Raw genomic sequence first — 132,379 nt, 5'->3', positions numbered from 1 at the left:
TGTGGAAAATGTACATGCTCCCAGACTTGCACGGGCGTTCCATAAGAATCCCCCCAAAAAGCCTAGTCCCGCATCGCCCTGAGGGGACCCCTTGGGAAGGGGGGATATCAGGGACTGCAGGTCCTGAATGCTGGGCCACAGGACTCTTAGGAGCTAGTACGCTCCAACCTGCCACTCAGAAGCTAAACCCTAACAAAGGACTCCAGTCCTGGAACCCGAATGGCAGGCTGATTGGTCCACAGCTTCTATATAAACCCAGAGCAGGTACAAGAAGCTGTCCATGCAGCTGGAATTCACCCTGCTTTGGACTGTGTGCCTGGTAGCTCCCATGGCTTGATTTCCTACTGTTCAACTTGTGATTCTGCTCTCCTGTTTGATTCCTGTATCTGACTCCCTGGTATCCCAGCCTGGCCTGACTCTGGTTACCAATTCGTGGTTGTGCTCTTATGTTTGTCCCCTGATTCTACTCTGCCGGTATCCTGACCCAGATGACTCTTGATTCCCGTCCCGTGACCATGGACTCTGGCTCTGACCACTAGGTCTGGCTGTGACAAATACATATGATGCATGGATGTGTGTAAACAGAGCTGCTCCATTTGGAAAGGACAGTTTTCTTCTCTCATCCAGGTTACACTCATAACTTCTGTTGGTCCCCTTAGTTGCCCTTATAGCAAAGCCTCTACTAATTCAAGCCACACCTTCATTCCACCCCTCAGCTGCCAGGTTTCCCTTTGACTCCTCCTCCCTTGCATTCTGGCTCTTTTCCACCCTTCCTCTCTCTTCTTCTCTCCTGTTAGGTGCATTCCAGGGATCCATATTCCCCCAGACACCTCTTTCTTCTAAAGCCCAACTTGTGATGCAGAACCCGTTGCATCAAGTTTTGAGAAAACTGACAGCTGGAATAAACTAGCTTTTTCTGTTCAAAACAAACAAACAAAAAAAATTCAGCAAAATCATAAAACAAAGCCCAGTCTGGATGGTGACAGGTGTCAAAGCTCCTAGCCTGAGCCAAACTTTGCAGCAAGGGAGCAAGCCGATCCTGCTTCCATGCCAGCAGGAATTAAGAACAGATCAGGGGAGTGAGAAATCGCAGCACACAGGGCAGGACTCTCTCTTCCGTCAAGGACTAAGCACAGAAATCCCAAATTCTACCTGCATCGCTTCATGCTAACCCTCCGGATCTCAGGCCAGGGCTACACTAGAGAGCTCAGAGCAGTGCCACTGTGCCACTGTATGCCCTTTAGTGTAGCCACTCTAAGTCGACAGGAGAGAGCTCTCCCGTCGACTTAATGACTCCACCCCCAACGAGCGACGGTAGTTACATCAGTGGGAGAAGCTCTCCCGCCAACATAACGCAGTCCGCACTAGCGCTTAAGTCGGCCGAAGTTATGTCACTCAGAGGGGTGGCTAATTCACACCAAACCCCTGAGTGACATAACTTTTATGTCAACTGAAGCTGCAGTGTAGCCATAGTCATTCTTCTAGAAGTCCTGGCAGCCTGCGCCCAGCTCCCTGCTGAGCTGATGGGCCCAATGGGTCCTGATTACAGGTCTGTCGCATCTTATGCGCATTTAACATGCGCAATTTCAGCTTTACGCGGTTGGCAAAAACAAAAAAAAGAGAAAAACAACAATTTAAATACTGTTTCTGTAGTGCAGGCAATTCTGCCCGCCATTCAACTCAATGTAATTTTGACTATACGCGGTTTTCGCTTTATGCGCTAACTGCAGAACGGAACCCTCTTGTAAGATGAGACAGACCTGTACTCTTTTCCAGTTGGTTTTGCCTGCTAGCCGTCCTTCTCGCTAAAGAAATACTGCAGGATCTGCCCTTGTGCTGGTGTCCAGCGGCACCTGGCCTTTCATTTGCAAACGACTCAAGACCCAGTGTTGTTTGCAGTGGTCGTGTAGCTGTGTCGGTCCCAGGATATTAGAAAGACAAGATGGGTGAGGTAGCATCTTATATTGGACCAACTTCCAATAAAAAATATTTCCTCACCCGCCTTGTCCCTCAAGATCCAATGTCAAACAGCTGGTGGGTAAAGGTCTGTTTCATATCAGCAGGAACCTAGACACCTCGGGAAGGCTCTTTCCTTGCTCCTTTCCATGTGCTGAGCCTGGGTGACTTTGCACATAACTCATATCCCAGCTCCACTCATTTCCCCCTTTTCCTTCTCTGTATAGTGGCCTGCCCAGAGCAGAGCCCCGGGGAGTACACAGTACAATATTCACTCTATTAGTACAAAGGACACTTACTGATTAACTATTCTTGTTCCTATGGATTACTGTGCAATATGAGTATCACGTTATACTATCCCTAGAGGGTGGGAATGAGTCTCTTTCTCTGACGGCTACAGCGATCTTTGGGAGTTTTCATCCTTCTTTTCTGGCAAAAAGGCAGATTTTGCTGAGGTCAGTTCTGGCATTAACTAGAGGCAGGAGGGATAAAGACAAGTCCCAAAGATTTAAATAAAAGAGTTCCGGTTCCAACTAGTGCTCTCCCAGAGCCATGACTCCAGCTAGGATTTTCCAAACTCCTCAGTTATCCAGACAAGCTCAAATAACGCGGAAGCATTCTTGTAGGGGCTGTGTGAGAGTGACTGCTTCAGCTGTGTGGTGCTGATGAGTATATATTTGGGCATGACATTGCTTGTAATAAACGAGACCCAAGCTAACAGCATGGCTCTTTGTCCCCCTCTTGTGGCCACACCATGTATGTGGTCACATACGGTACGGTGTGAGAGCTATACTGCCTTGGAGCTAATGATTCTCGCCTTTTATTTCAAGCAATCGAGGCTCATACTTTGAGACCCAGAGATCCCAGGTTCAGTCCCTGAAGACTACCCAGCCATGGGTGTCATTACACTGACACTCTCCCTCCCTGACCCCTCTAGTGAATGTGGTGAAAGGTATCCACCTATCGACATGATGAGAGAATAAAGTTTGCTCTCTGTTCAAAGACCTTGCACAGGCATTGGCAGCAGTAAATTAATTACCAGGTTCCTCCCAATGTGTCTTACTACTGATCAGTGGCAGTCCCTCAAGACAGGAGGAGGCTCATTCTCTACATCCACTCTGGCCTTGGCCTTGCCAACGAGACAGCTCAACATTCCTTTAGATTTGGTTCTTTTGAAATGCCACCTTCTTCTCAGCTCAGGTTGCTGTGTAACTCCCGGCCCCAAACCTCACCCCACCAAGAGCTGACATTCTTGAGCCAGGAAATCTGGCCTCAGAGGGCTGACTACTAACACAGGTCAACAGACAGAGTCAGTCACTGTTATCCTAAAATCCTTTTTAAGTATGGTCATATTTAAATGAAACTTGGATAAAACCCACAGATTAATAACAGGGGATGGGAGGGGTTGGACTCTCAAAAGTTTCTTGCTTTTCTCAGATAAATATATATATGATTTGATGGAATGTTTGTGTGTGTTTGTTGGCAAAAGGCAATGAATCCCATGATTGCTTTGTCCCTGGAGCAAAACAAAGCAAGAATCTGAGTGCAATTCCCTTTTATTAATGTCCCACATAGATAAGCAAGCTTATCCCCCTGTCCTGGGCCGTCTCAGCAGCAAGACTGGATGCAGTGTAACATTCCTCTCCTTTCAAAGTTAACCCTATGTTTCCCCGTTAGCTCCAACTAGTGGGGAGGGAGCTAGAAGTGCCAGGGCAGCAGAGACAGTCTGGATCTTGCTGCCACTCTAAGGAGACCCCTTTGTATGTCTTGCTCCTGTCTGAAGCCTGAACCTGTAAGGTTTCAGCAGGGCCTAAGAATGTGGTTGGATCTGGTTACCGCAGCAGGTGTCTGTATCACACCTGAATGTAGGGAGATGGTAAAGAAACACTGCCTAGCAAATGGTGAATCTGCAAAGCAGCTACCTAACCTCTTTGCCCTGTTTTTGGATCCCACCACCCTCCTGCAGCAACTTCCAGCCAGCCAGGGACAGCGGTGACTAGACAAAGGAATAATAAAGGGCCATGTGCAATGAGTTCTGTTATGAAACAGTAGGTCCATCCATTCAGTGGTGGCCTCATGTGCTGTGATAAAGAGGGACTGGCACCACGCCATGCAGGGCACCAGGAGCAGCCTGTGGCCCTGATAATGACCCAGCATCCCTGCAGTAGGATTGTCAACCTGTCACTTGGGGATGCCAGGGGAGGTTTAAAAAATTGCCTCCAAATGAAACCGGAGTGAGGGTTGGCCCAGGTCAGCTTCTCCCAGCCAGAGCTTTAGAGGATGGCTAGCTCAGACTGTCTGTCTGTCTAACAACACCCCTCCTGTAACATTAAGGATAAGAGTGTTGGCTGTGTGATAAAAATGAATTTCAGGTCGCACAAAACCCACTTGGCTGAAGGGAATCCAGGATCAAACCATGCCGGGGGAACTGGCCGGCTCGGAAGAGCTGGTGACGGGATGTGGAAGTCACCGGGATGGGGTAGCCTGTGTGAAATGAGCCGGTGATCACAGCCCAGTCTCTAGTGGATAAACATTCACGCCACAAAAAAAGAAACCAAACCCTTGCCATCAGCCTCACGGACGGTCTCTAGGGAGTCAGCCATGTGGAGGATGAACAGCCCTCTCCAACCTACCAGTCGTTCCTGCAGGTTAGAGATGAGGCACATGGCAGGGCAAGGGGAGCAAAGCCCATTCTGCCCCTGTTCTGTAGCTAGGGGCTTTGGGCACCAGCCATGTCAGACCAGGTCTGACCTCACTACGGTCACGCCAATGGAACAGCCATAAGATGGGCACTATATTTGCCCCCTTCCAGAAGACTGGAAGGGGGCAAATATAGTGCCCATCTATAAAAAGGGAAATAAAAACAACCCAGGAAACTACAGACCAGTTAGTTTAACTTCTGTGCCAGGGAAGATAATGGAGCAGGTAATTAAAGAAATCATCTGCAAACACTTGGAAGGTGCTAAGGTGATAGGGAATAGCCAGCATGGATTTGTAAAGAACAAATCGTGTCAAATTAATCTGATAGCGTTCTTTGATAGGATAATGAGCCTTGTGGATAAGGGAGAAGCGGTGGATGTGATATACCTAGACTTTAGTAAGGCATTTGATACGGTCTCGCATGATATTCTTATAGATAAACTAGGAAAGTACAATTTAGATGGGGCTACTATAAGGTGGGTGCATAACTGGCTGGATAACCGTACTCAGAGAGTAGTTGTTAATGGCTCCCAATCCTGCTGGAAAGGTATAACAAGTGGGGTTCCGCAGGGGTCTGTTTTGGGACCGGTTCTGTTCAATATCTTCATCAACGATTTAGATGTTGGCATAGAAAGTACGCTTATTAAGTTTGCGGACGATACCAAACTGGGAGGGATTGCAACTGCTTTGGAGGACAGGGTCAAAATTCAAAATGATCTGGACAAATTGGAGAAATGGTCTGAGGTAAACAGGATGAAGTTCAATAAAGATAAATGCAAAGTGCTCCACTTAGGAAGGAACAATCAGTTTCACACATACAGAATGGGAAGAGACTGTCTAGGAAGGAGTATGGCAGAAAGAGATCTAGGGGTCATAGTAGACCACAAGCTTAATATGAGTCAACAGTGTGACACTGTTGCAAAAAAAGCAAACGTGATTCTGGGATGCATTAACAGGTGTGTTGTAAACAAGACACGAGAAGTCATTCTTCCGCTTTACTCTGCACTGGTCAGGCCTCAGCTGGAGTATTGTGTCCAGTTCTGGGCACCGCATTTCAAGAAAGATGTGGAGAAATTGGAGAGGGTCCAGAGAAGAGCAACAACAATGATTAAAGGTCTTGAGAACATGACCTATGAAGGAAGGCTGAAGGAATTGGGTTTGTTTAGTTTGGAAAAGAGAAGACTGAGAGGGGACATGATAGCAGTTTTCAGGTATCTAAAAGGGTGTCATCAGGAGGAGGGAAAAAGCTTGTTCCCCTTAGCCTCCAATGATAGAACAAGAAGCAATGGGCTTAAACTGCAGCAAGGGAGATTTAGGTTGGACATTAGGAAAAAGTTCCTAACTGTCAGGGTAGTTAAACACTGGAATAGATTGCCTAGGGAAGTTGTGGAATCTCCATCTCTGGAGATATTTAAGAGTAGGTTAGATAAATGTCTATTAAGGATGGTCTAGACAGTATTTGGTCCTGCCATGAGGGCAGGGGACTGGACTCGATGACCTCTTGAGGTCCCTTCCAGTCCTGGAGTCTGAGTCTATGAGTATGAGTCTATAAGCCATAGCTGGGGATCCAAGCAGGGACAAGCATCTCCAAACCATTGGCTGACTTCACATTCCCTGGTTTTGCCTCGGGCACGGGGGAGAAGTAATGAAATGCCAAGGGACCAAGACAAGGCCTAGTCTGGGCCCAGTCCTGTTCCCACCCAAGTCAACAGTAAAACAACCTTGCGTTAAATGTGCTGTATCTGGATTCTCCAAAGTGTGAATGCGTCCAAATTCTCTCCCTCAATCTCTGCCCGCAGTTTCCCTTTAAGCAATAATCATCATTAATGAATCACTGTCTTTATAAAGATCCCTCCCCAGGATGCCCCAAAGCAGAGTAAACACACGTCCAGTGGAAAGAGGAGAGAAGGAGCAGGACGAAATGGAAATGTACAGAGCCGGCCATGCTCATTCTAACAAACTCCTTTGGAAGGGAGGCCCAGTTTTTGATCTCTGTTGCACCAATACAATTCTGGAGGAGCTCCACTGGTCCATTGACTTCAGTGCAGCTCCTCTAGATTTGCATCGGTGCAACAGAGATCAGAATCTAGACCAAGCATGTTCTGAAAAGCCTCTAGGGATGGACTGGGCCACATTTCAGAGCATGGTCAGCCCCTCGCCCTACGATACAGCACAGCCATGGCGGATGTGAGGGCAGGAACCCTAAACATCTGGTGGGCATCAGAAAGATGCAGATGCTGAATTAATGACCTCTACAAAGCACCTGCCCCAGACTCACTCTCTCCCACTCCCCGATGGGCCTGGAGGTATGTGTTTTCACTCTGTTCCTGCCCGCACCTCTTCCTGCCACGCAGCGTTTGACCAAACTTAAATCAGCCAAGTAAGCACTACAGGAAATGCACTTCTTGAACATGAACACCATTCCCCTTTGCAACCCTTCTCACTCCCGTCAACACCGAGCTGCGGAAATCTGTACGAACACCAAAGTGCTGTTGGAACTATTGGTGTTGGCCTACGTTCGTCAGCAACGCTGCCAAGCTGTTTAATTTGGATATACTTACAAAGCTAGCCCTAAGCTACGGCACTGGTGAAAGCAGTGGGGGGGTTAGGGTAATTAATAATAATAGCCCGTGAGCTGGCAACAACAGAGGCTCAACATACATTAGATCTTAAAATAATGAAAAATTAAATGGCTTAATGCTGCTAACCTTTCGTTGCCTGCACTGAGTAACTGACACGAGCAAGACGTGCAGACATCTATGTATGTATGGAGATATGTTTCTAATATAGATTATTAAAAACAGGCCTATGGCAGCTGAATTTTAATGTCACGTCTTCTGTTAGTTTTAGTTTTCCAATCCGCTCTCCCAGCCAACTAAATTAAAAGAGTGCTTTATACTCTGCAAGGCTAGAGGAGATTTTTTTCCACAATTAATTAGTATGTAGTTAATGGGACTGGATGGCTCATGGTTTTAGTAACAGGATATGGAGTTTTTTATTTCTGTTTCTAATCTGGCTATGGGTCGATAGTGACTGAGCCAATGCTGTTTGACGGCTGTCTGGTGGCTTACGTGAAATGACCTGAGGGACTCAGGCAGTCCCCGGTGGACAGGTGCCCACATCACAAAAACCACCAGCATACTTGGCACCAAAGGGCAATCTCAACAGAGAGGCCAAGGAATGAGCAGGCGTGGTGGCAGCTCTATGCTCTCTGGAGCTGGCAAAGTTCAGCTGGAGACTGCAGGAAGATTTGCGCAGTGCTGGAATCGTTTGATAGAAATCTGGTTGCTTGTCAGAACCAAACTTTGCACCCAGTAAAGAAATCATATCAATGTGAGACTGGAATTGAATTTAATACATAGCACACATGCACACCCAGGCATTATGGAACAGATGTTTAAAAGCTGGTCCCTGGTTTTGCCACCAATTACCTCTTGTGGGCTCCATTTTGACTCCCCAGTTGTATGCAGAATCATTCAGTGTTACTTGAACCTCTGAGTACCGATTTGCACCAGCAAATCAGCTATTTAGACAGAGAAATGACTTTAATTATACCTGCAAAACAGCAGGCATGTAAATGAATGCCCAGATAAGGCTGGGCTGTACTATAGTCCTCTGTGACCAAAAAGATGAAATGGTTCACTCCCTGTTATTAGTATCCAGTTGCATTTCATCACAATGCTCTGGCATCTGAAGTGTCATTTCCTCCCATCTGCTGCCCATTTACAGACAAAGGCAAAAAGGATTCCCGAGAAATACGGGTTTGGAAAACAATGCATTTTAGAATTACAAACCGAAACATTTCCCCATTGCTCCACTGAGCACGCATCAAGGCACGTTCTCTAAAAATACAGATCTTCTCCGCGGTGACTCAAACCCCCACAGCAACAGCACTCGGCCATTCCCCTCTCCCCAACATATGGAGCTACGGGACGCCTGCCAGGGGAATACTCTCCAATGGAGGGGTGTAAACAAAGTGCATTTCTCCAGTCCCTCTGCTTCTCCACCAACTAACTCCTCCTCCATCTCTGTTGGCCTCTTTCTACACATTCAAATCTTGTCCTTCTCAGCTTCTCCTTTCCTCTTTGAAATAAGAGTGTCTTTCTCTTCTTCCGGAGCAGAACAACATCTCCTCTCCCCCTAGCTCTGTCCCTGGTGTCCCTTCCCCTCTTCTCTCTGTTTCTTTTTCTCTTCCTATGGCCCCTTCCTCCCTCAATTTGATTCTCTCTCCCTCTTGGCTTTCCCCACCTGTTTTCTCATCCTCTTTTCTTTTCCCTTCTGCTTCCCTCGCCACATTCTGGCTGTCCCCTTTCCAACTCCTCTGGTCTTGCCCAACTTCTGCTCTTTGGCCATCGCCACCTATAGGTGCAGTGCTGTATGCTCCGCTCGTGCAGGTGGAGGCCTGCCTGCTGATCAGGGGAGGAAGGTGAATGCAGCACAAGATGCCTGATCTGCACAGTGCCCCGCAGCACTGGAAGAAGCAGCACGGTGCTGGGGAAGGCGGGGGGTGGGTCAGGCTGGTTGGAGCATGTGGTGGTGCAGAGGAGGGGTGTATTTGTGGATGGGGGAAATGTTTCAGATGGGGCAGGCTGCTAGGTGAAGTGTCAGACTTGGCAGGCCCATGGTCCCTCCTAGAGGCAGCCCTTTAAGATTAGGACTGAGGGACAGCCAGGGACAAAGTTCGCACAGCTCCTGCCTGTTCTGTGTCCTGTAGGTGGGCAGAGGAATGTTCCCTAAGACTGTTTGGTAGGTTCCATCTCTCCCCACCCCACAAGGCTGGTTATCAGAGTGGGCAGCGCTTTCCAGCAGCACTAGCCTCTTGCTTATCAAATGCATCAGCGTGGATTTAGGGTTTCCCTGCTTTGGCGTTGTTTATACTCAAGATAGTCCCCAGTGCTTTAAACGTGCAGTCCGAGGAGGTCTCCTGGAAGTGCAGGGTCTGTGCAGAAAGACCCTGCTTGCTACCAGCTCGGCGATAACCTAAGTTCCTAGAAGCTGTTTCATTGTGGGGTGATGGAAAGAAAGACCAGAGATGGGGAGAAAGACCTAAATGGAACATCATGGACAGGACTAAAGAGCAATATCCTTCCCCACCCATTGCCGGGTCGGCACTGGAGACCAAGGCCCCGATCCAGCAAAGCCATTAATCTTGTGTTGAACTTCAGGCCCGTGACTCGTTCCGACGGGACTGCTTTAAAGTAGAGCATCAGCTTCTGGGCTTTGCTGGGCTTGGCCTCAAGCCCCATTGCAGGGCTAAAAAGTCGCCATTACCTATTCATGTGTTTGCAGTCATGCCCCCTGGTGCTGCAATCTCGCCAGCTCTCCCAAGCTAAGCAGGGAGGAGCTGGCTCAGCACTTGGGCAGCAGGCCTCCAAGGAACACCTGCAACAGGTGCTTTCAGGGAGCAGTGTTGAGGGTTCACTCTGTGGCACTCTTCCATCTCAGTGAGTACTAGACCAATGCCTCAGCACGGCGCACGGGCCCCTGCTGGGGAGATCACCTTTCAGAGGAGGTCCTAACCACGTCTGGGCATTAAAGCTCCCCTAGTCATTTCGGTAATAGGAGGAGTATTAATCGTGTCTGAACTGGGTCATGCAAATTACCTGCTCCCTACCAAGGTACCCCTGGCAGCTTCAACTGAACAAGGCTACACTTTGCCTTTGGTCTCAACCCGTTGTGAAGTGTTGCGGGGCACTAGAGTTGCCAGTCCTCCAGGATTGTTCTGGAGTCTCCAGCAATTGAAGATTAATCTTCAATTAAATCTTTAATTAAAGATTATGTCATGTGCTGAAACCTCCAGGAATATGTCCAACCAAAACTGGCAACTGCTGTTAGGGCCAAATTCTGATCTCTCATGAAGAAGATAAGTGCAGTAGATGCCTGCTCACAGGGGACAAAATTCTCCCCTGACACCGAGTTGTTAGGGTACTTTGGGACAGGAGGGTTGAAATTAATTATTAATTGTCATTCAGTGCTGACAGATGCACTTGACACTGTATAAGACCCACTAGAAAACATAGGGCCAGAGCCTCAGCCCAGGCTAACTCCCCTTCATGCCACTCCGGCAGACCCTAATAAGGATCCTAAGATCTCTCTGTGCAGCAGAAGCAGACCCTGATTTTGCAGCTCTCATTATCTCCACAATGGACAGAACCATCCCCCCAGGATCCAAATGCCCCTAAATTTGAGTGGTGTGGGGTGAGGAAGAGGGGTTGCAAGGCCAATCTGAATCTCATGGCTCAGACCCTGGCTAAGATGCATGCCTCACTGCTGTAAATTGCTAATATTAAAAATCTGCACCTGGACAAATAAAAATCCCAAACGACCCTCGCGCAATGTCCATGTAAAGGATGGAAGAAAAGTGTCCCCATAGGCCATGGGGACTAAGGAATGCCAGTTTCCATATTGCACAAAAGAGCTTTCCAGTCTGCTCATGTTCTCCTGAACCCTGCTTGTTCTGGTGAGCAGCACCTTGGGCTGGACACAAGTGGAGTCATTCATAATGGAGTAGGTGTGAGGGAATTTTACACAATGAGCAAAGCACTCAGCTTCCGGAGCTGTGAACATGAACAGAACGGTTTGGACATTAGCGTACCGAGCTGGCTACGAAACTACTATGGCTTTATCCCCTGTCTGGATTTTAAACAGCTTCCTGCAATCCTTTCATGAATCACTGTCCTGGCATGGAAATCACATACCTAAAAGGCTAGTTTTCTTAATCCACCAGGGACATTTTTCCTTCCTAAAAATAAGGAGTGGGCAAACTAGTTTCAACTCCTGTCAAAAAATGCAAGAAAAAATTCACCTTCTAATAACTGCATGTTGTTGATGGGTTTTTGACCCTCACTGGGGTTTGGGTTGAGGCAGATTTTCCTATTTATAATTGTGCAGCTATTTGCTTTGCTGAATCGCCCTATTTATTATTTGCCATGTTTACTAAACGACTCAAATATACCTTCCCTGCCTGTAATTGTTGGGCAATGACAAAATTCTTCAGATGCCCTTGTTTAAATGGGATGGCGTTGCTGTAATAGGCCTTTGCACAGCGGTTTCTGAGGGGCTATTCATGACTCAAGCATGTGAGGCTTTGGACTCAAGTGACCCTGCCTGAACCACAGCAGACCTGCAAAGTGTCACTCGCTTGGCGTGAATCATGGGCAGTTAGTTCTCATTTTAAAGCCAGTTTTATAAGGATTCACTCAACGTTTGAATGCACGGTGTTTGTCCTGCCTTGCCAGCAGTCCCTTCTGGGTGTCTTTATGGCCGTCTTTCCATCTGTCCCTCAGCCTCCAGGCCAACTTATTCCCCCCCCACTTTCCATTTTGCTGCTGTTAGGACTTACTGTACCTCAGCCACTTTTCTTCTGGCTGAGGTAAAGGAAACTCAAAGCCAAACCCTCCTTACTGCTGCAAACAGTGCCTCTGCAGTCAGTGGGACAGCATGTGTGAGTAAGGTGGTGGCCAGCAGGAATTAGCCTCCTCTTTGGAGCCCTTCAACCTCATTCCTCAAACAACTGGAGGGGACAGCAGCCCTCCTACCCATGCTGACTCAAAGGGCCAAAAGGGGCATGTTTTTCGGTTCTCCTAGCTCAAGTGAGTTAACCTGCTTGAAAAGCTCCATTACTATTCAGGCTAGAGACAGCCTAGGCTACAACATGGCCGTCTAACACAGCTTTAATCTGCATGGGACTTCTGAATCATGTTCAACTGAGAGAGAGAGCGAGAGAGAGCGCACAAGTCAAATCCAGGCCTGGAGAAATGAGTAGTCTTTCTAGGGGTTGGAACTGTATAAGCTGTGATTCCAGCATGCGAATCACAGCTCTAGCCACAAGGGGGCAGATTTTCAAAAGCACCTGTGGGATTTAGGAGCACAACTCCCATTAACTTTGAATGGCACTTGTGTGCCTAAATCCCTGTGGTGCTTTGGAAAATATCACTAGGCACTGAAGTGGAAGCGAAACTCATCTGAAAATCTGGCCATCTGCAGGTGCTGAGCATTTGAAATCCTGATCATGAGTTTTTTGAATCTCTAGACCTAGCTCTCTCCATGATCTAAGCTAGTCACTAACTCCCTTTGAGGATCTGGGCCTTAACCCTCCTGTTTCTGTTTTCCCCTCTGTAGAAATAGTTTACTCACCTACCTCCCAGAGCAGTGATGAGAATGACAGTTTGTAAAGAGTTTTGAAGCTGGAAAGTGCTAAGGAATATAGTCTCCTGTGTGACAGACAGATCATTAACCTCTGGACTAGTGGGGCAAGCTCTGCCTTTGGGTTCTGTTTTTAAATGAATCTTTCCAACAAACTGAAACTTTTTGAAGGGGGTGCCAGTGGATAGAGCCCTCGACAGCCCAAGAGAAGCTCCTAATGCAATCTCTTGTCAGAGATATGGGCACTATATAATTAATGCTCAGCCCCACTCAGTTTTCTAAACACAATTTCCCAGCAGTTGCAATGTTAGCTTTGTGGGGCATGAAAGCAAAGCAAATGGAAAGACTCCTGGAGGTGAAACAACCTTGCAGAAGGGACCATGTCAAAGTAGGTCAAAATCTGTGTCTAATTATATCTACAAGACTGTGTCCCCCATGTAAGTCTCTGGCATAGGCAGCGAGTTATATAGGTCCATGGTACCTGTGCTCCACCAATACTGTTTGCGCTTACCATGCCTTGGGGGACCCCCGCGCTTCAGGGGGATGCAGGGTCTAGGGTGGCCTGGGAGGTAAGTGGGGGGGCTGGTTCTGGCATCAGCGAGCAACCCAGCCTCAGCCTGTCCCGCTCCACTGGGAGGGGGTGGAAGCCGAAAAAAGGCAGGGTGGGTGCTTGGGGGAAGGGGTGGAATGGGGGCTGAGAGGGCAGAGCAGGGGTGGACTGGGGCCAGGCTGCTCACTGCTGCTGGCATCAGGCCCTCCACTAATTCCCCAGGCTGCTCTGGACCCTGTTGTCATAAACAGATAGCTAAGGGTTAATGTCTCTTCCACCTGAAGCACCTGACCAGAGGACCAATCAGGAAACCGGATTTTTTCAACTCTGGGTGGAGGGAGTTTGTGTCAGAGGGCTTGTCTACATCAGAAAGTTGCAGCGCTGGTGAGGGAGTTACAGCGCTGCAACTTAGGAGGTGTACACATCTGCAGGGCACCACCAGCGCTGCAACTCCCTGTTTGCAGCGCTGGCCGTACTCCCGTTTTGTCTCGGGTGTAGAGGATCCAGCGCTGGTGATCCAGCGCTGGTAATCAAATATAGACACTTACCAGCGCTTTTCTTGACCTCCGTGGAATAAGCAGGTATCCCAGCATACCTGAGGAAGCCTCTGGTAATCAAGCTGGTCTCCTTCCCCGGTTTGCTCTCGCGTTCCCCGAACCCCGAGCAAGCAGGTCTCCTTCCCTGCGGTTTGCTGGGTGGTTCGGGAACGCGAGAGCAAACCGGGAAAGGAGACCAGCTTTGCCGCGGTTTGCTCTCGCGTTCCCCGAACAAGCAGGTCTCCTTCCCTGCGGTTTGCAGGGTTGTTCCGGAACGCGAGAGCAAACCGGGAAAGGAGACCAGCTTCGCCGCGGTTTGCTCTCGCGTTCCCCGAGCCACCCTGCAAACCGCAGGGAAGAAGACCTGCTTGCTCGGGGGTTCGGGGAACGCGAGAGCAAACCGCGGCGAAGCTGGTCTCCTTTCCCGGTTTGCTCTCGCGTTCCCCGTACCCCGAGCAAGCAGGTCTCCTTCCCCGCGGTTTGCTGGGTGGTTCCGGGAACGCGAGAGCAAACCGCGGCGAAGCTGGTCTCCTTTCCCGGTTTGCTCTCGCGTTCCCCGAACCCCGAGCAAGCAGGTCTCCTTCCCTGCGGTTTGCAGGGTGGTTCGGGAACGCGAGAGCAAACCGGGAAAGGAGACCAGCTTCGCCGCGGTTTGCTCTCGCGTTCCCCGAACCTCCCTTGAAGCCGCCCAACAGCGCTGCAGTGTGGCCACATCTAACACCACTTGCAGCGCTGGTTGCTGTAAGTGTGGCCACTCTGCAGCGCTGGCCCTATACAGCTGTACTAATACAGCTGTAACAACCAGCGCTGCAAAATTTTAGATGTAGACATGGCCTTTGTTTTCTGCCTGCCTGCTTTCTCTGAGCTTTGGAGAAGTAGTTCTACTTTCTAGTCTTCTGTTTCTAAGTGTAAGGACAAAGAAATCAGATAGTAAGTTATATGGTTTCTTTTCTTTGGTATTTGCATGAATATAAGTGCTGGAGTGCTTTGATTTGTCTTCTTTTTGAATAAGGCTGTTTATTCAATATTCTTTTAAGCAATTGACCCTGTGTTGTATCATCTTAATACAGAGAGCACATTTGTATGTATTTTTCTTTCTTTTTATATAAAGCTTTCTTTTAAGACCTGTTGGAGTTTTCTTTACTTCAGGGAAATTGAGTCTGTACTCACCAGGGAATTGGTGGGAGGAAGAAATCAAGGGGAGATCTGTGTGTTGGATTGCTGGCCTGATTTTGCATTCCCTCTGGGGGAATAGAAAAGTACTATTTGTTTCCAGGATTGGAAACAGAGAGGGGGAGTCCCTCTGTGTAGTTTCACAGAGCTTGTGTCTGTGTATCTCTTCAGGAGCACCTGGAGGGGGGAAGGGAAAAAGGATTATTTCCCTTTGTTGTGAGACTCAAGGGATTTGGGTCTTGGGGTCCCCAGGGAAGGTTTTTCAGAGGGACCAGAGTGCCCCAAAACACTCTAATTTTTTGGGTGGTGGCAGCAGGTACCAGGTCCAAGCTGGTAACTAAGCTTGGAGGTTTTCATACTAACCCCCATATTTTGGACGCTAAGGTCCAAATCTGGGACTAAGGTTATGATACCTGTGTTCCCCTGAAGCGGGAGGCCTCCCAAAGCACAGGGCCCAGGTTGGTTGCCCCAGTCCATCCGATGGATGGGACGGCTCTGCCTGGACCCTGATTCCCCCTGAAGCGCGGGGTCCCACAAAGTGCGGTGCGCGGGGCGGTGGCCCCAGTCCAGCCTATGAATGAGATGGCTCTGCAACGCATTCTTGGCACCACCAAAAATTATACAAACCTGGTACCCACGATCTCTGGGTCCAATTCTGATCTCATGCTGTTTGTACACTGAACTGACTTTCATGAAGTCACTCCTGATTTGCCCCAGAGCAAGTGAAAGAAGAATCAGGTTTTCAATCTCTTGCTCTCTGACAATGAAGCAATATACAGTATTACGAGTCATTTAAAACTTAACAAAGGACTGTTTGAATTCCAGGGCTGCCCGGAGGGGCGGGCAAATGGGGCAATTTGCCCCAGGCCCCGCAGGGGCCCCCATAAAAATATAATATTCTATAGTTTTGCAACTTTTTTTATGGAAGGGGCCCCCGAAATTGCTTTGCCCCAGGCCCCCTGAATCCTCTGGGCGGCCCTGTTGAATTCTACCTCAGTTAAATTTGTTCAGCTCAACAGCTCAGTCAGGGTTTCCGACCCACTCAACAAAATGCACAGTGTGTATTCATATCGCTGGTCAATGATCCATCAATGAGTCACTCACTGAAACAACTGTAACTGTAAGGCTGCCACCTGGCCAGTGGCTTTATTACCTTAGATGATGATGATGGTTGCAGAGATTTAGCTTCAAAGCCAGTGAGAACTCAGCCAGTGTTATATTTAATCTCTTCCATAAATATAAATAAAGGTTTTGTATTTGAATAAGAGTGATAGAGGCACTTTGAACATTATTAAACCTTCCAAAAATAAACCCACACCTCTGCCATAGTGAACGTAGCCAGCTTTTTCCTGGAAGGTATCAGCACCGTGGAGGAGAGGGTTTGTTGTGTATTTGTGTGGTTACTGTGCTGTCCACCCCGTCCCACTCACTCTTTGCTACTTTGTGTCCCAGGATTGGTTTTTAAGAAAAAATGATGGAAGCACAAATGTAAGTTCCCCAAAACAGCCGATTGCCCACTCAGCACTAAAGCAGTCAAAGTGGCTGTCAGATCAGGACTATTCTGATGTTGTTGCACTGAGTTCCATGCAGCTGTACATGTGTTTTAGGCCTCATGAAATTTGGTGTTTCTGTTAAAGTTCCCGGAGTCACAGGATGATGTCAGAATCCAGCTTTCACTTTTGTTTAAAAGTGTTTCTAGCCCACATGTTCGCAGAGAAAAGTGTGCAGATCTGACCCACAAACACCTTAGAAGCCAAAAGGCAAGCAAAAAGAATTCCAAAACTTTTATAATTTAAAAAATCTTATGATTTTAAGGGACTCTCATGATTTTGGAGCCTGACTCATGGTTTTTTGTACTGCGTGGAGTAGGCAGTACTGCTGAAGAGCTGTTTAAAATGGAGGTTCTGCCTGCTCTGTTAACTGTCCTGTGGCACTTTCCATAAAAGAGTTGATCTCATGTCAGTGGCCAAATTTTCTGCATACATTATCTGTCCCTATTTAGGGGAAAATAACCTTATTTTCAAAAATTGTTTAGGAAAGTAGCTATCATTTGTCAACACTCTCCCTCAAGATCCCCCAGTTCATGTTCTTCTGTTAGCTTAGATGATGTATAAATGCCCCTATTTATAGTCTCTATTTAAATCTTTCAAACGTCCCTGTCTGATACCCTCCACCCCAGAATTGCTGCATCCAATGATGTTCTAGGTATCTAAGGAATGATCCACTGAAGTCATTTCCACTGACAACAATGGGCATTATGTCAGGCTTGTAGTTTGCAAGTGTTTTGGAATTCTTTGTGTTGGGAGGCACAACATAAATGTAAATGGTTATCAATGATTATCATCATCCATCAAACAAATGGAGAATTTGAAAGCAGAAGGAAGCTTGGGTGAAAGTGATCATGAAATCATAGAGTTTGCAATTCTAAGGAAGGGTAGAAGGGAGTACAGCAAAATAGAGACAATGGATTTCAGGAAGGCAGATTTTGGTAAGCTCAGAGAGCTGATAGGCAAGGTCCCATGGGAATCAAGACTGAGGGGAAAAACAACTGAGGAGAGTTGGCAGTTTTTCAAAGGGACACTATTAAGGGCCCAAAAGCAAGCTATTCCGATGGTTAGGAAAGATAGAAAATGTGGCAAAAGACCACCTTGGCTTAACCACGAGATCTTGCGTGACCTACAAAATAAAAAGGCGTCATATAAAAAATGGAAACTAGGTCAGATTACAAAGGACGAATATAGGCAAATAACACAGGAATGCAGAGGCAAGATTAGAAAGGCAAAGGCACAAAATGAGCTCAAACTAGCTATGGGAATAAAGGGAAACAAGAAGACTTTTTATCAATACATTAGAAGCAAGAGGAAGACCAAGGACAGGGTAGGCCCACTGCTCAGTGAGGAGGGGGAAACAGTAACGGGAGACTTGGAAATGGCAGAGATGCTTAATGACTTCTTTGTTTCGGTCTTCACTGAGAAGTCTGAAAGAATGTCTAATATAGTGAATGCTTACGGGAAGAGGGTAGGTTTAAAAGATAAAATAAAAAAAGAGCAAGTAAAAAATCACTTAGAAAAGTTAAATGCCTGCAAGTCACCAGGGCCTGATGAAATGCATCCTAGAATACTCAAGGAGTTAATAGAGGAGGTATCTGAGCCTCTAGCTATTATCTTTGGGAAATCATGGGAGACGGGGGAGATTCCAGAAGACTGGAAGGGGGCAAATATAGTGCCCATCTATAAAAAGGGAAATAAAAACAACCCAGGAAACTACAGACCAGTTAGTTTAACTTCTGTGCCAGAGAAGATAATGGAGCAAGTAATTAAAGAAATCATCTACAAACACTTGGAAGGTGCTAAGGTGATAGGGAATAGCCAGCATGGATTTGTAAAGAACAAATCGTGTCAAACTAATCTGATAGCATTCTTTGATAGGATAACGAGCCTTGTGGATAAGGGAGAAGCGGTGGATGTGATATACCTAGACTTTAGTAAGGCATTTGGTACGGTCTCACATGATATTCTTATAGATAAACTAGGAAAGTACAATTTAGATGGGGCTACTATAAGGTGGGTGCATAACTGGCTGGATAACCGTACTCAGAGAGTAGTTATTAATGGCTCTCAATCCTGCTGGAAAGGTATAACAAGTGGGGTTCCGCAGGGGTCTGTTTTGGGACCGGCTCTGTTCAATATCTTCATCAACGATTTAGATGTTGGCATAGAAAGTATGCTTATTAAGTTTGCGGACGATACCAAACTGGGAGGGATTGCAACTGCTTTGGAGGACAGGATCAAAATTCAAAATGATCTGGACAAATTGGAGAAATGGTCTGAGGTAAACAGGATGAAGTTCAATAAAGATAAATGCAAAGTGCTCCACTTAGGAAGGAACAATCAGTTTCACACATACAGAATGGGAAGAGACTGTCTAGGAAGGAGTATGGCAGAAAGAGATCTAGGGGTCATAGTGGACCACAAGCTTAATATGAGTCAACAGTGTGATAGTGTTGCAAAAAAAGCAAACGTGATTCTGGGATGCATTAACAGGTGTGTTGTAAACAAGACACGAGAAGTCATTCTTCTGCTTTACTCTGCGCTGGTTAGGCCTCAACTGGAGTATTGTGTCCAGTTCATGGCACCGCATTTCAAGAAAAATGTGGAGAAATTGGAGAGGGTCCAGAGAAGAGCAACAAGAATGATTAAAGGTCTTGAGAACGTGACCTATGAAGGAAGGCTGAAGGAATTGGGTTTGTTTAGTTTGGAAAAGAGAAGACTGAGAGGGGACATGATAACAGTTTTCAGGTATCTAAAAGGGTGTCATCAGCAGGAGGGAGAAAACTTGTTCACCTTAGCCTCCAATGATAGAACAAGAAGCAATGGGCTTAAACTGCAGCAAGGGAGATTTAGGTTGGACATTAGGAAAAAGTTCCTGTCAGGGTAGTTAAACACTGGAATAGATTGCCTAGGGAAGTTGTGGAATCTCCATCTCTGGAGATATTTAAGAGTAGGTTAGATAAATGTCTATTAGGGATGGTCTAGACGGTATTTGGTCCTGCCATGGGTGCAGGGGACTGGACTCGATGACCTCTCGAGGTCCCTTCCAGTCCTAGAGTCTATGAGTCTATAAATGCCCTGAAACAGTGATTTTTTTTCAGTGCCTCCCCTGCCCTTCCTCATTGTCCCCCACTCAGCTGAGAAACCCTCAACAGACTGGAAAACTCCTCTCCCTCCTCAGCAAAGCACCATTCCCCCACATACCCGCCCTGCTGCATTCACTGGGGCGGGGGGAGAGAGTCCGGTTTGAAAGGATCCCTGTGCCGAGGAAGGAGTCCATTGCAGTGTATGTGTTTCACCACAATCACAGCCAGCTACCTGGGAGGGGCCAGCCCCACGTGTAGGCAAACCAACCACCTCTGGTTAAATGCACCCCCCTTGCCCGGTCTGAGCACCCCTCCTCGACATGCTATAAAATCTCCGCAGCCCACCTGTGCCACAACTGTTTTTCAGCTTATAACAGCCAGGGCCGGCATTAGTGGGTAGCAAGCAGGGCAATCGGCTGGGGGCCCCACACCACAGGGGGGCCCCTGCAAAGCTCCATTGCTCAGGCTTTGCCTTCAGCCCTGGGTGGTGGGGCTCAGTGCCGCACCCCCTGGCAGGGGGGCTTTAGCTTTCTGTCTGCCCCCCCACGAGTGCATCCCTGGCCCTGCTCGCGGCCCCCACCCCGGCCTTGCACGCCCCTGGCGGTCCCGAGCCCCACCCCCAGGCAGAGCCGCAGCCCTGCAGCGACACGGGTGGGCGGGCGGACTACACTTCCCAGCAGCCCCCGGGCCGCGCGTGGGGAAGAGGAAGCGCGGCGCGTGGTGGCGGCGGTCAGAGGGTACTCGCGGCGCAGGAGGGCCCCGGGGGCATGTGGGTCCCTGCGTCCCCGCTGTAGCCCCGCTGCACGAGCCGCCAGGCCGCCCGGAGGCTGTGCGGGAGCAGCATGGCAGCGGCCGGCCCGGGCCAGAGGGAGCTGCTGGTCCTCATTCACCAGCACCTGCTCCGCGCTGGCTACGCCAAGGCAGCGCGGGAGCTGCAGCTGCAGCTCGGCCAGGTAACCCCCGCGCGGGGCCGGGGCACGGCTCCCCTCAGCCCGCGGGCAGGGAACCCCGCAGCACCCCCACGCGGGGCCGGGGAACGGCTCCCCTGCGCCCGCGGCCAGGTAACCCCGCAGCACCCCCGCGCGGGGCCGGGGAACCCCGCAGTACCCCCACGCGGGGCCAGGCCCAGCCCCCCTGCGCCCGCGGGCAGGTAACCCTGCAGCACCCCCACGCAGGGCCGGGGAACGGCTCCCCTGCGCCCGCGGCCAGGTAGCCCCACAGCACCCCCACGTGGGGCCAGGGCATGGCCCCCCTGAGCCCGTGGCAGGTAACCACGTGGGGCCAGGGCATTGCTCCCCTGAGCCCGCGGGCAGGTGTAGCCTCGCAGCACCCCCACGCGGGGCCGGGGCACAGCTCCCCTGAGCCTGTGGGCAGGTGTAACCCCACAGCACCCCCACACGGGGCTGGGGCACAGCTCCCCTAAGCCCGCTGGCAGGTAACCCCGCAGCACCCCCACGCGGGGCCAGGGCACGGCTCCCCTGAGCCCGTGGGCAGGTAACCCCGCAGCACCCCCGCGTGGGGCCAGGCACAGCTCCTCTGAGCCCGTGGGCAGGTGTAACCCCGCAGCACCCCCACACGGGGCTGGGGCACGGCTCCCCTGAGCCCGTGGGCAGGTAACCTCACAGCACCCCCATGCGGGGCTGGGGAACGGCTCCCCTGAGCCTGCGGGCAGGTAACCCCGCAGCACCCCCGCGCGGGGCCAGGGCCCGGCTCCCCTGAGCCCATGAGCAGGTGGCCCCGCAGCACCCCTGCGCGGGGCCAGGGCCCGGCTCCCCTGAGCCTGCGGGCAGGTGACTGGCTCCCCTGATCCTGAGGGCAGGTAATCCTGCAGCACCCCCACGCGGGGCCAGGGCACTGCTCCCCTGAGGGCAGGTAACCCCGCAGCACCCCCACGTGGGGCCAGGCACGGCTCCCCTGAGCCCGTGGGCAGGTAACCCCGCAGCACCCCCGCGCAGGGCCGGAGCACAGCTCCCCTGAGCCCGTGGGCAGGTGTAACCCTGCAGCACCCCCGCGTGGGGCCAGGCACGGCTTCCCTGAGCCCATGAGCAGGTGGCCCCGCAGCACCCCCACGCGGGGCGAGGCCTGGCTCCCCTGAGCCCATGAGCAGGTGGCCCCGCAGCACCCCCACGCGGGGCGAGGCCTGGCTCCCCTGAGCCTGCGGGCAGGTGACCCCACAGCACCCCCGCGTGGGGCCAGGGCCCGGCTCTCCTGAGCCCATGGGCAGGTGACCCTGCAGCACCCCCGCGCGGGGCCTGGGCCAGGGCCCGGCTCCCCTGAGCCCGCGGGCAGGTGACCCCACAGCACCCCTGCGCGGGGCCAGGGCCCGGCTCCCCTGAGCCCATGGGCAGGTGACCCCGCAGCACCCCTGCGCGGGGCCAGGGCCCGGCTCCCCTGAGCCTGCGGGCAGGTGACTGGCTCCCCTGATCCTGAGGGCAGGTAATCCTGCAGCACCCCCGCGTGGGGCCAGGCACGGCTTCCCTGAGCCCGTGGGCAGGTAACCCAACAGCACTAGCACATGAGGCTAGTCTGGAGGGGCCTGGGTGAAACATACCGGTTCATGTCTATCATGCCCTATGGACTCATCCTTTGGACTCCATAATCTGTGTGCTTTCGTGGGGTAAATACGGTGCCTGTTCTTTCCTTTCTTATCCTCCTACAGAAGCAGTTTCCTCCACAGCTGACCTCTCTTGAAGACATCTTCACCCACTGGCAAAAGTAAGTCTGTCTGAAAGGCAATGGGTATGAAGTGGAAGGCAGGTCATTTCTCACTCTCCTTATAGAAATAACCCGGTTTGATTACATTGGTATGTCCGATTAATTGGAATGGGGCAATTTGGAAATATTCCCACCAGTGTCAAGATGATCGTTTACCTAGGAGGAAAGTGTCTGTTGAGCTGAGAAACCAAACAGCACCCCTGTTTGGGCTGAAATTTCTCAGCCCAGTGGCAGGCCTGACCTTTTTTACATTAGAAAGCTGGGTGCTATTCTCGCTTGTGACTTTTTTGAGGTATATGGGGAAGGGGAATATGTTTCGCCAGTTAAGCTGTTTTCCTAATGATTTTTCATTTCCCCCTTTCCTGTGGACTAACCCCATTGACTTCAGTAGGATTTCATTAGGGACCAGTTGTGTGAGTAACTTACTTGTGGACATGTTTGCAGCATTGGGGCCTTCATGTTAATAAAGAATGAAATGTATTCAGTAACCGCAGGTTCTCCAGGTGCTGTTTGCTGTATTTTAACCCATGGAAGGGTGATGCTACACGGGATGAAATCGAGCTTATGACAGCTGTCAAAGGGATCAGAAAAATCCGTTGGCTAGGCTGCAGTCCTACAAGAGTCAGCCTGCACTGAGTCATTTGCAGGAGAAATGCCCTAGTAGAGAGAGTTATTAAAGATTGAACCAAATTGTACTAATAACCCCTGAGAATAGTTTATAGGTTTCATTGTATCTAAAGCATCACACAGTGAAATACAATGTATCCTGACATCCTTGGCCCGCTCCTCACTCTTGCTGTGTATCTCTTTGATCTCCCTTCTTTCATGTTTATGGGCCTATGTGATCATTAGAAACTCTACAACTTGATTCAAGAAACCTAACTGATGCAACAGTGCAGCTGAGATTTTATTCTCTGTGCTGTGACCTTAATGTCTTGGTATATAATGGTGCAATGCAAATTATTCTAGATACTCCTACAACCACCACTATATTACATACATTTATTTTAGATTTTAAAAAATGCACATGTAATGTTACCCTATAATACCATCCCCACTCACGTGACCCCAAACACACACATTGTTTGTCGTCTTTCTTTTCTGTTATGTCTAGACTAAAGTCTAAACTAGTAGGGTCAGGGATCTATCATTGTGTTTATCTATCCGATACCATGCTCACTAAAAGCACCTTAACCCCTCTGAGGGGGAGGGTTAGCTCAGTGGTTTGAGCATTGGCCTGTTAAACCCAGTGTTGTGAGTTCAATCCTTATGGGGGCCATCTAGGGAACTGGGTTAAAAATCTGTCTGGGGATTGGTCCTGCTTTGAGCAGGGGGTCGGACTAGATGATCTCCTGAGGTCCCTTCCAACCCTGAGATTCTATGGAGAAGTTATTATTCTTGGAACAACTTTATCTCTCTTGATTTTTGGCCTTGAAGATGAAACTCCTCCCCTTCTTGACCCATCTTAATAGCCTCTAAGCACACTCCTTTTCATCCATTGCTCTGCAACCATTACACGTCTGGCTAAGAAGAATGAGATGGGACTTTCTTTGGAGCCTTTTAATATGCCCCTTAATCAGCCAGAGAGGCTTCATTTAAGTGGTAAAAAATATTCTCCCCCTGGGACTGAATTTGCACCTTGTAGTATTAGAACACAGAGTAGTCCAATCATTCAATTAGATAGAAATGCCAGGTGAGCCTGTGCCTGGCAGTGAAAGTTAACAGAGGGACTGTCAGGCAGAATGACATCTAAATAAAACTCTTTGGGTGTTACCTTAGGATCACTGTATAATAAGGATGCTGAGCGTTCATAGCATGGTACATCCTCAAAGTCCTATACAATCAACTGATTCTCACAACATTTTTCAGTATTATCAATTGTCACTGAATTTGGAAAAATTAGATTTTCAGTGGCCTTCTGAGCAGCTTACCCTATATTTTTAATAAGATGATCAGGCTAACCAGGGCCGGCTTTAGCAAGTGCGGGGCCTGATTTTTACTCACCTAGCGGGGCTCCAGATCTTCGGTGGCACTTAAGGACCCACCACTGAAATGCCGCTGAAGACCCCCTGGAGTGCCGCCGGGTGAGTAAAAATTAAAAAGATGCCGGCACGGGGTTCTCTTAGGTGCCAGCGTGGGGCCCGATTCCAGGGAATTGGGCGAATTGGCCTAAAGCCTGAGGCTAACTGTTGGCTTTTATGTATAATAGAATAAGGTGTGCCAGTATAGCTATCCTAGTGAAGACACAGCTTATACTGGCAAAACCACCTTTTGTTGCTGGCATCGCTTATGCCAGATTGGTGAGCAACGTAAACTAGACCAGCAAACACATTTTAATGCTGGTATCAATGAGTCTGTGCTAGAGGTTTTGCCTGCATAGAAAAATCACAGCAGTGTCGCACCCCTACCCAACCTTGCTATGCTGTCAGTAGTTTAGAATGTAAACCTGGCCTAGGTAGCACTGTCTTCATTTAAAAAAGTAAGTCTTTAAAGTTCCTGGGCTCAATACAGGGGTAACTGGGTGAAATGTAATAGCCTGGGCTATCCAGAAGGTCAGACTACATGATCTAATAGTCTCTTCTAGTCTTACATAGATGGGCTATGAAGGGAATTGATACATAGAATGGTTATATAGGATTGGATTGGAAGAGAAGACCCAATCTGTTACACATTTGCCTTGTGCAGGGTGGCAGTAGCTGTGTCTGTCAATTTACAAACACCTATAAGATAAGTAACAGCATGGATTTGTCAAGAACAAATTGTGTCAAACCACCTTGATAGCTTTCTTTGACAGGATAACAAATGTTGTGGATGGGGGAAAGCGGTAGATGTGGTATAACTTGACTTTAGTAAAGCTTTTGATTTTTGTCTCATGTTACTTTCTCTTTTTTTTTTTTTTTTTTAACTAGGGAAATACAACCTACATGAAGCTACTATAAGGTGGAAGCAAAACTGGTTCAAAAACCATTTCCAGAGAGTAGTTATTCGTGGTTCACAGTCAAGCTGGAAGGGCATAATGAGTAGGGTCCCACAGGGATCAGTTCTGGGTCCAGTTCTATTCAATATCTTCATCAATGATTTAGATAATGGCATACAGAGTACACTTTGCAGACAATACCAAGCTGGGAGGGGTTGCAAGTGCTTTGGAAGATAGTATTAAAATTCAAAATTATCTGGAGAAATGGTCTGAAGTAAATGGGATGAAATTCAATAAGGACGGATTCCAACTACTCCACTTAGGAGGGAACAATCAGTTGCACACATACAAAATGGGAAATGACTGCGTAGGAAGGAGTACTGCGGAAAGGGATCTGGGGGTCACTGTGGTTCACAAGCTAAATACGAGTCAACAGCGTAACACTGTTGCCTACAACACTCCTGCTAATACATCCTGGAATGATATCTGCTTTTTTTTTTTTTTTTGCAAGACAGGAGAAGTAATTCTTCCATTCTACTCTGTGCTGATTAAGACTCAGCTGGAGTATTGTGTCCAGTTCTGGGCACCACATTTCAGGAAAGATGTGGACAGATTGGACAAAGTCTAGAGACGAGCAGCAAAAATGATTAAAGGTCTAGAAAACATGACCTGTGAGGGAAGATTGAAAAAATTAGGTTTGTTTAGTCTGGAGAAGAGAGGGCTGAGAAGGGGACATGGTAAAAGTTTTAAAGCACATAAAAGTTTGTTACAAGGAGGAGGGAGAAAAATTGTTCTTCTTAACCTCTGAGGATAGGACAAGAAGCAACGGGCTTAAATTGCAGCAAGGGTGGTTTAGGTTGGACATGAGGGAAAACTTCCTAACTGTCAGGGTGGTTAAGCACTGGAATAAATTGCCTAGGGAGGTTGTGGAATCTCCACCACTGGAGACTTTTAAGAGCAGGCTGGACAAACATCTGTCCAGGATGTTCTAGATCAGTGGTTCTCAACCTATTTACTATTGTGGTCTGCATGTTGAGAACCACTGTGCCAGACACACACTGGCCTGCACTCCCAGTGTGTCCCTTCCCCTCGGGGGCAGGCCCATGTCACACTGACTCCCTATGCCCAGCGCTCCCCTGTCCAGTGCCTACCACCACCACACAGAGACTCAGAGCGGGGCCAGGAGCAGCATCCTGGGCACAGGGCCAGCAGCCGGGACCCGTGTTGGGCCAGGAGTGGGGACCCGCATAAAACCTGGGGGTGCTGCAGCACCCCCCATGTCCCTAGTTCCTGCACCTATGCTGCCCAGCACCCCCCCCAAACCTCTCCACTGCCCAGCATTCCCTACCCCCTCACTGCCCAGATCCCCCCCACCTCTTTTTCCCCCCACACACCCCTCAGTACTCACCATTCTGTACTCACTGCCCTGCTGGGAGATGACTGTCCACCAGGCAATCACAGGAGTGGGTCCTGCCCAGGCCAGGCTCCCTCAGGACCCACTTGCCCAGCCAGGCCCCCTGCATTGGACTGCTGAGCTCTTCCCTTGCCACAGGGGCCTGCTTCGCCTCCCCTGCTGGCAGGAGTGCTCCAGCTGGGCTCCGTGGGGCCGTCTCCCCCTCAACCAGCCCTGTCCCCTGCTGGACCAGAGTGACAAACTGAATCTTTTTTTTCTGTTTTTTGTTTTTTTTTTAACATACAGCTGGGCCACAGCTGTGTGTTAATTGGGCCAAGGCTTGAGAACTGCTGGATAATACTTAGTCCTGCCATGAACACAGGGGTCTGGACTAGAAGAGACCTCAGGAGGTCATCCAGTCCTGTGAGTCCATGATTTTCACCCATAAATCCAGTTCATATTGTAATTTTGTGTCCCTTAGGTGTGACCATCCAAGTTTGAATTGGTGTGTAGCCTCTAGATCATGGGTCAGTTTTGCATCACAATCCATTAGCCTCCATATATCCAGTTGGAGCTTGTCCAGTAGGACCAAGCCATGTAAAACAAGTCTAGTCATTGCTGCAGTTGTAACGTGAGACTGACCAGACATTGAATAGAGCACTGGACTGGGGATCAGGAGTTCGAGGTTTTATTCCTGGCTCTGCCATTGGCCTGCTGGGTGACCTTGGGCAAGCAGCTTGCTTGCTCTGTGCCTCGGTTTCCCCATTGGCAAAATAGGGGTAATGATACTGATCTCCTCCGTAAAGCACCTTGAGATCTGCTGAGGAAAAGCGCTAGATAAGAGTTTATTATTAATCATTTGACTGTCAGCAAGAACAGCATTTTTCCAAATACTTGAGGCTAAATTTCCTGACTCTGGCTACCGGCCTTTGCCCTGTACCAATGGAATTCATTTCTAGCCATTTCTCCTCTTCACATTCCTGTAAAGTGTCAAATCCAGGGTTTGGCTAAGAAGGATTCTGGGGAATTCTCTTCAGATCACCATAAGTCATTCCAGAGTCAGCCATCTGAGGTAACTGCAGAGCAGTGACAGTTCCTATTCTGACCCTGGAGGAATGAGGCTGGATGAATTGATAAGTGTTTCTGCTATTTAATGCTGTTTCCCTTTTTAACACCACCTACAGAACTCCCTCAAACACCAAGAAACGAAAGGCAAGCAACTCTGGGGGAGGCAGTGCAGCAAAGAAGATCAGGGTGCCTGATCCCAAGAGCAGCTCTGAAAGTTCGGAAGAGGAGACGAAAGCTGTGACAGGTAAGAGCCTTTCACTGCCAAGAACAGCCTATGTGGCGCGGACCACAGAGAGGGCTAGCAGGCAACAGGTGCGGCTGATGCACCGATAGCTTAATAATATGTGGCTCACTGCTGTTATAGTGGAGCTCGTTACTGTGTGGTCTAGTGGTTAGAGCCACAGATGAGGACTCAGGAGACCTAGGTTCTAGTCCCAGCTCTTCCACTGGCCTGCTGGGCATGGGTGGAGCCCCCCTCTGGGGAGGCTGACCCCCAGTTCTGCCTATGACTGGAGCCCTGAGACCCCCTACCCCCTCACTCCCGGGAGCTGGAGCCACGAGCCCCCTGCCCGGAGAGCCCTCTCCCCTTCAGCCATAGGAGCCCTGGGCCAGCTGAAGCCCCAAGGCCCACCTGGAAGAGCCCTGGGATTGCCGAAGCCATGCAGTGCCTCCCCTCCCCAGACCCAACCTGCGCAGGAACCTGCATGGGGCATAATAAAGCAAAAACTTCGCCGTCAACCTCCACAGCAAGGCAGAGCCTCCCCTGGCCTATTATACCTGCCGCCTATGCTGCTGGGTGACCCCGAGCAAGTCATTTTTGCCTCTGTGCTCAGTTTCCCTACCTGTGCAGTTGAATGCAACTGCTGGGAGGAGCAGTGGTTTCCCATTCAAGCCCCTTTCACCGGCAAGGAGTCGGGGCAGACTGACAGAGAACTCAGGATTGGCTGCATGCACAAGCAGCAGACTCTCAGGAGGACTTGCCATATGTCAGCCCAGGGGGGGAATGTGGTGTGTGTTTAAAGCTTACCCATGTGATTTCAGCTAGGGGGTCTTAGTCTTCCCTTGGGATTCAGGGCCTCTCTCCTCCATACTCACGGGGTTTGCTTATCTCCGGTGGAGGAGGTGAACTCTCCCACTGCTTCTCCAGCAGGCTGTTCCTCTAGCCTAGTGTTTAAAGGTGGGATGTTAGATCGAGTTACCAAGCTCACTCTAATTACTGCCTTCTAAAACTAGCCAAGGAAAATCCATCGAACTCTAGCATGTGCTAAACTCACTGAGGTAAATCTTACAGGAGAGCCCTTCGAGCTCAGCCTGCTGAGTGGGTTAAATTGTATCTGCATTGATGTTCAGTGTTGTTTCAGTCAAGTTAAGCTAACTTGATGTGGGTGAGGGGAGAGCAGATTTTTCCTAGTCCACACAAGGCCTCTCTGATAATACCATCATTACGTCTCGATATCAGTAGATTAATACACAGCGATTCCTGCTGTGTCCATAATGTGATTCCACCTCTGCTCTATTGCCGCCACACACATCTAGGGATTTCTCTCAACTCATAGAAAGGAGGGGTGAGAGGCAGGGGAAGAGACCATAAGAACGGCCCTACTGGGTCAGACCAAGGGTCCATCTAGCCCAGTATCCTGTCTTCTGGCAGTGGCCAGTGCCAGGTGCCCCAGAGGGAATGAACAGAACAAGGAATCATCAAGTGATCCATCCCATGTTGCTCATTCCAAGCTCCTGCCAAACAGAGGATAGTCTAATTTTGGCAATTAATTGATCTTTGACTATTGGTGGTAAATATGCCCAATGGCCTGTGATGGGATGTTAGATGGGGTGGGATCTGAGTTACTACAGAGAATTCTTTTCTGGGTGTCTGGCTGGTGAGTCTTTCTCACATGCTTTCTCTTTTAACCACAAGTTGAAACTTCAGTAGCTCAGACATAGGTCAGGGGTTTGTTGCAGGGGTGGGTGGGTGAGATTCTGTGGCCTGCATTGTACAGGAGGTCAGACTGGAGGATCATAGTGTTCCCTTCTGACCTTAAAGTCTATGAGTCTATGGCCATGGCTACACTAGAGAGTTGCAGCGCTGGTGAGGGGGTTACAGCGCTGCAGCTTAGGATGTGGCCACACTTGCAAAGCACGGCCAGCGCTGCAACTCCCTGGTTGCAGCGCTGGCTGTACACCCGGTCGAGCCTCGGGTGTAGGGATTCCAGCGCTGGTGATCCAGCGCTGGTCAGCAAGTGTGGACGCCCACCAGCGCTTTTATTGACCTCCGGGGTATAAGGAGGTATCCCAGAATTCCTGTCCACAACAAACCGGAAGAAAGGGAGAGCTCGGAGTTCAGCCAAACTGCTTATTTAAAAAACAAACACAGCTCCTGTTTGCTGAGCGAGCGGAGGCAGGCAAGGGAATTACTTTGGAATGTTCACAGCTGTTTGCTTGAAGAGAGAAACAGCACGCTCACACGGCAGAGGGGGAGGGGGAAGTCCGTGTTGAGCAGTTGCTTATCTGGTCTGACGAGTATTTAGAAGTACATAATTTGCATTTAGTGAATGAGAGAGGAGTGGGGGAAGGGAGTTAGAACTTTTAAAATGATTGAAGGTAGGCACTGTGTGTCTTCCAGTCCTTAGAACTTGCAAGGCAGGGAGCTGAGAACAGTGTCAACTCCAAAAATCCATTCTGTCTGTCTCCTCCACACTCCCTGTCACATTCCACCCCACCCCCCTCTTTTGAAAAGCACGTTGCAGCCACTTGAATGCTGGGATAGCTGCCCACAATGCACCACTCCCAACAGCGCTGCAAGTGCTGCAAATGTGGCCACACTGCAGTGCTGGTAGCTGTCAGTGTGGCCACACTGCAGCGCTGGCCCTACACAGCTGTACGAACACAGCTGTAACTACCAGCGCTGCAAAACTGTAAGTGTAGACATGGCCTATGAGAGGCTAGGGACACCATGCCTGCCCTTTCTGGCTAATAGCCATTGATGGACCTATCCTACATGCATTTATCTAGTTCTTTTTTGAACTCCATTATGGTCTTGGCCTTCACAACATTCTCTGGCAAGGAGTTCCGCAGGTTGGCTGTGCATTGTGTGAAGAAATACTTCCTTTTATTTGTGTTAAACCTGCTGCCTGCTAATTTCATTTGGTGACCCCTAGTTCTTGTATTATGAGAAGTAGTAAACAACACTTCCTTATCTACTTTCTCTACACCAGTCATGATTTTATAGACCTCAATTATATCTCCCCTTAGCCTTCTCTTTTTTCCAAGCTGAAGAGCCCCAGTCTTATTAATCTCTCCTCATACGGAAGCCGTTCCATACCCCTAATCATTATTGTTGCCCTTTTCTGGACCTTTCCTCTGACGCTGTGGTAAAGTGCAGAACCAGCTTCTGCATAACCAGGGGTCTGTAGCTAGTGCTACCTTCATCTCCAGTTGGTGGGAAGCTAGTCTTATGTTTTGAGTCTCTGCATATTGTGGCTTTCCCTTGTGTGTGGCAGCTGGCACCCCGGTTGTGACTAACTCCACGGTGCAGGCAGAGAGCAGCGGGGATGAAGACTCCTCTTCAGAAGAGGAGGCAGCAGCTGGAAAGGAAATAAAGCAGGTAAGGTGACGTTTTTCTCCATGCCATCCCCCAAGGCTGCTAGTGGCCTGTGGCCAGGGCTGCATTAGAAAGTTCTAGAAATGCGCGGGGGAGGGTGTTCGTCACAAACCCTAGTTAGAACAGCAAAAAAGAGCTTTTGGTGCTCCAGTTTATTTCATCTGGGGAGCCTGTATAAGCTATACTGAAGTATGCTTCAGCTCTGGGACGGTTTGCCAGTATGGCTGTACTGACAACCCTCTTCTGCTGCCTGAGGGAGTTGTGCATATGGCTTCGTAAAAGGGAAATTGACCATGGAGGTTGAACCTGTTCGCATGGAAAGTGCTTTTCATTCACTTTGAGGAGTTAAGCGACTCAAGTGTTGTTTAGATGTGGCACTAATGAGAGCGAGGGAGGTTAAAGGAGCACTGAACTCCCTCTTTACTCCATGCACCAGTTAATTAGCTGCTCACTTGAGGGAAAAAAAACAAAAGCCTCCTTCAAACATCTTCTGCCTGATTGGGGCAGTGACCCCAGCAAAACTCTGCTCGAGTTGCTGGTGTCCTGGAGAAGTGCACTCTGAAGGCCAGCTACATTGCTGGTGCAAGTCCCTTGAGCTCCCTGGTGGTGCTCTGTGGATGAAGATGAACGTGTCTCCAAGTGCCTCTGTTTAAATGCAAAGACAACCTCCATGTCAGAGAACGTTAACGACTCGATGCATTTCAGCATTTTCTGGGTGGTGGTTCCTCAAATCTAGTTCAGAGCATCACAATTGCATGAAGAGGACAAAAGGATGTCTTGGAACTGACTTCTTTTGTTGTTTCCTCCAGGTGAGAACTGCTGCAGCGGGTAGCAAAGCTGCTAACTCTCTGCAGCACGCTGCCCAAAACAAAGCCAGTGCCACTTTAGGTAAGCCTGGGGCTGGTGGTGTAGCTCAGACCAGAGCAGCAAAGAGCAAAGGCATCTCAAATAAGGTCACACCTGGTACATCGGCTACTTCTTCAGCTCTGGGCAAAGCAGGCCAGAAGAAAGCTGGTGCTGGTAAGCCAGGACCTGCTGCAGCAATTCAGGCCAAAGTAGGACAAAGCAAAGCAGCAGCAGCAGTTACTGCAAAGGCAGCAGAGAGCTCTGAAAGCAGCGATTCATCAGAGAGTGAGGAAGGGGAGAAGGTGCCAGCAGCAAAGCTCCCACCTCCCAAGTCAGGTGAGAAACCCATGGGCTTGGGATGCATTTCCTAAGGCATTGCACAGCTGTTGTGCTGGTCGTGAGACGTGCATCTCCGTTCTGGCTTTACAGTGTATCAGTTCTGAATTACTTCCCTAGTATTGCCGCAGGCCTCATGGCTCCAGCTCTCCTGGCAGATAACCACCAAAGCAAAACTGCTCCCTGTAGAGATTAAAGAAACCTGACAGAAGAGGGAGCAACACAAGCACTGCCAGTCACACCAGCGCAGGTTGCATTAAGGGACACATTGCTTGGCTCTGCGATACAGAGAAATGGATGGGATCTAGCGTCTGAGGTAGCAAATGCTACAGTTAAGGATCTTGTTCAGTGTCCAGTACGATGGAGTGCTGATGGGTCAGGGCCACTGGATGATACCAGAACGCTGCTTTATTCTGAGCGCTCTGAAGAAGTCACTCAAACTTTCCATGTTTGGGCTCATGCCAGAAGTGAATTGTTGTTGACGTTTTGAGGGGAAATTGCCCAGAAAAGAAATGCTCCAAGTTTGAGACCTGATCCTGCAACAAGGGTGTGTGTGTAAATGTCCACACTGCACTTGCTCCAGGAGCAGGGACTTGGGATGACTGGTCCTCCTTAATTAAGGGAGAGTGAGGGGGTTAATATTAAATATGTGACTTGAAAATTTTGTTGACATGCTCAGTAGGTGCCTCTAAGATTTTAGCGGTGTCACTGGGCCCTGCCCCCACGCGACATGACTGTCGCCTCTCCTCTGTGCCTTCTAACTGGTTCCCGTAACCTAAAAGTTGCATGAGCGTAGCTGTCTGCATGGACTCGACAAGAGAGCGTGGTGTGAGTGATGTCTCCTCTCTGGTGTTTCAGCACTAAAGCAAAAGGTGGGAAAGGCAGAGAGTAGCAGTGAGGACTCGAGCGATGAGACTTCCTCTGAAGAGAAATTAAAAACCCCGGCGCTCCAGGTATCTGCCTCCAAGAGGGTCCACTGAGTGCTTTAAGCATTCCCCACCACCACCACTCATACACATCCTGTACCCTCCCAGGGCCAAGCGTTGTTAAGGCCCTTTCCCAGACTGATAGTGGGGCAGGGACTATGAACAGTTTTCTCTGAAGCCAGGGCACTGAGGAAACAGACCCAATCCACCCCACCCGACAGCACCTCCCAGCCTCTGTCGGCCCCAAAGTCTGGGTCCCGCTCCCTCACTGGAGGGTTAGAGCAGAGGGAGGACCGAACCCTGAACCGCTCTGACTGTAGGATGCGCTCGATGCAGACAAGTGGAATACTGAGAACCCAGAGAGTGTAAAATGAATAACAGCCTGTTGTGCTGATTAAATGAAAGTTCCCACACCGCCATCTCCAGCGTAAACTAACCTGCTGCAGAATCGCCAGTTGCTTCCCCACCCAAGGTCCTTGCACGGACTAATGGTCCAGCTTGCTGCAGATCAGGAGAGCCTTGTTTGTAGCTAATCCCACTCCCTGATCAAGGCTTGTGCTCTGAGCTAACCTCGACCCCTGACTTCCCTTCGGCTTCCTCCCACCCCTACTTCTGCACAGATGTTCGATATCCCTCCTCAGTCAGTCTCTTCTCTCACCTCCAGACAAAACCAGCTGCGAAAGCAGCACAGGTCAATGCAACACCAGTGAAAAGCGCGCCAGCCACTCCAGCGCCCACCAAGAGGACCCCAGGGAAAGTGTCCAGCCCAGCTCCATGGAAACCAACTGCAGATACACCAACCCAGAGCAGACCAGGAGCTGCAAAGGTGACAGCTCCTGCAAAGGCTGCTGGGAGTGCAAAGGCAAAGGACACTTCTGAGAGCAGCAGTTCATCGGACAGTGATGATGGGGAAGCCACATCAGCGGTACAGGTAGGTCAGTTTGAGCCTATTATCCCTCCCACCTGTCCTGAGGCCTGGGGATGCTACGAATGGGAACCTTGTAAAAAGCACAGTGCACTGGAAGGTCGCACTTGCAACAGGGTAGGGAATGGTCCCAGTTAATGTTTCCACTGTAAACTTTAAGTGACCAGTTGAAAATTAAGTGTGTTGATTTCAACAGGCAAAAGATGCATGAGTGCTTTTAACTAAAATCCAACACTGGCGGTGTTTTCCATCCAAGAAAGGAAAATTCTACTCAAAACCCTCCCGAGTTCTAGATCTGATCCATGGATTCACAGCTGAGTGTTTAATCTGCAATATCTAACATCGGCAAACTCTAGCGTCACCTGATTGCTGCTGCTTTTGTGCCTGGGTAGGGGAGGTTTGGTCATTTTCACCATTGGTTCCTGTGCTGTGGTGCATGAGGAACGGAGCCGTTCATGTTCTCGTGCAGTGGGCAACCTTTTCTCCCCCCCACTGTTTGTGCAGCTGTGACCAGTTACACAGCAGACTATTAAGGAATTTCAGTTACTGCTCTCTCACCCTAGGAGATGTCTTCCAATGGCCAGGAGGACTGATGAAGGGTGCCTGGCTCGCCAGGCTGGTCACCCATCCTCTCTTAGCATTTTCAGCCTTGGCACATCTTGCAGTCTCTTTCTTTCTAGATCAACATCTTGATCCCTTAAATTTTATCCTGGGAAGATGCATTTCCCCACCCCGAGTCATGGATTCCTGTTGTGTTTATTCTGTTCTTGTCTCTTGGCTCTAGACCAACCCATCTGCAAAAGCTCCCCAGGCCATGGCGACGCTAGTGAAAAGTGCACCAGCCACTCCTCCATCCACCAGGACAGCTCTGGCAAAAGCCTCGACACCAGCTCCACAGAAGCAGCCCTCAAAACCAGCTGTGCCCAGCCAGCCCAGCGTGGGGCTTCAAACGACCAGAACCGCTGCAAAGGCTGCTGGGAGTGCAAAGCAAGAAGAGAGCTCAGAGAGCAGTGACTCATCGAGCAGTGAGGACGAAGCACCCCCAGTGCCGATAAGCCAGAAGGTTTGTAATTCTTGCCTCTAGCTGGGTTCTGAGATTCTGGTGATGGTCGTGTTAGTGGCTGGCTGTTCATACTGCTATGCTTAGGATGCTAAATCTTTCTGATGTATGAAATCTCTGACCTCTGCAAGGTGTCCCTCCATCTTTGCTTTGTAGAATTACTATGAATGGTTTTCTGATTTGATGGGCCCCTGCTTTAATACATCATTTAAAGACCAGGCGTTTCTGAGTGACTAGTTCATAGTTACTGAATTCTCTGGCTCCTTTGTAGAACTTGTGTTTTGCTTTGCCAGAGAACTGGCTGTTGCCAATAAGATCAAACACAAGTCATTGCAAAACACTATAGTAAAATACAAGCCAAGGCGTGGGGTCCCGTAGCGTAGTATCACTTGGCTTAAAACGTCTCCCATTCTTCAGCAGTCTGAGGAGCCAAACCAGCAGAAACTGTACATGGAGAACTCCAGAGTGAAACAGGTCATTTGCCTGCAACCGAACGCTGACGCTGCTCTGTCATAGAAATTTTAGCTGGACGGAGCCCTCTCCTCTTGCTTCCTTTCGACTGGAACTCGTGACATAGGTCCCAGCCTGGATACATATGGGGCCAAAAGCAACCTGGGCTTGCTTCACGCGTGCCCAGGGAGCCTGCTCATGCTTGCATAGGCCGGAACCAGTTCCCATTAAAGCTGATGGCAAAACTCCCATTGCTTCCAGTGGGATCGGGATCAGGCTGAGTGTTTTGCAAGGCAGAAATCCACACGATGTGGATTTTCACTTCTCAGTTGTTCATGATTAATCTGGCCACGACGATGGCCCTGGGGAGTCATTACTGGTAGGGCGCATCCTTATCAGTGGTGGCCCCAAGTGCTTGCTAGTCTTCCCGAAGATGGCAGCCTGCAAGGCGCAGTCTGACAGTGCGTGCAAGATTGTGGCCTAGTCCCCCCCCTGCATCTGCGAGAGTTCTCTCCTCTCTCTCTCTGCCCATTTGGTGTAGACAAGTGAGAGTCCGATGAGCTCTGCATGTTGGCTTTTACACTGGATTGTCCTGGTCTGCTGGCTTGGGGAACAACTCTGAGTGGTTGGTGCTATCCCAGTCTGTCTCTCTCGGCATTTCTACACTGCGATTCAAATCTTAACGCTGGTTGAGAATGAGGGGTATTGCGGGGGAAGGGGAGATTTTATGCTGCATGAAGGATTTGTGCAAGCCCTTCTAGCCATAGTAAAAGGTGAAGAACGCATTTTCCCCACAGCGTCTTCAGTTGAAAAGAATACCCTACCTGAGGCAGAAGTAGCGCTCTCTCTTGCTGAAGGGCTATTAAAGGATTTGCAAATTTGGGATTCCCACGTACCAGTTGCTGCTGCCGAGAAAGGCTGTAACCAAAATGGGCTGGCTTTCATGACGCCAGCAGCCAGGGACTTGGAATGAAGGTTGGCCTTTAGCCATTCTGCCCATTTGTGTCTGCAATCCGGCTCTCCCAGTGGAACGTCTCTGGGCAGATGGAGAGCATGAAGTACTTGGGCATATGTTTAACCACTAACTTGTGGTATCCTGCAGCTTCCGATCATTTCTAAGCAAGATCCAGACAGGTACAGAGAATTGCAAGCTGCTTCATCTTTCGCTGCGAGGGCGGATTAGCACAATTAAAATGAACATCATGCCTACATCGAACTGCTTAATTAGTATGTTTACCACTGAAGATTTAGGATTATTTAGTCAAAGAAATTTGTTTGCAAAGGTGTTGTGTTCCCCTCGCCTGCAATGGGGAAGCAAACAAGATTGACCTTGAAGAAACTTCAGGCTCTCTGAAACTTTCCAAACCCACCTGTGCAATAAGGCCAAAAATTTCATACGGGCCCACTGGTGTGCCTATGCCTCACTTTAGATGTGCAGCAAGTCTATGTCTCCTGCCAGCACCCAGAAATGGAGGCAGAGAGTATTCATGGACGTGACGGAAAACCTGGCTGTGAGCTTTGATCTGGACTCAGTGCTGAGGTGATAGCCCACTAGACCTTTAGGGGAGATGAAGCGTGACTGCGTCCTGAGCTCATAACTTGGAGCGGAAGTCTTTATTCATTTATATTGTGACACATCCCCAGTTACTGAGCTCGTTGTTGGTATGCTGGGAGTGCTTCCTGTGTACGCCGGGAGACTAGAGTTGGTATGCGTGACTGATACAGCTTCTGGGGAGCATGCTCGTTTTCTGACTCCCTGCATTATGCAAATAAGCTAAAGCGTCTAGGGGAGGCGGATGATTCAACTCCAGCATGCTCCCACCACTGGGCCGGGAGCTATTTGCAGGGCAGCAGAGAGAGAGAGAAAGGAAGTGAGGGAGGAGAGGACAGGAAGCTCAATCTGTAGTTACACTTCCACCATCTTGTGAATTTCTCTCAGGTACCAGCATCTCTAGCATGGCAGACTGCTCCACAACCTTTCCACCCCTTTACTTCTGGCTTCTTCCAGTCTCCTGAGTCCACAAAACGCACTGGCCTGGATTGTGTTCTGCACGGCTCACCTGGGGCCGTTTTATAGCCAGCGTAGTTCAGCCATGCTGTAGGGTGAATCTCTGCCTGGGCTCATTCACTAGGATGTGGCAGCCCTGTAGAAATGATACCTCCTGCCTTTTTAGGGAAATGTTCTTATATAGTGTCCGGATGCTGCTATCTGATTGTCTTCCAGGTCCTTGAGCTGTTCCCTAGTACCGCCTCCTGTTATGCATGGGAAGCTCGCTCTCTGAACATGAGCAAGAGTCTGTCCTGTCACTAGGAAGTTGGAGGCAAGTGACTTAGGCTAGATCCAATATCCCGCAAGTGCTGGTCTCTGATGGGGAGGAGTCTGGTGTGCTCCCAAGTGAGTGATTCATTTAAATCTCTGCATCTGTTTCCGATAATGCTCTCAATTTGCCATCTAGAAGCTGGCCCCTCTCTTGGAGATAGTGACTCATGTTAACTAAAACAAAACAGAGACTCCAGTTTGTTTTCCTCTCTCATCCTTGTGGAGGTTTCTGTGTCTCTGTGCAGAGCCTGGAGATGCCTGGCTTGTTTGGAGAGCCCCTTCTGTAATGGGTAAACACTCCGATACTGACATCTGTTCAGCAGCTGGTTTAAATGTAATAAATGCTGCCCCAGGGGCAGTGCTCTGCGGGGCCGTGCCAGAAAGCCAGGTCTGACACAGTCTTCCATCTCACGAAGCTGCAAACCTGGGGCTCCTGGCCACTGGCATGGAGCAGCCACCCCTACAGGCTGTCAGAACAGCTGTGATGTTCTAGTTCTGCACTGGTACTGGGCAGGGGGAGCCTGAGTATCAAGTCCGGCACAGGGGTAAAGGGACTGTATGCTGGCGGGGACTGGGTCATTCATGGTAGAGCTAGTGTCACGCTCTGTCTTCCCTGAGAAGAGTTCTGGGAACAGCTCCCCGGCCATGGGACACCACCCCAAAAATGGGTCACAGCCACAGGCAGGTTGGGTGATACTCTGCTCCCACTGTGCCTGGCAAATGGAGTATCCCTGAATGTCTGACTGCCAGGAGCTGTGACTGGACCTCAGGATGGATCACTCAACAAGTGCCCTGTTCTGTTCATTCCCTCTGAAGCATCTGGCACTGGCCACTGTGGGAAGATGAGATCCTGGGCCAGGTGGACCATTGGTTGGCCCAGCATGGCTGTTATGTTCTTGCTTGGCCAGAGCGAACTGGTGCTTGAGCGTTCAGCCCAGCATGTGAAGATCAGGCCGTGTTTGGATGCCTGAGTGGGTGCAGAGTGTGTCTGCCCCCGAAGAACCCCAAAGGGTGGGGAAGTCTCTGGGACTTCCTCTCTTTAGCACACCCTCTGCAAGCAGCCAAAGGGTGAGAGGAGCATGGAAGCTGTCTCTGCGCCATGAGGGGGCCAGAAGATCAAACCTGGCTGGAATGACATTTTCAAGTGCCAAAATAACTGGTACCTCCTTGCATCAACTCCTCAGCTGTGCGAGACATTGAGACGCGGCTCGCGCACTGCTTTGAGTCACAAAAATCAAAACGCTGCCAGCTGCTGTTCAACCCAAGCACCATGTTCGGGTTTCACAGCCGATTATTTAGGCACGTGGACAAACGAATCGCTCCTGTTGTGGACAAAGTGCTTCCTAGGGACGGTGCAACACTGTCTCCCTTAAACGCTGCTCTAATGCTGTGTCCAGGAGGCAGCCGCTGGGATGGTGGAATCTGGCAGTCGTTTCACCTTGTGCTCAGATCCCTCCAAACGTCACAAGCCACCTAGGTCAGACAGTCAATATTCAGTGGAGCAGCCTCAAGGGACAGCTAGCCCCCGCAGGCAGGAGTAGTGGGGTTTCCGTAGGTGGCCTTCTCCCTTCCAAGTCGAACTGAACCGTTGTTTTGGCCTAATGATAGGGAGTGCTGTGCTTCTGGAGGTACCGTTCTCAGATGAGACATGATAATGAGATGCTGAACCCCTGGTCATTAAAGATCCCTTGGTCCTTTTTGAAAGAGTAGAGGCGTAAACCCTGGTGGCCTGGTCAATTTCTACTGAAATATGGCCTTTCCCCCTGCCAAGTTTTCCCCAGGCTGTTCCGGCTGAATACGGTATATTTCTTCCCTTCTTGCCTGAACTGCTGGGTGGTGTTGCTATCTGCTGCAAACAGCTACTGCTTCCCATCCAAGAGAGGGAGCCAGATTTCATTGGTTTCAGAAATGATCCATCTCCGAACTTGTGATGTTCTTTGGGGATAAAAGGAGCATTTTAAATGATGACGGCAGCATATGGGGTGTAAGACACGAACCCTGGCTTGGGCACTGAACCTGTTGACCATAAAAATCATTGACATTTGTTTTTTTTTTTTAAGAGAGTGCCAACTTCTCAGCCTTCCCCTGGCATCAAGCCCAGCCCAGCAGGTAAAGCTGGGAGCCCCAGGAAAGCAGCTGCAAATGTCTTGAAGGGCAAGGACTCGGAGAGCGAGAGCAGCACGTCGTCAGACAGTGAGGAGGACGAGGCAACCCAGAAACCACTTCCTAACGCAGGTAAGAATCTAGCCTTCCCTTGGTATTCAGGGCCTCTCTCCTCCATACTCATGGGGTTTGTTTCTCTTCTCGGCTTGAGCAGCTGGTGTGTCCTAGACGGGGCTCCCCCCTAAGAACCATCACCAGGCATGCTCTGAACTGCCAAGGGATGCAGACTCTGCCAGTTGCTCTGAAGCTGATGTCGGCAAGAACTGTCAGCGCAGTTCCCTTCTGTCTCTTCTAGAGTGTCCTTCCAAACTGGCACAAGAGTTGGGTTTTGGGGCAGGGTTATTTTTGTTCTGTTTTCTATTCCTTCCAGCATGGGTCAGTTGCTAACTGAGACGTCCTCCCCAGCGTGTGCAGACGGAGGAGCCTTGGCATAATAATTAATAGGCACTTTGAGATCCGTGGATGGAAGGCTCTATAAGAGATTACTAGTAATGAATGAAGCCCTCTTCTCCCCTTCTGTGTGGTCTGCGGGGGGTTTGCCATCCCTACACTTCTTCCTAGAGTGGGCAAGGAAGTCTGGCACCACTCCGTGACCTCTCTGGTTGATGAAGGGGTAGGAAGGGGAGTCCTGGCAGCTGTCCTGGAGTGGGCCGGGGGTGGCTACAACCTGGAGTCTCATGAGGACGTGGTTGTGTCTGAAGTGGGGATAGAGGGAGATCACCGAAGATACAGTGGAGCCTCCCATGATGAATATGTGTCTGCTCCTGCTTCCCTGCTGCCAACCCGTCTCCAGAGTATAGGCATCTCTGCAGCTACAAGGCCCAGAGAGCACAAGGTCTGAGTGCCCCGAGAACATGCAGGGCGCCTGTCATTAGACTTGCAAAGGAAACTTGGCTTATGGCCAATGGCATGCTGGGGCAGCACAGGGACAACCCATGGGAACCCAGCAAATGGAGGGGACTGATGACTGTCCAGGCTGGCTCTTGCTGTTTTCAGTTGACCCATCTCCTCTCTTCCATGGACATATGAGCCTTCAGTGCTTTTGCTCTCACCAGGTGATTGTGGTCTTTGCACAGCGATGTCCCTGTTTGCAGTGCAGAGGCGTTGCCTTAGCAGATAGCGTGTGCTCCAGGCTGGTTCGTGTCTTTGGCTGGGTTTCCTGATGCAAGCAACCAGAAGTTATTCCTGGCATCTCCGCAGCTGATGCCTGGATGCAGGAAGATGCCAGAGGGAATGACTTCATTACAAAGGAGTCTTGCACCTGTAGATAGTTATTGCAGGACCTTCCTGCAGGGAGAGCTTGAGCTAATGTCAAATCCTTCATTGCAGGGAGCTGGTAAAACAGAACTCAGCCTGTGCACACGGGAGGTGGGAAGAACTTTTGTTAGCTGTAAATGTGGGGTTGAGTGCTGAGATCTGCTATGCACTGCTGTCCAGACCTCCGACACCCCATGGGTTTGTGTTCTGGAGCTAGCGGAAACACCAGGCAACAGGCCGGCTGGTCTCTCTTGCTTGTTGGTGTAACTGCTGCCAGGAAACGGGCAGAAACCCACCCAGTCAGCTTTATGAGTAGCCAGAGTGTGACTGGCTGTTGGAAGGGCTGACGTGCTCCCCAACTGCAGGGGTGGGAGGGTCTGTGTGAAGTGGAAGACAGCAGCCCCCTAGGAAATGAACAGAAACCTCCAGCAGGCTTTGCACAGGGAATTTGCTCAGCTATCAATTGCTAACATTTTCCACTACTGATTCTTGTCGGCTTCTCGTGGTGGCTGTCTGTTTGCACAGAGGCGGGAGGGACGGGTTCTCCAGCTCCAGAGCTCCATTATTCTGGCATGTTCGTGGCGTTCCCGATTATTCCATCCCTCGCACCACGTCCTGTTGGGCCCCTTCACTCATACTGAAGAGAAAGCCGGGGCCTAGGGGTAGCAAGAGAAATCTTGTGGAGAAGGAGGTGTTAGGAAATCATTGTCTTCTAGCAGCTCTCCCCTTTCAGCAGGGTTTTCTCTCCCAGTCTAAAACCAGAACACTGAAGCATCAGCAGCCTTCCTCAGCTCTCCAGCTATCGTCTTCCTATAAACAGCCTGCAGTCTTACCCTTGGTTTCTCTCCGACCTCTTTCAGCAGTGAAGACCCCTGCTGCAGCACAGCTGACTAGTGTCAAGAAGGCCCAGGCCCTTCCAGCATCTCTTCCAAAAGCACCAGGGGCAGCAGATAGCAGCGAGGAGTCCAGTGAGGAGTCGGACTCTGAGGAGGATCGGGTACCCGTGCAGGTAACTAGCAAACAGACCGCGCGGCTGTCGGGCGATAGGGAGGAAGCTTTGCTGAGCTGGCCTCTTTGAGAGCTGGGGTTTCGCGGAATGGTGACTAGCGAAACTCTCTCTCTCTGGAGCGCTTGCTCTTCAGGAAAGCCAGGCTCTGGGGAGCGTCCGTCAGGGCTGGTGATCCCAGCCAGCCGGCACAGGGACCTTTCCAACCAATGGGGGCTGGCTAGGGTTCGGAGGTTAGAAGCAGTGAGGGACTGGCTGCCTTGTGACAGCGATAATCACACAGGTTGATTCCTGTCCACATCTGGGCCTCTTTGTGCAGCTTCTGCAGAATAAATCAGCTGGATCCCCGGCCCCCCGCAGTGGAGAATTCTCCAAGCCCAGGAGGGGTTCCCAAGTCCTGTAGCACCAGCATACCCCCCTTTCTCCCTGGCCTGGCAGAATGCTCTGTACTCCAGCTGTTCAGTGCTGCAGGGTGGCCCATATGCCACTGGAGAAGCTGCCATAAATAAGAGAAAAGCCACTGAGGCTGCTAACTTCCAGTGGGCCAGTGCATGGTCCTCCGCTCCAGGCAGCACCTCCTGACCTGCACAATGCTCCAGATGTGTCCAACAGCCTTTCAGCTCCAGCTCAGCTCCCGGGTGCTTGAAATCATTGCTGCCTGCTGGCCGGCTAGGTGCTCCCAGTCCTGTTCCCAGAAGTGTCTGTGCCATGCAAAGCGCCGGCCTCCTTGGCACTGTTGTTGGGAGTCAGGGATAGAAAGGGATTGCCCCTGTGCTGTGGATGGTTAGGAAGCTGTGTGCTCCCCAGCTGGCACAAGGCCTCGTTTAGTAAGAGGGTTGATATTTTAGAGGTATGTAAAAGTAATCACTGTGACTTTGAGCTCTCAAATCACAGCTGAAAATGTTTAAAGGCTCCTTGGATCCACAGCCCCCTGGATGGCATCTTGCACCAGATGTCATATCCGAAAGACATGAGAGATCCCACGGAGTCCAGCACATCGAAGCTTGGGTGTCTGCCAGGTGGGGGAGGCCACATGCGTAGACTGGCTTGTAACTGACACCAGGGGACTGATCGCTTCCCCTGCCCTCCTCACTTTGTGTTTACTTGCTTCTGCCAATGATCTACCTCCCTGGAGCATGGTGCTCCTTCCAGGACTGTCCCGTCATCCCCTTCCCTCCCATTTGGGGAGGTGATAGGCCTGGGCTGTGATGAAATGCTATGGCTTCTTGTTAACCGTCGTCATAAACCATGTGGGGTGTATGAAAAGAGTGGGAGAGCACATTTCAGGGGGCTGGTGTCCTGTTCTCTATCTCAGTGTGTCCCCATCAGCCTGAGATCTGAGCACAGAGGCTTACTTGGCTATGCATTGTCCTCCTGCAGAATGGGGTTTAGTTCCCTGGACTTCCAGGCTCCTCACCTCTGTTGCTGTATTTCTTTAAAAGTCGCCAACTTGTCTTGACTTTCCTCCTTTCTTGTTTGGCCTAGCAACCGGCCCAGGTGAAACCAAAACCTTCTCCAGCCGCAAAGCCTCTGGGCACAACAGCCAGCATGGCCAGGCCCGTGCTGCCCACTGGGAAAGCTGCCAACAGAGTGGCCAGCAGCCCTGCGAAGGCAGCTGCTACCGCAGTTGGCCAAGCATCCGAGAGCTCGAGCTCACGTTCCTCGGAGAGCAAGGAGGAAGAGAAGCCTGCAAGACAGGTAAGGGAGAAGTGCAGGGTGAGATGCGGTGCTGCAGGGAGATCTAGCAGCTGCTGGAGCTTGTAGGCCGGAACTGGCAGAGTGTCCTCCAGAGGCTGGCTGGGATTTGCAGCGCGATTTTAACAGCCACTTTGAGCACAGTTACCATAATGCAAGGGGAAAAAAGAAAAGTCCTGTTGCCTTGCCTGAGGAGGCTGCAGGTCTCACCCTCAGACTGGCTCCTTCGTGGTAAGAGCTCTGTGCTGAAAACTTCCTTTTCAGCTGTCAGCCGTTCGCCGCAGGCCTATCTTGCTGGCTGCCTCCCAGATAATGGCTCAGGGCTCGCGTCAGTGCTTTCTTATAGCTTCCCCTGCACCGCTTTACACTAAAGATCTGGAGTGACCAGACCAGCTCTAGCCCTCTCCGTCTGTCTTTGATCTGAGCTGCTCCTGCCCCTGCCCCAGACTGAGGAGTAGGGGGCACAAGCTGTGTTCCTAAGGGCATTCTCCTCCCTCTGATACTGAGGACTCTGCAGTTTGGTCGCACATTTGATTTGAGGATCCTAACTCCTTTTACAAACTGCCTTGGGTATTGTAGCTTCCTCAGCACCCCTGATGAGGCAGGTGGCATTTCCCTCAGTGTGCCCATGGGGAGACTGAGTCACGGAGGTGAAGTGACGTGCCCCTGGGCTGCGTGGGAAAGACACCCCCTCCCCCCTCAAGATCATCTAGGCCTTCACCATGAGAGCTCCCTGCCTTCGGGGTATGCTGGCTGCTCTGGAAAGCTCAGGGAAGGTCTGAATCCCCCACCCCTAGTTTGTCTAAAATGTTCCTTGTTTCCTTCTCCCTCCCCTCAGCCTCGTCCTCCATCCTGCTTGAAGAACCGGGCTGCCTCAGGTAAAGCCGTCGCCCCTGCAGGGGAGGGTGCGCAAGCAAATGCCCCTGTGTTGCTGAGCCCTTCTGCCAAGGGCAAAGGTCCCATCGCAGCCGCGGGAAAAGCAGGACTTCGTGCTGCAGGCAGAGCCACCCAGAGCCAGGCTGTGCCCCCAGCACCTGGCAAAGGGCAGGAGAGCCCGGACAGCAGCAGTTCCTCCGATAGCGAGGAGGAGGACACGGCCAAGCAGTCCCCGAGGCCTGGTAAGAGATGCTGCTCTGGGGGACTTCCAGTAGTGGTTGGGGGTTGTCGGCCCGGCGAGCAGCACAGAGAACAAGGGTTTGCTGTGCACTGGGCCCGGCTTAGCTGGCGGGGTGGGTTTTGCTGACACACGAGGCTGTGAGTGACAAGCAGCAGAGGCAGGCTCCTTGTGGAGGAGCAGCCACTCTGGAGTGCGTGTCTCTGGGGAGCCCCACAACAGCCTATATCGGGGAGGGGTGCCCAGAGAGAAGTCTGGGGTGCTCCCTGTTCAGGTGCGTGCTGTGCTGTACCAACAGGAGGACTTCACTGGACACTTTGCTTCTCCAGCAGGGGCACCCCAGAAACAGGGAGCGACGAAGGAGGCCGACAGCACCTCCTCGGAGTCCAACAAGGAAGAGCAGCAGCTTTCGCAGGTGAGGGGTCCTGTGCCCTGCAGGCCAGGGCTGTCGCCTTTCTTCTCTGCTCTGTAAAATGGAGCAGACGCTGGGCCAGATTCAGTATTGGGGTAAACGGCGGCTGCTGCTGCCCTCAAGTCCTAGAGTTGCACCCACTCAGCCTGCTGGGCAGGGCCCCGGGGCAGAGAGGGGAGAAGGCTTTGAACTCAGGTGTTTGGAACACTCCTGCAAGCTGACGGACAAATCGCAGCGCTGCTGCTGCTCTGCCCTGGCCTGGTGCTGTGCTGACGTGGCTGTCGAATCAAAAGGCACATACGGGGAACCTGGTGCCCTGCAGCACTGAAATAGCCAAAGATGGGAAACTAGCCAGACTCATAGCAGCAACTTTTCTTTGTAACTGAACGCAGGTCTAAGCCAGTAAACCCCCTTTCTTAGTAATCTCTAGGGAGCGCAGTACATCTGTAATGCATCAGCTTTGCATGCAAGCGTAGGAATGCACCGATAGTCAAAAACCTCCCCTAGGCTGGCTTAAACAGGGAGAGAACAAAGGAGCAAATATACAGTGGACTACGACATGTCATAAACTCGTCAAGCAGCCATATAAATAACCCCCCGTTTGCGTTTCATTCTGTGTGCTGCCTGAGCTGTGCCACTCCCCGCCGCCTGGCTGCCCAGCACTGGGGTACCCCCTGGCACGCTCCTGTACCCACTTCCATGGCCCGGTGTGTGGTACAGCAGAGGGGTTAATAATGGAGCAGAGGGGTAGAGCCAAAGGATCTGTGGGCTCCCTACAAACCCCTGGTCTCCCTGTGTCTTGTGTTGGTAGGTTGGCTTCTGTCTCTCCACTTCCCAGTGGCCCCAAATCACGAAGGGTCCCTGAGGGGAGCCTGCCACCCTGGAGGGCTGCTCAAGGGGCAGCTGGGAGTGGCAGTTAAAATGTCCTGGGTGGAGGCAAGAGAGTTCAGCCCTGGCGACTGTGTGTCTCACTCAGCGTGTGTGTGCTCTTCAGTCCCTTCTAATAGGTTATCTAGGTCTTTCTAAAGCTCCAGCAGCACCCCAAGTGCAAACACCTGCTTCCCTGACCTCACCCAAACCAGGACGTAGAAAAGCAGCAGCTGCTGCCAGCACCATCACCAAACCCGGGAAAGCAGCCCTGCCTGACGTCTCGGAGAGTGACAGCAGTGACTCCGATACGGATGCTGAGAAGACATCAGCCAAACAGACGGCAGGTTAGTCCTAGGCCAGGGATCTCAAACTCAAAGCACCACGAGGGCCACATGAGGACTAGTACGTTGGCCCAAGGGCAGCATCACTGACACCTTTTCATCAATCCTTGAGGGGGGCCATTTAGGGATCTGGGGGCAAAAATCTGTCTGGAGATTGGTCCTGCTTTGAGCAGGGGGGTGGACTAGACACCTCCTGAGGTCCCTTCCAACCCTGAGATTCTAGGATTCTATATAAAGGTACAAAAGCCCCCATCCCCACTCCACGCCTTCCTTGAGGCCCTGCCCCCTCCCTACCCCCATTCCAACCCCTTCCCCAAATCCCTGCCCCTGTCCCGCCTCTTCTCCTCCTCCTCCCCTGAGCGCATGGCTCCCTGCTCCTCTCCCAACTGGAAAGCGCCAAGCACTGCCAAACAGCTGTTTGGTGGCGGGAAGCACCTGGAGGTAGGCAGAAGAGAGGGGATGTGGCGTGCTGAGGGGGAGGGGGGCTGCAGGGGAGGGGAGCTTGGCGGCCGCAGGAAATAAGCCCACAGGCCACATATTTAAGACCCGTGTCCTAGGCTGTGATCTAGCTCACAGAGCTGAGCAGCTTTAGAACTGGTTCCAAAACATGCACTGTATCAGGGCTTCTTAGACCATGGACTAATCTCCCAAGGTAAGTGGTGGAAACCCCATCAGCCGGGACTTTTAGATGAGCTTGGAGAATATATGCTGGGGGGACAAATCCACATTGGCAGGGGCTGGAGTAAATGACCTATAATAGGTCTTCTCCATCTCGGAAATCTGAGTCCAGGTGAAGAGTGCGAATCACAAGACCACATTGTCCTTTACTGTGACAGTCTGCTGCTGCCCCCTGCTGGACACCTCCAGAAACATTGCAAGCTGTTCTAGGCTTCTGTATCCTTTCGGGAGGGGGCGGTTGGATGCTTGAGAAGCATACAACTGCTCAGTTATACAGCTTGTAAGGTGTTCCCATGTGCATGGCTATTCTGAATCCCGAAATTTAACTAACATTTCTAGTGATAGTTGCCAAACTTATTTCTGTAGTCAAAGACCAGCTAGCAATGAGAGCTCGCAAACCTGATAACATGGGAGGTTCTTTCTGTCTTCAGATATATGCTGCACTTCTCCTGGGAACCATTTTTGATTGGAAAATGTGTCAATGCTTGATAAAAGCTGATTTAAGAATCACTTTATCAAATGCTACCAACAAAATACTGGCCTGCTACATCTTCCATGGAGCTGTCCCTGTTGCGTGTCATTCAGAAATGTTTGTTTGGGGAAGGGCAAGCCAACGGGAAGCACAAGGGAACAGCTATTTGGATGGATGATTGAAACAGAATGTATGAACATCAGAACGGCCACACTGGGTCAGACCAAAGGTCCATCTAGCCCAGTATCCTGGCTTCCGACAGTGGCCAGTGTCAGGTGCCCCAGAGGATGATGACCTGTTCTGTTCATTCTAAGTGATCCATCCCCTGTTGCCCATTCCCAGCTTCTGGCAAACAGAGGCTGGGGACACCATCCCTGCCGATCCTGGCTAATAGCCATTGATGGACCTATCTTCCATGAACTTATCTAGTTTTTTTTTTTTAACCTGGTTTTAGTCTTGGCCTTCAACATCCTCTGGCAGAGTTCCGCAGACTGACTGTGCACTGTGTGAAAAAATACTTCCTTTTTGTTTGTTTTCAACCTGCTGCCTATTAATTTCATTTGGTGACCCCTAGTTCATGTGTTACGAGAAGGAGTAAACAACACTTCCTTATCTACTTTCTCCAGAGCAGTCATGATTTTATAGACCTCAACCATATTCCTTCTTAGTCATCTCTTTTCCAGGCTGAAAAGCCCCAGTCTTATTAATCTCTCCTCACAGGGCAGCCATTCCATGCCCCTCATCATTTTTGTATCGTCAAAAATCTTTCTTCCCACTGCCATTCAGTGGTTGTAAGTGAACAGTAGAAACCCAAGACTGAAAGATCTGTTGGGTTTCATCCATATCCTCCCTACAGAGCTGTGTTGTGGCCTGTGATGTTCAGGAGGTTGGACTAGGTGTCTGCAAGGGACCACTGATCTAGAATCTACTCTCACAGTGCTCTCAAAATGGAAGGACGTAACGGCATTGTCTTGATACAATCATAGTGCAAGCTGGTCACATACAGCTGTGTCTACACCTGCAGATCCAGCCAGTGCTCTTAGTCTGGGCCAGTAGAGACTTCAGATTCCCAAATTTGTTTGGTTTTGGTTTGGGGGGTTTTTAGGGCACACGTTGGGGACTAGAATGCCCTGTTCTGTTCATTCCCTCTGAAGCATCTGGTCTGACCCGGTTCGGCCAGTCTTACATTCTTATGAGCCCTTTGGACTCTTAATTTGTAGCCCAAGCCTGGCTTCTGTACTCTGAGTTAATGCACTCCCCACCCCACCCCCCCCATCATAGAGCCCTGTAACAATACACCATTATGTTTCTGGGGAGATTAGTGACTATTTCTCTATGACACGAGTACCTGCACATTACACTGTCTGGGGTCTGGGACTGGAGGCATCTCCCTGGAGCTGGTTGGGTTGTAACCAAATCTCTTCTCTAAATCTTCTTATTTCAATTGTGTCTACAGAGAGCAAGTCGTCCTCTTCTGGGGAGGTAGCGGTCGCCACAAAAGTGGCCTCTAGCCAAGAGACTGCAGCAGGGAAAGCGGGCGAAAGAGGCGCCAGTCTCAAAGCCTCACAGGCAAAGAAAGCCCTGGTGGTGACTCAGAATGCTGGTGGTCCTAAGGGCTCTCCAGGGACACCGTCGCCGTATGCTCTGCTGTCCATCGCTCAGTCGGAGAGGGAGAGCTCCGTGAGCGACAGCGAAGACAGGGTTACCACTGCTGCCAAGGCTCCGGGCGGGCAAGCGCCAGGGGAGCTGGAGGGAGGGAAGAAGGAGCAGAAGGCAGTGAGGAACACCCCCGCAGCATCAGCCAAGGCTCTGAAAGCAACGAAAGCACCAAAGCTTGGGGACAAAGAGAACAAGAAGCAGAAATCCTCCGTGAAAAGGAAGCTGGCAGCAGGGGATGCCAGCCCTGCGGAGCCCAAGCCGAAGAAGCTGAAAAGTGGCCTCGAGACTCCCAAAAAGAAGAAAAGCAAAGGGGAGAGAGCAGCGGGCAGCAAGGAGAAGAAGAAGAAAGCCAGTAAAAGTAAGGGCCCTGGTGCTGTCCCTCGCCCGGTTCGACTGTCACCGCACCTCTCTAGACAGGCTAGTGCCTGCTGGTCTCTGCTGCTGGATCCCCTAAATGACACCCCAGAGTCTAGTTCCTATGGGTTCGCTTGGGGCTCAGACGCTGCCCCCCAAAGCCAGTCCAGGGTTGAGCTGAACTAGTTAAGCAAGTGACTGAATGAATGTTAACCCGGGTCAGAGGATGACTCTCTGCTGCGTGCAGTGATGAGCTCTGCCCCCGACTGTGGCCTGCACAGCTACCTGGCTGGCGTATCGGGCATGTGTCTGTCTGCAGAGCTGTCCTGCCGCCATTGCTAGTCCGTCGCAGCGATGCTTGGAGGGAGGAGTTTGTTTCGGCCCCTTCTCCAGAAATGTCCTTATGCCCCACCCATCGCTCTGGGCCCCCTCCCTTCCCTACTGTGCATAAAGGCAGGACCCAGTCAGCAGGCTTAGCGCATGCTGTGAGACAAGGACGGGGCAAGCTGCCGCCAGTTACAAGCTTTACAGAGCTGTTCCAGAGACACCGGCGAAACCCTGCAGCCTGCCCAGCCCTAAAGGGCTGAAGCCAAGCTGGCTGGCAGTGCCAGCTCCCAGCTGGTGCTTGACAGAGGCCACACGGGCATGTTCTAAAACAGGGAGGGTGAAGTTCCCAGCCAGGCAGGCTGGAGGTTGGGGTTGTGATCAGCGCCAGCTCCCTGAGTTTAAAACACTCTAGGTGCGGCAGAAGTGCTTATGAGCTGGGTGTTCTTGGCGCTGCTCAGAAACGGCAGCCCCATGACAAACCCTTTCGCTTTGTTGAAAGGCTCTGCATTGAGCTGTCGTCTGCATAGCTCCAGCCTGCCGCTCCCGCTCTTCACAGGGGCCCCTGCCTGGCTGCGTATTGTTACTGTACGTCCCAGCGTGGCAGTGAGCCACAGTGATCGCTGAAGATGTCCCAGTGCCATTAACGCTGCCCGGGGGGCGAGAGAGAGAATGGAGCTGGGCTGCTGTTTGTCACTTCCAATTAAAAGAGCAGTTCCTGCCCTGCAGGTAGCCCCTGCTCGGGCTTTGCCTTCCACGTCAGTGCATTGCAGATTCCCGCGGCTGGCGGAATGCAGGCCTGCAGATTAGAGGTGCTAGCTCCCGGAGGGAGAGGCAGGAATAAAAGACAGAAGAGGGAGAGGAGGATCAAACACTATCTGCTGGGGTTTCTATCGTGCAAAAATCCAACTTCTCATCTGGGAGAGGGGCCTGGCAGCACAGCATGGGGTGGATAGACAGGCTGTCCTGGGTGGGCTTTTGTGGGCTGGTGAAGGGACACTCCAGCTCTGCAAAAATTAACAGGTTGCTCTTCTGTTTCTTAATTGTATGTGTATTCAGTGCCAGTGATCTCCCAGCCTGCCCCCACAACACACACATGCCCCATCTCGGAGAACCCCCAATTGGCTTTGCAGTATCAGCTGTGGTGGAAATGTGCCTTGGACCATGTCACCACATAGTTGTGCCCTGTCCATGTGAGTGGGCTGAAAAGTTAGCCCAGGCCCTAGCTGCTGCTGCCCCCATCTGTCTCCAGGCCGAGAGACACCTGCATCATCTGCATGTGCCCAGTGCAGCGTGGGGTAGAACGAGGCATGCTCTCAAAGGCACGGCAGCTTCCCTCTTGAAATGTCCCTTGGGCGCTGGTGGGCCCTGAGCAGCAGGGCTGTGCGTTCACTGCTATCCTGATGGAGCAATGCAGGGCAAGGCTGGGGCAGCTGCTAGCACAGGCCCGGCCAAAGGCTCAGTGGGTGAGGCAGAGACACACCCTCCCTCCCTCTCCCCCCCCCCGCCTCTCAGTGGTGTCTGACCACCCCCCCCCCCCCGGGAAGCCCTGATCCTGTCCCCTTTCACATGCACCCGGGTCCTTTTGTCTCTCCCAGAGAAGAAGACTGTGAAAGACAAGAAGAAAAGCAAGAAGGCTGCAGCTGGAGTGGAGCCAAGCACGGACGGGTCTGCTTCCACCCCCCAAAAAAAGAAAAAGAAGGTAAGTGGGTGTGTACATCCGCTTCTGCCCCCCAGAGCTGCGTGGGAGAGGGCTGGCTTCTGGCCTGTCCCTAGTGGGCAGGTACCCAGAGCACAAAACGATCAGCATCTGCGGCTCCCTTCTCCAGCACCTCTGCGGCAGCGCCCCGTTGCACAGAGCTGCACCCTGCAGCTGGCTCCTTCAAGGCGTGGCTGCGTCAGTGGTGCTGGAGAGGGATGGACTGACCTGGACTCCCCACTCTGACCTGTGTGGGGGCGGGTGGGTGCTGAGAGGGGCAGCATCTGGCCCTGCTGGAGGGAACAGGATTTTTCCTTGCTGTGCTAATGCTTAGTGTTGACTGTGCATTAGCAACCGACCCACTCACTCCTGCCTGAGTGCCCTGCCCTGCGTGGAGGGAGTGCTCCATGCCGCCCTGCTCCTGCAGATAGAAAGCTTTGCTCCAGGGGGCTCGCACCTCTCCCCAGCAAAGAGATCACGCTGGGGGGGTGCAGTGGGGAATCCCTGGCTGCGCTTCCCAGCAGGCTCTGCAGTCGCTTTGTGGAAAGAGAGGAATCTCTCAGCTAAAAAGGGGGGGGGGGCAGGGAGGCAGGAGAGAGGAGTAGCCATGGGAGCAGAGCTGCTGGACAACTGCAAAGCTGATCTAAGCCACCCAGTGAAACTCTCTGTGGGGAGGAACTGTCAATTTCTATGGAGTTAGCAAGGAAGCCTCCAACTGCTGTCACGGGCTGCAGAATTGGCTCTGCTGGGCCCAGTTCATATGGGGGTTTTACAGATTGATTTTTTTTCCTAGAAGAAGAAGAAGAAAGCTGCTGAGCTCGAGGGATCCTTGTGAGAAGGTACGTGGGCCATGGGGCGATGTGTCATTAGCTCTTTGAACTCCAAACCCTGGGCCTATTTCTATATTCTTTGGTGGTGAGGAGTGGTTCTGTGGCACCCAACTCTGCCTGTTTTAAAACCTAGCCTTTAACAAGCGGCCTCCATGCTGGTGGGGGTTTGCACACCTGTCTGTCTGGGAGAGCGGACCCAGGCCTGTGCATAGGAAGATGTTGTGTGGAAAAAGCACCACGCAGGGCTCAGTCTTTCCCCCTTGAAGTCCTGCCCAAGCTTTCAGTGGTAGGAGAGTGAGATGGGACCTTTTTCTCCTGATGTACACGTACACGTTTGGTTTTCATGGGGCTCATCAGGAATGGGTCATCACAGAGCATGGCTCTGAGAACAGCTGGATCCACAGAGTTAAGCAATGGTGACAGGACAGCTCGCGATACCCCTGTCAGTTCGCTGAAGATCTGTCTGTGCAGGAGTCGCATCAGGGCCTCTGCTCCCAGCACGGGATCCGGAATTCCCCGAGCCCTGGCGGTTTTGGTTCCTAAGGGCCGCGGTAGTGCCAGGAAGTATAAGCAAGTCTTCCCTGGCTGTGCGCCAGCCCCGGAGCCTAACTGCTGGCCCCAGAACCTTCCAGCCGGTTCTTAATTGTCACCAGAGAGAGGCCGTGCAGAAACTGCACCTCTCTGGTCACATCAGTGCCAGCCTCAAGCCGCCAAAAATCACAGGGTGGGGGTGGTTTTATTTATTTATTTTTAAACAATACAGTGCATGTTTTCTGGGTCTCCTCTGTTTGTTGATCTTTCTCTTCTCCCCCCTAGGGTAGGGGAGAAGCACAGGGGCCTGCCTTTCCATCTCTGTGGGATGGACTTAGAGAAGAAATAACTAAATCTTTTCTTCCCCTATAGAGCACCTCCCTCGGACGGCCGACAACGAATGAATGACGTAGGGGTGGAAGAAAGTGAATTAAAACTCTTCTATTTTTTTTAAAGAAAAAGAAAATACTTTAAACTTCTAAATCTTAATTTATAACTTCTTCTTTTAACTGTGACTTTTAGAGCCAAGCATTGTACTTTGCTGCCTCAGCCACTGCCTGGCTGGGACTGGACATGAGTGTATATTGTTCTCCCGGAAGCCCGCAGCCATTGCACTGTAACCAAACGAAAGGAGGCAATCAGAGCAGCCCCATGGGCAGAGGGAATAAGAAGCCAGCTCCTCCTGTGCGCCATTTCCCCTCTTAGATGTGATATGCAGCAATCTCTCTCCAGAGCTATATTTTTTAAGAGAAACTTCCAATCTTTCTGTGATCGTGGTGTCTGTCTTTTTGCTACCTACTTAACAGCTTTGGGGTTCACTTTATAATATAACTTTAAAACCAGGTTCTCTTGGTATTACCGCCTGGTCCTGTCAGAAGCTGTATTCAAGCAGCGTCACACACAAGGCACTGTTGGGTTCTTGGGTTTTTGATGGAACACAGCAATAAAATTGATTTTGAGTGGAAGTGTGTCCCTGACTGGGCTCCAGGAAGGGCAACACCTTTAAAGGGAACAAGTGCATTTAAGCCCTTCCTAACATACAGGTGGATACGGCTGCTCGTTAAATAGGAGTTGAGGATTGCTTTACTGGAAGTTTAAAGAAGGTGAAGCCCCAGTGGTCTGGCCTCTAACGGGGGGGGTAATGGAAAGTAGCTGCAGGTCAGATCCTTGGGCCTGGCTGAATGACAGTGAGACCTTGTCTTTGCTATGACAAAGTGGTGCTTTCTTACCGCATGTTAAAATGCCAGCATGTGAAAGCTAGCATGTCCAGGTAAAGACAAGACTCTTTCCTTCCCTCACCCCCCAGCTTTAATTCACCCTGCTAATGTGTCTGAAGATTATAAACTGCCTTGTCTTCTCCGGGCTGTTCGCTTGAGTTAGTTAATGGGAGTTAAGAACACACCTCTCTTTTGTGGCAAGGACAAGACCTCAGGGGAGATGGGTGGAGAAGATGAGTGAGCTGCAGCCTGCCCTGTTAGGCTGATAGGAATGGTTGTTTAGAGACCCTCCTGCTGCCCAGGCATTGCAGAAGCCCTTGACCTGCAGCCCAGGGGTGGGGGGGGGCCCAGAGTGACTTGATGGGAGCTGGAGGTGAAAGGGTCAAAGGCAGACCCATGGGCAGGGACCACAAGCTGCTGCTCTCTGATGGCTGGGTGTGGGTGGGGGCAGTGCAAAATGGGTCTGTTTGTTACCTTGGTCCAGATTCACATCATGGAACCCACCATCCCAGGAGGTGCTAATTGGCAGCCTCCACTTCAGGGCCAGGGGTGGCAGAGACCATCCTCCTCTTCACAGCTGGAGATGGGCCCCTAGGTAAGGAGTGAGGTACTGGGTCAGGCACCCAGCAGCCTCTGCTCACACAGTAAGTTGCATGGATGAACTTGCAAATCATAAAGTGGATTGCTGGTCCCAGCCCCTATGGGCATCAGAGCCTGGGGCAAGAGATTCTCTAGAATTCCTCTCCCCTGTTGGCTTGGCTGAGCTCCTCCAAAGCTAATGGTGCTCCTGGGGAGCCTACCACCAGATAAAACCATACTTCACCATGCTCCTGCTTTCTCAGGTTCCTTCAGCAGACCCCAAACTCTGCCTCAAAGACATAACTAGTACAAGAAAGAGAGCAGGGAGCAGTTGGTCAATAACAGCATTTGCCTGCCTTGGAAGGGCAGAGCTGTGTCAGCCATGCAGACCCCAGGGGTTCCAGGTACTGATAACATGAGGGGGGTACAGCTGAGTCCTGGCAAGCAGGCAGGCCCTGGGATGGGGTACGAAGAGCTGCCTGCCCTGGGTATTTTACCTCAGTGAGGAGAGAGAAAGAGGCACTGCTGTTCCTCAATCTCCAGTGTGAAACAAGACCCTTTGTGCTGATGGGGGAACAGGCCAAGTTCAGAGGCAGAGGTCAGACACGTCCTTTGGCATAGGAGTCATGGCCTTCAGCAGCCCTTTGCCCCCAGAGTTCTTCCCGCTGCAGTAGCACCACTCCACAAACTCCTGCTCACCCCTTGCCAGCCTCCACCACCGCTGCCTCATGTTACCAAGTGGAGTGAAAACAATCAATCACAGGACCATGCATTTAAAATTAATTGACTCCAGCTGCAAAATGCAGCCCACGTGCCTTTAAAAGCAAAAGGAAAAAGGAGTGACAGGCCCAGGCAGGAAGTCTGTAGCCATAGCTATGCAGACGTGACCTGAGCACTGAGTTGGACCAGTGGAAAAGGTTCTCCACACATCTGGGCCAGATGGGGAGATAAGTTGTGCTGGCTGGTGCCGGAAGGATGGGAGACGTTCCAACCCCCACTTCAGAGAAAGCACCCACCAGCTGCTACCTATGCAAAACATCTATCATCTGATAAATGCAGCTCTGTCCTCTGGAAAGTGAGCATCACTAGGACCAGGCAGTGGAGAACAGGAGGTAGATACATACGCAGGCAAGTCCACATAGGCAGTGGAACAGATACACTTACAGGACCCTGACCTGACCGAGAAATGCTTGTTAAATAGCTTCCAGGCAGTTTTTTAGTGGCGGCTGTTGTTAAAAGTTTATTTGAAATCATCAGCCTTGTGAGTTTGGTTACACTGTAACAATCAAATACATTCAAAACACACACTTCTAGTTCCAAGATTAGTTATTACATTACCTGTTCAACAAAGAGCCTACCAACCGCCAGGGTTAAGCGGGGAATGGGGAAATACAGCCAGATACAGCCAGATAAACTTATTTACCTGTTTAAAAAGTAAGGGAAGCCTGCGTTCCTCTAGTACGCTAATGTCCCTCTGCAGCCCACTTAATTTGATTAAGAAGATCAGAGTTCACTGCTGCTGCATTTAATGTCTGTTCAGTGTGAGGAAAAGCTACTGGCCCATTCTTTAGCCTTGAGCAATCTCAAATCTTCTTGCTTAGATTTTTCCCACCACCCATGGACCCGGAGGCGCTTCAGAACCTACTGCTAGCCAGGTTCTCAAACTAAGCTCTCTAACGCGGTGAGGAAGCGCAAAGCACTGCTCAAGCAATCAGGGTATTTCAGTGACTGAATGCTCCTGCATCTAGAACAGCATGTGCTTCAGAGGGTGGGATACTGCCTACCCCAGCTTGGTCCTTTAGGAAGGGGGAGAGAAGACCCCGTGCTACTTAGCATTGAATACATGTTTAAGAGCTGCTGGCAGGTTCAGTGAATTTGGAGGTTGCACTGAAGAGAGACATCCCAGCATTATCATGCACTGCTGTGACAGTCAGAACCATATGGACACCCCGCTGCACACACAAACACTCGGTTCTTTTTCTTGGAACAACCAGACAAGTCTGCACGGGTGGTTGGCCATTCCAAGACCATGGTTTGAGAACTCATCCGGACCCTCAGAGCCATGCATAAGCGAACAGATGGCCTGATTCTCCTCACATACACTTGTGTAAACCAGAAATAACTCAGCTGAAATCAATGGAGTTTCACCACTGTAAGGGAGGGAAGGATCATGTCCAGAGTATCTAATTAACAATGCACTGAGATAATTGAATTGAAATTGGCCATGTTTTGGACCTGGATCCCTTCTTCCCATTGGACAGTGCTGATGTTAGAGGAGCAGTGGTACTGCACACGCCCCCTCGCTATTCAGACACCTGTGGTTATACATGCAGCTGCTAATGTGCTCTGATTAGCCAAGAAAGCACTAAGAGCTTTATCCTTCGCCTGCCTTGGATTGCAGTTCAGGGGGGCACTGCATCCTTTCTCCGCTAAAAGTCCTAATATTTTGCTGGCTTGCTACAGCACATCTTGGTACAGGGCGAGGCACTGGGTTTGGCGGACAAGGATCTATAATCTACCCATTTGGATCGCCTGCTAAGACGATCAATATTACTCCATGCCTGAACTGGGGCACTCAGTGGCTGCTGCTGTAATTCAGGAAAGCAATTTAAAAGCATGAGTGAAATAGAGCAAGAATGTGAGCGGTAACTCTGCAAACTAGAGGTGGAGATAGAAGGTGCCAGGCCTCTGCGTCCTCTTCTACTTGGTGGTTTCTAGGAGGGAGAGGGAGAAAAGAGGGAGGAAATTAGATAGATCTGAACCCAGGAAGTGAGACTCACTGCATCCGGCTGGGTTTCGGTGAAGCAACAATCCAGTCATTTCTTTGTTCTGCTCCAATCACCATCAGGGTAAGGCCAATACAAAGCACCTCTCCAGCTGGACTGACACGAGTCATGTGAAGTGACGTGACACGTGAAGACCAGATTTCACTGCCAGCCAGAGTCCATACACCTGGCCATGCAGCCATGGGTGCCAGCCTTAAAGCCCCCACACTGTGGCAAGAAAATGAAAATCCAAACGGCATTTTTCCTTGCTGTTCTTGATTCCACTGACTAGATGGCCCAGGTCTGCGAAGGCCTTTGCCTCCCCACATCTGGGATATTCATACTTCTCATCTATCCCCCAGCCCAGATCAATCAGTCCTTTCTTCATCTCCCTTGCTTACTCCTGATCATCTCTGTGCCACACAGCATCATTCACCTGGCCACTGGGCTTAGGAGTCTAATCATTGCCACCTTCCAGCCAACTCTCCCCATCCACTCGCCGAGTCACAGCCCCCAACCCTAGGCTGGCTCAGATGCTCACCTTTCCCAGAATCCAACTTCAGCAGATCCACACCCGAGTACATCAGTTCTTCGGTTTCCAAACCACTCGGAGTAACTGCAGCAAGACACAGCAAGAGATTCGGCATTTTATAGCACACCTGAGACAGGCACGTCCATCTCGGCTACCAACACACCTAGGATGCTTTGTGCTAGCCTGGATCATTATTACATGCTGGATTCATCAGAACCTGCGCACCACCCTGATGTGTGGGCTCTGATTTTCCTGAGTGTCTGATTCACCAAGGAGTTTTAAACACCTCACTTCTCTCTGTGTGTGTCAGGCTAACAGCCCTATTTGGGGTTGCCACCTTCAGCAGCAACGCCCAGCAGTGGGATGAAAACGGGGAGCTCGGGGATTCTTGGATCACTTCCCCCATCTCTGAGAGCAAGACCCTTCATTTCTTCAGGGAAGGTTCTGTGGGGCACTGGCCGTGTGTGGGCCCAGACTGGAGTCTGGACACAGCTGAGATAGTCCTACTGCTCTGGTTCTCTGGGACCTCCACACAACATGAGATGGGTGCTGGCCAGGCCAGGCTGGGACGGTGACAGCTATCTCCATTTGACTAAGCCAACAAGGGCGGAAGCTTCAGTTCATACATTTTCAGAGTGCTCCATTCAGAAAAGATGGTAGCAACATAAGGGCACCCAGTAGCAGGGAATCAATGATCTCCCAGGATATGGGGTAGTGAGAACTCAGCAAAGGAGATAGTTCCCTTTCTTCAGCCAACTCTGGGCAGACATAGGCAGTGCAATCTCACCCTTTATCGTTTGTCCATGTCTACGATCCTCCACCTTATTTGCTCCTAATAGGCTGCATTTCCTATTGTGTTATCTGGGTTCTTCCCATTGATGACGTAGGGTCTGATCTTGCCAGGCGCTGAGCACCTGCTGGTTGATGCTGAACACCCTCAACTCCCACAGGGCCGGTTGCTGAGTATTCACAATTCTTCTTGGTTTCCTTTGGAGTTGTGGGTGCTCGGCATCTCTAAAAAACAGCTCCATTGACTTCCATGACAATTGAAAATGCTCAGGAGTTCGCAGGATCAGGACCCAGTTCAGATACAGGAGCACTGCAGTACCCTGAATCCTGTTGCCCAATGAACGCTCTGGGCTGCATTCGACTTTCCCAGAACAATTGATTTATCAGCCAGTCCAATGGCCTCACATTGACACAACGCCTACTGTGCTCATCGGCTTAGCGGAGCTAGAACACACGAGATCATAGGCAGCGTCTACATGCACATGTGCTCCTCTCCCCTTCCCCTGGCCGGCCAACGTGAAATAAGCTCCTACCAGGGCAGTCCAGCTTTTCACGGGTCTCAGTGCCTTCGATCTTGGTGCCATTTTTGTAGACGCACCAACAGTACCCCGTGCTGGCATGGCACTGCTTGGGGAGATAGTCACCATGTTCGTCACACTGGGGGCGGAACCGACCCGGGTAGACACCACTAAAACTTGCCTCCGCCTGGCACTGAGATTGCACTAAAGCAACAAGCACAGGAAATACCCATGAGTATGTTTTATTCTCCCCGCCCCCACTGGGGTCTTACCAACATTAAGTCCTTGAGGCTATTCAGCCAATCCGATAGCTTGCTTGCGTGAGCACTGAAAGGGCGGCAGGATACCCTGTGCAAAGAACTTCTCCACACTGGGCCGGCCCATTGGCATGGCCCCAGGGAATACCATTGTGCAAAAATATATTAACCTCACTGGGACAACGGCTTTACGGGGATTGCTCCCAGGAAGCCAATTTAGCCTCGTGATAACAAAGGGTAACGGCCACTGCTTAATGGAGACAGTATTAACACAAAGTCTGCTCATGGGGATGCATCCAACCACTGCAGAGTGACTAAGTGGCTGGGAAATCCAGGCTTGGCACTCTCCGTACTGAAGCAGCTAGATGAGAAAGTGAGAGGCATCTCAGCGAAATCTCAGTTTCACCTTTGTATCCAATACAGGGTTGTATGTGATTATGAGGCTTTTCAGACTTGTTTAAAAATGAGTTCTTGTCTGTCCCCGTAGGATGCTCCCATATGCATCACATTGCTCGGGGGTGGGGGGTGTTAATTGGGGCACTAGGCCTCTTCCATGAGGATTCCCCATTTGGCTGCAGTAACTGGGATAAAAAATGAATTGTTCTTTATGGACACTTCATGTGTGCCCACCAGGGTCACCCCAGCCTGGAAGTGGAATGAATTTTGCTTCTGTTGTAACGGGGCAGAATTCAAAGCAGCAACCCTTGCGAGGCAAAGAGCCAGTGGGCCAGCCCCATCAGTTTGTGAAGAGCCAGAATGTCAACCGATCTATTTCCAGGTGATCTTAAGGCAGTGGCAATTGGCCTAAGGCCCACTCTGCTCCCAGCGGGGGATGCAGCTTTGGAAATCTAGCTGCTAAAAGCTAACTCACAACACACCCCGCCTCAAGGATTTGGGAAGGCGGTCCCGTAGTATCAGGTTTCGTACTGCCTCCGGCAAAGCTCATACCTGTGTTCCCTGGGATTTTCCCTGACATTCCTCAACAGCAGCTCCTCAGACTGATGGGCCTGGAAGTGCCCCAGTGGTCCAACAGTGGCCTTAACCTGCAGCCTCAAGGATGGAGTGAAAACTACAAGTTTGGCAAAAACTGAGGTTCTCAAAGGGACACAGGAGGACTCTGGGGAAGGAAAAAATCCCTAGCTACCAAAGAGCAGAACCATTCCAAGAGGGTACATGTTTCCACTGCCCTCCAAGATGCTCTGAACCTTGGCCAGTGATCTCCTGGGTTGACCTGTGGACCATTCCTACCCTAAAGGAGTTTGGTGACCCAGAACCCCGATACCTTCATCTGCTGGGACCTCAGTAGGTTGCACAGTTTGTGGGGTTTTGGCCATTTCAAAGAGCAGCCACTTGTACATCCAGGATTCAAAGGACTGCAAGAGACCAACAAGGGGAAGAAGGTGGTGGTAATAAAATGCACCCAACAAAAAAAAATGCCCCAGACAACTGGCATAGCCTCCCTGCCCCTATCTGATCAGGGTGACACTGGATCCCTCCCTGCTTTTGTGCTCTCACGTCTGCAGCACAAAGTCAGGAGCAGGACAGCTGAGGTCCCTTGTGAACCCCCAGCCTCCCCTGCAAGGGTGGTCATGTAACCATGACAGCAGCCCGGCTGCAGGGTGTGCTTTGCCATGCAATGCAGGCATTCTCCCACCAGGATACCCCCATTCCAGCCCCAGCCCAGTTCACACCGTTGGGTGCAAAGGAGGAGGTGGAGCTGCAGCCAGTCCACTAGCCAGCTGGCCGAGTGAGAGCACTGACCTGCCAGTCTCGGTCTGTCATGGTGTTCTTCAGGTGGTTCAGATTCTCCATCAGGGTATTCTTTAACTCAGGGAACATCTTGCTGGGGGCTGCCTGCTACAGGAGGACCAAAGGGGACAGGACAGCATTAACAGCAGGCTGACACCTAGGAGCCAGAGAGAACTCACCTGCCACAGTCAAGCCGAGCTCTCCGGGAACAAGGGACCACTGAGCCATGAGCCTAAGCGAATGAGAGCAGCAGATGAAGGGACAGAGAGAGATAAAAGCAAGGCTGCTCCTAATCCAATGGCTCTTTAATAGTCCATACCCCTTGCCCAAAAGAACCAATAGGCTAATAGGGCTGAAAGGAAGTGGGTCTGTGGAAATGCCCAGCTATACATGGCTGTTGCAGACAGACCCGTGAGTGTGACAGAGGCGGCCACAGGAACAGAGAGGAGGCTCTTACCAGCAGCAGGTGTTTGACTTGATCCGTGGTGCTGCTGTTAAGCTTGGCCGTGTTCTCCAGGGGCTAGAGAGGAAAGAGAGAGAGCATTGGCGTTCTGATGGTCAGGATGAGGAGCTGAAGAGCCAGAGACTTAAAGCAGATGGCTTGTAGCTGGAACAGGATGAGCAGGACATGGCCAGTCTTGGGGGTTCTTTTTGGCAGATACGGAGTCACTTGGCTACCAGGGAGCCAGGCTGGCGAGGGTGGACGCTGCACCACAAGAACCTTCAGCAGAACTTCTTCACCCCAGGGCAAGCCAATTCCTGGAAATACTGGACCCCACCGGGAAGTGGAACCTCTCTAAGCCTGCGAGCCCTGCATGGCCCTGTCTACGGCACATGGAAGAACAGCTGAGCTTTGGTAAATATCAAGCTGACCACCTCCAACCGCTCCCCTTTCTCACTCACTGTCCCAGAGGGGCTCAGCACACAAACTCCACCCTAAGCAAGCTCAGGGGAAAGAGAAAGGCAACTACCTCTTATTCTGGGGAGTGAATGGGCAGAACCTGGGGAATGGGGGACACAACTTTCACCCCTCCATCACTGGTGTGAATGCAACAGGTGGGAGATGGTGTTCTCCATCCAGGTACTAACGGGTGGATTTCTGCCGCACTTTGTGTGTGTCGCTGTAGTTGGCAGAAGTTCCAAGGACTGAACAGACCCCTAGGAGTTGGGACCCAGTAACCAGCAGCAGGAGACCCAGCCACCGGAGAGAAGCCCAAGCTGCTGGTGAACAGAATGTATTGCAAGGTGCTGGCTGAGGTCTCAGAGGTGGGATGGCCGGGGCTACTTTCTGCTTCTCTCACTGCTGACCACATAGCAGCTATGGCACAAGGCTTAGAAGAAACCACTCAACCATGTTCCCAAACAAGCGAAACTGCTGCCAGAGCAGCATCGAAAACTACATGCAGAGGGATCCAGGGGATGTCTCTTACCGTCATGTCCACCTTTGGGGCAAGTGGCAGCTCCCTCATGACCATGGGCATGCTGAACTTTGCCATCCTCAGCTTGGAAGTTGGCTTGGCACCTGCAGAGGAAAGAGAGAGAGAGAGAGAGAGAGAGAGAGAGAGAGAGATGAATGGACCCCCAAAGTCCATTCTGGGCTCAGTGTCTCCATAAGCTGGAGTCGAATCACCATAAGAGTCCCTGTGTTTTAGCTTCATGGGACTTTATCACCCTCAGCCTGAGCTCAGGGCCTATCCTGCACTGTTCCCGTGCTGCAATGTCCAGGCTGTTATTTTTATCATGCTAGGTTCAGCAGAGCTAGTGTGAGTCTGTCTACCCAGGCTGGGAAACACATGGAGTCACTGACCCTGTGGCCAATGCTCCAGCCAGCCCTGGCAAGACTCCAGCCAGTTTCCCAGGGCCTAGTGTTGGAGGCCAAGGTGATAAATGGTTCCTTGGTAGGTACTGGTATCACAGCCAGGTTCCACCCACAGCTCCAGCATGATAGGCAGGAATAGCACCACAAAGGCTCCGTCCTCCCACACACCGCGAATGGATGGAAGGATAAAGCAACTCTCAGATGGCCTCCATTCTGATCCAAACTCTCACCCGTGCAAGTTTTACTTCCCCTTCTCCATAGGTAGGGGCGATGAAGGAAACATGATGAGACTCAATAGGGTAAGACAGCACGGGAATCACCGTCTCCAGAAGAGTCTAGATGAATTAATAGCAATCTCCAGAACTCTTTCCTCCATCTCTCTGGGGAGCTTGATCTCCACCAGCCAAGAGAGCCGGAGGACGCTCTGGGACTGAGAGTACAGCTGCCACGTCACCCAACTGGCCTAGGCTTGTGCCTGTACAGTGCAATCATGCTGGGCAATTACTTACTTTGGGGGAGTTTCCTGGTCAGGGCCTCCAGCTGCAGATTCTGGGAGGTCTTGGTCAGCTTGCTGATCTGGCCACTCTGCTGATACACGAAGTAGACGGTGACGGCCTGGCCGGCAATCAGCAGGGCCACCAAGATGGAGACAGCAGAGTAAATGGCTCCACGGCTGAAGTAATTCCTGCAAGACAGAGGGAGGCTAGTGGCGGGCAAACGCCAGCTGCAGCCGCCCACATCAGCCACCAGCCTCTTGGGATACACTGCACTGGCACTGGCTGCAGAATATGCTATTCTCCAGGGGTTCTTATACCACCCTTGCACTGGAGCACCGACCAGCACTGCTTTCAGAAGAGCACTGAGAGTTCGTTCTCTCTCATCCTCTCCCCAGGAGATGTGCATCATGCATGTGCAGTGGAGGGTTTTGTTTTGGTAATTATCTTCTTTAGTGGTAAAAATTGTTCTCAGGGCGGCCCAAGTTGAGTTGGGGCACTGAACTGTTCCACTATGTCAAGCTCCGGCCCACCTGAAAGCATCCGTCACTCATCCAATGCCCTCCCACACCAACGCCATGGAGATTTGTGTTAGATCGGACCCCATCAGCTACTTTGTCCAAACTAGATGGAAATGGCAGGACTACTGGGACTTCCAACGCTTTCCTTGGGAGACGATTTCACAGCCCAAAAGATCTCACTGTCGTCCCTTGTCATGCTGCGTGGAAATGCAAGAGCTAAGGGCTCTTCTTGCCATGCGAGACCTCGCAGGGGAAGTGAAACAGTTTTCTAAATGGTGGGGGTGGGGAGGGAGGGCGGCATGTGTGTGTGTGTGCGCGTGTTTGTTGGGGTAGGAGTGCAGGGGATTGGTTGCTGGAGAAAATCTCAAACACCTAGGACTGTGAAGAGAACTCTTCCAAGAGGCCACATGGAGTAAAGAGTTGAAGAGGTTCTGAAGCAGCACATGATATACTCTGCGAGCATGTCAGTATAGGGTAGTTTATGTACACGATTGTTAAATGCCTTTTGCCTCTATATTTTGCACGTTCTCTCAAGGTAGGGCACAATTCAATGCCAGCTGAAGGCAATAGTTAAACTCCCACTGATTCCAATGGGTATTGGATCAGATCCATCCTCAGCTTGGCATGAGAAAATCCAGATTATGTTGGGGGAAGGGGAAATGGAGAAAATTGGCTATGTTACTGCTTCTGTTGTTCCCACAGTCCATTTATTGCATACGGCATGCTTGGGAGAGAGGAGAGTTGTCAAGCATTCTAATTGAAAATGTAGATATAATTTGGAGACTCTGGAAAATCAGACTCAAAAGTTAACATAAAAGAGTGGACCCCCTGCTTCCCAGGAACAGCTTTGTTCACGAGGATAAAGGAATCTAGAGATTACTGGGTGATAAAGAACTATTTGATTGTATAGAAAGACCATTCCTATTTTCAGGTAATGGATAAAGTACCATAATCATACTGCTACACCTCTTCTTGCATTGTATTCATCTCTCCCTTTTCCTGTTCTTTTGTCTTCCATACACATAGATTTACTGATTATAGTTCTTTTGCGAGTTCATTTCACACACTTAGGGTTTTTAAAAAGTGTAAAAATTATAACAAAAATATCACTTTTATCAAAAATCTGACATGCTTTTCTACACTCTCCTATTTGCTTTTTCTCCCAAGTGAAAGCACACAGAGCAACTCCACATTATCAGGTGCGGGAAATAATTAGGAGATTATGGACTAGAAAGCTGTCTTAGAAAGAAAAGCATCCCAGCAGGGAGCTTGCTGAACGCTGGAGGAGCAGAGTCCTATTGCAGAAGGCCAGCTCTGTGCTTAGATACGCATGCACAACGCCCACTGAAAGCAGCAGGCCGAGTGCGCATGTATGCGGGGATGGACTCTGCCTGAGTTCCACTAGCTCCACAATCAGCAATTGGTATTAAAGCAGGTTTCAAAGAAGATTCCCAAATTACATTTCTACCTTGCAACTGATGAGGTCACCCATGAACCGACCTATTAGAAGGAAGATCCAAGTTCCACAGACTACCTTTTTTTGCACCCAGCCTTCATTCTTCACAGGTGTTATTGGAAGGAGGGGGAAGGTGTTTTAGAAAGGCAGCTAGATTGATCAGAGAGGGACCCTCATTTACTTAGAAGGTGGCAAGCCTTGCAAATTGCTGATGGGCCCAAGGCAATCTGAGAAGCTTTGTGCTAGACATGCCGTCTTGCTGTAGGAGCAGATCCTGCAAACTCTCTCACAGAGCAGTCCCATTGCCATCAATGGAACTACTCACATGAGTAAGGGCTACTCAAAGAAGTAAGGGTTTGCAGGATCAGGCCCATCGGTTGGAGAACACAGGATTTTTGTGTCTGCGCTGTCTCTGTGCCTGCTACAGCACAGACACACACACAGAGCGACATAAAAAGTAAATTCAGCCTGGAGCTGATCCAGGCCTGGTCAAACAGGTTCCTTCCTCCATCCTGTTACTGTTCTGATCGTCCTGCAAACCATCCTGCCCGGCAACTCCTGATGTCATACGACATCTGATTTCTCAGTGGCTGTGGCTGTTTGGTCTGGTGTGGTTGGAAGGTTGGCTGATGCCCAATATTGCATTTCCCTGTGCTAAAGGGATGGTTACTGATTTGTACAAATACAGCAATTTGAGAAAACTACAGGAGAAAGCCCTTCCTTCTCAAAGCCTTTCCACTAGGATCTTATATACTAGTACAAATGCTAGGGACAGTGGGGGATATCTGCCCTCCTCCAGGCTGTATCTACTCAGGAAGTTTGATCCAAGCAATGCTTCAGGCCAAGGGGAATTCCAGAAACACTGGACATTAAATAACAGCATCGCTAGCACCCTGAGTAGAAGATGGGGGCACAAAGTTAAGTTGTATTGTCCACACTCCGGGACATGCGCACCTAGAAGATCACATTCTCCAGGGGAGAGTTTCCAGAAAGGGGTAGTCAAGAGTGTTGAATAAAGGCACTCATTTAAAAATATCGCCTGGCTGTGGCTTGATTTACAGGTCAGAGCTGTGCCACCATAGACTCAATTTTCCATGCACGCACCACAGCCAGGCGCGCTGCATGGGTGTCTAAGGCACATGCTAGTCAAACAACGAGAAGGGTGTATTTGGTATGCAGGATCATGTCTAAACAGCTCGTTGGAACTGGGACAAACAGGGCCCAGATACCATCACCCAAGGGTATAAAATAACAAGAGATTTTGCATGATTCCCATATCGGGCTTTGGTAACCATGGGACCAGTTCACAAATAGGGCCAAAGATTACAGAGGGAGTTGTGCAGAGTGGGGCAAGGAATAAAGGGCAAACAGCTTCCCATCCGCCCACCCCTCGTTGGCAGAAAGCCCCTCCTGCAGAGTGAGAGATCCTTGGCAGATATCACAAGCTGTTGGGCAGCTGGGCTTGAACGCTGGGCTTTTTAAAGAGCCCCATACTCTCCCACATGTTAAAATAAGGTAACCAACTGCCCATACCCGAGTTCAGAAGAAAGAAGGGAAATTCAAGTTCAACATTCAAGCCCTGCTGGGGAGTCTGGTCAGGTCAACCAGTGAAGAGCTCATTTCCCTTGAAACTCCATCAGCTCACGCTTTCCACTACCAAGATTTAAATGGCCCCTCCATTCCATTAACTGAGCCCACTTTCCTTCTCCTGCTTCCAGAGCCCTCTCTACCTCCCCCTGCCCAAAGATATACAAATAAAAGGGGAATGAAAACACAGATGAGGAATACCTCTGTGCCCCAGAGTCTGGGGCTGTGACATCCTCAGCAGGTCGCTCTTGGGTGGAGATCAAGCCTCGTCTGTCTTCGTCTTCCATGGTGCCTCTCCCTCTAGCTGACTTCTCCACAGCTGGCGATGTTCTGGGCTCTGCCTGCACCTAGCACGGTCTCTAAGTTGATGCTAAAAAGGAAACTAGATCCTGTTCCTTTGAACTTTCTTGAAGCACAAAAACTAGGAAGTGAAAGCTACAAAATATCAATAGTTGGAAATACCCCACCAAAGCCTGCCCACCCCCAGTCCAGCCACATAGAGCCATCAGCCAGGGCTATTATTTAAAGTGTGGCATTAGAAACAATCCTATTGGCTACTCAGAGGGCATCACTTGTTTCTAGGCAAACCTTTGAATTCACAGTCCTCATCTTGGAGTTGCATGTATGGATGGAACCAGCACAGTGATCTCATTGTTTAGAATACAAATCCCCAATGGATATAAGAGAGACAAGGTGGGTGATGGAAACTTTTTTACTGGACCAACATCTGGAGGAGAGAGAGAGAAGCTTTCGAGCTACACAGAGCTCTTCTTTGGGTCTGGGAAAGCTGCTCCCAATGTCCCAGCTAAATACAAGGTGGAACAGATTGTTTAGCATATGTTCAAAGTGGCCATTCAGGATGAAACAGGCAACATTTCCCCCTCTCAGATCAGTTCTGAGGCAAGAGATTTTGCATCAAATCAGGACAAATTGTGAACACTGCAATATTTAACGCAAACGCACCCACACATAATGGCTTAGAGGCGGACTTTGCCTTTTGAGCTACATACTTGGGGTCCTGCACAATCATCTTAGGGCAGAATCTGACTTTTGGGGCCAGATCCTCAGCCAGTGTAAACTGGTATCACTCCATTGACTCCGGTGGAGTTCTGCTGTTTCACTAGCTGAGGGCCTGGCCCTTAGCTTCTACATATTTTCACCGTACCACTTGCAAAAGGTTATTAGGAGAAATGTAAATGAGTCAGCACTAAGGATGCACCCAGTCACTCTTTAGATCCTGCTCAGTTACATATGATTAGGGTTGGACAAGCCATGCTAGGGGTTTAGTGGAAGAATTACTACTTTTTATGTAAAGAGGGGAAGAGTTTTTATTTGAAAAGTAATAAGTTAGCCTTTGGGCTGACCCCTCCCAGGTTGCTCTCAGCACACGTTCTGTTTGGCTAATGTTTCAGTCTGTCAAGGGTGGGCGGAAATATGTAAAGCAGGTACAAGTGCCTTTTTGCAATTATACCACATAAAATGGCTTCTTTTTCATTCTTCAACTTGCCTGAGATTTTACAAAGCGCTGTGCTTCCAGACCACGACATAATGTGGCCGGGTTTTGGGACGTGCACAGAGCACCCAGGAGCGCCCCAGAAACAGGTGGGTGCCAAGTGCTTTGGAAAATCTGGCCTGTAGCCAGAAATAATGAAAGCGACTTGTCTGAAAAGATTTGATTTGGTCAGGACCCGATGCTGCAAATCCTTACTCACAGGGATAAGCACTAGACACACAAGAAGTCCCCCATCAGCTAACAGCACTGGTCGTGGGAGTAAGGATTACTCATGTAAATCAGTCTTTGCAGCACTGGAGCCTAAATTATCAGTATTTAAAGCTGTGTTTTATGCACATGCAAAAGAGCATTTTCTATTAATTTTTTAATACACCAAGATCCAGCAATACATCTAGTGTATGAGAGGATATCTGAGGCACTGAACACTTAAGATCAACATAGTGGCATTTATACAGGGATTATACATTCAAATAAGAATAACTGGAGCATTTCAGCGTTCAAGCCGGTTTAGAAAACTTAGGAAATTAAATCAGAACATTACACTAAGGTTACTTAGGAGATTTCAACTACACGGAAACTAAGACATTCATGTTTTATAATCCTCTCAGAAATCCTTACTTGGGCACATCACACATGGAGAAAGCATCTGACATGCTTTTCTACACACTCCTGTTTGCTTTTTCTCCCAGCTGAAAGCACATGGAGCAACTCCGCCTTATCTGGAAATAATTAGGAGACTAATGGACTGAAATGCTGTCCTAGAAACAAAAGCATCCCAGCAGGGAGCTTGCTGAACGCTGGAGGAGCAGAGTCCTATTGCAGAAGGCCAGCTCTGAGCTTAGATACGCATACACAACTCCCACAGAAAGCAGCAGTCCGGGTGCGCATGTATGTGGGGATGGACTCTGCCTGAGTTCTGCTTACTCGACAGAGTTCATCAGCAATTGGTATTAAAGCAACTTTCAAAACAGACTCCCAAATTACATTTCTACCTTGCAACTGATGAGGTCACCCACGAACTGACCTATTAGAAAATAGCTCCAAGTTCTGCAGAGCTTGGATCAAAATCCAAACTTCCCCAACGTTCAGGGCAAATGGGTTTTGCAAGTTGGTTCAGGCATGTTCTTTACTTTAAGACATACGAAGAAAATACCCCATATCAGTGTGGGCACTGAGTACCAGCTGCTGTTGGAGCAGTTACTCTTGAGCATTTAAAATCTCCATCACAATGTTGCATTGAGTTTTTTTAATTTACACTGATTATAGTATTTTGCACTTCTACAGCACTCTTCATCAGAGGATCTCAACGCATCATCATTATTAAACCCATTCATCAGGCACCCATTAGAGAGCACTTTACATGGCTTGAAGAGGGTCATTATACTTCCCCAACAGAAGCAGCAAAAAAACATTGGACTCCCTGGCTGTCAGGAGCTTTTGACAAAAGGACACAGAAATCTAACCAGGCAGCTAGGGCCCCAGGATTTCATAGTTTATTCAGCCTGGGCAAAGCCATGTATCCTGAAACTCTACTTGATGCCAGGTTTACGTTTAAGTGTAATTCCAGCAGGAATGAACATTAAAGCACATGGCACCTTAGAGATAAGAGATATAGCGAGTTCACTTCACCCACTCATGAAACGCAGCTATCCTGACGCTGGAAGACAGCAGCTAAGGATTCAGTTCAACTCCGACTGAAACCAACAGACGAAGGTGCTATGTTGCACATAGCAACACTAGACAGCAGGTGATGAAGCACAGGAAAGATGGCTTGGGAGCGATGGCAGAGCACAGATTGCCGCAGAATCAAGCAGGGCAGTAATGACAGCTGGACCTGGAGGAGAAACCCCAGACACAGTATGAAGCCTTGTGCTGGGTAGGAATGCACTGTATGCCTCTTCCTCACACACAGCCATTCTTTCCTCTTCACACTTCAGCCCCGCTTTAATGACTTCCCCTCCCAATGACGTACTTGGAATCTGTGTTCAACTGAAATGATGGGAAGAATTTAGGGAAGCAGGACAATGGAGTTAACAGGGCTATGGGATCTTCACCTCTAATTTATGCCTCATCCCAAAGGTCTCACCCACTGCTGCACTCCATAGGGCCCATAACATGGTGCTGGATGGTTTGTCAGACACCTATTTTATTGCCACAGAATTTGCTGCATCACACGGGTCTCCTATCCAAACAGAGCCAGGTCTGAGGCTGCTTCGCTTGTAAAATCTGACAGGATCATAGACAGGGGGATATTGCGGCAGCTATAGTTAGAGCCAACACGTTCTCCAGAGCCTTCCTTGGGCTGTTCATTTAGTCACCTCACTTCTTCTCAGCTGTAGGTGTCATCTGATCATGGCTGATGGGACTAGTCATTGTCAAGGCAAGACTCACCCTCCAGGAGCCACGGATGGCCTTGCCTACAGAATGCCAGGTCAGCAGGGTCAGGAATTAGACAGCCAATTAGGAGCAGCCCAAATTTCTGCTCAACTTCCTTACAAGAAACAAGAACTCCCCAGCAACTCGGTTCCTCTTCCTCATTCGTTACTTCTGCTCTCTGGGGTTTCCATAGACTCAAGTGAGTGGGTATGTTACAACGCACATGAGTGCTGTTCAGACCAGAGGCCAGTGAAATGTAACAGGCAGATACATGTAACAGACTGGACCAACATCTGGAGGTGAGAGAGAAGCGTCTGACGTGAGAGGCGAGAAGTTCAGTCTCCTATTGCAGATGCAATTACAAGTGCTCCTAGGCCACAAGGAAACACTTCACAGACCAGGCCCAGGTCTGATTTCTGTTCTCAAGATTCATTATTATTAAGCCAAATCCTGAGTTCTTTGCTCAGACCGACACATGAAAGTGAATGGGAATTTTGCCTGAGCAAGGACTGAGACAGAACCTTGCATTTGGTCTCTTATTATTCAGTTGTAGATTGAGAGTTCTGGAGCAAAGACTGTTATCTTTGTTACCTGTCTGTCCAGCACCTAGCACAACAGGGGCCTGACCCTTGACTGGGGATCCTAGTAATAAATAAGAAGACAGGTAAGATGCTGCTGCCCTGGAGTACTCCCATTTACCATCAATAAAAAGCAAGCTCCCTTTTCTGGATTTGTGGCGACTGCCACAAAGGGTGAATGTTTTCATCTGAGCCACCACCCTCAAGCACAAAACGAGAAGTGCGCACTGGTCACTAAGCCATGGCTGACTGGCTTGACACACAAACTAACCAACAGGTCTAAACACCCCCCGCTCTGATACCCTCAAAATCAGTACATTCAGCTCAGGGATGAATGCCTTTGAAATCTCTTTCCCACATCTTGTTTAAGGAAGATTATGAACACACCGCATTTAACCTTGGGAGGCCAGACACTGCACCACGCAGCACACCTTACAAACTCTGATGCAAGACACCTGGGTTGTTTCAGATTGATGCTAAAATGGCTCACCCAGTCAGAGCCGGCTTTAGCAAGTGCGAGGCCCAATCCGAACAGTTTTGACAGAGCCCCAGCAGGGATGGCTAAAAAAAAAAAAAAACACGTAAAAAAACACGTGGGGCTTGTACTCACTGGGCAGCGCTCCTAGTCTTCAGTGGTGGGTGCTTCACTCGCTCCGGGTCTTCAGCAGCACTGAAGCACCAGACACCGAAGTGCCGCCAAAGACCCAGAGTGCCACCAGGTGAGTAAAAATTAAAAAGGAGCCTCTAACCTGGGAAGGCATTCTCGGCCATTTGTCCTCCTGCCCCCCAGCGGCCCTGCCACTAGGCACGGGTCCCTCTGAGGTGCGGGGCCCGATTTGGGGAAATTGATGGAATTGGCCGAAAGCCGACCCTGCACCCAGTCAATGTGTGCAAGTGACTTAACCACTCTCATACCTTCATTCCCCCCGTTGTCAAATGGCAACAATTCCCACGCACCTTGCCGAGTAAACTCTGCAACCTATTGCCGTGTATGTGCACCAAATTATTCATTAGAAACAAACTGCCATACCAGATCGGAGACACTCATGTACTCCAAAAGCTTTTGTATCCAAATCAACGTTACATTTAAAAACCAACACATCTTTGGCAGTAGAATTAATGGGCATACAGGGCCACTGCAGAATCCGAGTTGGATGCTTCAGGTAACCTCTAGCCCCAAATAGCTGTAGTACTTTACCAGCTGGGAATGGTTTCTAAGTAAGTGGAATATAGAGCTGATTGAAAGGGGCGGGAGGGGGAAATTGCACAGCGAATTTCAGAACAGCTGCATGTCAAATGTATTTAAATTCCAAAGCCAAGCATCCATCTGTCCCAACGTACGTGTGTGGGATTGTTTTTTCCTGAGAAGGGGCTAAAATCATTGCCTAATAGGAATGGAGATTGCAATAGACTGTCTCACATCAGTAAGGGCAGCAAGCATAGGCTGTTTGGAATTATTAACTGGTTTATACTTTCTTCTCTTTCTCTGATATAAGGCATCCAGCTCCCTGAACCGCCTCTGAGCACATCTACTTCTCTGTTCTTTCTGAGCACCCTTCTGCCTGGTAACTTCTGACATCAGGCCATGGCTAATTTCTCACTGGCTGGAATAGCATTAACGTTCAGCTTCATTCCTTGGCTGGTTCCCAACAGCGGAAGTCAGAGGAGACTTTATCAACTTCCAGTGCTGCTAGTCATTGTGCCTACAAATAAAACTCTCTAGAAGTAATAGGACAAAACCTTTATTTCTAAAAGCCTTTCAGTGTAACAGTGATACGGATAAAGCCACAAATGACAGTTTGGTCATGTCAGCGGAGCCGCTAGCGCCCATCCAGGGATGTTTCATGCAAAGGGGAATTCCAATAACATCAGCTATTAAAGTAACAGTCCACAGGAAAGACGCTGGACTAGAGAAAGTGGCAGTGTCAGCAGATCATTCCCAAAGCAGGCGTCTCCAAGAAGTCAGGACAAAAGGTCTGCAAGATGCAGCACTAGAGTTGGCTTTGAACAAAGGCTATTAACAAAAATAATGCCCAGCGGTGGCTTCAGTCCTAAGTGTCTCTTCTCTACCATTTAAATTGCAGCCCCTGCAGTGTAAGGAGGGACGCACTGAGTTGGGAGCCAAGACAGAGCCCCAAGGGGCTGCACAGCAGTGTGTGCTGGTTCAGACTCAGAACCACATCTAGCCAATTGGCTGGAAATGGGATTCACTCTGAGAACTGGACAAAACTTCTGTCTACCTGCAGCCAAACGGTCCTCTCCAGTATCTGAGGAAGGGAGAGAGGCCAAAGCTGGCAAGGGCATATGTGAAAGTAGCTCCATCTTTCTATGTTCATTCTCAAACTTAAAGGTTCAAAGGCAGGCCGAGGTCACGGCCAAGGTCTCACAGGAGACCACAACACTGAAATTTCTGAGTCCATGTCTCCAATATGTAAGGCCTCATGTATATCATGAGTCTTAACCACTTAAGTTACTCTAAGTTTGCTGCGTAATAGTGCTTCGGAATCTAAGCTTTCAACTAAACAGCTCAGACTTACAAACTGCCCCTTTTATTTCAATGGAGACATTCTCAAGTCTAGTGATACCTGAAATGGTGACATTAACTATTTCACTGCTGAATTTTAGCAGAAGCTTCAAGTTAACATACTTGTCTGCTATTGCTGGTGGCAAAAATCAGGAGTAGGGCATGTAGTTACTGTTAAGGTTTGCTAAGGAGTGGTGGGAAGAACTAAAACCCTGCTGCTTCAAATTTGAATCCACTTCTGCTCGAGGTGAAAAATGGGGCTTCCACAGTACTGAAGGCTGTAACTGCCTCTTAGGGACCAAAAAAGAGGCAAATGCCACATCCACCTGTCGAATCCACTAGCTCCCTGCAACGTCTACGCTCGTTATGAATCTTCACAACAATCAGCAGCTTGCTTGGGACAGCATAAAATAAATGCAATTTCAAAATAAAGGCTATTATACTGGGAGAGGGGCAAGAACAAAATGCTGCACGATACTGGTATTCCTGCATTACAGGACATGGAGCTTTTGAGGACAACTGGTTTGAAACATGTATATAGCAACGAAGTTAGCAGAGTATCAGAAGCCATTTTGGACGTCACCCTGACAGTGGTAGAACAAAGGAGTGGGGCTTTGTATGATATTAGGACGATTATCTTCAAGCTTTAAACAGAGTCACCCAATGACGGGTAACACACTTCAACATGGAAGGAGCTTCACAATCACAGAACGTAGGCACTCTGCTTTTAAACCTCCCTGGGCTGACACCTGGGATATGCATTTAGTACAGATGAGAGCATATGATACTGACAGGCATTAGTGAAGGATAAATATGACAGCAGGGAGCACAAAATTACAAGGAAGAGAGTATTTTTCCTAGAAATGTAACTGGAAGTATAACATGCCATAGAACATCTGCTGGGGCTGTCATTTTAGAGTGCTTTTAAACTACTCTACCAGTTTATACACAAATACGGCCCCCCAGTGTAGCTGTGTGAACAGGAGCCCTACAACATAAACAGGACACCTATCTTCCAAGATCAACCTATTTGTGTATGTAATTCAGACTTCTGAATGTTTCCATGAAAACAAGATATTACAGCCACCGGGCTTTCCAATGACAACCAAAGGACACATGACACCGACTGCCAGCCTTCTGATCAGAGCTTGTGTTAAGAGAACACAAATGAGAACAGAAATTTCGTTGAGAGATTTAATGATGAAACAAAAGCCAGCCATGGTTTACAGACGACGACCCCGGCGACCACCCTTTCTGCGAGTGCTGTCAGAGGGGATGGGGGTGACATCCTCTGTGGAAAGAAAGTTACACATTACCATTCATGACAGCAGGTTGCTTCAAACAGCTTTCCAAGGTATAGAAAATGAACCATCCAAGTCCCTGCCAGACACCACCCATCCACTACCCCAGACCTCAGCAGTGAAGAACTGCATTGGCTTCACGTGCTAATAATGTATCCTCACACAATGACTGACTTTAGTAGAATCTAGCATTAATGATAAGAGGATTTAGTATAAAAGGCAAAATAATTTACTCACTCCGCTTTGAGTGCACAAGGGGCTTTATAATGCCAAATCAACATTTGCTTCCCAACGGCCACACACAAAACCCAAGCCTTTCTTGCAAGGAGCAGGAAACCCCCAACACCCCTACTTCCTCTCAGGAGGCATCCTGGGAAATGATGTGTAGGAGGTACAATATTTCACTTGCGCGTTGACTCGGGTGTGGCAGATTTCCACATTTGTAACATTTAGAATATGGAAAATCCACACTGAAATGGCGCATCACAGTAAAGTACAGACTGCAGGTCATGTGACTTCCACAGCAGCAACAGGCAGCCCCCGCCTGCAAGACAAGCTCCCACAGGAAATCAATGTACACCATAGTCCTTCCATAGCTTTCTCTGAACACTGAGAAGGCATTTTCAGCAGCACCTTTTGGGACTTTCACCCCAGTAAATCATGGCCAGTTACCTTCCAGCTACTGCTAAGTGTCAGTAACTCTAAATCAGAGGCCCATCACTATCTTGCTATACAACTTGCACTTAGTTACCAATCCTTATCCCATACTGAAAACTCATGCCACTTGCTGATGGGTTTTTATCTAATTTGAAAACGCTCCAGTTCCTCTAGGAACATACACATCAAATTAAAGGAAACTCAGCACCCTCAAGCAAAAAGCACAAGTGATCAGGTTGATTTCAATATGTCTGTTGGTCAAGCTTGGGTTCTGTAGGATCAACAGGGAATAAATCTCAGACCTGGCCACCATGTAACTCAGGGTATTAAATAACAACAGATACATCCACACAGAGTTCTTTTGATGACAGGGTTTCAAAGCAAGGAACCAGGGCTTTGGGGCTATGCTCTGGCTCTGCTCCAGCTCCAGGCAAAAACCTGCAGCGCCACTGGTCTGGAGCTGCTCCGCGCTTCAGCTCCGGGCTCCGCTCCAGAGCCCTGCAGGGAACAGATACTAATTTCCCATTATTTATCTAAAATACCTCATATGCACACCACACTTACCAATACGCCCAATCTTCATTCCAGAACGAGCGAGAGCTCTAAGGGCTGACTGGGCACCAGGTCCAGGAGTCTTGGTCCTGGACATAATAAAACAGGCAACAGATCAGGGCAGAGAAGCGTTCACCAAACAGCTGAAGCTGAATACACTCCGTTCCCAAGGAAACAACAACATGCAGCGTAAGTCATTTTATCCTTTATCCCGAATTTGAAAATGCTGGAACTCTTATGAGATGCGTCCCTTTTCGTCTAACCCATGTATATGGCAAGAACAGTAACAGCAGAATATACTTCAATGCAATTCTGAATATACATGGTAATTGCACCGCGACAAGGGGGCAGAAGAGCTGTCAAAGTTTAAATATCAAACATGATCTTTCCTGCCATCACACAGAGACAATAGTGGATTCCCTTCCAAGTTCAACATGAAACATATAATGCCTGCATCTGTAACTTTCACTCCATGCATCTGAAGAAGTGAGGTTTTCTACCCACAAAAGCTTATGCCCAAATAAATCTGTTAGTCTTTAAGGTGCTGCCAGACTCCTCGTTGTTTTTGTGACTACAGACTAACACGGCTACCCCGATACTTGTCAACATGAAACAAGAGTCCCATTAGCCTGCTGCAAAAGCGGTGGAGATATATTTGAGGAAAAAACAGATTCCTGTAACCCACCCATGCCAGGTGTTTATCTTGTGAATCCATTTGTAATTAGATTATCTCATTACTTTGTAGAATGACCCATACTTTCCCAATCAAACTAGTTCTTAATATATCAATTAAAACACAGCCCATTATAAGCATGGCTCCTTCAGGTCAGAGCTGAACTGAACTAATGTTAGTCATGTGAATATTATCTCCATGAGTCAGTGGACCAGGGCTTTCACATGTTTCACCAACTGAAAATGTACACCTCTAAACATGGAGTTGTTTCTGCTAACAGAACAAGCCCCACCTGCACACAAAAAATGCATCAAGTTTGCAAAGATGCATGGAATAAAATAACACTAGAGCACATTTGAGATGCAAGTTCTCTCACTGCTGCCCTCAACAGCAGTGTTGTTGCCATTACAATTTTAATATGGGCAGCTGTTCTTCTACAACTGAAGTGAGAGTGTAGGATTGTGTGAAAACTGCAAGACTTGATTTCACTTTGGGCTGCCCGATAAGCATAACCTAGCATTCAGTCACCGACAGGACCCAAGCATTACCTCACCGCTGCACAACATTTATGTATGTCAAAGCAGAGCCTGCCATACACACCTATTTCCACCTGTAGCTCGCAGCTTGATGTGAAGCGCAGTGATGCCCAGCTCCTTGCACCGCTGGGCAACATCCTGGGCTGCCAACATAGCAGCATAGGGTGAAGACTCGTCTCTGTCGGCCTTCACCTTCATACCACCAGTCACTCGGCAGATGGTTTCCCTGAAAAGACAATACCTCTTTGTACGTGGCCAAAAGCAATACTCAGGAAAGCGCCTGATCATAACCTGCAAGCCTTACAGAACCAGGAGATATAAAACACAAAATAATTTCATTTTATAGATTTACCAGTTCATAAGTTGCCATGTGACAACCATTAATATGAATCTGTCTTACTTTTTCTAAGGTCATTTATGAAGGGAGCAAGGGCCCTTTTACATATAGAAATTGCACTGTTTTAATGTATAAATTACTAACAGAATTTGTTAAACTTGGGCAAAGCCCTGTGTGGACACTTACTGTGTTTAAACAGTACTTTATTACGGTTTATCATGTTCCTAATTGACTTATGCTAAACCAAAATAAGCATCTCCATGCAGCCTTTTGAAGAGGTTTTACTAACCATACAGCCTTTACACAGATCTAAATATATCAGTTTAAAAATCACACTTTAAGTCAGAGCAATGCAACTTTCTCACATAGATATGCCTTAATTCTTAGGACTCATTCACCGAGCAAAAATAGAAGACTGTGAAAGATGGTCCAACACGTTTCAATTCAAAATCCTGTTACAAGTCTTGTGTAGTGTGTCACCTGAGCACCAAAGTTTATAGATTAATAGATGTTAAGACCACAAAGGATCACACGGTCATCTAGTCTGACCTCCTGAATAACACAGGCCATAATATTTTGAGCATCAAGCCCAATGTCCTGTGGCTGAACTAGATTATATATTTTGGAAAGATCTTTACTAAATAGCCAAGAAGGCAAATGGAAACGCCTGCTCCTGATATGGTAGATATTGTCAAGCAGTTTAAAGGTCATCTCTTTTGTAGCGAGGCAATGCTAATTCCCCTTTCTGTAAACACTTATTTCAACTCAGATGTACGTCTGGACATTTTATGTGATGGTAACTCCATGTGTTTTGTAAGAAGCAGCATTAGAAGCGTCGGATACATATCCCGATTGACTCCTTTTAAAACTCAACTGCATTCTGCTCAGAAGATTACAGTGCAAAGCCCCGCATACTTCAGTTCAAGAGCAACTTACATCAATTTAACATAAGCTGATTCCTTACCTACTTAAACTAGAAGAAAACTCTGTATAGAAACCCTTATTTTGGTCTGAGTGGCTTATTTCAATATAGCTTAACTACAAATGTTTTTAAAACAATTTCAATTAAACCAGTGCAACCTTTCCTGTAGCCAAGACCTAGAAAAGTCACTCAGATAGCAACTAGGTAAGTGTATGATTGATACTTCTTCACATATCCTGGGCACCGACTTTATCCTTAAGGATAAAGGTGAGTGAAAACAGCTTGAGTTATTGAACCAGAATAACTGTTACACATGCACAATTTAAATTTTAAAAACGTGTAAGGACGATACCAAGGGAAGGTAAGTAATATAGAGCCTTGTATGGTATTAACGTCACCAACATTCGGTACTCACTTGCCAGAGAGATCAGTTACATGGACAAAAGTGTCATTGAAGGAAGCGAAGATATGGCAGACGCCAAACACGTTTTCCCCTTCGGCAACCTGCGGTCCCAAGCTGATGACCTGCTCTTCCTTTTTCTCCTTCCCCTTACGCGGTGCCATTTCTGAGAGGGGAAATAAGAGCGTGAGTTACATGCTGTCATGAAAAGGAGCAATGAAGATAGTTCCTTCTCTGGAATTACACAGGAGCCATGTGTCTCTGGTCCTTTATACTCCTATGAAGGAGAAGTTACTTTTTAAGGGTATTTAAATCAACACAATAGGCATTTTGCAGTTGAACTGGCTACTAATCAATACAGATGCACCAATAATCTATTTGTTTGGGCTACAGGACATTCCAGAGACTGAAGAGGACCGTGTAACCCATTCATCAGTAAAACCAGCTCGTTTAACCCTTTGGAAGAGCATTAGGCTCACTTTTCACATTTTAGTATATTAAATAATCTGGAGATCAGCCTAGCTTTATTATAGGCCATTGCCACTCAATCTCTCTGAAATTTTAACAGCAGCTCCATAAACATTGCCCACTGTTGCATTTCCACACAAGGTTTAACATGAAAGAGAGCCTGGACGGAAACTGTGCGGTTAAAATCATCATGTTCATAATCAGCCCTCCATCAGAAACACTGGGTTCCATTCCCACTACTGCCACCGATCTGCTGTCTGATTTGGGGTACAGCCCTTTACCTCTCTGCCTTTGTTACCTGCCTACGATTGCCTCTTGCCCTAGACTGTAAACTCCATGGAGCAGGCCCTGCCTCTCCCTATGTATATATGAAGTGTACAATAGGGCTTTAATCTGGGTGGAAGCCTTTATGCCCTATGATAATACAGATAAATAGAACCACTTTCACGGGGTCTCCAATCTGTATGGTGGTATTCTCATTTTACAGACTGGTTAATTAAGGCAGACAGATTTCTGACTTGCCTACAGTTAAGAGATGGAAGCACAGCCAGGAATAGAATTCAGGAATTCTGACTCCCAGTCCTGTGTTTACCAGTAGCATCTCCAATACCTCCTTTAAACCCAAAACAAGTGTAGATGGGTGCAGGAAATCCTCTTTCCTAACAGAAGACTTTCAACTAACCTAGGCAACCTAAGTCTCTCTTTTCTGCCAACATTCAGGCTAAGGAAACATATAAGAATGAAGTGGTGACAGGATTCCCTGAATTGTTCAGATAATGTGTCTTATGGTCACCTCCACTCCCATTTGCAACTTTACGACCCACCTCCTCTCCCATTTACAATCAAATATCTACAGCCACAGCATGGAAAAATAATATTTAATACTTTCAGCAGCTGGAAATGAAGAGAAAACCAGCATTATGTGACCAATCATCAGACCACTTTGGGATGTGCACAGTACAGCACTAAACTCCATCCACCTCAGTAGATCATTAAGCATAACCTTGAAGGCACCCCAAAAAAATCCTGATGTGTTAACTTAAGACTAAACCACTTATCCTTCGTGTAGCAGCTCTCCTAGGTCTAAAATTGGTACACTGCTACCTCAACATAACACCACCGAATGTAACACAAATTTGGATATAACATGGTAAAGCAGTGCTGGGGGGTGGGGGGGAGGTGCACTCCAGTCAAGCAAAGCAACTTCAATATAAAACGATTTCACCTAGAACGGTAAGATTTTTTGGCTTCCAAGAACAGCATATCGAGGCAGAGGTGTATAAAACTTAGTTAATAAATTGGGGTTTCCTCAAGTTTAACTGAATGTAGTGATAACTATTATCTGTCCCTAACATATAATAGAAGAGATTAGATTAAAAAGACCAAGTTTATTCACAGTGTAAACCTATTAGTATATGAAGTTATGGCAGAGATTAATTTGGCCTTAGCTATCACATATGTTTGGCACAAATCTGTGCCTAAAAACAGTATGTCTGATTTATCTCCACCCCCACCTTAACAAAAAAAACAACACTGCAACTACAAAAAGCGACAAAGAGTCCTGTAGCACCTTATAGACTAACAGATGTATTGGAGCATGAGCTTTCGTGGTTAGCAGTGGTTCAAGGTTATGCTTAATGATCTACTGAGGAACATCACTAACTGAAGGGGGCTGCAGTTTAGTGCTGTACTGTGTACGTGCCTACAGTTCAGCAGAGCTCTTTGCCCAGTCAAGTGTTTAATGAAGTGACTGACATTTTGCATCCCCACTAATAAACTTCAAACAACTGTGGCCCTCTCCCCTCCCTCCAGAGGGATTTCTGAGTGTGAAGAGACACATAAGTAACTGGGGTGCTTGGAAACCACTTGTGTACAGCACTGGAGGGCATCTGTGCCCCACCACGTATCCACAGTGAACCTCGGCATCCCCTCTTCCTGTTGAGAGTCTACGAAAGGATCCCACTCCCCCTATCCCGCGACACAAGCCCCAAACCACACACTGGGCCGTTACCTTCCCTCTCCGCATCCCGCTTTGTAGAGACGCTCCTACGAGCTTCTTCCTTCTAGGAAAGGGCTCCCCTGCCCCGCCACCAGCCCCAGGCCGGGGGAAGCTGCCTCGAGCTGAGCGTGGTTCGGGACCCTGGCCCGGCCCACACGTTGCATAATCGGGACGAGCAATAAGCAACGCTTCCCTCGGGCCCTTGGCAAACCGCAAACCGCCGGGCGGCTCGGCCACTCCAGCTCCAGCCAGCCTAGCGCCCCGCTCCCCGGGCCTTCCCCCCGCGGCTCGGCCACTCTAGCTGCCGGCTTCCCCGCGGCCTAGCGCCCCGCTCCCCCGGCCTTCCCCCCGCGGCTCGGCCACTGTAGCCGCCGGCTTCCCCGCGGCCTAGCGCCCCGCTCCCCCGGCCTCTCCCCCGGCTTCCCCGCGGCCTAGCGCCCCGCTCCCCCGGCCTTCCCCCCGCGGCTCGGCCACTCTAGCTGCCGGCTTCCCCGCGGCCTAGCGCCCCGCTCCCCCGGCCTTCCCCCCGCGGCTCGGCCACTTTAGCCGCCGGCTTCCCCGCGGCCTAGCGCCCCGCTCCCCCGGCCTCCCCCCACCCGCCGGGCGGCCGCGCCGGCTCCATATCGGCGAGGAAGGGCCCGGGCAGGCTGGCTGCAGGCGGCAAAGGCCGCAGCGGGCCGCACCCGGAGAGGATGGAAGTGGATGGTGCCAAACCCGGACCCGGCCACTTACTTGTGCGTCTCCTCAGGCACCCAACACCGGAAAGGAAGGGGCAGGGGTCACGGGGGCAGAGGTCAGCATCAACCGGAAGTGCTACCTCGACGGAGGGGAGGTGTCAAGCTCCCACAGCCACGTCATTCGGCGCCATTCTCTATAAAATCCAAACCCGCGCGCTGAGCCTCCTAATCGGGCGCGTTTTATCGTGTTTAGCGATTTAATGATTAATAACACTTAGCTCTGTCTGAGGACGCCAGCGGTACCACCCCCAACATGGCGGCGCCCGGTGGACTCGACCATTACCCCGCACAAAGATGGCGGCGCCCTACTGGAAGGGGCTCTTGCCCCTCACAGCGATGGCGGAGTTCTCATTCCGGCGTGGGGCCTGGCTCGAGTACGTCTGCGAGGGGGGGTCCGGGGAGCGCCATTTCCTGTAGGGCGGCGGGTATTGTTCTCGCCTGTGCATCTCTGCTGCCCTCAAGTGGCCAATGCAATTAGCGCAAGCTTCCGTTTCATGTTTAAAGTGGTTCTGACCCGGTTTAAAATAGGGGCTGGGCGGTCACCCTCGAAGGGACACCACCAAAATAGGGGATGGGATGGTCCCTTTAAAATAAGGGATGGGTGGTTGCTCTAGCCTGACATTAGCTACATACATGTATCGCCACCTACCCACTCACCAGTGAGGACAGCCCCAGAGCTGAAAGCAGGATCTTGACCACTTGAGTTAAAGGGCTAAGTCCATCAGCTGGTAGCAGGAGTAGGGTCACATCTTTTTACATAGACTAGCCACTAGAAGGAGATACGTCATACACACTGAGGGCTGAGCAAGCTCAGGGTTTCCTTCCCCCCCCCCCCCATGTGAAATTGCTCTCTGAGTTTATACAATCCTTAGGAATGTCCCTGAGATCTCACCTAATTTAATATTCAGAGAGATCCTCCATGGTCCAGTTCATAGTATGGATGACAATTCAATAGAAAATGCAAACTTCCCTATAGATTTTTGGAACCATCCTATAGAATTGAGTAGCTAATTACATCTCTGCTATAGAAGGGTTCAGAAACTTACAGAAATAAACTAAATTTCTAGTCCCTGTTATGAATTTTTAGATTAGCTTGTACTGAAACCTATTACAATTCTATAGAATGCCTATTGTTTTCATCACTATTAAAATCCATATGACTTTTCTGTGAGGGTTGGTGTGGAAGAAAAACCAGTCCTCACTCTGTGTTTGTTAGCAGCAAGTCCAGAGACAGTTTTATTTTTAAGCAATTGCAAAGGAGAGAGTGCACACGGACAGGGATTCCCCCTTCCTAGGCAGGTCTCCATTTTACAAGCAATATAAGGCAAGTATTTATACCTTTCCATTACATACATCAATGGCTAACAGTTATTTTTTTGTTTATACAAACTCCCTCCAGACTCTACCGTATTTCAAGGTTTCTGCTTAAATCAGCATTTCATCCTTATCAGCTAGAAGTGATGCAAGATTCTCTAATAACTCTTGTGTTGTTAGGGTTAATGCTAACTTTCACTCTGTCGTCGAATTGACTAAAACATTTACCCTGCTTTTAATTCCGCTTCCACACTGGGGACCTGAGAGAGTGGCTAAGCGTGTATGAAGAGGAGCTGGAACTATCAATCCCATTGCACAAGAACTAATAATGTATAGTTAAAAATGTAACTTGCAGCATGAGTCCAAAACTGTAAAGGCTACAATAGTGATACAGAAGAGTTTGGAAAACTTCTAGGGCATGGGTTGAGGACTGAAAGGAGCATAGAGACTTAGAGCAAAGACTGGTGGAGAAAACAAAGGTATTTTTTCTGTACTCCCATTAGAACAAGATACTTGTTTCAATTACAGGGCTAGCTGCACTTCTGTCCCCTTTTGGGGTCTCTGAGAGCACCTCCTCGGGTCTCTGAGAGCACCTCCTCAGGTCTCTGAGAGTAGTAGGGTGACCAGATGTCCTGATTTTATAGGGACAGTCCTGATTTTTTTAGGTCTTTTTCTTATATAGGCTCCTATTACCCCCCACTCCGTCCTGATTTTTCACACTTGCTGCCTGGTCACCCTAGAGAGTACTCCTGAGACCATCACCAATCCAGAGTGGATATGTGCAGTTCTCTCACTCTTGGACCAGGCCTGGGGCTATAGTCCCGTGTAACCAGACTTACCCACAGGTAATAACTCAGACATAAGTTAGGGGTTTGTTACAGGAGTGGGTGGGTAAGATTCTGTGGCCTGCATTGTGCAGGTCAGACTAGATGACCATAACGGCCCCTTCTGACCTTAAGTGTATGAATCTATGAACAGAGTTCCACACCTAAGGTTCTTCCCTTCAGGAGTCTGTGACCAGTGGTGGCTATGGTGACCGGACAGCACTTAAATTGTTTAATTTTACCAGTAGACCCTGTAGAGAAAAGGGATAATAAAAACAGTTTGCACATGCATCTGTCTGACCTAAAGCCCTCCCAGCCTGTGGTGATGGACCAAGTGGATCTAGTTTCTTCAGACACTACAGTGGATGCTGGTCTCAACTTGAACAGCACCTCACAACCGTCTCAGCAGCTGCCCCCTTAGAGAGCGAGAGTTGCTTTTTAACCAACCAGAGATTCTTTTGAGCTGCTGGTTCCCAGCCTTGCCCTTGTGTGGCAAAACAAGCTTTATAACTTGGCTGGAACCAGTAGGTAGAATCTTCGCAATTAATGTCTCAAGCATCATCTCTTAACAACCCTGAAGTGTTACCGGGGTGGCTTATCTCAAACAATTGTTTCACTTCTTGTTTCTTTTTCTTACAACCTTCCTTATTAAACCAAACCAAGATACACATACAGTAAACATCTCAATAACCAGGTCACATACAGTATTCACAACTTGTTACAGAGCACCCCCCAGCCCCCATCCACGACACCAGTCATGACAACTTTAAGGCAATCGTATCAGGCAGTATGAGTGCACATCTTATCCCTGTGGTTTCCAGTGTTTGTCTTTCCTCAGTTCCTCTCTTCTGTACAATTACCCTCCTGTTTTTCAATTCAATGCACAATCTCCCCTTCCGGGATTTTGTTTGGTAACAATGGAATTATAATCCAATCCTCCCGTCCTGAGCTTCCACCTGAGACTTGGCTTCCTTCAGGGATTCCTCCTGCCAAGCCAATCAATTCCCAAAAGGAAACCTAGGCACAAGTCAGAGATGGGGCTTGAGCCCTCAAAGGTCCAAGATCACGCTGTGATAGAGCACACTACACACAGGAGTCTGAGTAACTACAGTAACCAAGCCTATCTGAGATAAGAAAGAGAGAAAACCAGAGACTGCATTTCCTGCTTCTCCCAATTCTTTGCCTAATTTTTTCAATTAGATTTTAAGCAGTTGGAGGCAGTGACCTCTCAACCCTTTGAACAGCTTGTGTCCTCCATGCTATCTCCTCATTTGGAAGCTGTCTCTCTCTAAATCGTCACACTAGTCCATAGACTAAGAACCCTCCTGGGTTGCTTGATAACATAACAATAGGCCCTTACACAACATCACCCACAAAGGGGAAAAATGCAAAAAACCTGCTTCCAGCCATCTGCTGCTAGCTGGGAGATGATGCTCCCACCTCACTGGTGGCAACTGGGTCTTGGTTTGATGGGCCGTGGTTAATTTGCCTTGAAAGTATCAGCCCTGGAAAAGCCATAGCTGGACCCAGTTATTTGTTGCCTTGTGGGTCCTAGGGGGCCATGAGCTGCCCAAGTGTAAATTGGAGCAGCCCTGAGGCGGAGTCCTGGCTCATCCTCCGAATGTAGAGCGGGAAAGTGTCTTAAAACCACCTCCCCTGCTCCCCCATCCTACATTTTTGTGCCAAGTGCAGGAAGCAAGAATCAGGCCAAGAAGCAGAAGTGTTGAAGGACAGGTTTGGAATACGTTTAATACACACTGTGATTTAATCTAATTCAGGGACTATTTTACACCTAATTTATCTTTCAGGAGTACTGGTGGGAAGTGTTTACAACAGAAAACAGCTGACCTGCCACTTTGCACTCAACTGGAAAGAGACATTCATTTTAAGGGAGGTTGTGGTGTTTTGTTTGTTTTTTTTAAACATGTTTTTTCTCCTGTTAGAGAGGATTTTGCTGTGTATTTCAATGGGGCATATTAAATCTCACTTAATTTTACGATATATACTTCATTCAAATTGTCACACCTCGACAGCCCTGGATAGATTTAGAAATGAAAGTGGGAAGTCTTGTTGGATAAGAAATCATTGTTTGCCTACTGCTGGTGGGCACCCTTCCAGCTGTTATTTCTCTGAGGCATGTTTACTTTAACATCATCACTGTCATCTTGCATTGGACTCAGATTCTGAGATGAAATTTTTCAAGCGGCAAAGATTAGGAGGAGGCGGGGGGAAATCTGTCACAGCAAACTGGCAGGTACGAAGCACCTTCATTTTCTGAGAGAGCATTTTCACAAGACACAAGGATTCACCCTGGATCAAGAGTCAATCAGGGTTGGTCTTGTTATTGATTTAAGGGTGATCTGCAAAGGACAAGTAACTGCGTTTATGGCCCTTTTCATGCCCTTGTGATGGATGCATGAAAGGTTGTTTTTACTTGTTTACTTTTTTCTAATAGAAGCTCCAGAGTCGTCTATTCTAGCAGACTCTCTGGACAACTGGAGATATCTTTGTCTGCTTATGTATTGGCCAATTATCTTCAATAATCTTTGATACCTAGACAGATAATTCTCCAGTTGTCCAAAGATGATGATGGAGCTGTGAATAAGATCACCCCAGGAGCAGCCCATCATGAGAGACCCTGAGAGCCTTTCAGCTTTGTGAATGGGATGGCCACTCTCTTCTCCACTGACAGGGCAGCTCTCATTTTGGTGTTTTTGCGCCAGAGGGCTGGGATGAGCTCGGCACACAGTGCCCAGATTGCAGCTTTTCACATCTGAAAGTTCTACAGCCACCGCTTGTCATCCCAAACCTGCATTGGAATCCCACCAGTCTGTGCTCATTTCGTGGGCCCAGAAGTGGCCCATGTGGAGCATCTCCCCGAATGTCAGCAGCAACCTGGCATTTTTATTCACTGTGTCCCTCAACATCCAGTTATTGTGCTTGGATATCTTCTCATCTTCCTCATCGCACGCCCAGATGTCGTAATACTCAGTTGAGTTCTGCAAATACAGGAGAATTGTGCATTTGGTATTAGCAATGGACATTAGAACTGCGCTGAGCTCGGCAGGATCCGTGCTTCTGCCAGAGAGATGGTGGAGACTGAAAAGCAACGGGCGGGACTGTGGCACAAAAATTATGGGATAGAACAAACATTATGGGATGGAGAAAGTGGCATACTGAGATCTTGATCCTTCATTCCCAGAAATCACTGGGCCAATTGCTGGTATCCCACAAAGCACCACAAAAATGTCCCACAAGGCATTGAACCAGACAGTGGCAGGGGATACATGGCGATACCCACCTCTGGGATGCACCGCAGTTTCCATTGACACAACCACTCGTGGTGCGTATGCACAGCACCGACACAAGCAGCCAAGCATGCGTGTGCCTGAGCAATATACAGCAGTCGACCTCGGAACTTGCACTGACCAAACTTCGTAAAGTGGATGTGCCCTAAAGCTTTGTCGACACTTAACATTTTGTTGCTGCTTCAGCTTTGCCGGTACAGTTAAAGCAGTAATGCCTCCTGCAGTGCAGACACAGCTCTACTGGAGTAAAAATGCTTATACCCATATGGTTTATTTGGTTCTGTGAAGCAAAATAACCTCTACCTGTGTAAAGTATCTTGTCATAGTATAACAATGTCCACATGAGTGCTTTTACTGGTATAACTGTCTGGGGGAAAATCACAGCCCTTACAGACATAGTTATTCCAGGAAAGCTTTTTTAAGTGCAGACCAAGTCTAGATTGATGTTATAAATCAGTTTAAATTAAATTGGTGTAACTTCTGCATGTAGATAGGCCTGAGTCCCGGACAACTGGGTGTCTCCAATCAGCCCTCCTCACCTAAGACACTTGCCTGCACTCCTGACAGCTGATATAATATCACGAAGGAGGGGAAGAGTCCTGCCGTTCTTCAGGGAAGGATTTTAACTCCACGTCATCAAGTGGTCCATGTCATCAAGCGCTCCGAGATTTCTGCATCCACCCCTTACACCATTCAAAACTAACACTGAACCTCCTTCCAGATCCGATCTTGGTCTCATTGAAATTGATGGCAAATCTCGGAGTTTGCATGAACATGCCTGTAAAATAGGATTGGACCATCCTCCGTTTGCTGAGCTGTCAAAGGAACTTGTAGCTGTTGGTGGTGCTAGGGCTGGGCTTAGGACTGGACCCCGGGTGCACTGAAGTCAATGGAACGACTAGGGTTAGACTTGAACCAGACCCTTAAAGCCTAAACGCAAAGCCTAACTAGGCAGGCCGTTTGCCCAGCCTAAACCTGGGTGGTTCTGTTTTCCTCTGGTTTGTCCCCTGTCCAGTGCTGAAGCAAAAGCAGACGTGGTTTTGTCCACTATCGCACATGGAGGATGCCATGTTACTGAGCGCCCCACCAGCATGACCTCAAGTGCATGGTGCAGGCAAGACCATGCCAGCACGAGCAGAGCAGCATGTTCTGCAAAATGGCATCTTTCATGCAGCATGACCATGCACCGTGTACGCATGTGAGGCCACGCCAGCGGGGGCGGGGCCAACCGAGGGCCAGCATCCTGTATTCTGGGCATGTGTCAGTGGCTGCTCTAAGCCTAAATCATTTAAAAGAACCCCAAAACACTAGCAAAATCTACTATAAAATGCTTGTCTGCGGTTTAGGTTTTAGGATCAGTTGGCTTCATTTGGTCGTTATCTGATCCCAAAAGAACTCTAGACAAATCGTATCTGCTAATGTGTCCCAACTGCATGCACTACCTTGTTAGAGAGATGTCTATTAAAACTAAATAGATCTGTAATGCAGTTAATATCTGGTTAACCCCCTGTGATATAGCTAAATAACCCTTTTCTATCATTCTTATGAAGAATGTATCTATGTGGGAATATAAGGAGGTCTCTGGGAATTTTTCCCACAAGGGGGTTGCACATAGAGATTTTAATATACATTGCTCTTTAGAACATTTTCTCATAAAGAGCTAACATGGGAGCTTTTAATATACATAATTCTCTGAGGCAGTCAGATGACTAATGTAAAAGGCATAGACTTTGTAGCTGCGAATGATAGCACAGGGACTGGGATAGTCACTCTAAAAAGAATCTATCATCAGGAGATTTGAACCCCCTCCACTGCAAAAAGAAAAACAAAAACTGACACTAGGAAAGTTTTTCATTAAGGCAACCTAGAAAGTGACTATTTTCCCATTCTAGCTGATTACAGTATGAGAGACAACATCACAGATGGTCTTTGGAAAGGTAGATTGAATTTGATTTAATCACAGGTGCAATATCCTGCCTAGTTTCTGAGTGCCTCTTGCATGTAATGGTGCTGAGTGCCCTCATCTGCTCTGACTTCAATGAGAAATGAGCGCTCAGGAAGAACCTTGCAGGATTGGGTCTCTTGGTAGAAAACAATGGGCCAAACCCTCTTTGCTGTAAGGATGCAGGTAGCTGTACCGATTTTAACTGGGTTACATGCAGGAGCAAACTGAACAGGATTCAGCCCTTATATACTGAGTGAACATATTTATATCTGATTAAAAATAAAATATAGGGCCAGAAAAGAAACTGATGGCTTGATGTATGAATGGAGGCTATTCGCAGAGTTTCCACTAGAGGGTGTATGAAATCTCATTGATGGCCTGAGAGCACTACTCCAGAGAGCTGTTTAAGGTTTGGATTGCTTCCAGGGTCTATCAAGGCAGTTGAAAGATTCACTGGTGGCCCAAGGAAAACATTTGAAATCCTTTATTGAGCTGATCCTGCCGCTGTATTTTGTGTGGTTTTGTTATTAGTCGCCACTACCATGAAAGCATAGTTTTAAAGAATTTGCTTGTTGCTTTTCTAACATTGAAGCCCTCTGCTTCTGACATCAGAGCTGCTTCCGCAGGGACTCAGTTTGATGACCGAGGATTATAGCTGATTTTGAGGAAGTGGGGAGACTAAGTATCAGGAGACAAGGAGCACTTGAGAAAAAATTAATCAGAACAAAGCAGCTGTCCTTGCAGCCCAAAGATGGGTTAAGGCTTCAGCGGACCCACGTGTTCAGATACCATGTTATCTGAGGGAGACAGAGGAACTTTGGTCATAAATTCATCTGCCTGTCCGTCCGACTGACTGCCAGATTATCTCCACAAGGTGCTATCTGCAGTCCTTGGCTGAAAGACAATGGCCAGTCCAGCATGGGACTGAGGAGAGGAGGATGGGAAGGGGCTAACCTAGCCAAAGAACATAGTGACGGTATGGCATTGGAATGGTGGTCTGGAGACTAAGCAACTCTGTGGTTTTTCAGTGTGCCGTGGCCTTTCCACGCTTCTGACAGTTTACAGGTATGCCACCACAGAAATTAAAGACTTCTTTGGTCACCTCGACCCAGGGCTCAAACCATGCCAGAATGCCCTGGAGTGCGATTCTGGCCCTTTTTGGAAGCCAGAAGGGCTTTATGGCACTAATGGGCACAAGCACGTACGAGTGACCGTTTTGGAAGTACCAGAAGTGTGTTCCAGCAGCCAACTCTGCCTACTCCAGTCCCCTGCCAAAGCAGTGCTGTGCCCTACAGATTATTGCCCAGGGCTTTGCCGGTCTGCAGTTAAATTACTCAAGCCTTGGGACTCTCTCGGCTTCCCTTAGGAGTCTATTGCACACGCTCATGAGGTGCACTTTTCTGAATGCTTTTGTGTTGTGCAAACTACATTTCCCTTGCTCACTTCCACCCAGATAACTCCTAGCTCCCCCCACGTGGGCCATCCTGTACTGCTCCTGTCTCCTTGAGCAGTTGTCAGCTACATCCTGGATCTCTGTTTCACATGGGATAAGATTCTCTTACCACATACTTTAATTAAGGCTGCTGTAATTCTGGCTGAGGGTTCCAGTGATACAAGCAGCACCCTTGGGATTGATGGTGGAGTTTGTATTTTGTGGGAGGATGGGGGAAGAAACAAGAGAGACATTTATTCCCCATTGCTGCCTGTGCTTGGACAAGTCACTTCTCCTCTCTGTGCTCGGTTTCCCCTCAACCTTTTGTCTGCCTTGTCTGTTTGGATTGTATGCCCTTCAGGACAGGGACAATCCCTTCATGTGTGTTTGTACAGCACCCCACAGGGAGGCCTCCATCTTGGTTGGTTGGAGCCTCTAGGTACTGAAATAATAATAATGTGGACCTGAAGAAGAGCTCTGTTAGCTTGCCTCTTTCACCAATAGAAGTTGGTCCAATAAAAGGTATTACCTTGTCTCTCTAATGTGGATGTTGACGCTTTGCAGTCGTTACCACAATGGTTTGAAAACACCCCAGAAAAGAGATGGAGTTTTCCATGGTTTCCATTTGATCCTTGTCTAAGTCTGTTTTTCCCATTCAGCATTCTCTTAGCTTCTTCATTATCCAGGACCTTCCAATAATTATGGTAGTTTTCCACAAGCACCATGTGATAGCAGTGGGGATGGGCAGAGTTCATACTTCAACCAGGCATGTGTCAGGTGGTGGTCAGGCTAGGAAATAATGCGCATGGCCTGTCCAAACTCAAAAACACAAGAATGGTGAAGTGAGATGTGAGCAAGCCTGGATGAATTTATCCCAAGAGGGCTGCAAAGATGAACCTGGGTGTGTCCAACTGTGGGTAGGGAAGATCACACACAGAATTGTCCTCTGTGGGGATTGGACCCACCTACAGATGGTTTTGGAACGGATGTGACTCTGAAGCAAGGAAGCTGCAAACCTCATTTGATAACGAACAAAAACACCGGGCTGCCAGATGAGTGGCTAATAAAACACACAACAACAGTCCCATAGCTGCAGATAAATGTATTAAGTCCTAGGCACTGTGTGGGAAGGGTATTTTCTCCTTTCACAGTCAAAGGGAAGGATCCTTCCTCTCCTACCCTCCCCCTAGCATCAGGAATGGTGTATCCTGGCAACTGAAATTACCCCACAAGCTACAATTCTGGGCTTTTCTAGCAGCCAGTGTGGGTGCTTAGAGTGTCTCATTGGTTGCCCGAGTAGCAAAGGTGCAGGATAGATGACTGTCATGCGAGCCACGTAGCTGCAAACTGTGAGGACTTACTCCTCAAGCTCTCTTGTGTTGCTTTCATAGATGCTGGAGCTGAGGGTGCTGGGGGTGCTGCTATGCCCCCCTGGCTTGAAGTGGTTTCCATCAGATGCAGGGTTTACAGTTTGGTTCAATGGTTCTCAGCACTCCCACTGTACAAATTGTTCCAGCCCCCATGTTGCTTTGCATTTAAAAAATGCTCCAGATTGAGCTCCTCATGGCTAATTAAAATCCCAGCTGCTCTTTGGCAATAGCCTCCCAAACGGATGGGAAACCCACACACACAGGGACGCTGCAAATGGAATTCAAAGCTCATCTCATGACTAAATGAAAACAATTGAACTGTTTCTATTGGTCTTTTAACCTCTTGGCCCATCTTTAAACAGACAGCATCCCTTTAAAACCACATATCTGGTAATCAATCTGTCTGAAAACCCGAGTTCGGGATTCTGGGTTTTTTCCCCCTTGCTGTGTCAGCAGTGCACACTCGTAATGACCCCATCAGCTGCAGTGGGAATCCAGCCCAGGTTTGTAGTGACTATGGGCATATGTGCACTGCAGCTGGGCACAGGCTTCCTGGCACAGGTACACAGGCATACACTAGCTCTACTTGAGTTAGTGCGCTAAAAATATAGCTGGGGGTAGCATGGGTGGTGGCTTGGGCTAGTCACCTGAGTATATACCTGGGGTCGAAGCAGGTTTGTACTCAGATGGCTAGTCCAAGCCACTCCCCTGCTATCCTGAGTGTCTGCCCCTGCTGGGAAGCATGCTCCCAGCTGCCCTGTAGGCATACCTTCAAAGTCAATAGCCTCTGGATGGCTGTTAGATGACCTGTTACAGCTGTGTTCCGCATTCTTGGTTCCCTTCCCGATGGAAGCCCTACTGATGGAGGAGTCGTATGGGGCCTACTGTCAGCTAGAACTGGGTGAAATGTTTCAGACAGAGTTCATTCCATGAAAAGCGCTGTTTTGGTGACCAGAAATGAGGCACAAATTGGACATAAACTATTTTAGCCATTCACAAAACTGCCAGAAGAGGAGGTGGAGATGCTGCTGCCACTACCGGTATCCCTGCCACCTCCCCACTTTTAGCCTAGTGTTAAAGGCACTTGCTAGAGACCTGGATTTGAATCATGGCTCTGGAACAGACCCAAAATGGATTTTTTTTTTTGATTCACTGAACATTTTGACAAATTTCAGATTTGGTTCAACCCAACCCAATTTTTTTAATTTTTTTTTTTGGAACTGCCACTGAATCAAAAATCAGTTATTTTCCCTGTTCTACTGACTACCTACAGGATGGGTACTGCAGAGGCAGTAATCAGAGGACTTTGGTCTCCGGGCCTGTCAAAGCTGTATCTTTCACCAACACTACATCTTTCCTACTTCTCCCCTTGCCTCAGTGATGTTAAGGATTTTCTGTAGGAGAAACTCAGTACCCTGAATGCAGCTGTTAGCAGGTAGAAAGCTTTTCAATTCCCTTGTAAGGGTTCCCCCCCACCCAGTTAGAAAAGCAGTTCAAATAGATCTTTCAAATGTGTGCATCAAAAAGGGTTCTAGGAAGATTAAGTTTGGTGTAAAGATTAAGAAATTGGCGTATACTTCCAGGGTCAATTTCTTGTCCTAGGGAAGTCAATGGGAATTTTGCCATTGACATCAGTGGGACCATGGTTTGTCCCTAACTCTTTAGGAACGTGTAAGTGTTGATCAATACATTGGAGAGGATACAGAGAGAGGCTGCTAGACTGGTTTCAAACAGCTGTGCCCGATCAGAGCCTGTAACTCATATTGTGCAGGAATGGAACTGGTTTCTTTTTAAATTTGCAACTGAAAATGGAGTGGGGGGGGGGGGAACCACTTGATTTTATTTATAATGGTAAAACTGGTACCGATCAATCTGAATGTCTTTCCAAACAACCTTATGTTTCCAATGGGTTAGACAATTCTAAAAAAGAATGTATTTATAGTGTTTAATACATTCCTTTCCCCCAAGCATAATTAGTCAGTGGAAAACTTTACCACCGGAGGTTGTGAACTGTGTAGATTGTGCTCAGAGTTTTGTTATGTGCTGTTTATTACTCATGGCTGGCTTGTTGCATGATGATTTTCTGTGTGAATCCCCCAACCATAGCTCTTGCATGAGCCAGTACATATGTATTCAATAAGCTTTCCTTGGTTGAGATAAGTATATTTTGCTGAGCTTGCAGAGACAATTGTAGGCTGGGAAAAAGAATCATCCTCTTAATACAGTTTACAAGAGTTCAGAGTTGCATGTTCTGAAAACAAACAGGAATCGTTTCAAGTTACTTTGGATTGGGCAAAACATTCAAAGATCTTTAGAAAGAAAACGTGAGGGATGTGAAATGTTTTGAGGATGAAAAGTATTTGACTTCAATAGCTGCTTCTGAGCTTGTTAGTAAATTTGCAGTTATAATTGTTTGCGGTTCTGTTTCCTTTCTACTAAGTTTTTTGGGTTTTTTTTTTTGGTTTGTTGGTTGTTTTGATTTGACTGAAATTGTTTCCTCTGCTGTTGCTTAATGGGAAACCATCCCAGAGAACTGTGCCAGAGGCCAAATACCAAACAGATCCTGCAGCCTGTTTTGTTCCTATTGGCTGTGGGACACCAAACCTCACAGTATCTTCTTCACCCAGTGGTGGACATTCTCACTCAGTATGTGCAATAACCACAATGACTGGATAATTAAGCACAGATTTGTGGGCCATGTGGTGAGAGGCGAGGCAGCTCGGGAGACCCAGAATGAGCAGTCTAGGGCTTGGGATTTGCCATGCAAGGTCCTAAAGCAGCTTTGAGAAGGCATTTATTTGTATTTTCTCCCTAAAAATGATTTTCTAAGGCTGAAATTCACTCCCATGCAGAGGACCTGTATCAAACCCATGTGTGACTTATGTCCCAATTCTGACATCAAAACAGGACTTAAGTGGGAGTTAACTGGTGCATAGTTCTGGTGCTGGCCCTCTGCATAAGGGTGAATTTCACTCTGAGGTCTGGTCTACATTACAAAATGTTGCCCTCCCTCCCCCATATTGTCCTGCTGTTTCCTGTGACTGCTTCTCCGTCCCTCCATTGGCCTGCCTATTACCCAGCCTTTCTGTGTATCCAAGAAGCTATTGCAGTCTGTGCTGCACCGTGTCCATCTTTCTGTGCCATTCATCTGAGGTTGCTCTGTCCCTTTTTCAGCGACCCCTCACAGGGCCACCAGGGACCTGTGATATTCTTGGTCATTCCTTTGGGGAGACAACATTGGCCTGTGATCTTCTGTGTTTCTCAGTCCCTGCCACTGATGCCTGCTGCATCTCTCTTTGCATCTGCACAGTCGCTATAGCACATGTCAGAATAGCAGAGACAGAAGCTGCACACCAGCCCATCCCCCGAGCCAGAACAGCATCCCTGGTGGGGAGAAATCCTGCTTGTTGGACTCATGTCCACAGGGCTCTCGGCAGCCCTGTGCTGCTGATTAACCCAAGCACTGTTAGCCTCTGGGCAGAAGGAAGGGGACAGGGACAGAACGGTGAGCTGTGTCAAGTCTGTTTCCTCCTGCTAGGAATGAAGGGAATTTTTCTGCAGGTTGAAGCAGAGACTGAAATAGACGAAGTCCAGTGTACAGCTGGCAGTTGGCTCTAAACGGCACCTTGAGCTTGTCAGACAGTATATGAGCTGGAATTCTATGATGACCCAGCAGTTTCATATAAAATCCTGGTTATGTTGTGTGGAAGCCTCAGAATTAATTGGCTTCTAAAATCTGACAGGAGAGGCTCACATGCACGCACACACGCATCCCAGCAAAAAGATAAAAGGATTCTTTGTAGGAGACATCAGCCTGACATGCCAATTATACCAAAGCATAGCCCTGCCTAGCCCTTCAGGACACCCCATCAAGCTTGCCTCTGGGGAACAGCTGTGAGAGAAGGAACTTGATGGAATATCACTAAGCAAAGCATCAAACACATTCCAGGCCAGGGGAATCATAGGGGCCCTTTGGTTGAGAGATTATCGCATAACTCGGGATAATCCACCGTAGCCCAATGTGCTATAGATTGAAATAAATAAATAAAAATTTCCTGTTTGCAGCATGGGGCTGCTGGGCTGAAGAGCAGGGAGAGAAAGGAATGGCTTGCTCATCAGGGCGAGGGAGTTCAGAAATGAATGTCTGTGGAACCTTAGGTCCATGGTTTGAGTTCCTGCACTCATGCTGTATCCCACTGCAGATCTGCGGATGTATCAAGTATCCAAACTCCACGTTACATTCTCATGCAGTCCAAAAAGGTTCTGAGTTACCATGCAGGGTAAAAATCAACTCGGACTCCAGAACAGTGTCAGCATAAACTGGTCAGTTAATCAGGGCCTTTGACTAACACCTCAGTTCAAAGGACTGTACCTGTGGTGCTGTTCAAGTCAAGAGGGCACTGAAATCCAGTGCGGATTCTTCTCCAGCACCTGCAGTCCACACCAGGAGGACACAGGCAATCAGTTCATGTTCTCTGACTCCCAGGAATCGTTAGCTAACAACATTAAAATAATAGTAATTAATACATGCTCTGCATTGGCGTAGTGCCTTTCAGTTAAGATCTCAAAGCCCTTTACAAATATAAATTAATTCTTACAACAGCCTTGTAAGGTACGCTAAGTATTATGCCTATTTTATACATGGGTAAACTGAAGCCAGGGCAGTAGCACTAGAGCTAGGAATACAAGATCTAGTCTCGGTTGCTAACCTCTTGCTTTGACAGTCAGAGACCATCACTGACATCCCTCACAGCAATGCACACTAGACATTCCTCATCCAATTCCTGTATTTGTACAGCACAGGGTTGTATTTAAAGTACGCAGGGCCAAATTCACCCCAGTTATTAGGTGATGTAATTTTAGGGATGTCAGTGGAGCTGCACAGGCTGACGACAGTGCTGAATTTGGCCCATTCTCTCACAATTTTAATAACCTTTAGTATATTAAAGGTTATTAAAATTATTAGTCAATAGGCTAAATTCACAGGAGGAAAGATCCAAACTTAAAACCGATAACACTTTTAAAAAACCCTCTATACAATTTCTCTAATAGTTAAAAAAAAAAAGTATAGTACTTGTAGAATACATGATGGCATTGCATGGCATGAAGATTTTATATTGGCACTTATGTGTGGAGACCTGGACATACCACTCACTAAACGTTACCAGCCTGGGCATAAAATATAGTAGCCTGCCATGTGCTATGATAACTCAAGATCATGAAAAAAACTACTGATGTTTGTTTACCAGCCAAAAATCCCAGGGCAATTGATCGAGTTCTGATTACATATAGCAATTTCCAAATTGTTGTTTTTGTTTCTAGACACAAGTCATACGGTATCAGTCCATGAAACCATTGTACAGATCCAGGTCTAAATAGTACCTGCCCCATTACCTGGGACTAGCATAAGATTTGGGGGGAAAGAAGGAAATGCCTTTTTCTGCTTAAAGCTAAGGTTTGGAATGTTAGAAGCAGCCCAGGCAGAGATGGATTAAGTGGGCAAAGTGGAGGTGAGGTCGTTTAAATGCAATTTATCACAGAGGTCTGATCACCAAGTACGTGGTCTATATACAGACAAACATCGGTACCTGCGCATGGGAAAGATAGTCACAATTTTATGAATTTTTGATTTTTTTTCTTGAACATTTTCAAAAATTCTTTGCACTGAATGTTCACCATTTTTCTACCAGCTCTATTACATGCACTGGTGTGTCTAACAGCTGATGCTCCACTGTGTGTCATAAGCCCTATACAGCTGAGATTCTCTGTTGGTTCAAAGGGTAGGGGCCTGTGCTTTTGGAACGGGAAGGTCTGTATCCATGCTGTCATCATGAAGTTCCAGGTGGCCTTGGTGTGAGGCATAGGGGCATCCGTAATATCCTAAGCAGGCCTGGGCAAAGATTGAAAAATATTGCTACCTTCTCCCCTCGGTTTTGCTAAACTCTTTTTGTTAATAATTATTTGTCATGTAGTAAAGACTGAAGGGTCCATTCAGGGAGCAGAGCCAAAAAAGACAGTCCATGCCCCAAAGAGCTTACAGTCCGAGTAACTTTGACTTAGCGATAAAGCTCTCTCCTAGTCATTTGCTTTTGGAGCAAACTGTTTGCTCTGTTATGACTGCGCGCTCCCTGGCACAGGGTCAACAGGAATGGGAGGCATTTATGCATTTGCGGACGTGTCCGTCAGCTTTTCAAGGCTGAAATCGACCCCCCTGGACGGACCATCCGCGTTGGAGCCAGTAACTGAATGGATTGAATATTAGATCGTTCCTCCAGTTTGTCCAGTGCTGACTGCCAGCTCCGGCCCTGATCCTGCCCGTGCCGCCCCGGACGCTGGCTGTGCCTGCGGGGAGCAGTCTGCAGCCATAAGGGCCTTTGTGCTGGAAGCCAGTAACGCTGGGATGCGGGGCCGGGGCCGGGGCCCTGCCCTGCAGAAGAGCCATGTGGCTGTTTCTCCCTGCGCCTAGCTGGGCAGTGCTTCCCCCTTGCCCCACACGCAGCTCTCGGCAGCCTGAGATCTGCCCTGCCGGCCCGGGGCTGCGGGCGCCTCTGCTCCCAGCGGACCGGGCCCGTCGCCGAGGTGGGTGGAGCTCGGGGGCGGCGCGGCGGGGGGAGCCCCGGCGGGCAGGGGGCGGATCCGAGCGGAGGGGCTGGGAACCGCAGCGGAGCCGGCTGCAGGCTGGGGCCGGCAGGGTTAACCCCGGGCAGCCGCCAGCGCCGCCGGGCTCCCTGCGGAGCGGGCATCGTGGCCTTTGCGAAGCGCCTTCAGCCCCCTCCCTGCCCGGCCGGCGGGAGCGGAGAGGAGCCGGCCCGGCTCCCCACGGGCTGCATGCGGCCGGCGGCGCGGAAGGGGGCTCGGGCGAGCCGCCGCCTGCCCCCAGCCCCGTAGCCCGCTCCCCGGGGGCTGCGCCCGGCTCGGCTCGGCTCGGCTCGGGACCATGCGGCCGGCAGGTAACGGGGCTGCGGGCCGGGCCGGGCCGTCTCCTCCCGGGGATGAATGGGCGGCGGGTGCCGCAGAGCCGCCTGCAGGCCCCGCTGCACCGGCGCGGAAGCACGGGGCTAAAGTTGGGCTGCTCTCCCCGGGAACGGGCCCGGGCAGCAGCTGGGCGCGGGGGCTGGGGGGCTCAGACCCCCTGCAAACGGGGATGGGGGGGCCTGCGGCCCCTCTGTCCCTGCAGTGATTGGGGAGCCCCGGGGGCGCAGCGAGCCAGAGGCAGCAGTGGGGGTGTGTGTGTCTCTGTCTCTGTGTCCGAAATGTAAGTTATGAACAGATGGGAGGCCGGAGGGACGCCGAGCGGGTCACTTGCGGGGAATTCTCTCCCCCTCCCGCATTCCAGAGAACAGGAAAAACTTTTGTCTCGGTGCGCCGGGCGAGCCATGTGTCCGGGCTTCCCGGCAGATAGAGAAGCCTCCGGGGGTGGGGGGGTGTTTGTGTTGTGTCCTGTTGCAATTGCATGTTGTTCCCTCCACCCCTCCCCGCTTTGTAACTTCCACTCTTTCTCCCCTGCTCCTTCTCCGTGTTTAAATTGCCTTTAGCCCAGCATTTTAAAGGCTAGACGGGGAGTTTATGGTGGGATGCGATGGCTGCTTTTGAATGTTTTCTGAAAAACACCGGCTTTTCAACTGGATCTGTTTGTGTTTTATAAAAGAACAAATTATTTCGTCTGGGCTGATTGCACCGAATCCGTTCCTGCTGTTTGTGTGAGAGCCTTGTACTTGCCAGGGCACGGTTTAAAAATACTAATACTGATAATATATAAATATCAATTTGACATAATGCTTGGTGCTTACCTTGCACTTCCTCTTCAAAGTTTTTTTCCAGACATGAACTGATCCTCCCAGCCTCTCCTGGAAGGTAGCTAGGCCTGAGGAGTTACAAAATAGCAAAGGGTGCACTTCCAAATATTGCCTTGTGTTTCCTGAGCGCTGCTTTGTATGTCTTTAGGGACTTGATCCCTGGACCTGCTGTTCTTGCCTGCTCAGAATATGGGAAGGCCCCGAAGCCCAGAGGAGTGGAGGAGAAATAGGAAACTATTGATACAGAATATGGACAGTGCTCTTACTCACTTTTCAGTGCGTTTCTTTTCCGCCTCTTTGTAACAAAATTGTGTAGTGTGGACATAATGAATAAGAGAGTGTGTGTGGGGGGGAGGTTCTCTTCTTGAACAGATGTAACAATTAAAATGACAAAATTCCTTAATATTTGGGACATGTGGAGTCATTTGATTGGCTGCGAGGTTGTTACATCAGTGTTATCAGTGATGCCCCGTGAACGCGGTGGTCTTTGTACAGAGCATTGCAGGATGCCCTACACAAAGAAAGAGCTGACTGAGCTAAGGGGGAAAGGCAGATGATATAGGTGTGCATTGTGTACTGCACATGCATAGGCTACATAAAAACCTTCCACTCTTGCATTAGCACCGTTGCAGTTCTCTTGGTGGCAGCACTAGTGTGGAGAGGCCGTGGGGGGGGATGTGTGTGGTTGCCACTAGGTCATCCAACTTTAGGCCTACATGAGATGGTGGTGAAGGTGCAGAGGTCTTGTCTACCTTAGTGCCCTGTGGGCGATAGTGCAATGGCAGGACATTTCCTGAAAAGTGCTGTCATACACAAAGCTATAGAACGACCGATCCCTGGCCTGAAGGATTTTCAGTCGTTTGGCCCAGTCCTGCAAACCCCCTACTCACGGGAGTGATCACGTTTATTTCTGTGCAGCTGCTGGCACAAGTAAGGGTTACAGGCCAAGTGCTCAGTTAGGTGGGACTTGAAGGGGTTGCAGAAGTAACTCCATGTGTGGGAGAGATGGCAGAAGAAGAATGATTCTTCCTGTCCTGGCTCTGGAGAATGGTGAGGAGGGGACAGGGAGAGGGAGGGTAAGAGTGGAGTGAGTGGGTGGGGTGTATCTGGATAGGGCAGGACAGAGGTACAAAGATAGGACTTCTGATAAGATGATTTATTAACATCCAGTTACCTTCTTTCAACAGGGGAGCATGAGATTCAGAGCAGGAGGCTGACCAAAAATCCTGCAGCTGCTCCTGGGATCTCTGAGATGCCCAGAGTGGTTCAGCTACTTGCAGGTGTTGCTGGCAGCTCTCCCTGTGTCACTCCTAGAAGGAGATGATGTGGAATTGCAGAGCCCGTAGAAAGCATGTGAACCATGAAAACTGGGGGAGCTGCTCAGGAGGCCAAGGCACATTCTGCAGGTGATGTTTCTATGCTACTTTGTGATATAAACAGCAATAAGATCTTGAAATGGCTGAAGCCTGGAGATGCTTTCTTCCCCTCCCCATCCCCCCTTCCCAGCTTTGCAAGATGAAAGGGGCCCCAGCTAGTTCAGAGATGTCTCTTGGCTGTATCAAGCTCCCCTGATATCCTTCAACCCTTCCCTTTTTCAAATGTGCTGTGCTAGGAATTATGGGAGGAAAGAATCCAGCAGTAAATATTTATGCTGGAATAAATGTGAATATGTTAACTTCAGAGATCTCTGTGTCACTGACTTTGAATTAGCCTGATGGTCTACGGGTGACCATAATCTTTGGGCACTGTTGTAATGCTTGTAATAAATAATAAAGACTGCCTCTTCAGAAATCCAAGCACTATTGCAACATACATGTAGAAAGGGAGACATGTATGAGATCTTAAACTACATGAATGTCCCTGCTCTGGAGAAGCGTAAACTCCGTTAATTAAAAATAACAGGATTAAAGGAAATCTGCAGTTGCTGCTGTGGATTGCTTTAATGTTCCACGCCTACAAGTGCACAGCTTTGCGTTGTTCTAGTTGGAGCCTTCACGAAGCAGCTTCAGTCTCTGCGGGGAGGCCCACCTGTCACCTTGGAATGACAATACCCAATAGCATTTAGCCAACAACAAATGACCAGATTGGGTTTTAACAGAAGAAAAAAGAAAAAAAAATTCCATTTTAATTCTCAGCAACTCTGCGAGGAGTTGGCCACACCTCCTTTCTCATGCACCTAGATCCCAGTCCTCTTACTGCGACTGATTATTAAGCAGGAAGGGCTTGTTAATCTTTCCAATGAACATAAGAGATTGTGCCAGAGATTGTAAACTGCAAACTCTGCATTTCTTGCACTAGGGTTTCAATCCTACTATTTGATACATAAGGGGAAGGCCCTTGTTCCTGTTCAGAACCAGGTTGACACCAGGAAGCTCCATACACCTGCAAATGCCCTCCTATGCAGATCCAGTTGTGATCTCCTTGCGGCAGGGACCGTGTATTTGTGCCTAGCACTTTGGGACCTCTGGATGCTACTAAATGTTTAATAATAGTAGCTTAGAATTGTGAGGGATGTTGTTCACACAAAATATCTACTTGCAAAAACAACCTGCAACATCACTTCATTGCTAAGAACTTTAAAACAACACATTCAACAACAAAGCAGTCTCTTGGCAGGACTGATAAGTCAGAGTAGCGATTGCTACAATAGCTATTCTTGGAACTGGGTTGACTTGACTGAGGATGGTGCATAAACAAGGATATAAACAACAACATCCCTGTTCATTTCAGCTGCCCGGGGAACAGAAGGAGAGGAAATCATTGTTTTCCAGATAAAATAACCAAGATGAATTAAATAGGAAACTAGCTTCTGGCTTCTAAGTGAACCTTGCAAAGGGTGGAGAAGAAGGAAATTAAACGAAGAAAGTCCGAGGGCCCCTTTATGCCACAGAAGAATTGAATTCAGTGTGCTGCATGGTGGTTATAACATCCCCCAAAGTGGGGAGACGCAGGCATTGTCATGTACCTTCAGCCCCCTTTTCTTTTCCCTTTGGAGATGACATAAGAAGTAACTTGACTGCAAACGTTTCTTAATGAGTGGCATTCGTTAAAAGCATCCATATATAGAGTAGAGCCCTGCTTTACAGAAGTCTCTAATCTGCTGTGCAGTCTATGGCACAGCAACCTGGGACATTATCATACTTCAGTGTAGAGTAGGTAGAATTTCACTGTAAGTAGTTTCTGGTCTGTCTGATACATGTACCTTTCCTTTTATTATTTATTGTTTGCATTTGGGTAGTCAGCTGGCTTGGATGGTTTAGACACAACAAATCTCGGATCTTGGCAGGAGGTTAGACTAGGTGACTCCTGCGGCCACTTCTAACCCTGTAGTTCTATGATTCTGGAATGGTACCACCTGCCTACAGGCCACAGCCAAGATGTTTCCTCCCATTTCCTCTCCTTGTTGGGGTCTGCTATGTCTTCCATAGGGCCCTAAGTTGCTTCGCACAGATTTGCAGAATCACCCATTGACTTACATGCATCCCAAGGCAGTGATTCAGCAAGAGATTTTGTAACGAAATTTTAAAATCTCAAAATGGGAAGTCTTTTGCATTATCTGTGACTTGGGGAAATGGGTGCTTTTTTTCCTTCTCTTAATTGCAAATTGGGCTATTTTTGAGTGAAAACAGAAAGTTTCAGCATCTAGAAAGGTATTTAACTAAAGATGGGGGTTTTTTTGGTTTTTTTTTGCATCGAAATATTTGACACTTAAATTTTGCATGGTTTAATATGAAAACTACCACTTTGTGGTGATTTTTTTAGGGGAGGAACCGCCCAAAAACTTTGCTTTCCAAAATAGGCTGGAATGTAATCTCAAATGTTTTCATTCCCATTAAATGTTATGAACAAATATCTCCTGTTTTCACTCAGCAGAGCTTACCCCGAACATATTGAGACGAGACCGTAAACAGCAGTCGCGTATCTTTAGGCTTGGCAGAATGTGATTTTTGTTTTTTTAATGATTTCACGATTAATATTCATGCTTATTTTTAGGCATTTTTTCAGTTTTCACAGTTGCAGGGTATTAATGCGGCAAGGGTGTCAGACAATGGGGGGGGGGTCAGGCAATTTACTGATGGTAGACATTGTGATTCAGAAAGTTAAAGCTTTATGCCCATTAAAACCCAAACTGTCAACACCACATGACAAACTATACAAAGTAAATATCCTTAAATCAAAGTTATCAAGCAGCTTTTTTCTTACTTTGCCTATAGGCAAGTTTCGATGATTATTGATGGAAATATTTTGTTCATTGGTTTGGGTGTGCTTGGGGAAATGAACGTTTACTGATTTAAAAAAAAAAAATCTCTTCCTTCCAAGCCAGCGGATCTTATTCTCTTTCCCCCTAAACTGTTGCTCTTTTCACTTCCTCCATTCTCTATACGGCTTTTTTAAAATTGTATTTCTCATTTGGGACAGTCTCCAGCGCTTGACCAGGCCTGTCCTATCTATCTTGGGGGGACTGCAGCAATGTTATTGGTGTGTATAAACGTAGGACAGTGGAACATTTCAAATTCTGTTGGTTAGAGAAAATCTAACTGCGTTGGGGAAATTTGAGGTTCACTTTGCTGGTCTTGCTTTGTTCTGCAGAGCTTGAGATCTGCAGCTGTAATATTTAGGGAGATAATCCTTGCACTGGAAAGCAGTGGGCTATTTGTATTATTTACTTGGTAGCCACACAACAGAAACAGTGCAGCGCCAATACAAGAATGGGGAGACAGTCCTCACACGTCTTAATGGAATGTTGATTTCTATTTAATCTTAATGTGCCCTGAGGCCTGGTAGTTATGTTCTCTTCTGGACGTGGGCATATAACTCACTTCTTTGGATTGCTTGTTTATTTTATATGTGAAACTGGGAAGGGAGAGGTATCTGTCACGTGCTGTAGGTGCTTTTGACCTAACTTTAATAGTGCAATGATGTAAATCACCTAGAAGCATCCTTCAAACTAGAAAATATGCAACCAGGCATAGGTGCCCAATCTACATTGGTAGGGGCCATATAAGTACCTAGATGGACAGAAGCATTTGAATATCAAAACTAACTCTCGCTGTAGTCATCGGAACATCATTATAAAATATTACGTCAGTTACAGCTTGTTTGCTTTGTGAGTTTGGACGCATTTTCAGCCTGGAGTGGGATCTTCACTCTTTACTGAATTAAAATAAATCCCAAATAGTAAGATATCAGTGCAGCTATCAAGGGAGGCAGAGATATGTACAAAGACTGAGGCCCAATTCTGCAACTGACAGTACTTGGGCAGACTGCTGCATCTGTGTGGAGCCCCATTAGTTCATCTGCATGCTATTAGTTGCAGGCTTGGGCCTATATAGTCAGTTTCTTCAAATATTTCCTACAGACAGAGAGAATTGGATGAAGACTAGATAGTTTTTGCTTGGCTGTTTTTTTATGGGGGACAAAACTGCAGAATTCCTTACAATGCTTTGCAGGGCGGGATTCTCATGATTTTGTTGAATGGTGCAGATGCTGTCTTTATTGTGTACATTGCTGGTCTTTAAAGCAGTCGGTTTCAACCATTTTTTATTTGTGGAAACCTAAATTTCAAATTCTAAAGGGGTCCACACCTCCAACTGTAGGCATAATCTGTGGACCCCAGGTTGAAAACCACTATTCTGTGGTAACAACAAAAATTCACAGACCCCCTTAGACCTGGTCTAAGGAGGTCTGTGGACCACGGATAGAAAACCACAGCTGTACAGCATTTCTGCTCACTTTTCACAAGGCTACTAGCTTTGGCAGGTCATGAGATTCTGGTCCCTCTGATTACTACCTCGCTTCCTCCCTCTCCCACTACTTCATATCATGACATGATTTTCGCATCTGACAATCTAGAAGTCCAATGGTTTACAAGATTAATGCTTTGGGCCAGGAAGCCTCAAACTTTATCATGGCATGTTCGACCCATAGATAGTCTGTCTAGTAAAGACCATCCCTTCCTGTTTGAGGTGGCAGACCCAGTCCCATATCCAGTTGCTTTATGTCCCCATGACAGCTACAGAAATTGCATCCGTGGGAAAGTAGTATTTTTAGCTGTGCCTAAAACAAGGAGGAGACATGCACCGTGTTACCTGCTAGCAATCTCAGTCTGCCAGGCATTGCCTCAGGGGCCACTAATGGTCCACTGGTTACAGTAGGGAAGCTACTGTTGAGGTTTTAAAGATGAGATTTCACGCTTCCAGCTGATATAAAGCCTAGCTATAGCTTTCCTTTATGTAGTGCCTGCTAAAATTATGTCCAAATTGAGGTGATGGAGAGGGCAGCAAGATTATTAAAGTCCTATATCTTGGGATCTGCCAGGAATAGATATGACTGCCTGATACCCACGGAGCGCTAGGGTTTCCAGCCTATAAAACACATGTTTCTATTCAAGTTTCTTCACAGATTTTGGACCTTAAAACTGTTTTTGGGCCCTTTGTTTAGCAGTGTGCAGTAGACCCAGCTCCAGGACACAATGTAGCAAGCAGTGGCCTTTAGGGAAAGGTAAATCTTAATCCCTGGCAGGTAACTTCGTTTTTTTTTGGCCACATCTGCTAGGTTTTGCTGGGCGAAGAACTGCTTTGCTTCTACAGCAAAACAAACACAGTTACATTAAAAAAGCCATGTTAAACTGCAGCTCAAGGCTGTGCTGGGTGAGGGGGGGGGCGTGGGTCAGGGTGAACACTGCCCCATGCCTTTCCCTGAAACCAGTAAATGGGTGGGGGGAAAGGCGGGACTTGCCATTGCTGCTTTCTGTGGAAATCTTTTCACATGAACTCTGGCCCCAGAGGAGTTAAAGGACTTTGTTCCTGAGCGTGGTGCCAATGAGAGAGAACCGTGTGAATCGACACAGAGAGAGGAGAAATGACTAAAATGGTAGACACCTTCCTCCCCACCCCCACCCTGGTTCCCTCTTTGTCCCCAGATGCTGGGGATCAGGAGAATCCGGAGTTCTAGGACAGCTGGGAAGTCTGTGTGACTCACTCGCAGCACGGTTGCAGGGAGGGGGCTTAGTGTCTCTCATGAATCATGTTGCTCTGCAAAAGACATGGGCAAGAGCCCTCAGAAAATGAGTCAACCCGGCACCCTGCACGTGACTGCAGGCTGCCCAGCTTTATGGGACTGGTGGTGGTTAGCTCTAGGTTGTGAACTTCAGGGAAGCTGCTATGTTTTCCCTGCAAGAAGAGCCCACTTCAGATCACAGCAGGGCCTAACTGCCCAGACAGGACAAAGGCTTCCCAAACAACTACCCTACCTGGATCGCTGTCCGCTACGTAGGGGAGGACTGAAATGTAGGTCCCTTTCCCCACTCCTCTGCGCAGCGAAGAGATGTCTGCCAAATGCATGGTTGAACACTTTGCCCAGTATTGGCAAGTTCTAACATGACAGCCTCTTGTAGGGACCTAAAGTGGATGTTTTTGACCTGATTTTCAGAGGTGATGAGCATCCATCTGCTCCCACGGAGATCAGTGGGAGTTGTAGGCGCTCAAGACCTCTGAAAAGCAGGTCAGCTCTTAATTAGGTACCCAGTTTTGAGCCTTGTGGCCCTGGCACTCACGTGCAGAAACACAGTGCCAATTAAACAAGCCACGGAGAGACAAGTCTTCTTGCCGAGATGACTCTGCCGGGGGATCTGATCTGTCCTTAGTACCACGTTTTAAGTTGTGTCCACCAGTGGAACCTAAAGTGTTTTGGAAGCTGACCTTGCCTAGCCCCGCCTAGCGACAAAAGACTCTCTCGTTTCATCAGTCTGCTCATTTTGTGTGGAGGTTTATTGTCACTGGAGTGTAATTGTGGGTGTGCCCAGTTTTGTCAATGACAGGCAGATGTCTACTTCTAGAATTACTTAATCTGGGTGGTTGATGGGCTCCCTTCTCTTTAAATTCCATCATCTCCAAGGCAGACTTGCAGCCTGACTGGCAGCTCTTCTTCTGATCAAAGGTGATTATGAACCTCATTGGAAAAATAGCCGCCTTTTAGCACACATGAAGCAGCCCGCCACCCTGCAGCGTTTACTATCTCTTAACTGTGGTTTTCCTTTCATGATGAGAGAATCTGAATTCCTTCAGATGCTTCTGTGGGAGACTTGCTGGCTTTCCACTTATGCCCCCAACTGCCATCTGCTTTTTTCACAACCACCTTATAAGGTGCGGTACCAGGCACGTCCTCTCTCTGTCTAGCGCCAGCCCTGCAGACTGTGCTCCTTGAGCAGTCTTTAGCACAGTGATTGAAGAAGATTATGCTAACAAGGAGCGCAGGTTATATCGGAACATCTGTGCTTCCCTGAGTTCGGAAGTAGGAGGCGGATAAGGCCGAATGCTTATCATGTGAGAAGGGCAGGAATCCCTCTCAACCTCTCACTTGGTGCTGTTGCCTTTCATAAAAGGAAGGTAAGGTGGCCTGTGGTCCACATTTGTGCTCTTTGGAACAATCCTGGGCTAAGTGGGTCCTTTCTGCCGTATAGCGACTTTTATATAAGACTGTGACATCTGATATTCAAATTCAAGTGTATGCGTTACGTAGGGCTTCTATAACGGCTGTGCTCTATAGGTCTGTGTGATAAGGATGGATGGCATATGAGTAGGGGCCAAATGGCTAATGAGAGATTCTATATCACACAGCTGACACCGGCATGGGGAGGTGTAGTGTGGTCTATAATGCTGCCTTGTCCAAACGGTCAGTACCCTCGAGGGGAGGCGCTGTATCCCACCTTTTTGGACTACCGCAGGGCACACAGGCTAGCTCCTGTCGGGTAGTGAATGGCTGGGGGCTAATAAGGTGCTTGTCCAAAAAGTGCCACTGTGTTCAGACTAGTTTGGAAGGTGGGTTGTAGAATACGAGTGTAATTGTGCAGCCATGTCTCCTGTATTACCCAGCCTGGCGAGTGGCAATGATTCTGGATACAATGAACAATGATAGTGAAATGTTATATATGGTTTGGTCACTTTTAAAGCTTTTAGAGGCTGATTCATCTTATACCTGTGTAGGTCTATTGGTTTCAGCAGAGTTAATCCTATTTACACCCAGTGAGAGGAAAATCGAACCTTAGCATCTGCCCAAGGGGCTGTGCTGTGATGCAAACTCCATGGTTATATTGGAGGAGAATGATGTGCAGTCGAAGTAGCTGGAGCTGAGAAAACTCTGTCGTTGTGCACCTCCTCCCCATGTCAGCTAACTGCCCCTGGAAATCCCCTTTTTCTTTCTAGCTCTGCAGGAAGGTTTGCTGTTTACGGGGTTACAGATTACGAATGTCCCAGTGCAGTGAGGCCAGTGCTGCTGGGTTACTGGGTGTGTTTGATAAACTGTCTGAGCCCTTGGCCGTTTTTAATGGAATATTGGGTTGTTACCAGTCTGAGCTGTGGGACGCAGGGAGAATATGTGTTACAAAGAACATTGGATGAAAGAACTGGCTGGCTTGAATAACTAGGACATGTGACTTTAATGTTGGGAAGGATGGTTTTATCAATGTATCTATCACCGAGACAGGTCAGAATGAAGCAGCAGATGCTCTCTGGAGGTCATCTCCTATGGCACATACTCTGCCTGTTGCTGCTCGAATGACAATGAGGTGGACAGACGCTCCTGTGGCTCAGGGCAGATGGACTATTAGAGAGCGCAGCATGCTTAAAAAGGAAATGCCACTTGTGTGGCTGAGCTCAGAAACCTGGCTGATGACCAGCGACCTAAGCAGAGAGTTTGAACTTGGGGCCCTGAAACTGCATTTAAAAGGGCTTAAAAATTGCCATGTTCCTAGTAACACTGTAGGTTATCAAAAAGCAGAGAGTTTTGCAAATCTCGTTTGCTCTTCACTGTTGTTTACCCTTCAGGGTTGTTTTTTAAATTCGGTTGGGTTGGAGAGTGGTGTTTGTTACGGTTTTTCTTATTTATTATTCACAGTCTGATCATGAGAGACCTAGCATGCAGCTGGTCCCTGCCCCGGAGAGGTTGTAGTCTAAGGGCTTGTCTACATCAGAAAGTTGCAGCGCTGGTGAGGGAGTTACAGCGCTGCAACTTAGGAGGTGTACACATCTGCAGGGCACCACCAGCGCTGCAACTCCCTGTTTGCAGCGCTGGCCGTACTCCCGTTTTGTCTCGGGTGTAGAGGATCCAGCGCTGGTGATCCAGCGCTGGTAATCAAGTATAGACACTTACCAGCGCTTTTCTTGACCTCCGTGGAATAAGCAGGTATCCCAGCATACCTGAGGAAGCCTCCGGTAATCAAGCTGGTCTCCTTCCCCGGCTTGCTCTCGCGTTCCCCGAACCCCGAGCAAGCAGGTCTCCGTCTCTGCGGTTTGCAGGGTGGTTCCGGGAACGCGAGAGCAAACCGGGGAAGGAGACCAGCTTCGCCGCGGTTTGCTCTCGCGTTCCGCGAACCACCCTGCAAACCGCAGGGAAGGAGACCTGCTTGCTCGGCGGTTCGGGGAACGCGAGAGCAAAGCGGGGAAGGAGACCAGCTTCGCCGCGGTTTGCTCTCGCGTTCCCCGAACAAGCAGGTCTCCTTCCCTGCGGTTTGCAGGGTGGTTCGCGGAACGCGAGAGCAAACCGCGGCGAAGCTGGTCTCCTTTCCCGGTTTGCTCTCACGTTCCCCGAAACCCCTTGAAGCCGCCCAACAGCGCTGCAGTGTGGCCACATCTAACACCACTTGCAGCGCTGGTTGCTGTAAGTGTGGCCACTCTGCAGCGCTGGCCCTATACAGCTGTACTAATACAGCTTTAACAACCAGCGCTGCAAAATTTTAGATGTAGACATGGCCTAAGTGAGTAGATGAGACCGATAGGGGACATGCTAGAGCATTTTCTAGCTAGTGCATGGAAACTTGGAAGGGAAAATCCTAGCAACTGACTTGATGCTGCAGCAATTGTGGGGCATTCCTCTGAAAGGGAATGTTTATTTTTTTTTATTTTTTTGTTTTTTTAAACTGTTTGCAGTGGAATTCAGGGGACATACTGAGTTGGTCTACGCTTCGGTTTTGGGAAAGCTTGTTTACAAAACCTACATTTAGGAATTAGTTAGCTTGGATAGCATCTGCTTACAGAACAGTTCTTGTTAATGAAGTCGGTGTACGGCTGCTCCGTTATCCATCTCATACTGATAACACTGGTCTACAATTTTTGAGAAGTTGTCTGCTTCAGAGATAAAATGTGATATTTATTATGTATTTTGATGTGCTGAATTCAAATATGACAATTAAAACAACTGATTGGCTACTGTTTCTAAGATATTTGTTTTCACATTTTATGTCTGTATATTGTGTAGATAGTAGAGTTTTAATCATAAATTGTAAATCTAGGTCTTTTCATGTGTTTATGGTTGCTTTACATGATAATATTTCACCTGTCCTGTTTATGTAACACTTGAAAGATCAGCAAAAGGGTTATATAACTAAAATTTATTATGAAACAAAAGGCAAAAAACTATTATGTACATGGTTTAGTCCTATTCAGTGTCTACTCAGCGCTTCTTAGCTTGTCTCTTGTATTCATTAAATGGAGCATCTCTTGTCACTGTCCAGCAATAGTCTGCAAGCATTGATGGGCTCCATTTGCCCTGATAGCCTGCCAGGAGATTCCACTGCTGTAGTCTGGAGCCCAACAGCTCTGCCTTACTCTTGGGTAGTTCCAAATCCCTGACAAGGTCATTCAGTTCACCTTGTGTTATGAGGTGTGGTTCAGAGGAGGAGGATGGGAGAAAATGTGGGTCCTGTGACATTGATAGTTCAGGACCAGAAGTTTCATCCTCTTCCTCTTCCTCGTCTGACTCAAGTGAGAATGATTCTGGTGCATCAGGAACCGGCAGTCCTTCTCCGTGGGGTACTGGGCGTATAGCTGATGGAATGTTTGGCTAATGCACAGTCCACTTTTTCTTCTTTGACACACCTTTCCCAACTGGAGGCACCATGCAGCAGTAACAATTGCTGGTCTGATCTGTTGGCTCTCTCCAAATCATTGGCACTGCAAAAGGCATAGATTTCCTTTTCCTGTTCAACCACTGGCGAAGATTTGTTGCACAAGTGTTGCAGCATATGTGTGGGGCCCACCTCTTGTCCTGATCTTCAATTTTGCAGCCAAAATAAAGGTGACCATAGTGGTTATACTGCGCTTTTGTGATGCAAAAGTTACTTCATCACAAACATAGCAGAAGTTATCTGCACTGTTCACACAAATACGAGGCATCTCTGCTCACTTTGGCTAAACAGGAAGGTGTCCCTTTGCAAAATCAAACACTGACAAATAAGAGAGCACGACACTGTATGATTTCTAGAGCTGATATAGGGCAATTTGTTCAGCAGAGTGATGTAAGCTTTGTTATGATTGCATCATCCATGACTTCTAGGAATAACATGATGCAATTCCTATCATGTCTGACGCAATACCAGCTTCAGATTGCATCATTCATTGTTTTGCCTAAAAAGCAAGTACTGTCCAAACCCAGTCATAGATTTATTCATAGATCCAGTCAAAGATGTATTTTAGTCATTTCTGGTTTAAATGGAGATCTCTTCCCTTTCTAACTGACTTATCCTCCGCCATTCCCAAGTCACGGGTCGTATATACTGACCCAACAGCATATCTTGAAAACTAGAGCCAATCAACAATTTTAAGCATCGTTTTCGTTCTCAGTGACCCAGAATTAGTGAAGTTGGACTACATTTATTTCAGAAGCATTTTGGCTGTAGAGCAGTGCTGTGGTGCATACATTGACAAGGGGAGGGAGGGTGAATGCGGAACAGGAGAGGGGAAAATGTCCTTATTTTTAGATATGATTAACTGGGTCTTCCACTTTGATGCATTTTCAAAAATCCCCATCATGGGAAGTTGTCAAGTAAAATCAGTCAGGAAGAAGTAATCAGTGGGCACTTTTTGACCTGTGTCTCCCTTAAGAGGTGGCTACAACTCGGGTAACACAGGGATCACTTCGCGGTTTTAATGCATTTACTGTTGCTGCCATTGCTGACAAAGGGTATGGCTACACTTGAAATTTTTTGAAGTGTGAGTGTAGTCGGAGCGCCAGCGCTGGGAGAGAGCTCTCCCAGCGCTGCACGTAAACCACATCCCTTACGGGTGTAGCTTGCAGCGCTGGGAGCAGCGCTGCGGCACAGATTACACTGAGGCTTTACAGCGCTGTATCTTGCAGCGCTCAGGGGGGTGTTTTTTTTTCACACCCCTGAGCGCGAAAGTTGCAGTGCTGTAAAGTGCCAGTGTAGCCATGGCCAAAGTCTTGCAATGCAACAGCACCTTTCGCTCCAGGATCTCAAAGCACACTGCAAACTGTAATGTATTAAGCCCTCATAAGCCCTTTGTGAAATCAGCCAGCTCATGCATCTCTGTTTTACAGACGGGCCTTGGCAAATTGTTAAGAATGATCTGGCAAAGCAAATCACTCATTTGTGGCAAGTATCGGCTCAGCTGTAAGCTTGGTCTTTTGTGCATGGCAGGGAAGGGGTTGCTCTCATTGACCATCAGCTGAGGGTCTGCTTAGCATGCTCGTTGTTTGCTCTCCGATACTTAGTTTGCCATTTAGTCTTAGCCCTGGTCTACGCTGGGCGGGGGTGGGGGGGGCGTGTCGGTCTAAGTTGCACAACTTCAGCTACGTGAATAGCATAGCAGAAGTCGACGTACTTAGATCCACTCACCGCGGTGTCTTCACTGCGGTGAGTCGACTGCTGATGCTCCCCCGTCGACTCTGCCTGCGCCTCTCTCAGCCCTGGAGTACAAGAGTCGACGGGAGAGCGCTTGGGGGTTGATTTATTGATAGATCGACCCCTGCTGGATCGAGCGCTGTTCGCCGATCCATCAAGTAGTGTAGAGTACCCTTATTTTCCCTTCCCATCCCTCCCTCATTTCAGAAGTTGTGCAGAGGTTAAAGGTAATGTGCAGAGGGTGGGAAATGGAGTTTGCATGCCTTATACCTTCTGCATGATGTATAAAGAGGGCCTGGATTACTTTTGTGATTTTAAAGGGATTTTTTTATTTTTTGGGGAGGGTAATTTCCTGCCTCTTTCTTTTTTAAGCACTCAAAATTCAGGCCATGATCACCCTGTGACACTCTATGGATCACTAGAGAACTGCTAGGATTATGACATAGCAGACCCCAAGAAAGTGAAACCTAATTGAGGAAGGGATTTTAGTTAATAACAATTTGGGGTTATTTTGTTAGAACCTATTTCATTTCACCAACAAAAGAAACTGTCTTAATTAAGGATTCAAAAGCAGCTTGAATTAAGGATTGAGAACTGTAGCTTGATTCTTTGTAATGGTTAATAATAATTGTATTGATTGCCAATTGCTATTAATTTAGTGAGCTGAGGTAATAGGCTTCTCATCCCAGAATCAGGCTCCACAGAATGAATATTGTGTAGGGAACCCTGTGGTGTATGGCAAAGACATTCACACTGAGGGCAAACACCGCCTTGGCCATGTTTATTAAAACAATCAGTAAAGACATGAAAACTCCAAACCACATGAACAAATAATCCTAATACTGTATTATTACTGTCTTTGGTGTCATCCCTTGCATATGCTCATATGCTTATATATTCACACCCTTCCTCAGGGACCTGGTGGTGAGAGACAAAGGACCAGCCATGCCACGTGAGTCCGATGGTCCAGGTTCCCCAAATGTCTAAAAGTTGGTGGTGGATGACAATAAAGATCTGAAGGGTCAGTGATGGACATCTAGCCCCCGCTAAGTGGTGGCTTGGCTTATTATAGGGCCTGGGTACTATCATGAATATTCATTCAGATGCCCAGCCTTCCGTGTGTAAATCTAACTTCCTCACTCTCATAACATTGGGGTGCACTTATCCTATAGATGAACACATCTTGGGGGGAGGGATAGCTCAGGGGTTTGAGCATTGGCCTACTAAACCCAGGGTTGTGAGTTCAATCCCTGAGGGGGCCATTAAGGGAACTGGGGTAAAAATCTGGGGATTGGTCCTGCTTGGAGCAGGGGGTTGGACTAGATGACCTCCTGAGGTCCCTTCCAACCCTAATAGTCTATGATTCACATTAATGCCTGTTAGCTCATTATCGTGCTAAAGCAAGTTTGTGGTTAAACGTCTCCCAGTGATTCTATCCTAAAATATCCAGGCCTAGTATCAGTTCAGGGTTCCTGCGGATGCCTGGTGGTGTTATGTACCAGCTCCTTCTCTTGAGCAAGGTATTCTCAGTTCCCCAAAATCTAGGGTAACTGTCAGGCCATTTATCTATGCCAAGAGTCATAGGTGCCCTTTACTTATCCTAACTTGCTTAAGCCAGGGTCTTACAGGTTACAGACCTGTTGGTTCCCTGGGTTACTGCTAAGTAAAAGAAAAGGCTAAGCTAGCTCTGTGGGCTACAACTCCCAAGACTCATTTCTGAGTCTTGCGTCTTTTTTTGCTGGAGGATTTCAGAAATCCAGATCTGCTCTTCCCAAGAAATGGGGGTGGGGGGGAGGGGTGAAGTCCAAGCAAGGCAAAACCTTAAAAACAAACCCAGCCTTTTCAGGCTGCCTTATGTCATAAAGAAGCTAAAGAATAGGCTGTGTGGCCTCTGGATAGCGTGCTTGATTGGGACTTGAGAGACTCAGTTACTGGAAAAGCCGGAGCACCCCCCTCTGTGCTTCGGTGCCCCCTCTGACCACCTTGTAAAGTGCTTTGAGATCGACAGAAGGGAAGTGCTGTAGAAGAAATACGTGTTGTTATTTATTCTTATGGTTTAACAGGGCACAAACCCACCTTTTGTTTGCCTTGTAAAACCAGAGGTCATTTTTCAAAGGGGGAGAGGGAGCAGTTGGTCTCCACCTGGGAGTCTCTGTGGTATTAGACCAAATTTCGAGCACAGACTGCTCGCGCTGGTTCCGCCTGAGCAATAGAAGCTCCGACCTCAGTCCTAGAATGGAAACGATCAATATGATGTATGTTATTTTTTTTCCAAGCCAATGAATAATTGATACAAGAAATTGCAATAATGATTCTAACCTCAGAGGGCTGAAACGCAGTGCAGACTCTTATTCAAAGGCTCTCCCTGAAAGACCATTTGAATAGCGAGAGGGACTGTCTGTGATGTGATTAGGATTCAAAGTGCACGAGCCCTAGATCTGAGTTTATCTTTTTACCTTCCTCTGACGTTGCATCAGGAAGGTTTTGGGCTGTGTGCGGCGTTCACGGCCCACGTGTTCGTGTGGACATGTGCCCTTTCTCTGTAGGTACATGGATGCCGGTGCACAGGGGGCCCCTTGTTAACGGCAGTACCGCTGCTGAATAAGAAGGCACTTGGTTTGGGTTGTGCTCAGCCAGGCCCTTGAAACTGCTGTTGAGTCTGTGCTGGGCACTTGGGATTGTGGTATAATCTGCTGGATCAGCTAGTGGCTGCGAGGTAAGCAAGGCCGCCATGGCTCATATCTAGTAGAAGGAATGTGTCTCCTGGCCAGGGAGGAGGTGAAGGGCAGGATCAGCTGAGGGGAGAGGGAGCATTAGAAGGCTAATGATTTGAAAGCCATTGCTGGCCTACTTTATGCAGAAAGCTTCACTTTAGATAGATGGAATCTGAGGCTGCAGCTTTGCTTCCCCCCCGCTGTTCCTTTCATGTGAATGTCAGAAGATGAGAGAGAGAGAGGCGTCGACAGGAGAGAGGAGAGAGACCTGCATTTCCAAAGGAAGATGCTAGCAGAACAAGACCAGTAAGGAGCCCGGCTGAGAGCATGCTCTCATTAGTCTATGGACCTATCTTAAAAGGAGGCCTCGATGGCGACAGGGCTACCCCTTCTGAAGCAGCAGAAAAACCGGGCAGCCTTTCTGCCTGCAGTCCCATGTGTCTGACCGGTGGTGAGGCCATGGAGAAGCTACACTGCCACGGTTGTTTTTACAGTCCACTGGGACGACTGGGCTACTGCCAGGGGCACGAGATGTCTGTTGCCAGGTGAATTTCCATGAATGTTGTGAGTTTAGGGTCTCCCTGTTGTTTCTGGAGAACTAAGTTCCCTCTGCACTGGGGAAAATGCTACAGAGCTTGAACTGGCTTTAATCATGAGTTAGACAGCTGTTCTGGCTAACTCATTTGTAGGGCTGAGCTGCCCAGAATAGACAGGGCTATATGGGATTTGGGAACTGCCTCCTTGGCTCAGTAGGGACCTCAGGGGAGGGTGTGTGTGTGTCCGTCTGTCTGTCTTTCCCTCCTTGCAAACTCTGGTGGCTGAGACCTTGAAGGGATGGCAACGCTGCACTTAGACACCTGCGGCTGGCCTGTGCCAGCTGCCTGGGCTCAGGCTAAGGGGCTGTTTAATTGTGGTGTAGGCGTTTCACCATTCGGGCTGCAGCCCGAGCTCTGGGACATTCCCATCGCACAGGGTCCTAGACCCCGGGCACCAGCTTGAGCCTGAATGCCTACACTGCAATTAAACAGTCCCTTAGGCCAAGTCAGCTGGCACTGTCCAACTGCAGGTTTTTAATGGCAGTGTAGACATACCTGCAGGTGCAGTTTCAACGTGGCTGCAGCACCATTCCAGCTCACTCTTAAGAACCATTAAGAAGGACAAGTTGCCTGGCTAACCGTGATTTGATAAACTTGGGTTTCTTTTGGTCAGTCCCTGCCTCTGTGCCCTTCAAAACTGGGCACGGGTTCGCTCCCACTGGGTCAGTCAAGATAGAGATGTAACGCTGGTCAAGGTGATCAGATGCAGCTAAGTTTTGAGAGAGCTGTCTCACTTTTCAGTCAAGATAACTGGCCATATTGTCAATGTCAGACCATGGTTTCATGAGCAATTGGCCCATTCAGGCCTCTGAGTATGCTGACGTTCTGATCTCCTTAATGGCGAACCTGGTAAATTCTACCAGTAATGGATCCAGCAGGGTGGGACATGGCTCTGTAGCACAAGGCTCTGTTCCAGAAGTCACAATTGCCACCACCCCCATCCTCCGTACTTCATTGAGCAATGCAGTCTGAAACGTCAGCAGCAGGATGGCTGTGGTGGCTGGGGAATCCTCTGCAATAGAGCTGGTTGATAAATGGAAACCAGTCTCACAAAAACTTTTGGAATGTCAGCATTGTTTTCCTTGTGAAATGTTTGAAATGGGACCCATTTCTTTAATGTTTAGCGAAATATTTGATTTTTTTTGTTGTTGAAAAATTAGCAAAGTGGCTATAGAAATTTTACATTTTACCATAATCTGCTTTTCATCCTCCCCCTTCCCCGTATACACACACTAATTTTGATAACCGTTTTTGGAAAACACCTTTAAAAAAGACTGTTTTTAATGAAAAAAAAGTGTTAATTGTGAGGGGAAAAATCATTTTCAAAACAGACCTTTTTTGAGAATCCCATTTTGTGTGAAGAATGTTAACCAGCTTTATTCGAAATAAATAAAATATTTTGTTTGAAGTTGGTGGCCCAAGAGATGCACAGTGTGTCTTCAGCTCTTGTCGTGCAATCTGTGGGATTTCTGTAAAATTTCGTACAGCAGCAGCACTTCATGTGAATAATCGTATTAGTAACTTCTGAATGTGCCTTACCAATAGGATCTGGTATTAAAATGGAGGGGCAATAGTCTGCTAGAGCTGAAAAATGCAGGGGAGATTTCTGCTAAGATCCCCAGTGGATGAAATACTGTAGGTTTTGAATAAATTCTGCATGGATTTTGTCAGTATTCCTAGCTGGCTGCTTCTGCTCCAGCTGCAACTTGATTTGTTCACAGCTGGAATGGGCACAACATTACAGGCAGCGAGCGTTAAGGTCACAATGTTGTTAGAAAAGGAGACACTTGACCCCACCTGCCCTTGAAAAGGGCCCTGCTCGCTGTGATATTGAAACTCTGAATTTTTTTCCTGCAAATGTGCACGAGGGTCAAGTACAGCATCTTATACCCTTCAGCAGACAGCAATGGAAATCCCTCTCCAGGGAGAAGCCGCCAAGGAGATGGTAAACATGTAGGTAGATTGCAGCTTCTGTTGGATGTTTTACTAACTCATAGAGTCCATGCAACAGTACCTGGCACTTCCGTGGTGTCTTCCCTCCAGGGATCGGAATGCACTTTACACACGTTAATTAAATAGTGCTCACGACAGGCCTGTGATGCAGGTAGACGATATCCCCGATAAACTGTGGTGTGGAGGCCAAGGCTTTCAAAGTGACTTTGGGTCGTGGCTGGAGAGCTGAAGGCCTGGGCTACACTGGAGAGCTTTACCAACCCAGTTCTGTCTTAAATGTAGACAAAGCCTAAGTAACTTGCCCTTGGTCACGTTGTGGGTCCTGACTCCACGTCGTATGGTCACAAAGAAAACACATTCATTAATGTTCCTTTTACGCCTTTTGGGTAGCAGGCACAGAAAACCACCCTCCTGCAGAGGCGTGGGAAATAGGGTTGCGGGGGGGTGCTGCAGCACCCCCAGGTTTTATGCAGGGCTGTTGATCCCACGCCCAAGGCTCCACTCTCTGTTTTGGGTGCTGGGGGTCAGCCTCGCCCCCCAGCCACTGGCTCTGTGCATAAAACCAGGGGGTGCTTCCCGCGCCTATGCCCTGCCCCAGCCCTCCGCCCACACTCTGCTTCCCAACCTCTCACCTCGGGCTCGGGTCCCAGCCACTGACCCCACTCCCTGGCCACTGGCCTGGGGCCCGTGCCCAGGGCCCCACTCCCAGGTCTCCGCTCTTGGCCCCAGCACGTGGGGTTCTGGCTGCTGGCCCCTGCCTGGGGCTCCTCTCCTGGTCCCACGCCCACCCCCAGCTGTGGCCTTGACCCCTTTACCCCAGTCCGGGTCCCCACCTCCAGAGAGACAGCCCTACTCCCAGCCTCAGCTGGGGCGCAGGAGGAGCACAGACAGGGTTAAGGGGTCTGAGTTTCAGCACCCCCATTACTAAAAATCTTCCAGTGCCACTGTCCTCCCATCCTTCATAAAAGCACCCTAGCAGTTTTGTTTTATCCTTTGACTTGGGATAGCTAGTGTTTGCTCAGCAATTAAGAAGTCCAAGTAATCTCTGGCTAAGACGCTCCTTCTCCACCATTGGGGAGCAGGCAGTCCGGTTGCTTTGGTGAGTGTTCCCAAGAGGGTGGGTTTACTGGTGAGGAGGGCAGAAATTAGCTGTTAATGTTTCCTTCCCCTTCGAGTGCACCGGGTATGTAACTGTAGCCGAGTAAAGCACTTCTCCTCTTCCCGGGGCTTTTCAAACATTAGCTGTGGTGTGCACTGATTATAATACTGCCCAGGAGAGGATGTCACTTGGGGATTGCACGCCACCACCTAGAATTTAAATCTCTCTCTAAAATGTGACATGGGGGATTTAAAGGCCTGTGTGGATTAGCCTGGAGACCCAACTCTATGGGACCCAGCCTTGTCTATCGAGTGGTCTCTGGGCTTATGGAGGCTAGAGACTTCTCCTTGGTTATGTTCTGGCAGACTATGGGAGGTGCTGAGCAGTGCTGGCATCAGCCTTGCTTCACTGTGCGTGCTGGGCGAGCGTGCCAACTTCTGCTCTGTGATGGAGATCTTTCCCAGGCTGGCTGACAGCAAAACACCTAGCAGAGACCAGATTAAGCATCATTTGAGGGAAAGAAGCGGGGTCAGCATTTGGAGCAAATTGTTTGTTCTGAAGGTCCCTTTTTCTCTTCTGAGCTGTCTGTATGTGGCAACTAGCCATGGAATTGGTGGTGGTCTGAGAGTTGCGCCCGATGCTGTATGTGTGGATTGTGCAATTACGGGTGGCAAATGGCTATGTCACGCAGCCCATCTGCATCTGGGAGTAGCTGACAACTTCCAATTTGCTGGTTTCACTTCCCTCCCCAGAGATTGCTGGCTGGGAGGGGAAGAGGCTGGAACGGGCTATCAGCATGCTGAGACATGGCCTTAAGAGTTCTTGACATAGGACTGGAAGGGACCTCCTGGGTCATCAAGTCCCATCCCCTGCTATCAGACAACCCTTCATATCATCCTCTTCATAAACTTCTCAGGCTGCATCTTAAAACTGTCAGGTTGTTTGCCCTTGTTGGGAGTCTGCTCCAGAACCTCACTCCTCTGATGGTTAGCACCCTCCTCCTGGTTTGCAATCTGCATGCATGCTTTCATTCAGCCCTGTTTGTTCTGGTGCCAACCTTGTTCTGTTTCTTAGATAGCTCTTCACCCGCCCTAGGGTTTACTCCCTCTAGGTAAGTGGTTTTTCTGAGCATTCCACATTCCCAAAGCCACAGTATTTTGCTCCCAGCCCTCTTAGGAACCTCTCCTCCGGCACTTGGGGGCTAGAGCATGGTTGAATGACACAGTGAAGGTGAGAACCAGCTTTATCAGGTGATTTCCCCCAGCCCCTCATTGTAGAGGCATGTGTGTTGGGGGTGAGAGGAGAAGGTGGGGAAAATCCCAGCATTTCCTAGCCAGTTGTTCAGCAGCACCATAAAGTACTCGTCAACGAGACAAGTGTTAGGAGGATGGGGACTCGGACACTCGCCGTAAGCGGGGCGGCTTTGGTGTGAGGATGCATGCACATAAATGCACATTGGGTCACTGTCTCAGGTGCCTGCATCTGCCGCTATGGAACAGTGTGTGCTAGCATCCAGGTAACTGCAAATGCCTACAGCTGGATTAGCAGAGGTTTGTTTCAATGTGCCATCATTTAATACTCTTTGTTTCCGAATGCTCCTGTAGCATAATGTAGGCCTAGATATACATTTGAAAAGGCCCAGGCCTACTAATCTTGGCCCATGATTGAATGTATCAGGACATTCTTTACAAATCGGCTTGTTTTTCAGTATGATTTCAACCGGGTTTGGCCATAACCACGCTGACCAACCTCAGAGTGATAAGAACGGTTTGAATTGGGCATGTGTTCAAACCTGGCTCTTGAGCTGTGTTCCCAGCCCGGGGTAGACATGGTAGTGACACTGTGGACAGAGGACTAGCTACCCAGTGTGCGCAGGAGAATCTGCATCTCCCTTGTAGGTAGATAGCCCATATGCCTTCACGTTCGTGGCTCTGCAAAATGAGTATGTCTCCCTTCTAAAGGCACAGCCTTGTGGACTGCAAAATGAGTCTCTTGCAAGATGTCCAAGACACAGGTGAACAGACTAAGGTGTGTAACATACAGAGCCAGTCAAGGATACAGTCTTCCACACACATACCACGCTGCTGGACTCGTACCATTCAAGAAACAGTCCCAAATTTGGCACTGTTGAAAGTCATCAAAGGAACTTATTATCTGAAAGGAAAGTGAAACTTCCATGGTATCCGTACTGACTGAAGGGTTGGGTTCTAGTGGTGGCAGAGATGAATTTGTGCCGACAGTCGATGGCTGATGCTGATATCTCCAGCTGAACCAAAGACAACCTGGTTATAGAACCATGTTAGGAACCACGTTACACCTTTTCAAAAGTGACTAGGGATGCCTTAAAGGGGCTTGGTTTTCAGAGGGCAAATGCTCGACGCTTTCTAAAAACCAGGCTCCTTTAAGGTGTGTCCTGTCGGTCGCCCAAACTCACTAGCTGCTTTTGAAAATCTGGGTCTAGGCTGTGTACCAGAGTTGCCACCTCCACACTACAAACAAGAAACCCTGTTTGCACACAGGCACCCCATTAATGCCAGGAAATCGTGCCGCTCTGGCTCTTTCTCTTGCTCCTTTCTACTGTGCACGCACTCGAGGCATGAGGAGGAGGAAAGAGTCAGAGAATTATAAGCTCAGTGTTGAGGGCAGAGACAAATCTCTGGATTGATTTCCTGCAGCACTAGCGATAATGGCCCAGATTCTGTCTGGCCTCCTGGAAGGCTCCGCTCTGAAATCTCACCTGGAGTTGGTTTTTATCCTAGCAGTGGGGAAAAAAAAACACCTCCAGGTTCTTGCTTTTCAAATAAAACCCAGCTTTCTTCTACTTTCCCTCGTTGTCATGGGGCTGTGTGTTGTGATGCGAGGTGGCTGCAATCTGCTCCAAGCTGCCGCCAGGGTATGTAATGGAATCGGGGGTGGTGCTGCTGAATTATTTATTAAGAACAACGTACAGAGCGATGGCGTAGCTGTTGGCAAACAGCAGAGCGCCCTGAACAGCGGGGGATGAGGGACTTGTACCTGCCCTCTCTGTGGAGGATGTTGTCTGGTATGGATTAGTGTCAGTGGGAGCATTGTGAAGTGCTTATTTGATACATACAGGAAGTGCAGCCTGCTGTGGTCAAAGCTCTTTTGTGTTTATGGCTATAACACTTGTTGTCATGGTCTGCCTGTGGGCGAGGGACTAGGAACTGAGCACTTGGCTTTGCTGTGACTCCCTTTGGGGCTGGAGTGTAATAAAGGACCTCTTCAAAGTACTGTGCAAAGATACCAGTGCTTGGCGACCCCCCCTGCTGGATAGGGCAGGGTCTGAGTACCCCCCACTCCAGCTAACTAAAGGGTGGTTTGTGCCTCAGGGTTGCACTCATGAAAGCTTCCACTTCGGGACTTAGAGAAATCCTTATCTAGGAGCTTCCCATGAGCAACTCTGCAGAAAGAGAGGCAGCTCCTTCCTAAAGGATGGCTGGTTAAGCAGGACAGACTTCCATGCAGACTGGAGGTGTGTGGATGCTACAGCTGTGCCACCGTAGTGTAGATGTTTCCTGCATCGATGGAAGGGTTTTTCGTCAGTGTCGTTAATCCATCGCTGCAAGAGGTGGTAGCTAGGTCGACAGAAGAATCCTTTTACAGAGGGCTAGGTCAAACTAACTTCAGCACTCCAGGTGCAAAATTTTCTCCAGCCCTGAGCAAAGTAGCTAGGTCGATTTTTAATTTTTAAAGTGTAGAAAAGGCCTGAGGCCCACACACATCCACTTCTGTTGGGGCCATCTTGACTCTTAAAAAAGCTTTTGGTGACTCTTCACCCACTGTAACTGTCAGTTTCCACTGCATTCGTTGAGCATTACTACAGCCTACGTTTTTATGCTGTCCTTCATCGCCATGATATCTGATTGCACAGGGAAGTTGTGGGGATGTACCGATTGTCTGAAGAATGCTTTGGATATGGAAAAGCTGTCTGTAATCATGAGGACGGTGATGCTTTATTACCTATTGACTCTCACACTCTTCAGACTTCAGGGTTTTGTTCCAATAATAATTCTTAGCAGTGTTGTGCGTCTTGAAATTTCTCCACAAACATGCACTAAAACAAATGAACTCGTCTTACGTCGATGGCTTTGCTTGACGAGCAAAGCAAAAAAACAGAGATAATGTAGTGATAGGAGGTCATGCACTCCATCCACACATCTGCCCAGCATTTGCACTTTGTAATGGTGCTTCCTCTTAGATGCTTGTACTTTTCTTTGAATATGTTTCCAGTTGCCGCTTTGATTAGAGCTTTTGAGCATTAGTCCTACACATCCATTACCCTTTTCGTAAAGAAGTTTCTCTCTAGACTCTTAAGTGCTTGGTCTTTTCTTAGCTTCAGTTTTTAAGCCTCTTTGTTTTTGAGCCTGTGGTTCTCTCTTGAGTGATATGGTGGCATCAACTTTTAACTGGCGGTTGGATGTTTTTCTAAAGGATCTGCTCTAGGGATTATTGTGGGGAAGCTCTCTGGCCTGTGTTGTGCAGAAGGTCAGACTAGATGATCACAATGGTCCCTCCTGTCCTTAAAAATTTGTCATTCTTCTCCCAAAGCGTTGCTTAGACTAACGTTGTTGGAACGTAGTAGCTACCAAGTCCTAACATGTTTGAAACACATGCGAAGCTAGTTGAGTGAAGGTGTAGAGGGGACCTTAGTCTTTAACTCAACCAGTTTAGTGCATGTTCAAGTGGACCCTGTCGTGTTTGCACCGGCGTTTTCCAACATGTTAACTGGCCTGTTAGCTAACACTTACTAACACCGCTCCTTAAATCCTACTCTAGATAAGACTTTATCTTCACCAGGAATGAAAGGAGTGGTGTCAAATCGTGTTGAACCTTCTAAAGCCCTTGTCAAGACAAGGTAGAGTGTGTACTTTTAACTCGACCATCTTAGCGTGTGCCAAAGCTCAGGTGCCTTGACAGCAGTTTTAGAAAATGCTGGTTAGTTCAAGCGAGCTAACAATCTAACATCACATCTCTAAATCCTAGACAAGGCAAGGTGTAGCCATGATGAAACATGTCTGTCACGTCTCAATCTTGCATCTCCTCCTCTTCTACTAAATACACTGGTCTACAATTTTTGAGAAGTCGTCTGCTTCAGAGATAAAATGTGATATTTATTATGTATTTTGATGTGCTGAATTCAAATATGACAATTAAAACAACTGATTGGCTACTGTTTGTAAGATATTTAAGTTTTTACATTTTATGTCTATGTATATTGTGTAGATAGTAGAGTTTTAATCCTAAATTGTAAACCTAGGTCTTTTCATGTGTTTATGGTTGCTTTACATGATAATATTTCACCTGTCCTGTTTATGTAACACTTTTTAAAGATCAGCAAAAGGGTTATATAACTAAAATTTATTATGAAACAAAAGGCAAAAAACTATTCTGTACATAGTTTAGTCCTATTCAGTGTCTACTCGGAGCTTCTTGGCTTGTCTCTTGTATTCATTAAATGGAGCATCTCTTGTCACTGTCCAGCAATATTCTGCAAGCATTGATGGGCTCCATTTGCCCTGATAGCCTGCCAGGAGATTCCACTGCTGTAGTCTGGAGCCCAACAGCTCTGCCTTACTCTTGGGTAGTTCCAAATCCCTGAGAAGGTCATTCAGTTCACCTTGTGTTATGAGGTGTGGTTCAGAGGAGGAGGATGGGAGAAAATGTGGGTCCTGTGACATTGATGGTTCAGGACCAGAAGTTTCATCCTCTTCCTCTTCCTCGTCTGACTCAAGTGAGAATGATTCTGGTGCATCAGGAACCGGCAGTCCTTCTCCGTGGGGTACTGGGCGTATAGCTGATGGAATGTTTGGCTAATGCACAGTCCACTTTTTCTTCTTTGACACACCTTTCCCAACTGGAGGCACCATGCAGCAGTAACAATTGCTGGTCTGATCTGTTGGCTCTCTCCAAATCATTGGCACTGCAAAAGGCATAGATTTCCTTTTTCTGTTCAACCACTGACGAAGATTTGTTGCACAAGTGTTGCAGCATATATGTGGGGCCCACCTCTTGTCCTGATCTCCAATTTTGCAGCCAAAATAAAGGTGATAGGCTTTCTTAACCATAGTGGTTATACTGCACTTCTGTGATGCAAAAGTCACTTTACCGCAAACATAGCAGAAGTTATCTGCACTGTTCACACAAGTATGAGGCATCTCTGCTCACTTTGGCTAAACAGGAATGTGTCCCTTTGCAAAATCAAACACTGACAAATAAGAGAGCACGATACTGTATGATTTCTAGAGCTGATATAGGGCAATTTGTTCAGCAGAGTGATGTAAGCTTCGTTATGATTGCATCATCCATGACTTCTAGGAATAACATGATGCAATTCCTATCATGTATGATGCAATACCAGCTTCAGATTGCATCATTCATTGTTTTGCCTAAAAAGCAAGTACTGTCCAAACCCAGTCATAGATTTATTCATAGATCCAGTCAAAGATGTGTTTGTCATTTCTGGTTTAAATGGAGATCCCTTCCCTTTCTAACTGACTTATCCTCCGCCATTCCCAAGTCACGGGTCGTATATACTGACCCAACAGCATATCTTGAAAACTAGAGCCAATCAACAATTTTAAGCATCATTTTCGTTCTCAGTGACCTAGAATTAGTAAAGTTGGTCTACATTTATTTCAGAAGCATTTTGGCCGTAGAGCAGCGATATACCTGCAGTTGCTGACCTGCATCATTAGTTCCTGAGATCTTCAATCATTCATGTTACTATCTTCTCTGCTTCATCAGGATCCAGTTACTGTTTGTTTCTGTGTAATGGAAGCATCAGAAAAGTCTTCACCATCCCAAGAGATGAAACAAAGGAATCCTATGCTTTCCACTTGCCCTACTGCATCCAGAAAAGCTAATTCATTTTGGCTTCCAGCATCTCAGTCACACCTCCGGGGTTCAGCATATTTCAGCAACTACCTTCAGCTTCATCTTTTTAAAAATGAGTCAATATGTGGTTCTCTTGGGACACCCTCCCCCACTGAGTGCTAGTCCAGACAAGACTCCCCTGCTGTCTCCTAGATCATATTTATAGCTGGCGGGGGGGAGGAGGAAGGGACACATGAAGGGCAGCTTGCAAGTTTGAGAGGAATTCTTTTCTTATTAAAAAAAACCACAGGCAAAATGCGCTTATGAGAAGGAGCGAAGAGGGCTGTAGCCTTGGAGGAGAGAGAGGAAGGAATTTTGGAGGGAGGGGGATGTGGGAGGAACATAATTGGGTGAGTCTGACAGTGACACGCTTCTTGAGGGGGAAGGAGGGGTCACCGTTACTTTCCCCTTTCTTGGGGAGTGGGGCCATCACCACCTCACTTCCTGTATGCCAGTTTCAAGCCAGCAGGATTGGAATCCGTACAGTGAGAGCCAAGTTGCAGTGGGAGATGGCAGGGTGTGAGGGATGGCACTGGCGGAGCTGGGAAGTAGGGGAAACAGGAGGAGAAAGGGTCACTTGAATCAGCTAGGGGTTACCTCCAGAGGAAGAGCATCAGTGGCATAAAAGTGGCCTCTTGACTTGTATGGCACAGATTTTATGGTTCTGTGCCTGCCATGGAATGAACACTGGGTGCAGATGCTGATTTCCCCTCGAAGTTGAGTAAGATTTGGAGACCCAGTTCCCTAAACTGAATGGAACTGGACCTCCAGCTTGACTAGATGGCTTTGAAAATCCTGGCCCAAAGAACCGGGACTAGACATCTGTGGCCGACACCCATGGATTCGTGTCCCACCCCCGGCTTGGTGATCCTTGGGTTGACTTCATTTACAGTCCCATCCTTGTAAACCTTCCGAGCTCACTGATTCCATGTGTAACTTTGGTTAATTATGCTTCCCCCTCCCCCATCAAATATTTCCCCAGATGGTTGGATTCTGCTGCAGACTTCCAGTGAGATTCACCAGCTTTAACCCCCTGCACACCCTGGTTTATATTTAATCCCTTCCTGAAAGGCGGGCACCATCGGGGTTAAGATGGAGGGGAAGTCCTGCAGCCAGACGAAGGATTTGGTTTCATACTTTGTCCCCTTTGTTATGCCTCTAGCTCTTGAAGCCAGGAAGCGCCAGTGGCTCTTGTGTGCTTTCAGCTGAGCAGGTCTCCAGTGAAGGCTGTGCACGCATTGGGGAAGTCAGGGTTTTCAAATGACGTTTCTCCCCTTTTCACTCTGGAAGAGCAGAATAAACCGATCCCATGTGGCCAATTAATGCAGCCAGAGCTGTTCTCCTGTTCGATCTCCCTACAAGGTGCAACTGCTGAGAGCAGGGCCTGTGTGGACGTAAGGGAAGATTGAGGGGTGGGGAGAAGGGGAAGGCTGGCTGAATGAGGCCATTCCCTGGGATCTGGTTAAAGCGGAGGAAATGGTACTGTGTGGGCCTCAGTCCTGGAGAATTCCTTGAAACAGGGCTGCTGATGTAGCGTGGGTGGGGGGGGAGGAGGGGATATATTTTTTAGGTGCTTCGGGCTATCTTCATTTCTACTCCTGCTTTCCTGGGAATGATTGAGCTCCTGCACTGTTGTGGAAGGAGATGGCACAGCTGGGCTCATAAAGGAAAAGCCAGTGGTCCCCTCTGGAGGCTTGTGGGTCTGGCCAGCCTGAGATCAGACGCATGCAGAGCAGACTTGGCAGTCGGGTGTGGGGAAGTTCCTGTGGCTCACTAATTGCGTGGTTCACAAGTGTGTGCATGTTCACTTCCTGCATACTCACCCCCGCTGAGCCTCATACCCACCCTACCCCTTTCGCCCTAACTCCAATGACCTTCCTAGAACCCTTGATTTTTCTCAGTGGTTCTTGACCAATGGCCAGGACCAGTTGAAAAGCACAGGCCCCAAACCACCTGGGCTGCTGGAAGATTCCAAAGGTTCTTATTTTTTCCAGCAGGATGATAGATTGAATTGTGATCACTAATTTCAGAGGTGGAGCTGAGGAGCCAGGAAGTTCAGTGGCTGTTGTGGGTTGCTCGACACTTTGGAAAATCAGGCCTTATGTCATGTCATTCTCTCTTCCTCCGCCCCCCCCCCCCCACGTTTGCAGTGACTGCCTTGTTCATTTGGTGCCTGTCTACACTACATATTGAATCCTGCCAGCATGTATCTGTCTGGCACCTGTAGTGGGGTCTGTGTAGGACAGTGTTAAGCCAGGCTGTTACATGGCTCCCCAATGTGGCTTTATAACAGGCTGACCCGGCCATAATACAAACTAAATGCCGTGCCCTGCACCCAAATTGCCAGACAGTTGCGTGCTAGCCCAGTGGGACTTGCAGCCTAGATGTATGCTAGCCCAGTGGGACTTTGCAGTGTAAATGGGCCATTATGCCACTGCATTTGATGTTAAAGCATCCCTGTCTACACCAGACAGCTGTCGGAAATCATTTCAGTTGGAATCGTATTTTAAAATGGTTAATTACAACTCCTTCCCTTGGTTTGGAACCAACAGCTCTTGAGTTATTCTGGAACCTGATTCCAGCCTGGCTAAGGGTTGTTACAATGTAGCTGGGACCCAGCTGTGTCCTGATAACCTGGCCCCCGTGCAAAGTAGGTGTGAAAACACCATGCAATTAGAAGGGCTGTGGCTTTCCCGAGTTTCAGAGTACAAAATCGTAGGAAATCAAATGGAGCAAGCAGCGTTTCGCTTTGCTTACTGTCTGACCCAGCGGGGTTTCCATTCATATTGCTCAGGCTAACGGGACATCAGAGTTTTCTGTCCTCTGCCCTTCTTGGGATGTTGACTTTATGCCCCAATCTCTTCTCCAGGGTAGGAATGACTGGATGGGCATGTGGCCTCTGATTGAAAACTGTTGCTACACAGGGGCTGTGCTCTGCTCCTTCCCCTGCCCTGGGGACTGAGCAGAAAGACCTTTGCAGCACCCAGGCCTGGGGAGAGTTCAGAGCCAGTTGGTGGGGTCACTGTCTTTGTGGGCACATGAAGACACCTTCCCGCTGCTCCGAGGAGATGGCTTCTGCATGGCTATGCCTGCTTATTTCCTTTTATTTAACACAGTTTTTAAAGAGACAGTAGCGTTAGATTCAGGGGAGTAACTCTGGGCAGGGTGTGAGTGGCAGGCAAAGAGGAGGCAGCTGCTTTTCATTCTTTTTGTTTAATTTCCCACAAAACCGGGAGAGTTTTCTGTCTCTGCCATCAGTAGTTTTCCACTCTCCGCCCTCCCCTATCCCTTTAACCCTAGTGTGGCACATCCCCCACCCCTTTTCTCTTTATCGTGAGCCTGAGTAAAAACAGCGATGTTTCCTGGGAGAGCAGTTGCCCCAGATGGAGAGGGAAGAAGACAAAGCAGGAGTGAGTTTGGAGCTGCTGTGTTAATGTTTCATGATGACTGGCACACCGACACTGGCTGGCAGTGCTGCGGGAGAGGGAGGGTATGCCTGGAAAGCCGGTTTGACGGTAATGCTGTTTGTCAGGGCTCTGAGATTAGGAACGGCTGTGTTAAGTACAGTGGCGAACCGCCAGCCTTCAGGGTACCAAATTGGGGCAGCGGGAAAGGTGCTTCCCTGCATGCTGGGGCGTGCGTGTGGGATTTTTTTATTTTATTTTCCCCCCCTCTTTTAATCCCACTTTTTGGCACTTTGCTCTCGCTTTATAATCTCCCCAGAAGCAAAACTCGGCTGCGTTTTGAAATAGTTCCTCGCTTTGGCTGCAAAGCTGTAAAGACTAGAGATTTCCTGCCCTGTGATCTGTAACGTGAGTGGAGATGGGTTTGGTAAATGTACAGGTTTTACCACAAGCACATGCTGAGCAAGGCAGAAAGCGGGGGAGAGGGATATGATCAAAGGAATGAATGGGCTGCTCCACTGGGCATTGAATGGTAGTGTCTGCCCAGAGGATGAATGAGAAATAGCTTTCAGTTACTTCTTTC

General features: G+C 48.7%; 3 protein-coding genes across 9 annotated transcripts; 1 reads left to right on the top strand and 2 right to left on the bottom strand.

Moving 5' to 3' along the window:
• The first annotated feature begins 20,439 nt into the window (after window positions 1–20,439).
• On the top strand, window positions 20,440–54,620 carry TCOF1 (treacle ribosome biogenesis factor 1). Of its 6 annotated transcripts, none has more exons than XM_050961514.1 (18): window positions 20,440–20,649; window positions 22,356–22,411; window positions 27,906–28,033; window positions 31,287–31,390; window positions 32,197–32,569; window positions 33,428–33,522; window positions 34,160–34,426; window positions 35,205–35,483; window positions 40,311–40,485; window positions 42,534–42,679; window positions 44,162–44,374; window positions 45,210–45,489; window positions 45,815–45,900; window positions 46,892–47,111; window positions 49,715–50,275; window positions 52,194–52,297; window positions 53,088–53,133; window positions 54,028–54,620. In XM_050961514.1, exons 1-17 carry the CDS (start codon window positions 20,539–20,541, stop codon window positions 53,127–53,129), a joined length of 3,240 nt encoding a protein of 1,079 aa, XP_050817471.1. In that variant the 5' UTR covers window positions 20,440–20,538; the 3' UTR covers window positions 53,130–53,133; window positions 54,028–54,620. The 6 variants fall into 6 exon arrangements, with proteins under 6 accessions (XP_050817471.1, XP_050817474.1, XP_050817472.1 ...); XM_050961517.1 differs by having other exon boundaries at window positions 42,531–42,679; window positions 53,094–53,133; XM_050961515.1 differs by having other exon boundaries at window positions 42,531–42,679; window positions 53,091–53,133.
• A 2,043-nt stretch (window positions 54,621–56,663) lies between these two features.
• On the bottom strand, window positions 56,664–68,445 carry CD74 (CD74 molecule). The gene is made up of 9 exons (XM_050961627.1): window positions 68,140–68,445; window positions 64,390–64,565; window positions 63,492–63,583; window positions 62,519–62,581; window positions 62,074–62,169; window positions 61,595–61,685; window positions 60,071–60,259; window positions 58,758–58,832; window positions 56,664–58,165 (listed from the first exon to the last, which is right to left on the bottom strand). The coding sequence occupies exons 1-9, from the start codon at window positions 68,223–68,225 to the stop codon at window positions 58,152–58,154; spliced, it is 882 nt and encodes a 293-aa protein (XP_050817584.1). The 5' UTR covers window positions 68,226–68,445; the 3' UTR covers window positions 56,664–58,151.
• A 7,664-nt stretch (window positions 68,446–76,109) lies between these two features.
• RPS14 (ribosomal protein S14) lies at window positions 76,110–83,615 on the bottom strand. Of its 2 annotated transcripts, none has more exons than XM_050961639.1 (5): window positions 83,507–83,615; window positions 80,323–80,473; window positions 78,713–78,874; window positions 77,452–77,528; window positions 76,110–76,220 (listed from the first exon to the last, which is right to left on the bottom strand). In XM_050961639.1, exons 2-5 carry the CDS (start codon window positions 80,469–80,471, stop codon window positions 76,153–76,155), a joined length of 456 nt encoding a protein of 151 aa, XP_050817596.1. In that variant the 5' UTR covers window positions 80,472–80,473; window positions 83,507–83,615; the 3' UTR covers window positions 76,110–76,152. The 2 variants fall into 2 exon arrangements, with proteins under 2 accessions (XP_050817596.1, XP_050817597.1); XM_050961640.1 differs by lacking the exon at window positions 83,507–83,615 and adding an exon at window positions 82,787–82,894.
• Window positions 83,616–132,379: the final 48,764 nt, after the last annotated feature.

Source organism: Gopherus flavomarginatus, chromosome 7, assembly GCF_025201925.1.
Source record: "Gopherus flavomarginatus isolate rGopFla2 chromosome 7, rGopFla2.mat.asm, whole genome shotgun sequence".
Taxonomy (NCBI): domain Eukaryota; kingdom Metazoa; phylum Chordata; order Testudines; family Testudinidae; genus Gopherus; species Gopherus flavomarginatus.
The sequence above is the reverse complement of the archived record's forward strand: the minus strand, read 5'-3'. Positions and strand labels throughout refer to the sequence as shown.

Coding starts and splice junctions, on each gene's coding strand:
- TCOF1 (XM_050961513.1), top strand. CDS start 20,539: ATGGCAGCGGCCGGCCCGGGCCAGAGGGAGCTGCTGGTCCTCATTCAC. Junction 45,490..45,814: donor CAAGCAGTCCCCGAGGCCTG/GTAAGAGATGCT, acceptor TTGCTTCTCCAG/CAGGGGCACCCCAGAAACAG. Junction 50,276..52,193: donor GAAGAAGAAAGCCAGTAAAA/GTAAGGGCCCTG, acceptor TGTCTCTCCCAG/AGAAGAAGACTGTGAAAGAC.
- CD74 (XM_050961627.1), bottom strand. CDS start 68,225: ATGGAAGACGAAGACAGACGAGGCTTGATCTCCACCCAAGAGCGACCT. Junction 64,566..68,139: donor CCAGACTCTGGGGCACAGAG/GTATTCCTCATC, acceptor TCTGTCTTGCAG/GAATTACTTCAGCCGTGGAG. Junction 58,833..60,070: donor TGAAAAGCTGGACTGCCCTG/GTAGGAGCTTAT, acceptor GTCTTGCTGCAG/TTACTCCGAGTGGTTTGGAA.
- RPS14 (XM_050961639.1), bottom strand. CDS start 80,471: ATGGCACCGCGTAAGGGGAAGGAGAAAAAGGAAGAGCAGGTCATCAGC. Junction 77,529..78,712: donor CGAGCTACAGGTGGAAATAG/GTGTGTATGGCA, acceptor TATTATGTCCAG/GACCAAGACTCCTGGACCTG. Junction 76,221..77,451: donor AATGAAGATTGGGCGTATTG/GTAAGTGTGGTG, acceptor TTCTTTCCACAG/AGGATGTCACCCCCATCCCC.